Source organism: Coffea arabica, chromosome 9c (genome assembly GCF_036785885.1).
Source record: "Coffea arabica cultivar ET-39 chromosome 9c, Coffea Arabica ET-39 HiFi, whole genome shotgun sequence".
In the NCBI taxonomy this organism is placed as follows: domain Eukaryota; kingdom Viridiplantae; phylum Streptophyta; class Magnoliopsida; order Gentianales; family Rubiaceae; genus Coffea; species Coffea arabica.
In genome coordinates this window covers 1,273,001-1,417,179 of record NC_092326.1, presented here as the reverse complement: position 1 = coordinate 1,417,179, position 144,179 = coordinate 1,273,001, and the positions used below count along the sequence as shown (strand labels likewise).

The 144,179-nt window shown below is 36.6% G+C and overlaps 9 protein-coding genes, 2 long non-coding RNA genes and 1 pseudogene across 14 annotated transcripts; 2 read left to right on the top strand and 10 right to left on the bottom strand.

Moving 5' to 3' along the window:
* Nucleotides 1-271: 271 nt before the first annotated feature.
* On the bottom strand, nucleotides 272-15,370 carry LOC113708727 (protein SRG1-like). The gene is made up of 4 exons (XM_072064850.1): nucleotides 15,097-15,370; nucleotides 14,412-14,659; nucleotides 8,536-8,860; nucleotides 272-545 (listed from the first exon to the last, which is right to left on the bottom strand). The coding sequence occupies exons 1-4, from the start codon at nucleotides 15,352-15,354 to the stop codon at nucleotides 435-437; spliced, it is 942 nt and encodes a 313-aa protein (XP_071920951.1). The 5' UTR covers nucleotides 15,355-15,370; the 3' UTR covers nucleotides 272-434.
* A 23,662-nt stretch (nucleotides 15,371-39,032) lies between these two features.
* On the bottom strand, nucleotides 39,033-46,504 carry LOC140014382 (uncharacterized). The gene is made up of 4 exons (XR_011821158.1): nucleotides 46,142-46,504; nucleotides 41,105-41,167; nucleotides 39,498-40,477; nucleotides 39,033-39,408 (listed from the first exon to the last, which is right to left on the bottom strand). It is a non-coding gene; the product is annotated as an uncharacterized lncRNA (long non-coding RNA).
* Nucleotides 46,505-48,306: 1,802 nt separating this feature from the next.
* Nucleotides 48,307-48,978, bottom strand: LOC140014423 (uncharacterized). The gene has a single exon (XM_072065281.1). It carries the CDS (start codon nucleotides 48,976-48,978, stop codon nucleotides 48,307-48,309), a length of 672 nt encoding a protein of 223 aa, XP_071921382.1.
* Nucleotides 48,979-55,637: 6,659 nt separating this feature from the next.
* Nucleotides 55,638-56,243, bottom strand: LOC140014422 (uncharacterized). The gene has a single exon (XM_072065280.1). It carries the CDS (start codon nucleotides 56,241-56,243, stop codon nucleotides 55,638-55,640), a length of 606 nt encoding a protein of 201 aa, XP_071921381.1.
* Nucleotides 56,244-56,258: 15 nt separating this feature from the next.
* LOC140014421 (uncharacterized) lies at nucleotides 56,259-57,230 on the bottom strand. The gene is made up of 3 exons (XM_072065279.1): nucleotides 56,985-57,230; nucleotides 56,697-56,828; nucleotides 56,259-56,555 (listed from the first exon to the last, which is right to left on the bottom strand). The coding sequence occupies exons 1-3, from the start codon at nucleotides 57,228-57,230 to the stop codon at nucleotides 56,259-56,261; spliced, it is 675 nt and encodes a 224-aa protein (XP_071921380.1).
* Nucleotides 57,231-59,565: 2,335 nt separating this feature from the next.
* Nucleotides 59,566-62,798, bottom strand: LOC140014390 (uncharacterized). Its single transcript, XR_011821162.1, has 2 exons — nucleotides 62,319-62,798; nucleotides 59,566-59,755 (listed from the first exon to the last, which is right to left on the bottom strand). It is a non-coding gene; the product is annotated as an uncharacterized lncRNA (long non-coding RNA).
* A 5,196-nt stretch (nucleotides 62,799-67,994) lies between these two features.
* Nucleotides 67,995-72,108, bottom strand: LOC113708728 (uncharacterized). 4 transcript variants are annotated; one of them, XM_072065141.1, is made up of 2 exons: nucleotides 71,862-72,108; nucleotides 67,995-68,739 (listed from the first exon to the last, which is right to left on the bottom strand). In XM_072065141.1, exon 2 carries the CDS (start codon nucleotides 68,735-68,737, stop codon nucleotides 68,207-68,209), a length of 531 nt encoding a protein of 176 aa, XP_071921242.1. In that variant the 5' UTR covers nucleotides 68,738-68,739; nucleotides 71,862-72,108; the 3' UTR covers nucleotides 67,995-68,206. The 4 variants fall into 4 exon arrangements, 2 of the variants coding, with proteins under 2 accessions (XP_071921242.1, XP_071921243.1); XM_072065142.1 differs by having other exon boundaries at nucleotides 71,866-72,108; XR_011821122.1 differs by lacking the exon at nucleotides 67,995-68,739 and adding an exon at nucleotides 69,101-69,283.
* A 2,298-nt stretch (nucleotides 72,109-74,406) lies between these two features.
* LOC113708459 (oxoglutarate-dependent flavonoid 7-O-demethylase 1-like) lies at nucleotides 74,407-79,869 on the bottom strand (annotated as a pseudogene).
* Nucleotides 79,870-98,947: 19,078 nt separating this feature from the next.
* On the bottom strand, nucleotides 98,948-99,942 carry LOC113708460 (protein SRG1-like). The gene is made up of 3 exons (XM_072065278.1): nucleotides 99,823-99,942; nucleotides 99,073-99,320; nucleotides 98,948-98,981 (listed from the first exon to the last, which is right to left on the bottom strand). Exons 1-3 carry the CDS (start codon nucleotides 99,940-99,942, stop codon nucleotides 98,948-98,950), a joined length of 402 nt encoding a protein of 133 aa, XP_071921379.1.
* Nucleotides 99,943-102,864: 2,922 nt separating this feature from the next.
* On the top strand, nucleotides 102,865-109,030 carry LOC140014420 (uncharacterized). Its single transcript, XM_072065277.1, has 5 exons — nucleotides 102,865-102,901; nucleotides 106,165-106,372; nucleotides 106,454-107,650; nucleotides 107,788-108,184; nucleotides 108,335-109,030. Exons 1-5 carry the CDS (start codon nucleotides 102,865-102,867, stop codon nucleotides 109,028-109,030), a joined length of 2,535 nt encoding a protein of 844 aa, XP_071921378.1.
* Nucleotides 109,031-109,067: 37 nt separating this feature from the next.
* On the top strand, nucleotides 109,068-109,720 carry LOC140014419 (uncharacterized). The gene is made up of 2 exons (XM_072065276.1): nucleotides 109,068-109,532; nucleotides 109,715-109,720. The coding sequence occupies exons 1-2, from the start codon at nucleotides 109,068-109,070 to the stop codon at nucleotides 109,718-109,720; spliced, it is 471 nt and encodes a 156-aa protein (XP_071921377.1).
* Nucleotides 109,721-114,668: 4,948 nt separating this feature from the next.
* LOC113708726 (oxoglutarate-dependent flavonoid 7-O-demethylase 1-like) lies at nucleotides 114,669-120,511 on the bottom strand. Its single transcript, XM_072065017.1, has 4 exons — nucleotides 120,245-120,511; nucleotides 119,473-119,717; nucleotides 116,030-116,354; nucleotides 114,669-115,133 (listed from the first exon to the last, which is right to left on the bottom strand). The coding sequence occupies exons 1-4, from the start codon at nucleotides 120,482-120,484 to the stop codon at nucleotides 114,876-114,878; spliced, it is 1,068 nt and encodes a 355-aa protein (XP_071921118.1). The 5' UTR covers nucleotides 120,485-120,511; the 3' UTR covers nucleotides 114,669-114,875.
* Between the last annotated feature and the right edge of the window lie 23,668 nt (nucleotides 120,512-144,179).

Below are 144,179 nucleotides of genomic sequence, written 5' to 3'. Positions count from 1 at the left end.
TCTCATTTCTCGGGAAAATGACTAAGAGGAAACCAACAAGTATTTTATTGTGTGCAAAGAAATGAAGCCATTGGACTGGAAAATTGAACTAATATGTCTTTGGATAATTAACAGAGGAAAAAAGAAACTAAAAGAGAAAAAACGAATAGGCAAACAAGATCTTGCTTAGAGAGACTCGAACAAATTGATAATTGTTTTTTATCCAACAAAGATCAGATAACCACCAAACAACAATATTTTAAGGAGCATATACATAACCACATCTTTCATTTCAACCTGCAATACAATAGACATTATCTTCGCTTAAATTCGCATCGTATCGATATATGATTTTCCATCTAATTCACGAGAATATAGTCTTTTCAAATAGTCCACCATGAGGACTCTGCTAAACTTTGCTGGATTTTCAGGAGTGATGAGACTTGGTGCTGGACCTAGATCACCATCCAATTTGGGAAAGTAAACGTACCACTTGAAAGTCTTTCCTTTTGTGAGTTTACAATTGCTCGATGCTCCACACTCTTGTAAGCTCCATTGGTTATAATCTGCCAAGTTGACGACACAAAATAATCAAGAATTGCTTTCATACCAAAGCAAAAGGTTTGTAAGTCTAACTATTATTGTAAATAAGCTAGACGGATTACCTGTTGTTCAATAGTTTAGTATCCATACTTCGTATATGACATAATGCACTTGTTTGTACCTTTCAAAAGATTTTCATGCAGGAATATTTTGTTTTGAGGAAAAAGGGATAATTGTAAACTAATTTCCGAATGACAATAGCGAATGGATAGTTACTTATCTGGCTTCAATAGTTTAAGTCACGGGATCGATCCCCTGCAATCACAAGTACTAATTCTACACACAAAGGCTACAATCTTTAGAAACATAACAATTCTTTTGCGTTTGCTACAAGTTGTCCCTTCCCACTTTCATGCCTTATACAAAGCAATAGTATATACCAATCTCTCTCTTTGCGTACTCCATACACATGCGAACATGTGTATGTGCATGTATACGTGCCAGCAGGTATAAAAGGGTAAAAGAGAGAGGCTAGTGTGTTTATATATAAATGTGTGTGTATGTGTGAATGCGCATGCGAGCGAGCATAAAAGGGTAAAATTCAATATTTTGCTCCAAAATCCACACAAGACCAAATAATATATTTTCTCCTCACTAATTCAATTGGATCAATAAGTATAGGATGCCTTCAATTGTTTTTAACGCCATGTAATCCCACAAATAGATGCCATCATGTGGACGTCAACACATGAAAAACTATGTTTTCAGACTTGGACGTCGAACTCAGGGGTCAGCGGTTAATGGATTCAATCGGGGTTGAACCGGATAACGTCATAAATAAAAATTATTTAAAAATTTAAATATTGTATGTAAGTAGTTAAGCGCATGTTAATATTAATAAAGGTATATTCATATATATTTAACAAGAAAATACAAAGAAATTAGAATGATCAAGTAGCAATTTATATTATTTAATGAACATTAACAAGTTTAGAATTAAAATTATGAACTTGATTGAAAAATAGCACCAAACTATAGGACAACAATTATAAAATATGAAACATTTGACGTATATTAATAATTTTAACAACCTAGGGATCAAAACATAATACTGAAAATACTTTGATCTTTTCAAAAAAAACTTTGACACCAACCGGTTCTTCCAGTTTTTCCAGTCAAACTCGGTCAAATCCGATTTTTGACCTGATTTGACCAAATTTCTACCCATCCAATTTTTTAGGATAACTCGGACCAAATACTTGGCCGATTCCTGGTTCGATCAGTTGGATAATTAGCCGGTCCGATCCAAGTTTAAAAACACAGATGAAAAACACACGGAGAGAAAATGCTCTTAGAAGTGATACTTCAAAGGCCTAGCTCATTTGGTCCATGGACTCGATGAGGTTGGACAACTATAGTAGGAATATATCATAATAGGGGTTCGTTGCATTTTGGGCTATATTAAACTAAGATTGGGAACTATTTTCAAAAAAAAAAAAAAAAACTAAGATTGGGAACTGAAATTGTCTTTTCGTATTGCCACATAGATCGGATATTCAAGTTGAATGTCATTACCCTCAACAAAAAAAAAAAAAAAGTTGAATGAATCATTGGATATCATTTCGTGATTTTAATAATGACTTGAGTCCAAAGACATGTAATTTGCTGACTTGGCAAGAGTTTCTTTTTTTATCTCTTCTATTTTTTTTGTTTGCGAATGGAAACCGTCGCCATCACAAATTATTACATAGACCCTGTCACTTAGACAGACCTTAGGCAGCTACCCCTCCCAAGTGCAATGGAGGTGGCTAGATCTGTTAACGGGTCGGGTTCTGACTGAAATTGAAAATTTTGAACCTAACCTGTTTTTATGTAGTAAATTCGGATCCAACTCGTATATCTGACAGATCTTGATCTTAGAGTTTCGGAATCGGGTTTGACGGGTTGTGGGTCCGATCCAGGTCTACTGGGGAAAAAAAAGCCCAAATTTAAACATTTCAAAATTAAATCCAAAACCAATCACAAATCTAATCTCCAAACATAAACAAATCAAATTACAAAACTAAATCACAAGTAACTCAATAGTCAATCCAAAACTAACCATAAATCAATCTACAAAGTCATTACTAAATTGTTAATTTGGTAAAATAATGTATTTAGAAAGATGTATAATTTATAATTATTAATATATTGTTCGAGTCCGGGTCGGAATCATATATTCTGTATCCGACCTATTTTTTGTTAGAGTAAACAGATTCGGGTATCGGAATTATTTCTCAACCCATATTCGGAAAAAATTATCGGGTCCGAGTCGAGTCCGGATCCAAACCCGACACATTGACACCCCTAGAGGTGTCCAACCTAGGCCATGGGCCTTTTCTACCCATTGGCCCCATTTAGATAAGTAGGGAAGACTTTTTTTTTTCTTTTGATAATAGGGCACAAATAAGAAACAAAAGCAATTTTAACACATATAAAAGTATGTGGGAAGAGAATGAGCATTATTATACAAACAAATATTCAATTATTTATTTAACTCAAAACTCAATCATAGCAATATCAAATTGTAACTTTTTGCTTACGAATCTAAACTATGAGACTTTCCCTCAAATTTACTCTCAAAACTCGACTCAATTTTTCAAGTAATAATCTACTACTCTAGTAGTTTTTATGCATTGCTAAACTTCTTAAACAAATACAATTTTAAACCGAAACTTATTTGGAACTGATTGAAATCTCCTAAACTAATATGGGAACTAAACAAACAAGACACCGAAACAAGAAACTAGAATAATTAGAAAACTAAATACTAAGATAGTTTGGTTTAATTTTCTTTATTGCCTTCCTTAAACCAAACTCGTTATTGTGGTCACCTCCAATGTCATTTCGGACTTTAATTTGCATGAAAAACTCAGTTGCAGTAGACACAACATTTAACTCCAACTTATGATTGATTTTTAGTTTCATCTTTACACGTAATAGTGGTCAAAATTTAGACTTTTCGAACAATTTTTTGCCTTCATCACTAATGTCAAAAAAGTTAAACATGCTCATCCAAACTCCATTGATTACTCCATGTCACCAACAAAATTTCCCAACACCAGAAAATCATAGTTGCCACCTCCAATGTTTTTAACATCACCATATTTTTCCTTTAATTTTTTCACACTAACAATTGCATCTTTTGCTTAAAAAAATTCATCAACCACAATGAAATAAAAGATTTCTATCTTATCACAATCTTTAGTTACATTTTCCATATCACCAATGACTTCACTTCCTTTCTCAACCACATGTGCAATTTCTTTTTCGGCCACAAATTTTCATCTTCATGTGTACCCATAATTTCTGCAATTTCTTCTTTCTTTGACTCATCAAAAAAAATTTTCTCCTACCTCATCACAAAATTCTTCTCCACCATGACCATAGAAATTCATCAAAATTTTTCCAAGCCTCCGTTGCTGTATTTGCATCTATAAATTTTTTTGGCTACATGCTATTGGACTGGGGTGTTGAGATAGTGGAATGTCTTGCAATCCAACTATTTATTCTTCTCTAACTCTTTAACTGCTTGATAATTCGTACCTTCTATAGGTTCCGTGAACCCCTTTAGACAAAATCCCAAATTCCAATAGCTTGAAATTTTTTTTCATCATCCAACTCCAAATCTCAAAATCAAACGTGATGAATAACATTGATCCATACTTCAATTTCATGAACAAGCCCTAGAATCAAATTCCAAACCTCTAATACTTTGTAGGAAAATAACCCATAGGATAAATAATCAAAACAAATCACACACTCGAAGAAATAGCATGGCAGCGAAATATTTATAAACAAACAAACGGAATAGGCTCAAGAAAGAAATGAAGGAAACTAATTCCTAAACTAATATGAAAACTAAACAAACAAGACACCAAAATTAGAAGAATTAGGAAACTAAATACTAAGATAGCTTGGTTTAATTTCCTTCAGTTAGTGAAGTTAGTTAGGAAAGGGATTTGGTAGTCATTCCTTTCTTATAGTCAATATTTCCCTCTGCATCTCTTTCTTCTTCTCTCGTTCTGATCATTCCTCATTCTGAACTAATTCTTTCCTTCTCTAGTTAATTTTTCTCTTCGTACTCCAATGTTTGAGTCCCTGATAGTTGTTGGTATGAAGCGGTTGACTCTGGCTGCTTGAATACCCCCTGATCATGGCTGAAACTACTTGTTTTAAGTGTTTGAAGGAGCAGGTCAAGAAACAGAAGCAAGTGAACAAGGCTCTGGCTTCCACACGAAATTTTTAGCAGCAGTTAGACTCCATGAATAATTTCCAGCAACCTTTTAAAGATGAGTGGGAAATGAATGGCAAGAAGATGGAGTCCATGATTCATAATGTGTATCAGAAATTCAGCTCCTCTATGAAGTTGATATCTTGTAAAGACAATCAGAAAGTGATCTGCGAAGAAGAAAATTGCGGGATTCCCACCTCCTAGAAGCAACAGAAGTTGCTGTCCACAAATGAGCCTGGAGCGACTACTAAGGAGAACTGGAATAGGATTCCTTTTCCCAGTTACTCTTAAGGTTGAATTACCTATGTTCTTTGGGGATAATCTCAGGGAATGAGTCAGAAAATGCCATAAATTATTCTTGTTTTGCAAATTTTTTTGATGAAAATAGAATGAATGTGATTGAAATGTATCATGAGGGAATAACGGATAACTATTCCTGGGGGTCAAGATTGAAAAAACCTGGCTAGTGTGTCTTGGAAGGAATTAAAGAACTATCGTGCACACCTTTGTTGACAGAGGAAATTTGAAACATTTCAATAAGTCGCAAGAGAAGTTTGAACAGTTGAAAACTTTGATGCTCCTCAGGAGTAATAAGACTTGGGGCATATTCCACTTTACCCCGTGATTTAGCATTTTTTACATAACCCCCTATAGTTTCAAAAGTTATATATAACTCCCTCATAGTTTGGATTAAAGTATCAAAGTGACAGAGATGATCATTCGGAACGGAGTCACCTAAAATATCAAAAATACTCTTATGTAAAGTTGAAAATTATTTATTAACCAAGGAGATTATGTATATATTTTGAAAATCATAAGGGGGTTATATGGTGAAGTATTAAACTCTAAAGGAGTCAGTGTGTCATGTATTCATAAGGGTAATTTCGACATTTTAGAAGTTTCGTTACGAATGACAATTTCCGTTACTTTGAAACTTTAATTTAGGGGGTTATGTATAGCTTTTGAAATTATAAGGGATTATGTAAAAAATGCTAAACTACATGGGAGTAAAATGGACTTTGCCCTAAGACTTAGTGAACGATATTCTGTCTCCAGTTTCATTAGCGGGCTTAGAGAAGAAATTAGGCACAGTCAAGATGTTCAAACCTGAGATTTTAATAGTAGCATTTGACGTAGCCAGATTAGACTAGGGGGTAGGCAGAATGTGGACTCCAGATTTGAAGAATATAAAATCAAAATTGGCCATGGTATTGGAACTAATATCTATAGGCTCCCTCATTATCGAGTTGAAAAAGTAGCTTCTGCTAATCAGAATGCTAGTCCTAACATCATATAGAAAATTTCACCATCTAATACAGGAGGAATAATAATCTTTGTTTCAAGTGTGCCAACATATTTGGAGCAGGACATCAAAGAAAATGAAGCAGCTGCATCTGATGGTAGAAGACGAAGAGGAGGAAGTTGAGTTTGTAGATGTCCAAGGGAAGCAAGATGAGGTTACTAGTAATATTGGGGTTCTGGTAGACATGTCATTTCATGCTTTGTCTTCTGGGCTCAAAAGAAAGACCATTACTCTACAACAGGTTATGAGAAGTGTAGTAGTGAACGTATTGGTGGACACTGGAAGTTCTGATAGCTTTATCAGTCACAGCTTAGCAAAAGATTCTGATGACTAAGTTACTAAAAATTTGGTACGTAAGCTAATTGTAGTCGGAGAGTAAGTGCATTCCGCATGACAATTTGGGCTTTTATAGGATTGTTGTGGCACATTAGGTAAATGTTGGAAAAAAATGTAAATATTGGAAGTCTAGGGAGAGGACAGATCCAATCAAAACAAAGCTTATTCACCACTTTGTTCCCCGGAGGTTTGGATTTGGAGGTACTCATACTTTACCACCTTAAACCTTAAAAACATGCACCTCACGCCACCAGAAATCTAGTGAATGTTTGAAATCTTACCTTTGTCAATGCTTGAAATCTTAACTTTGTCAAGAAAATTGAGTGTTATGACAATATTGCTCTTTTGTTGATGAAATTATATATAGTTTACTATTAATGCCCTTTTACTGGTGAAGAAAGTGATTTTTTTTATTTAATCTCTATTTATTCTCCTCTAAGTCTAGATGTAATATATATTAGTCCTTATTAAAAATTTAGTTAAGTAATTCATAGTTGACTAATCTGACAAACAAAATATAACAAAAATATTCTTCTAACAATTTACATAAACTAAAGGGATAATTTCAGATACCTCCTGAGGTTTCTGACAGTCTCACTCCCCTCCCCTGTGGTTTAAAAAATACCACTAACCTTCCCTGTCAGAATTTGAGATCTCATTTCTTACATTATCATGGTCAAAGAGACTTAAATACCCTCACAAGTTTGCTAATATTTCATTCAGGATAATCATCATGAATGCTGTTAAGGCACCTTCAGCATTGCAACTCGTTCGTCCGGGATTTCTGCAATTTTCTCCAGTGAGGAGGTAGCTCACAAGAACAACCCTACAGCAGCTGAATTTTAAGACCATTTTTCCTAATTTTCTTTGTCACATTGGCAGAGTTGAGTTTCCTAATCAACTTTCAGATACAAGTCTGCCTAGGATGTTTTGAACAGAATCAAACTCTAATTTCTTTTGTATTGCCAATTCTAAAATTCTTCTCTTAAAGTCCCAAGTTTCTGCACTTATTCCAGCTTTTACCCTGTCAAATTAACCACATCTGCTCGTACCTCCATTTGATTCAGAATCAAATTAAGTTATTTAATATGACTCAGAACACTACCCTTGTAAAGCAATATTTTCAAGTATTTCACTAACAAAATTTCGAATAGTAACAAATTTGTTTTGTGCCAATTCTACCTATTGCAAAAGCTCTAGCATCAATTTTTCTTTTTCTTCCAGTTTCTTGAACCTCTTCTCAACCCACTTTCATCAATTGAGATTAGCTCATTCATGCAAGATAATAAAGGCATTTGTGGTATATAGTTGTTCCTCTCTCCAGCTCCCCATTTTTTTTTATTATTTGTATTTTTGAATTGGATCTACTTTGAGACTGCCTATTTAGTTTTAGGGCAGGTTAGTGGTATTTTTGAAACCACAGGGGAGGGGAGTGAGACTGTCAGAAACCTCAGGGGTGGTATCTGAAATTATCCCTAAACTAAAAGAATAAAATATTACTCTGTTAAGTAGTAACAAGCTTAATATTATAGTATGATTTCAAAATTTTGCCAACTTTATTTATTGTTATTAATATATTATTTTTTATAGTAACAAGCTTTATTTTTTTATTACTAGATTATTTATTATTACTATTAGATTTAAAGTCCAATAAATTGAAAACAATGTATAAGATAAAAGAACATTAATTCAATATGAATTTGAAAAGACTTTAAGGATATTAAATTGAAAAAGCTTTTTTTTGGTTTTATTAATTTGATTTTTTGTATATTAGATACTATAGAGAAGATATAAATTTTTAGCAACAAAATGGCAATAATAATAAATTATTAATCATTTCAGAAATGAATCGGCATTAACATCCTTACACTCACTTTTTTTCTTATGACGTTAATAGTTATATCTTTGACTAGTTTTCAAGAGGCCAAGTACACAATTTTAAGGCTTGTAGCAGTAAAGTCAAAAGTGTGCCTACCCCCAAAGCTTAGCAGAGCAGAGTGTGACTGACCCTTAGAACAAACAACGATGGAGCAAATTGAAAAGCATGTACTTGTTAATGGGGCAATTCATAATAAAGCCTTATATTTATGCGAATCCTTACCTCTAGGATATCACCAACGTTGACTATAAAAGCATTATGAAGTGGAAGAACAGGAACCCAAGCTTCATTTTCCTTGATTTGGAGACCTTGTACATCGTTGATTTGAAGTAAAATGGTGAGGCCAACAGGATCAGAGTGATGGCAGAGGCCTGTGACCAACTCAGGTTGAGGACATGGAGGATAGTAAGTCAGCCTCATGGATTGCAACCCTACTTCAAAAAGCACTTCAATTTCTTCATGTTTCATTCCTAATGCTTTTGCTATTAGGTTGAGAATCTTCAAGGCAAGACTTTTGAGCTCTATAGAGTACTCATGAAGACTTTCCCTATGTAGCAGAACCAAGAACATTTGAAGGAATATAAGGGTAACTACCATAAATATCGGTTTAGTATCATAACAAAAGAAAAGAAAAGTAAATTTTGCGCACAAACTTCATTGTTAGTTTCATGTATTGCAGTGTTATTGGATTGATTAACATACAAATAAGCTACAAGGAGAACTTAGCATACCTAAGTCTACGTATAAATTTAGATGTATATTATAATTGTTAAGAGAATATAAGTATTATTGTAGATAATAAATTAGTAAGGGTATTTTTGTAAATAGTTTGTTAGGGTTGTACTCCTATAAATACTAGTTGGTCACTCATAATATTGTGATTAGATGTTTTCCTTCCAAGATACCTGTTGACATGGTATCAGAGTAAAAGTCCTAGGGTTAGGGTTAAACATCTAGCAAAATCACTGTTCACGCCGCACTGTTCATCGCGGCACTGTACACGCGTACTGTTCACGGCACTGTTCACGTGTACTGTTCACGCAGTTACCGTTCATGCCGTTACTGTTCACGGCTCAAGTTTTGACCCGTTCTTTCGTTTGACGTGCTATTCGCTATGGTTGAAAGGTTTGTTAATACGGTTATCACTGACCAAGTTGAATCAAGTTTTTCAGCACATGGGTCCCAGAAAACTGTTACTATATCTGAAGAAGATTATGTTAAATTCCTACAGTACCAAGCTACAAATCACGCATCTCTTCCCTCTGCTTCTTTAGCACAAAAAGGTAATGACTCATGGATTATTGATTCCGGAGCTACTGATCATATGTCAGGTACCTCTAAAATTTTTTCTAATTTCCAAGAGTCTACTTCCTTTCCTCATGTTACTTTAGCTGATGGATCTACCACTAAAGTTAAAGGCCTAGGCACTGTAGAAATTAATCCATCACTTCCGCTGTCTTCTGTTCTTTACGTACCCAATTTGCCCTTTAATTTAATGTCTGTTAGTAAGCTCACTAAATTTCTACAGTGCACAGTTACTTTTTCTCCTGATTCTGTTGTCATTCAGGATTTGAAGACAAAGAGGACGATTGGTGGAGGGCATGAGCATAATGGTCTTTACTTTCTCAACTTCAATGGTCCGATAGCATGTCCTGCTACTGTTTCTCCTCTTGAAATTCACTGTCATTTAGGTCATCCGTCTTTACAAAATTTGAAAAAGTTGGTTCCTACTTTGAGTCAATTATCTTCGTTAGAATGTGAGTCTTGTCATCTAGGAAAGCATCATCGTGTTTCTTTTGCTCCTAGAGTCAATAAACGGGTTTCTGAACCATTTTTGTTAGTTCATTCTGATGTTTGGGGTCCTAGTCGAGTCACTTCAAAGTTAGGTTTTAAATATTTTGTAGTTTTTGTTGATGATTTTTCCAGAGTTACATGGCTTTATTTAATGAAAGATCGTTCAGAATTATATTCCATTTTTTGTGCATTTGTTACAGAAATAAAGAATCAATTTGGTGTGCCTGTACGTATACTTCGCAGTGATAATGTGAAAGAATATTTTTCCACTCCTTTTAATACCTTTATGACTAAGTCTGGTATTATTCATCAGTCCTCTTGTCCTCACACTCCACAACAGAATGGAGTTGCTGAAAGAAAAATTGGACATTTAATCGAAATTGCTCGAACATTGTTGTTGCACACGAATGTGCCCAAACAATTTTGGAGTGATGCAGTTCTAACTGCATGTTATTTAATTAATCGCATGCCATCTAATATTCTTGGAGGTCAATTACCTCACTCCATTCTTTTTCCTCATGAACCTGTGTTTAAATTGCCTCCTCGTATTTTTGGATGTGTGTGCTTTGTTCATCAGCTTGCTCCCGGGGTGGATAAATTAGATTCTCGTGCTATTAAGTGTATTTTCTTAGGATACGCACGAGCGCAAAAAGGGTATAGATGTTACAGTCCAGTTTTAAATCGATTTTTTACTTGTGCTGATGTTACTTTCTTTGAATCCACTCCATATTTTATCAAACAAAGTATGTCTTGTGAGTTAGACCAGTGTCACTCTTTTTCCTCTCCTGTTTTACCAGTCCCTTCCCCTTTATTACCTGAGTTATCTAGTCCACCAGATTCCATAGCTCGATTATCTCGTCCTCATCTTCAAGTTTACTCTCGTCGTTCCATGGTTGAGAAAGTTCCTGATATGCCACGCACTTCACCAATTAACTCTCACTCTTCAAATCCAGGTATGACGCCCTCCTCTGAGTTAGATCTTCCTATTGCTTTACGCAAAGGTAAGAGACATTGTACTTCCCATCCTATTTCTAATTTTGTTTCTTATTCTCATCTCTCTATGTCATATTCTTCTTTTGTTGCTTCCCTTGATTCTATTTCCATTCCTAAGTCTATTACCTATGCTCTTAATCATCCTGGTTGGAGATTAGCCATGCAAGAAGAGATGTCTGCTTTGGAACAAAATGGTACTTGGAATCTTGTCCCTCGTCCTTCAGGTAAGCCTGTTGTTGGTTGTAAATGGGTGTACACTATAAAAGTGCAGCCTAATGGTTCTATTGATAGATTAAAGGCTCGTCTGGTAGCTAGAGGATTTACTCAGGTGTATGGAGTGGACTACTTAGAAACATTTTCTCCTGTTGCAAAGATTACCTGTGTTCGTCTTCTTATCTCTTTGGCAGCCACTTATAATTGGTCATTGCATCAGTTGGATGTGAAAAATGCATTTCTGCATGGAGATTTGGAAGAAGAGGTATATATGGAACAACCTCCTGGATTTGTTGTTCAGGGGGAGAATCCGCGGTTGGTTTGTCGTTTGAAAAAATCCTTATATGGATTGAAACAGTCTCCGAGAGCTTGGTTTGGCCGGTTTAGTAGTGTTGTCATGGAGTTCGGTCTGACAAGATATGGAGTAGATCATTCAGTATTTTATCGGCATTCTAATGCTGGTAAAATTTTATTAGTTATTTATGTGGATGACATTGTGATTACAGGTGATGATGTTGTGGGGATCCAGAACCTTAAATCCAATCTGCAGGCAAACTTTCAGACAAAGGATTTAGGTCATCTACAGTATTTTCTGGGTATTGAGGTAGCTCGGTCTAAATATGGGATTTATTTATGTCAAAGGAAATATGTACTCGATATGTTGAGTGAAGTTGGGATGTTAGGTTGCCGACCTGTGGATACTCCTATGGATCCCAATGTGAAATTAGCAGGAGATCAAGGTGCATTACTTGATGATCCTAAGCAATATCGAAGACTTGTGGGTAAATTAAATTATCTCACTGTAACGAGACCCGACATTTCGTTTCCAGTGAGTGTTGTGAGTCAATTTCTTGATACCCCTCGTACTAGTCATTGGAATGCTGTTATACGGATTCTCAGGTATCTTAAGAGTGCTCCTGGAAAAGGGTTGCTGTATCAAAATCATGGACACGCTGATATTGAAGGATATAGTGATGCAGATTGGGCTGGTTCTGCCTCAGATCGAAGATCGACTACAGGATATTGTGTGTTCGTTGGTGATAATTTAGTGTCGTGGAAGAGTAAGAAGCAAACAGTTGTATCCAGATCAAGTGCAGAATCTGAATACCGCGCTATGGCTCACACTGTGTGTGAGTTGGTTTGGTTGAAGAGCATGTTACTTGAACTTGGGTTTGAGCATAAACAGCCTATGAATTTAGTGTGTGATAATCAGGCGGCTGTTCATATTGCGTCTAATCCAGTGTTTCATGAAAGGACAAAACATATTGAAGTTGATTGTCATTTCATTCGAGAGAAATTGCTTGACGGGGTCATCAAGACATCTCATGTACCGTCTGTAGATCAATTGGCTGATGTGTTTACCAAGAGCTTAGGGGGCTCTAGGGTGAAATACCTTTGTAACAAGTTGGGTGCTTATGATATATATGCTCCAACTTGAGGGGGAGTGTTAAGAGAATATAAGTATTATTGTAGATAATAAATTAGTAAGGGTATTTTTGTAAATAGTTTGTTAGGGTTGTACTCCTATAAATACTAGTTGGTCACTCATAATATTGTGATTAGATGTTTTCCTTCCAAGATACCTGTTGACAATAATGAACTTAAAATCTTAACTGATTTGTTTTATTTTCAAATTGCACAGTGAATTAAGATATTTCAATAAATTTGAGCTCATTGTAACCATTTTCACAGTGAATTGGTGATTTTTTATTGTTCAACTTCATCTTTTATAATATCAGTAATATTTTGACCTAAAATATCTTAGGCCATCCTCCTTCTCTCTTCCTTCTCTTTGAAAAAAACTTTCTAACTAAAACTCTCCTTCAACTCTTCCGTGAGAGAGAGATCAGATTTTTTTAATCTTTCCCCATGAGAGGGGCTCTCTCTATAGTTTCTTTTCATTTTTGTGAATAAAATATCTCTTAAAATTTTCTAGTAAGAGTTTCTTCTCTCCTTAGGGTTGTCTAGTGAGAGTTTTTTTCTCTCCTAAATTTTTTAGTGGAGTTTTATTCTCTTCTACGGATTCCTAGTGAGAGATTTTTATAATTTTATAATATTTCTTTTATTACATTTGAGTTTTTAGATTTTGATTATCAGATCTACAATTTCTTGGATCTATTTGGTAGATCTCACTATAATATATGGAGTTGAAGCAGTTAATTAGTAGATTTGATGATTACACGCATGTACAAATATCCGTGGAGTTACAATTATTTTTTAAATTTGGAGATTTATAATGTAATTTTTATTGTTCTTCAGATCTGTTATTTGATATTTGTATATGTTTGATAATGTAATTTCTGCCATTAGTGCAAATTTTAATGAAAATATGATGTTTTATAAAAAAAAAAAAATCAATCTTTGATCAAAACACAAACGGAAATTGTTGGCAGGTCATTATTTTTCTCAATCTCACAAAAAGTGAAAAAGAAAGCTTCTTAAGTCTTAGTGGACTTACTAGCATATGGACAATAGGTTAATGTTTTGAATTATTCATATTGTTGTTCTAAATATATTTTTCTCTTTTTATTTGGTTTGGAAGATAGGGGATGGAGGGCGGCAGGGTGGTTAATTTCTCATTGGCATTTCAGCTAATTTTTTTTCCTTGACCCTTCGTCATCATGTATTCAGCCGTTCCTGGATCTTTATATTTCCTAAACATAAATCTGAAATGTTAACTTTAAAAATTATCACATCAACATATTCTTTTATACTATCTTTCTCAGTAGATAATTTTACAGAAAAATCAACTTTACCTACTAAAAAATCTCACCTGTCTGATGCATTAGCATTCAAATTTAGATAGACATGAAAATGTTAAATTAAATGGTATCATTGAATTGCTTCAATCAAAACCATATGGCAAAGTGCATCAGTAGCCATTAAATTTTCATTAAATTTTTTTTCATTCAAGAAAGTTCAGTAACTAGTAGTACAGTTTGCCTAAAATTTTAGCACACTACGTATGTTAGTTTCATGTCATAAACAGTTTTCATCCTAAAACTGCATGGTTAAAGAATTACAAGACTAAAGATATGACACTTGATTTAAATTCCCCGTTTTGTGTGTGTTGTGCATGGTTGGTCAAATATATATACCTTAGAGGAAGAGGCAGCTTGGGGAATAAATGAGGTTTCCTTAAATCTTCTGGTTGAGTGATAATGTATAACATGTCAGCCCAGTCAAGCTTTTGCTCCTCTGATTTGACAAAGGCCTGCCCATATCCTTCTACATCTCCTGGTTCTTGACCATATTTGCTCTTTTCAGCCATCGGCAGATTGAAAAAATCTTGAACTTCTGATTTCAATTTCTCCACCAATGAAGAGCTAACTCCATGATTAATCAGCTACTGACAGTTTTTCTCATAAGTAATAGCGTCTGGATGGAACAGCACATAAGCAAATGTATACTTTCAACTGATTTGCACTCGTAAAATTCAGGTCAAAGATGATTAAGTCATTCAACGGATTCATTTTTCATAGGACTTTGCTTTCATTTGAAGATGGTTTTTTTTTTTCAGAACAAAAAAAAAGTGGGATGGTCTCAAACCTTGAAAAAGGTAACCATAAAGTTTTGGTCAAGTGGCCACCAAAAGGAATTTAAAGTTCCTCTCCGGTGTTGGTTAGAGTTCAAATCTCACATCAAATCGATGGTTCAAACATCGAAACACCAATACTTGGTAATTTATTTTTGTAAAAAGTTGTATAACCAAACTATTTCAAATATACAATAGCTTGTCACACAAATATATGTTTGTCAGACATTCAATCCTTGTATATATACCTGGAAAAAACCCCACTCCTTGCAAGCAGAATGCAGCTTCTGAAGCTCCAAATCACTTACCTCCTCAGCAGAACTAAACAAGTTTTGCATATCCACAACTGGTATTTGGTGGAAAGAACCACCGTTAGAGATGGTTGGATATTGGTCATTGTCGGGCCGTATGTAACAAGTTGGAACAAAAGAGGGATTTTCCTTAGCCAACTCTTGGACAAAAGGAACTTTCAGAGATCCCCCAAGCTTTCTTGTCTTGGGATCCATGATTGTGGTTCTTTTCAACTTCAAAGTTCTAATTCTTGTATCTATCCACTGAATCTCTAGTTCAGAATATATATATTTTTTCGCACCAGATGTTTCATTAATCCAACATTGTTTATATTAGTCAGTCGAAACGCAAGGTGCTAGGTTTGGATAATATAAGAAGTTCTATATGGAACTAGTTCTAGGCTTGACAATGATGTCTCAGCTAAATGCCGTGTTTCAAAGGTAACCCATGGAACCACATAGTACAAATTAAACCTTGTCAAATCTCTTGGTCCTACAAATTACGTTGATTTGGTAGACCCATTGATAATTACCTCCTCCTTGGTCACATTGAAAAAAAAAAAACAAGTTCTATCGCATTGAAATTTTAAAATTGACTTATGATTAAGGGTCTATCAGCTACTGTCTTCGAAAATGGTTCATCACCTGCACTTCATGATATTATCCAAATTTTAGATTATGCTCAAATATTTATTGAAATTATACTAGCCTTGCTACGTAGACGGAAGCATAACAATTACTTTGATTAAAAAAAAAAAACTGTATATATAGTTGACATCTATATATACAGTTGACATCTATATATATACCCACCTCTTAATTCTCATGCCACTGGATGGGCCAATTTAAGGGGAAAGCGAATAAAGAAGTGAATAAAGTTGACATCTATCTGCCGTATGGTTTTAGTCGTTACGGAAAGGAGGTGACCTCTTAATTCTCATGCCATTTCCAGCTTTGAGTGATGAAACCAATGTTTTGAAAACCGGACCAAATCGGCCGGGTTCGACCGGTTGAATCGCGAACCGGCCATGGTACCGGTCCGGTTTTATGCTTTGGTTGACTTTGCCAAAGAACCGGTCAAAACCGTGAAAACCGGTGAACCGTGTTGAATCGGATTGAACCGGTTTTTGAGTTTTCCTTTTTTTTTTTTATTTTTTGCAAAATGCTTCTATAAAGATTCGAACTCAATATCAAGATTCGAACTCAAAACCTTTGCAATAGAAGACCAATGTAGTAACCATTGCACCATCACATTTAATTTGCTTTTTTTGATAATTATTTATATAAAACAATCATCTATATTTTATTTTTCCATTTTTCTTACAAAACCTCATTCTCTCATGACTCTTTCTTTTTAATCTTCAACTCTTTCTTTCTCTCTCATCTTTTCTTTTGTCACTCCATTTTTAATCAAACCTCATTAGTTTTAATTTATTGATATTTTCTTCTATCTTTTAATTTTGTTTTTGCCCATTAAATTGAAAAAAGTTAAAAAAGAATTATTTTTCTTTAACCCAAATTATTTAATGCCACAACCACTCACTTTTATCTCATTTTTTGTTTCTTATCAAGTTTGCATTTCTATTTTCAATTCTCTTAACTTCTTTCGAATTCCAAACTTTCTTTTTTAAATTACAATCTTTAAATCTCAAAGACGGAAATTAAAATTTAAGTTCACAATGTCAAATTCTCATAGATGTGAATTTTGTATAATTTCAAAATATTGTGATATTTTTGGGTTGGATTTAAGATTTTTTTTTTAGATATAATTGAAATTGAGATGAAATTTATTTGTTTTAACTTATAATTTAAAATTTTTATTTTTGAAAATCCAAATTATTCAAAAATAGTGAACTTTTCATCATATAAAGTTTTAAATTAGTCATGTCTTATTTTGTGCATATATATATTTATATAAATTATTTTTAAAAAAATTCATTGAACCGAGGTTGAACCTCGACCATTTCACCTCACCGGTTCAATTGACGGTCCGGGTTTTAAAATATTGGATGAAACCAGGAAGATCAAAATTCTGGGACAAATTGTCGTGTCTCAATCAATGAACTCGAAGATGGGTCATGCAACGGCGTGATTCTTGGTATGTTATTGTCCAATTAGCAAATTTTGAAAACATCATTGATGGTTGAGATGAAAGTCAAGTAACAAGAGGTTTACAACTTTTCGGATTCTTCTATTCACGGAACATAATAAAAGATAGGTGCACTCTTCAATTATTCATGCCACCATATGTTTCATTAATCAACATTATTGTTTATTATTAATCGAATGCAACGTTCTAGCTTTGGATTATAAAAGAAGTTGCATACGGAACTAGATTATAGGCTGACAAACATGTCTTATCTAATTAAAAAGGTGCTATTCCAATTAATTTCATCCATATTTCACCTAAATGCACTATTTTAAGGGTAGCCTATGGAACTGAATTAGGTATGTCAATGGATCAGATTTTATCTAAATCAAATCCAAACCCAGTATATCTGAGTAGGGTTTAGGTTTAATTTATTAAACCCAGACCCTAACCAAATCTAGATCCTGTAAGAGAATCATGAATTTGGGTGGAGTATGGTTTTCTATGATTTAGATCCAAATTCAAATCCAAATTAGACCCTACCAATACCCATGTAATATTCTATGTGTGTGTATGTACAAGTAAATTCGAAAAATAACCTAATATTCTATGTCATTATAATTAATACAAACATTTTCAAGAAAAAGAGAAAAAATGAAAGCAAATAAATAAAAGATTGAATATAGACACGGATGAAACTTTGAAAACAAATAGTTTTAGTTGATAATAATTCTTTCTTTGAGTTCATAATATTGTGTTCAACATCATGAATGTTGATTTTATTATTTGAAAATAAAAATTGGATGATATTTATGTTATTTTTTAACTCTATATATTTTCAAAATATTTGTACTTTGGTTCTTCAATGTATGTTCAAAAAAGTATTCACGAATACCCGTTGAATACCTAAACCTATGAGGGTTCGAGTTTGAGTTTACTTTTTCAGACCCATAAGGGGTTTTTTTTGTTTTTTTTTTTGCAAAAATATTAATTTTTATTCATAATAAACAAACCAAATACAAAGGATCATGAACCACAATTTTCTAAGCATTTGACAAAGTAAGCTCGCGCATGTGTTTCTTCACTCTCCTAATAGCTGGTACTCCCCATTTATCCAGCCAAAGTTGCCCTCTTGCTAACATAGGAAGTGCCTGAAGATTTTCATAGACTCGAAGCGAGTCCTGGTTGTGCGTAACCCCTACATTGGCCGGGGCATCTGCGACTTGGTCACCTCTCGAACACAATGTGAATCTCCAATCTCTCCCGCCACCCTTTGCCAGATCTCCTCAACCTCCAACCGCACATTCCAAGGGCAATGGAACCGGCATCGAAGGAAGCCCACAAGAACCGCTGAATCCAACTAAACCGAGGGGATAGCCAATCCCCTTGCTTCACACAGGCGAAGACCTGCCAACAACGCCAGAACCTCTGCCCGTAGACTCGACTGCTTGCCTAGAAAAGCGGAGAATGCTACCACTAGTTCACTGTTGGAGTTTCTGACCACGCCGCCTCCACCACTCATCCCCGGATTCCCTTTGGAACACCCATCCGTGTTCAGCGTCAATTGTCCAGGTACACTAGGCTTCCATCCCACAATGAAGAAACCATAGCTCGGCGGAGCAGATGTGACAATGGCGTCATACAACTGAGGAAATGATCGCACATCCCTCAGCTGGTGGAACTGATTCTCAAATGATGCCTTTACATCCTTTAAATATCGCCTGGCAAACCTCGCGGCCTTGCACTCGAACTCCCTCAAACACGGCTTTATTTCTCGCCTTTCAAATATGCCAATAGATCCAACTGAGTAATGCATCATACAGAAATCGCCGCTTAGATGATGTTGTTGCAATTTGCCACCAGCCCAGCAAACATGCTCTTAGATTTGGTGGCTGGGGAGCAATACCACAAATGCCATTAAAAAAAACCCCAGACCTCCAACGCCAGACCACCAGAGAAAAAACATGCTCAACAGCCTCCACCGTTGCTGGGTCACAACAACAGCACTTGGATGCCAACTGAAAACCTAAGTTACATAACACCTCGTCCAGGGGCAATCTTCCCCTCACCAAACGCAACATAAAAAATGAGACTTTAACAGGAAGACTTGGGCGCCAAAGATGAGAGAAAACAAAGGACCTCTGCTGAACTTGCCGAACTTCTTGATATGCTGAAGATAGTGTGAACTGCCCAGATGTTGTCGGCATCCAGACCGCCTCTGCCTCTCGTTCCCCACTGGGAACCACCTGCTTAACAATGGAGGAGATGAGTTCTGGGGATAGCACCTGACCTAACCTTGGGGTATCCCACTGTCCTTGCACACAAAAATCCTCAAACGATAAGGTCGACCGTACCGTTGCCTTTAAGTACAGCACCCCATTGCCCAGCCAATTGTCATACCAAAAATCACACGGCCCTTATGGGTATAGGTTTGGGTCTAACTAAATTTAATAAGTTTGAATGTAGTTCAAAGGGATCCAAATCAAACCCTACCTATTAAAATACCTATACTATACAATATAAATTAAATCTTGTCAAATCCCTTGGGCCCACAAATTATGTTGACTTGGTAAACCCCTGTATAATTACTTCCATCGTTTTTATATAAAATATCATAATATCATTAAAATTTGCATTAATGATAGATATTACATCATCAAACATACACAGATATCAAAGAATAGGATAATATGGTGAGATCTATCGAATAAATCGAAAAAATTCCAAATCTGATAATCAGAATCTGAAAAAACTCATCTTGGGCACATGAAGAAAGCAAGTTTTATCGTTCCAAACTTCAAAATTGACTTTTAAGAGTCCATTAGCTATTGTCTTTGAAAATGGTTCATCACCTTCACTTCATGATGTTTATCCAAATTTTAGATTATCCTTAAATTTTTTATTGAAATTTTACTGGCCTTGCTATGTTACCTATGTAGAAGGAAGCATAACAATTACTTTGATCGAAAAATAGTAAATACAAATAACATTTAATTTTATAATAATATTTTGTAGAATTTTTTTGGAGGTAAAAGTTAACATTTACTTCAAACCTTATGTGAGGGAAAACTAAAATTTCTAGATTTTAAAGTGTTGGTGATTAGGAATGACAACGAGATGGATTTGAAATTAGAGAACCCTCTCCCGTCTCCTCTCCTGTGCTTTAAAAACTTCCCCTTACCCTAAGCTATTCCCCCGCCCCACTACCCAACCAGGGTGCCCCAATGGGTGGTTCAAAATAAACTTCTATTTTTCATAATTTTTCATATATAATATCAACAAATAATTGTATAAATCAATCTTTTGAACTTTTAACTAATATTCAACATGAAATTAAGTTTAAAATATGCTTTAATCTTTTAAAAATATTTCTCTGTATTTATTAGCATAACTAAAGTAATATATGCTACTATTATTATCTTATTGCAAACATGCAATACACAAAAAAAGTTTAGTAAACTAAAAATAACAAAATCATCATTTTACCACACAAATCATGATATCATGAGTTTTCAAATTATAATGTATATGTCTGAATGTGTATGTGTGTGTGTCTCTCTCTCTATATATATAGGTGGGGATAGTACCGATACAAATCCCCACCACCTCTACTATATATAATATGTACAGAGATGTTGACAAATATAGTTACGTATTAATTAATTTATTTAATTTATAGGTGGGGATAGTACTGAGACAAATTCCCACAACCCTTACTCCCACTCCGCATTTCTCTCCGCCCCATTTCTATCCCTACGGGGCGGGCATCCTTACCAATCGTGACCCCTCTCCATCTCTTAATTCCCGTGCCATTAGAAGGGCCAATTTAGAATGAAAGTGAAGTTGGCATCTATGCTGCCGTATGGTTAGGTGACCCATAGCATCGAATGGTTTCATTTCTAGCTTTGAATAATGAAACCATGAAGATGAAGTCTCAAGGACGAATTGTCGTGCCTCAGTCAATCACCTCGATGATAGATCACGCAACGGAGTGATACTTGGTATATGATTGTCTAATTAGCAAATCTTTGCAACATCATTAATGATTGAGATATAGTCAAGTAACAAGGTTTAAAACTTTTAGAATTGTTCCATTCAGGACACACGATAAAAGATGAATCTACTTTTCAATTATTTGTACAAGATTTTATAATTCAAAATATAAATAATAATAATTGAAATTTATAACGAGTCCACCCTTTCTATTTTATATGCTTATTCTGTGCTATACTTTTAAGGACATAATAGAAAAACCCAAAATTTGAATTTAATACCATATCAACACATAGTTTTCCTTTTGATTTTTCCATGTTGCCACATAAGATTGATATTTATTTGATAAATGTTAGAGTTAATGAAACTAATTTGACAAACTGTTGATAGAAGTGGACATGGCATTGACTCTGTAATTCTTCTATTGATTAAGGTTTCTTATCCCATGCACTTGGAAGTTGACGTTTTAACTTTTAAGGGGAAAAAAATAAAAGGAATAGTGAGATGTTCGCTTAGAAGTTAGAATTGGGGCCATCAGCCTAACACTTTCGTCTTTTAAAACATTCCCAATCTGTTTCACCTGGCTAAATTTCCACAATGTTGATGGGGTAAGATTCGAAGGAGCGAAGTTATGTCAGTGAATACAATATGAAATAAACGAAAATCAAACTTATGGAATAGCAATATATTCAAAGATTTATAATTGTGCCTAAAATAAGTACTAGAGTGTACGCGATAAAATTTCAAGTCTGCAAAACGACAAGAAAAATACACAACAAATATGTGATATAAATTTAAGAAAATATGTGAGTACAATCTCCAGGGTTTTCTCGAACTTGTGGAGAGTTTCCCTTGATTCTCCTCCTCAAACACCAATCCAAGGGCTTCGCAGCTTGTTCTTGGATCCACCACCGGTTCCTTCAAATCTTGATATGGAAGACTTGAAGGGTTTGGAAGATATTTGAAACTCAAGTCTTGATATATGGGAGACTTGAAGAGTTTGAAGACCCGGACCTCTCGTGGCTTAGAGCTTCAATGTTTGAGCATATGAGATACCTCTGGATTTCTCTGTGTGTCTTTAATTTGGTTGAGAGACCTCTATTTATAGTTGTAGCAAGAGGTAAAGGTTGAGAACCTGTGTACTACTTTACTTGTCTTGCAAGACGTGCAGTCATATTAGGACTATACCAATCAAATATTATCTTTTCATTTTATTTTTTATTAATAAAGAGATAAACAATTCCTCAATTGCCCAAACCCGTGAGGACGCGTGACGTGGCGCCGTTTGACTGGCCAAACTATTACAGTATATAAGAGATATACTTGGATTAAATAACTCTAAATATTATCCCTTTAATAAGAAATAAATATTTAGATATTTATCCAATAGACATATGACATGATATGATTTGGTTGGTGGAGATATCCCTATAATTTGAATTGATCTGGAACACCTCGCCTTGATACATGGCAAAATATAATTGGCCATTTAATAACCAATTTTTCCAAGTGTACATGCCATATGGCAATATCTGATTGGACAAAAATATTTTATAGACCAATGGTAATTTTAGAATTTAATTAAAATTCCATTGTCTACAAATGCCCCCTCGAAACTTGTGCGTGAATGCTGGATATCAGAGCAAATTTTGAACGGACAAGTTTCGACATATTTTTTTGCTTCAATTTGAACACCATTGACATATTAGTTTTCAAGTGAAACCCATAAACGGGCTAAACTTCAAACTTTGCAAACTTCATATCAATTACTTGTATCACATATGGTAGTTACGTGGAATACCACCAAAGCATCCCCTATTGAGCTCAATTTCTGAGACCACTAGCGCTCCCAATTTCCCGAGGCCGGATTACCTCATATTGAGGTCTTATAATAAAGCCCGTGGATGGTTTTAAAGTTTTGCAATTCCGTAGCTTTATTCAAAGTTTTACACTTTGTATATCAATTCGTGAACTTTGCTCATAAGGTGGTCATGTGGGGTCCACCAATTCATGCAACATTTAGTGCTATCAACCCCAAGGTCAAAACATATTATGTTAAAGCTTCAAGTCCACCGCTACGTGCATCATCAGACAAATTTTGGTGACTTCAAATTCCAAGACCGAATGACTTCATATTCATATGTCCAAATTTCCAAGCTTTCCTTTGCTCCTTAGGACGCCAGTGTCATGCTCATGTGATACTTCAAAGTTGAATCCGAGACTTTCTCTAGCTAAACACCATATCATGCCATCGCCTCAAGCTCACGGCCTCAGCTATAGATTTTTTCTTTTCATTCTATTTTACATATGGGAATTCAAACATCATGTGTATAAGAATTCTTTCCTTTGTAAGATTCGGATAACCTCTTAAAGCTAGGAATTGCATCCTTGGTAAATTACTGAATTAAATCCAACAACTCCAATAGAAGTCCCATAGAGATTATACTATCACTTTGTTGAAACATAACTCCACATTGAATTAAAACTCTTTGCCCTTACAAATTCTGCTGTTACCAACGCAATTCCGAAGACCTCTTAGTTCCTTCGATTTCGGTTCCGGATGGCAAACATTATGAGTGCTTTAATAGTCCAAATATGGAAAGTCTCGCAAATCCCGTGAGTTAGATTCCAAGTAGCATATTAATTCAAGTAGCATCTGATATTGATGATGATTAGGAAAGTCCTGCAAATCCCGTAGGTCCCGAGGCTAGATTCCAAATAACATATGAATTCCAAGATGATTAGGAAAGTCTCGCAAGTCCCGTAAGTCGGATTCCAAGTAGCTTTCCTTCTGTTAGTCTACCTTATGCATAAGAATTCTTTCCCTTTGTGAACTCTACCAACTTCGATCTCTGCGAACTTGGGAAATATCTCGATGGTTACTCAATAGATAAGAGATCAACTTTAAAAAGGGAACTACATCTGGACGAACCAATCCCAAGCTTGTTTATTGAATTTCCACAGGAGCAGAGACCCATTCGGATTCAGATTAGAACCTTCTTCAATCTCGATTCTTCTTGAACATGCAGCGCACATCAATTATAAATAACCAGGACTGATGCATTAGTTTACTCACAATCGAAACAAAAGCCAACTCTCTCTTTTTTTCTTCGCGCTGGTACCATCGAGCTGCTGCTACCTATTCTTTGCAAACTACTCCTATCGTGCCATCTTCAACTTGCTACGCTGTCGGACGTAAGCTATTGCAAGATTTAGCCGCTGCCACCACTACAATTTGAAAGCAACTATCCCAAACCATTGTCCACGGGTATTCACACGTTCCTACACTAACGACTCGCGTGTTTATTTTAATTCACTCTGCTACTTTGAGTATGACTAATATTTGAAGTTTGTATGCACTTTGTTGCATCTAGTGTGACTAATACTTCAAATTTGCATGCTGAGCCTGTCGTCTCTTAATGTGATTATTTGATATTTAGGTGCCTCAAGGCTTTTTCCCAGCGCTTAATCATTAAAAGAAACTTTCGGCAACAGACTTTGTGTGCTTGTTTTGACGCGTCCTTGACGTTGTGTGTCTAATCAACGACACTTTTGGCCAACATCACCATGATTAATACTTTTATATTTGCATGCATTATTCACAGCTACTCTTCATCCATGATTGTTCTTCGAATGCTCGTACCTTCGTTAAATTGCCCATTAATAGCCCCTTTTGTCATGTCTGTTTCCGACACCAGTTTTCAACAGCAATTCTCCCAAGGGAAGATTAACCTCGGGGGAACTTTGCCAAGCCACAAGCATCAATCATCATTCATCGGCTGCGCCCCAATAATTTTTTTCTTCTTGCTCTCCAGGTACTTGAGGCTTCACCCTTTTTACTTGCAATATTTAATTACTACAAGAAGCTTGAGAGGCTAAGAGCCCCCACGATTTTACCAAATAATTTCTCAAAATATTATTTGAGAATGAAGCTCGGGTCTCGACTGAAAGACTAAAATTGACCGATTGACGATTGACCCAAAATATTATTTGAGATGCCCTTTAAATATTATTTGAAATCATGTATGCCTTTTAAATGTTACTTGAGAATGAAGGTTGGCTCAAAATATTATCTCTGAGCTACTCCTTATGGTTGAAAATTTAATCTCAATTTTCGTACCATTTTTTTTTATTTTTTGGTTTTTTTTTTTGCTCATCTATTGGGACAATACCAACTATGATATTGAGCAAAGAAAATTTTTTCCCTTCCTTTTGCTAGAACTTCGACCTTAATTTTTTTTTTTGCCCCAATCCATGTCAATATTTCAACTTTACTAACTTGTTCTCTTGTAGATAGCCCACCTCGTGCCCGAAAAGGAGCTTGAAACAATTTCGGAGATTTGAAGAAAGCCACCGATTAGGTAATTTAATTACCAAAATTTTGTAAGAAATTCCCTTCATCGTCTAATAGTTTCTTTTTCAAAATTCCAGCAATCATGCAAATTAAGGACTATGCCGTGCCACTGCCGCATATTTCACTGACGGATGAACGGGGAGGAGCTCAATCAAAGAGCTTGTCACTATATGTTTACAAACCAGCAATCGGCCCGCTCGCTGAATCCTTCATACCCCTCGAAGGATGCTTTCATTTCGAAAATTGGACTAGCAAGTGGACTAAGGAAGTGGTGGCACCGTTGACTTTCTCCACTACGTCGAGGGAAGAGGAGATGGACGTATTAAACTCGTCACTCCACAATGGAGACCCAAAAATAGCCAAATTCACGCTTCCGTTCGTGGGATTCAATATTGACAAAACTACATGGAAGATCCCTTCGTCCTTTTTTTTGTGAGGCGTGCTTCACCTCCCATTATTGGGAGTGGGTCGAGGATATTCTTGGAAGGTATAAAGAGGTACTCACACGCACTGGCATATTTGAAGCTGTCTACGCGTAAGATACTCCTACGACCGCTGTGAAAATATCTTGCGAGCCTTCTTCAAATATTGGTGTCCCTCATCGAACACACTCCATACGCCCGTTGGGGAGTTGTCCATCACACTTTGGGACCTTTATCGACTTGATGGCCTTTCGATTGATGGCTCGTTCTTTGATAAAGTTGTTCTTTCGGCGCAGGAGCTCCTTACTCGTGGCAAAGAAGGGAAGCCATTTCTCCCTGAGAGCTGCAGGCACCTCTTTTCCGCTTACTACCACCTTTGGACGAATGACCAAGGTGTATGGATGAAAGACTGGATCCGTTTCTGGTTCAAAGGAGATGCTAGGTATAGGGCCCCACCGAGCAGAGCGAATAGAAGAAAGACCGCATCTAAACCGAAAATGACTTACAACCCTTCTGGAAGCATAGAGTCTCACGACCTTGCTGATACGAAGAACTTCGACGTCCCTTTCGACACACTAGGTATCCCAGGGTCTTTATGAAAGAAAACCTATATTGCGGCATTCATAGCGTGTTGGATTTGCAAGTTCCTTTTGCCAAGCAAAAAGGTCGATCGTATTCGCCCAAGTGTCTTCAAGATTGCATGCTTAATGGCCACAGGAAAAAGATTTTGCCTTGCAATTTCCATTCTTGCGAACATATATCACGGGTTGAGGGAGATCGTCTACGCCCCTAACCTTGGAGAATGCGGGGTAACTTTTTCAATCCATTACGTCTATGGTTGGATTGGCCAATATTTTGACGTATATCACGAGAATAATCAAGTGAGTGGTCACCATGCGCGCATGACGAGATTTAGCGGTGAGAAAATGACAATATTTTATGGCCGATCAGAAGCTGAGGAAATTTTCAAAGAGATGAATCCTTTGATGCTTCCTAAGTTGTGCTGGACTGAGAACGAAAAAAAGGTGTTGATCGACGATGGATCCTTATCATCAAGACTTACGAGCTACTTCATTAGTCAACACTCTTGCCATTTAACTCTACGTAAGGACAATACTTTCATCATTGAGAAATATAATCCTTGCAGGTTTAGCAGACAATTCGGTTTCTGTCAGGATATTCCCAATAATTTGAAAGATATCACTCATACTTATACTTTGGGTGAGGCTATTCAACTATGGGATTCTTCAGTTTACATCCAGACGCGATCTCGGATGACTATACCCACACACAGGAAGCATCCATTGATAAAAAAAAAAACTATGACGCCTGGTGGTCGACTCGGTCAAATAGTGTCTCTTCAACTTCCTTTAAATTCACAGTTAAGATCCCTCAAACAATCATCGAAGAAGGGGAAGGTTACCTCAGCCAATGAGTCGGTGCATCATGATGGGGCTATAAGGATTGTGACGGGTCTTACCTCATCCACCTTGCAGAAAAACAAAATTATTAGCAGTTCCTCGAAAAACATTGTCACAAAATATAAGTCTTCCAAGGACTCTCGACAAGCTATCAAAGAGGCACAACCAGAGATTCCAGCAAAGAAAACGCCACCCAAAGTTTCAAAATCCGTATCGGCGACTCGCACTGAAGAAGATGTCGAAATTGAAACGGTGGACGATTGTGATTCTATTGAGGCTATAGAAAAGGAAGGGACCCAAGCTCATGGCATCGAATCTACCCAAGGAGGAGCCCATTCGTTGGCGAGCGGTAGTAATAGTCAAGACCGTCACTGGAACCGATCAAAGAAGAGAACATCTTCTGATTTGGAGGAGGTTTCCTTTACACCACCGTCGATTGGAGTGTCGCCACTTAAGGTAATCATCTTTCCATCTTTTTCCCTTTTTGTAATAATTTTTTTTTGTAACTTTTTCCTTTTCAGTCCCCGTTTCTTGAATTCCGTCAAGAAGGTGTTGGTAACAATTCACCACCCGAACTCGAAACTGATGATATAATTTCAAACAACAAAAGTGACGAAATAGCTATCAGTACTTCAAGACAATTTGCCCCCAATGGAGGTACCTCATCCATGCATAAGAAGGAGCTGACTAGTTCACACGAAATTCGAAAAAGACTTAAGTTAGCATTGGTTTCAGAATTTCATGGCCAAAAGTTGATCCAGGCACATCGAAGAAAGTACTTGCAGAGTTTGTGGATGAATTTTCGCGGACAGATTTTTGACATTTCAACTGAGCAGATCTCTTCTTTAAAAGAGTGTGCAGAGGAAATCATCGCGGAAATCACAAGAACGGATCCCACCAATGATCTCCCTTTAAAAGACCACTTGATGGAATTGTTTGCCAAGGCGGAGGCGTATGATGTTCTGACATCTTCATCGTAGGAAAGGATGAGCAAAGAAACACATGCAAAACTCCTTTCCAAAGCGACCGTCCAACTCGAGAGAATTAAGGCAAAGGGAGAAGAACTAACTTGTCATTTGCAAAGTCTTGAAAAAAAGTTGCAATCCATTGAAAACAGGAAGAAGGTTCTGCAATAGGAACTCATCAATTTGGAGAAACAAAGCCTGAAAATCAGCTCAACTATCGATCAAAAACATGAGACTTTCAAAGAGATCCAGGCCGAAATAACCCAAGCGCATGATGAGCTATTTTCCATTAAAAATACTAGCATCTTGACTGATGATGCTGTGAAGGAACTTGAAGACATGAAGTCTGCACTTGAATCACACAAAGTAGCTGTAGTGGAATACAAATTGATATTTAGGCTTTCCACCATGTTCTTCTTTTTCCTGAATTCTTTTATCATTTTTTTCATGTAATGAGTTTTTTTTTTAATAATAAAATGCTTTTCATTTCTTATCTCTTTTTTTTTTTTAGAGAAAAGAACTTATAAATTTAGCATTTTATCTCAAAGAAAAAGAGAAGTTCTTTTTTTCTTTCTTTTTTTTTTTGCAAGGAAAGAAGGTTTGATTTAGGAGGTGTAACTGAACTTAGAAATTACCCTCTAAGCTGCCTACGTATCCCCGGAGGGAATCAAATCACAAGTAGTTCCTACCGTTCACATTTTAACCTCATGCGAGGTAGGAGTATCTATTTGTTTACCACCTTAGACTTGGTGGAGTGTTTCAGTAGTTTAACAACATACTACACTATTGGTGGTTGCCATCCACAGTTTTAGCTCATGCGGGCCAGGAGCATCGCGCGGTTCCGATTATGCATAGTACTTTTTTAGGTACTTGCCATTGATAGGGCCAACCCTTAATCCATCTTCAGCACCCAACTTGTATGAGCCATTTGTATATACTTCTCGAACGACAGATGGACTATCCCACTTAGGAGTAAGCTTTCTTTGTCCGTCATGAGTGAGAATGATTGGTCTCCGAACAGCGAGCACTAACTCTCTAATTTGGAAAGAGCGAGGTCGGACGTGCTTATTGAATGCTTTTGAAAGGCGAGCCTGATAGCACTCAATCCGTTGCTGAGCTTCTAATCTCTTTTGATCAAGTGCTTCTAACTCTTCAAGGCGAAGATGAACATTATCTTCTTCACTGAGTTCTTCTTGAATTGCAATTCTTAGCGAAGGTATGTGACACTCAAGTGGAAGAACAGTTTCAACACCGTAAACAAGCGCGTATGGGGTTGCTTGTGTGCGAGTTCAAAAAGTAGTTCGCTATGCTCAAAGTGCTTCTCCAATTCGAAGATGCCAATCCCTTTTCGATTTATCCACAATTTTCTTCAACAGATTACATAAGGTCTTGTTGAATGCTTCAACGAGTCCATTTGCAGCAGCGTAGTACATGGATGAATTATATTGTTTGAAATGAAACTTTTCGCAAAGGTTGTTCATTGCTACATTGTAAAAAGGTTTACCATTATCGGTGATGATATAACGCGGGACTCCATACCGATAAATGATGTGCAAGCGAATGAAATCTACTACATTCTCCTTTTTGACCTCTCTTAGAGAAACCGCTTCAACCCACTTTGAAAAGTAATCTGTCGCCGCCAAAATGAAAATGTGTCGGCCAGAAGACTTTGGAAGTGGTCCAACTATATCCAAACCCCAAGCATCGAATGGCCAAGAAGCCACAGTTGGGTGCAATGGTTCAGGACGTTGATGGATGAAATTGCCATGGAATTGACATGCTTGACATCTTCTAGCAAAGTCAATGCAATCCTTTATCATTGTTGGCCAGTAATATCCCATTCTTTTAATACCAAAGTGTAATTTCGGGCCAGACTGGTGAGAACCGCATATCCCAGAGTGAGCCTCCTCCATTACTTGCATGGCCTCATCTTCTCCAAGACATCGTAGAAACACCTCATCGAATGATCTTCGGTAAAGCATCCCTTTGTAGTAAATGAAACGTGGCGCTCGACAACGTATATCAACCCTTTTCTTAGGATCTTCTGGTAACTTCCCATGATTAAAGTAATCAGTAATGAGGTAACGCCAATCCTTCTTTTCGATCTCATGGATAAAAATATGATAAGTAATTTCTTCCTCACCATCATCTTCTTCATCAAACACCGAAGGTATGACCCAATTTTGACATATTGAAATTTGATTTCGATGAGAAGGTAAAGTGATCATGGACGCCACCCTTGCCAAAGAGTCAGCTTATTGGTTGAAATTTCTAGGGATATGTTCTATAGTGACACTATCTAAATATCCCATGAGTTGTCTTGCATACTTATAATATGGGATCAATTCAGGTTTCTTGACATCATAAATATCAAGAAGTTGATTTACCACCAATTTTGAATCACCATAGACTCTAAGATGCAACTGCTTCATGTCTACAGCCGTTTCAAGACCGAGAATCAACGCCTGATATTCGGCCACATTGTTTGAACACCGGCGTGTTAAAGTAAAAGAATACGGTAATATATCTGTTTCAGGAGTATAAAAAACAACTCTCGCACCAGCTCCATCACGGTGAGTAGCTCCATCGAAATACATTGACCACGGCGATTCGACTATAAACACTTCTTTATCGGGGAGTTCATCAGTCAACTCCTACTCGGCATATATGGGATGATCGGCTAAAAAATCTGCCAATATTTGTCCTTTGACTACCTTCGCAGGTACATAAATAATTTCAAATTGTTGAAACTGGAGGTACTATCTCGCGAGCCGATCAGACAGTACAGGTTTTGTCATGACATATTTAATGGGATTAGATTTAGATATGAGCAGAATAGTGTGTGCTTGAAAATAATGTTTTAACTTCTGAATGACAAATATAAGTGTCAAACACAATTTCTCGATGGGTGAGTAATTCAACTCATTATGTGTCATCATCCGACTCAAGTAATACAGCGCATTCTCCTTACCTTCATCATTTTCTTGAGCAAGTAAGACTCCCACCGACCGTTCTTGAGCGAAAATATAAAGAATCAATGGTTTTCCTGAGATGGGTGCAGCCAACACTGGAGAATTCATGAGGTACGTTTTGATACTTGTAAAAGTATTTCTACACGATTCATCCCACTCGAAGGGCACCCCTTTCTTCATCAGTCGATGAAGGGTTGGCATCGTCCGGCCAAATTAGAGATAAACCTCCGGATATAAACCAACTTTCCTTGAAAGCTCTTCAATTCATGAATATTTCGCGGTTCAAGCATGTTCACAATGGCATCAATTTTAGATTGATCGACCTCTATTCCCTATTGATAAATGATGAAACCGAAAAACTTGCCAGAAGTGACTCCGAATGCGCACTTCAAAGGATTCATCTTCAGTTGGTATCTTCGAAGGTGTTGAAAAACTCTTCGAAGGTCTCGAATATGATCCTCTCGCTTCTTTGATTTCACCACAAGGTCATCAACGTAGCACTCCACATTTCTATGGAGTATATTATCAAAAATTCTTTGCATTACTCTTTGATATGTCGCTCCAGCGTTCTTCAAGCCAAACGGCATCACTTTATAGCAATAAATTCTCTTGGAGGTGCGGAAGACAGTGAACTCCTCATTCTCGGGCGCCATACATATTTGATTGTAGCCAGACGATCTATCGAGAAAAGATAATGCTTCGTGCCCGGTCGTAACATCTACCGTCAATTCTGTGATGGGGAGTGGAAAATCATCTTTGGGACAAGCCTCATTTAAATCTCGAAAATCAACACAAATTTGGATTTGCCCATTCTTCTTTCTCACAGGGACAATGCTTGAAATCCATGTTGGATATTTCACTTCTCGTATGAACCTAGATTCAATCAGTCTATTTATCTCATTTTCTATCAGAGGAATCAATTCATGCCAAAAAGCGTCTTTGAGTTTGCTTGATAGGTCTTGTCCCTCGCTTGACAGATAAATTATGAACAGCAACTCTAAGATCCAAATCAGGCATTTCTGAGTAATTCCAGGCAAAGACATTTTTGAATTTAAGTAGCAAATCAACATACTCTTTCTCTTCTTCAGGAGTCATACAAGAAGTTATGTAAATTGGGCGAGGGTCGTCACTTGTGCCAAGATTAATTTCATTTAGGGCATCGACTGTATTTTTTACTCACTGCTCAAATTCAGCGGGAGCGTCATCTGCATCTTCTTTTTCTTTTTCAAGATCACTGATCGTAATATGATGACAGGGAGCCGTACTTTCTTGACCCTGTTCTTCAAAAATAGTTTCAATTCTTACATTGAATAAGTCTCCATAGTACATAAAGAAATTGGAGACTCGCTTTCTTGCTCCGTTTTTCTTTATTAGAGTAAGACTTTCTTTCTTGGCAACTTGGTATTGTTGCTTTTTATTGCCTAATCTTTCATAGACGGGCGGTTTTAAATATTTCGGCTGCGGGCCAAGTCTGTCAAATACAGAAGTACGCTTCGACTTATTTTCCAACCTATCGAACACAGATCTCTTTCGGCTTGTGACCTCCATTTCTTCGTTCACGTAGTTACAGCTTGCCCTTTTGATTATTATACGCACTGGAGAAGGTGGTTGATAACTAAGACCCATCGATGAACTTTCAACATTATAGCTTTTTTCTTTCAACATTTTCTGCGTAGGTATTAATCCATGAGTCTTCTAACCAGTCACCTCAGGAGGGAGTTTTCCCAATGCATGCTTCTTATTTAGATTATAACCGACCTTAGCAAGAAGTCTATATGCGTTTGAATCAAAACCTTCTTGAGTCTGATTAGTTGGTAGTGAGTAATGTTTTACTGCCGGTTCTTCTTTGGAACGAACAAATCCTTGCAAGCTCACTTTCTCACCCTTAGCAGACTCTACTTTGGTGAGCAGAACATTTAATGTATCATTTCTGATAAAAAAGGATTGACTTTCTTCTCTCTTTGATCTTGGAATATACCGCAAAATGGGTACCTTGAAATCTTGATTTTCTTCCTTTACTGATTATTTTCTTTTTGCTTCTTTCTGAAGGTAAAATTTGGCATCGGCAAAGTGAGTTTCGGTCTCAGTGAAAGGTTTATCATCGGCAACAATCTTCTTAACTATGCTGTCTCGACAATATTTGAAACATTGATGCAGAGTAGACGGTATAATTTCATTCTCGTGAATCCAGAGTCTTCCCAAGAGCATGTTATAAGAGGTTTTAGTTTCAATGATATGAAATAACGCGCTTGAAGATAACTCGCCAATGAGCAATTTAAACCTTATGAAACCAATTGCTCTTTGCCCCCCTTGGTTAAATTCTTGGATCATGAGGCGGCTCTGGGAGAGTTCATCAATTTAAAAATGAGGCGGCTCTGGGAGAGTTCATCGATTGTGGGTTTTGAACTCAACAGTTAAATCATCATCATAAAAAATGATAGTCGTCGCACAATCCACTGGTGATTTATCATTGATTTTGAGTTTTTTCTCAAATTTCGTGCCAATTTGTGTGACTTGAGAATTTTCAGCTTTGACGACATTACAAGAGGTGGAGTTATCAGCATCGTCACTTAAATACCCCTTGGGCATAAATTCTCTCAGTGTCACGGGCTGTCGAACCTCTTGAAAGAGCTGAAAATCTGAAGGATTTGGCTTTGTGGCCACACCCTTTTGTTTCTTTGTTGCATTTCGTCGTTTTATTGTCACTTCAGGCTTTGTCGAATGAATGCTTTTCGAAAAGATATACTTCTTTATTTTTGGCTTGCAAGTCCTCTTTCGAGTGACTAAAGACCATCCTTTGTTGTCATCTTTAATAACATCTTCAATTGAGGATTTTTCAAACTCCTTGGACGAAACACTATTTGTTGTGGATAAAACTTCTATCGGAGAACACACAGACCCAAACATTATTGTTGTTTGGTTTGCCGATTCTTTATCTTCCTCGAAAAGGATTTTTCCTTGACGGGTCAATTTCATAATTTTGTCTTTAAAGACAAAGCATTTAGTGAGAAGGTGGCCAATCAAGCGATGATAACAACAATAATTTGAATCGTTGACTTGACCAGCTTCCTCTGGGCGCTTCATGTCGGGAAGTTCAAGGAGTTTCTCCTTGAAAAGATCATTAAACATTCCTTGTAAATCGGATTCGAGGAAGGAGTATTTCTTTTCTTGCATTTCTTTTAGAGTAGGTCTTCTTACCGACCCATTTTGAGGGGAGTCTACTTTTTCGGTGACTTTTCGACTCACATTGGTAGCAATTTTCATGGGAGTTGTATTTATTGCCATGGACTCCTTATTACTAAATCTTGAAGGAGGTTTGCCCCATTTTTTATTTTCTTGCCTTTTATTGCTTTGATGAGGTGGCTGCACTCGCGGAGCTTGAATGGGAAACCTATCAGTTGCATTGGCTGTGATGCTTAACTCTATATCATGAGCACGAGTAGCTAATTTTTCAAATGTATTTGGACGTATACCCTGTAGAATGTAGCTCAGGCTCCAATGCATTCTTCAGATGCACATTTCTATGGCAGAGGGTTCAGATAGTCTATCCTTGCAGTTGAGACTCAGACTTCTCCACCTATCAATGTAGTTGACCACAGGTTCATCCTTCCATTGACAAGTGTTAGTCAACTCCAGCATACTAACGGTTCTTCTAGTGCTGTAGAAGCGATTTAAAAACTCTTGTTCCAACTGTTCCCAACTGTCGATGGACCCCGGAGTGAGATCAGTGTACCAATCAAACGCGTTGCCCTTCAATGATCGGACGAACTGTTTGACTAGCAGGTCACCATAGGTTCCACCGTTATTGCAGGTTTCGACAAAATGGGCCACATGTTACTTTGGACTAGCTTTCCCATCGAACTGTTGAAATTTAGACGGTTGATATCCAGCAGGCATTATTAGGTTGTCAATTCTAGCAGTGTAAGGCTTGCAGTAGGTAAAACTTGACTTTGAGCTACCCTCCTTTTTATCTTTGATCACGCGTTCAACAAGTTCCTTCAGTTGTTCCACGGGGATAGTTCCATCGGCGGTCACATATACTTCCTTCACGTTGTTCTTACGTTTAGATGAGGAAATTTCACGCTCTTGGTGCTCCTTAGGATTCGCATGGCTTCCTTCAGGAGCGTGATCTTTCTGGGTGAGCAGTTGAGCAATGAGAGCATCTTGGTCCTTGATGTGTTTCATCATGGTTTCCATCATCTTGGACATGTTCGAAACTTATTTTTCGAGACTCAAAGTATTTGTCATCATGGCAGGCACTGCAACAGAAAAAGCAGCAGAATTTTCAATACAAAATCTTGAATGAAGAGCTTCATGTGAAGAGGCTGATCCAGTGTTTGATGAATCATCGTCATGCTTAGAAAACTTGGATTCGGATCCAAATTCGAGCATGACAAGAGCCTTCTCAATCGAGGCAGGAACGTCTTGGATCCCCATCCTGGAGGAATAGCTCATTAATGATGTCGAACCGAAGACGGGAGTTGGCGCCGATGGAACTTCCATATTACTTTGGATGGAGGCTCTCGTCATACTCCTTGTCACAAGCCCAATAGCGCGGGTATTGGTGGCAACATGTGCAGCTTCCTGAATAGGCTTAGCATCAGTAGTTTTGGAACGTGCAATCATGATTTTGTTGCTCTTTGGTGCCATTGGTGATATATGTAGTTGAATATTCGAGGAGAAGAGATGGAAGGCAGAGATGGTCCTACCGGGTGTGCCAAAAATTTGTACGCGATAAAATTTCAAGTCTGCAAAACGACAAGAAAAGTACACGACAAATATGTGATATATAAATTTAAAAAAATATGTGAGTACAATTTCTAGGGTTTTCTCGAACTTGTGGAGAGTTTCCTTCGATTCTCCTCCTCAAACACCAATCCAAAGGCTTCGCAGCTTGTTCTTGGATCCACCACCGGTTCCTTCAAATCTTGATATGGAAGACTTGAAGGGTTTGGAAGATATTTGAAACTCAAGTCTTGATATATGGAAAACTTGAAGAGTTTGAAGACCCGGACCTCTCGTGGCTTGGAGTTTCAATGTTTGAGCATATGAGATACCTCTAGATTTCTCTGTGTGTCTTTAATTTGGTTGAGAGACCTCTATTTATAGTTGTAATAAGAGGTAGAGGTTGAGAACCTGTGTACTACTTTACTTGTCTTGCAAGACGTGCAGTCATATTAGGACTATGCCAGTCATATTAGAAGAATTTCTTGAACTTCTAGTTCACATTATTTTTATGAGGATCGAGGAAATTTAAATTTTCAGGTGATTTCCTTTCGGTTGACTTTTTCCTCCCCCTAATGTCGGGAATCATAACTCATCAGAATAAATAAATCATTCAATAGATCACCCATCAATGTTTTACAATATTTAATCATAAAAGGTGATTCATACCCAACATAAATTTTAAATTTCTTTTAGAGTCATATATAATATAAAGGGGATATGTATAAATATTTGTGGGCTCTCAAATATTTTCACTTTTGCCAAATCATATATCTATTGGAATCAGTAAACTTCTGATTTACTGCAGGTGATAATTATAAATTAAATGAGAATGAAAACAACTATATCGATAACCATTTCTCTCTCGAATGATTATTATGATATAATTAACCTTTATCTCATTTGATTTCTAAACATGATCTTTATCACTGTTTCATTTAGTGTCTCAATTTGATATCCATTTCGACGGATATTCAAATTCAATAAATTTTTCGAGACATCGTAAAAAGTAGTGATTTATTTATGATAAACTTTTCTCGTACAGGAAAAAATATAGTAGTGGCTCTTCTGGATCTTTCAATCACTTAAACACTACAACTGATTATGTTTGTCTCTTTCATTGAAATATAGTATATATACTAGCACTTATTAATGAGACACATATCATTGTCACTATAATTCTTATGGGACAAACATCATCACCATAATCCTTTGATCCCAAATATTTAATATCAATTTTTTCTTTAGGAAGAAAAGTTAATTAAATCAATTATCATACACCTTCGGGGTGTTTAAAGAAATTGGTCATGTGAAGATGATATTATAATTTTGATTCGTCAAATGTACTTCGGGACATTTATCTTCAGAATTCTTACTTTCTTGTCTTTATCATTATTATCCCACTTTAAGTGGTAACTTTTTCTTTTGTCATGGTAAAATATATATTTACCAAAATCATAGTCATGACAGCAACCATAACTAATAAATTGAAATTTAGTCGCATTTACTTTTGAGAATGGACTAGAACTAGTATGTAATAAGTACAAAATATTTTTCAAATTTTCTCTCAATATTGCTACTACAAGAGCATATTTGAGAAATATGTAGAGAATATTATTTTCAACTAAGAAATAATTCTAAACATAGCAGAATTATGTTCTTGTAGCCATAGGTAAATTTATCATACTAGGCTTTTGAAATAATGACCATCTTCTGGTGGCCAAATCTTTTTGTTAAAGAACGACCATTTTCAGGTGATCGAATCTTTTTCTTTAAATGTTTCAAAGGACAAGTAGATCCTCAAATATAATTGATTTTCTATAATAGCATCTCTAAAATTCATTGCATCAAAATATAAGTATTTATAACAAATAATTCTAAAGATAAATAAATAGAATTAAAAGGAGAAATATTATCTCAAAGATGTCAAATAGTATATATTTGTGTTTAATGATTGCTCAGCAATAGGCACTTGTATTTTTTCGACCATTCAAATGTTAGCCATAAGAAATTGAAATAAATTTATGTGTCAAAAATTTACCTCAATAAGTAGACAGAAGTTGGCGAAAAAATACGGGCAGAATCTCTTGTTTCACTTTTACTCAAGATAAAGGCTCCGTTTTCACCTTTTGCTCAAAAATAGAGACTCGTGCTGATAACGTGTTGTAAAACTAATAAAATGAAATACTATAATAGGAATTGAAAAGTAGAGAAATGGAGAATAATATTCTTATATTTCAACAAATACCAAAGTCCTCCCAAAGGGTGTCAATGTACCTCTATATATAGGTATTACAAGATTAAAGGTACATTAATCTTATTAAACACCCACTACTATAAGAATATGAAAAAACCTATTAAACGGTTTCTTCACTACATGAATAGATTTATGGATTGTAACTTCTATACATAATGTAGCCATAAATCAAGAATTAATCCTCTTGAGAATACAAAGGGACATCCATACTTTTAATTCTTTCAGAACATCTACAAAATTGTTGATAACATGGCGAACGTTCGTACTAAAACTATTTAAACCATCAATTGCAATTGCTCTATCAATAGTAGAGAATCTTCATCCAATTTGAGCAGGGACGGAGCTAGAAATTTATTTTTGGGGGGGTTGAAGTGTATTAAAAAAATTTTTTTTGTGACGAAATAAATATATTTAATAAGTAAAATTTAGAATCAATAATTATAAAAATAATAAAAACATATAATTATACATACCCAAAAATTTGTTATTGATTAACACTTGAAGTATTGGTAGTTGTTGCACTCGAATAACGAAGAGGAGGCAATTGCATTCTGCGAGTTTTCATCCGTTGAAAACGCTGCAATATTTGCTCATTTTCAATTGTTGCAAAAATATCCTTCTCGATGTATACAACCAGACAGTCATTCATCCACTCGTCTCCCATTTTGTTGCGCAAATCAGTCTTGACAATATTCATTGCAGAAAATACTCTTTCAACAGAAGCAGTCGCAACTGGTAGAACTAATGCCAACTGGATCAGACGATAAACCAATGGAAAAACTGTATTTTTACAAGTTTTAACCATTTGTTAAGCAAGACTTCCCAAATCTCCAACTTCTGAAAATTGAGGATCGCGTTGCACATTATAAATATAATTTCGAAGTTGAGACTCAAGATATAAATAATCGTTACTTGAGAAGTTTTCAGGATATAAATCAGCAAGACGGAGTAGTTTCTGCACATTGAATTGAGAGAAAGAACTTTTTGGATCAAGACATGCTATGCAACTAAGCAATTCCGTGCTAACTTCCGAGAAACGATTATTCATCTCTTGTATAATTAAATCAACAACCTGACATCACAACAATAATAAAATTAATAACTAAGAAAATCTGATAACAAGTAACAAATGTAATGAAATAATAATTTCAAAAATAATACCTCACAAAAAATTTCCACGCGATAATGATGAAAATTAGTGATGGTCTGACCTCTGCGACTGCGCCTGGCATTGCCACGGATTGCTATACTGTCTTCCATATCAATCACGGGAATCATATTCAACTCACAAAAATTGTTGACTTCATCTAAAATTATTTGCCATCCCTCTTCCCTAAAGTCTTGCAATTGAGATTTCATAGTATCAATCAAACTCATGGCTTGGACAATATTTTGATCCCTTTGTTGCAAAACAAGTGACAAGTCATTTGTGATTCCCAATAAATACTTCATCAGGTGCAATGCAAAAACAAACTCATAATCATTCATTCTATCAATCAAACCCCTGGCCATACCTCTATTGTCAAAAGTGGTGGCATCATCTTGTATATTTCCCAATATTCCAATCACTGAAGCCCACATAGAGGATAGACGAAGTAATGTTAGATAGTGTGATCCCCAACGAGTATCCCCTGGTCTTGCTAAACTAGTTTCTTGATTTTTGCCTTTTCCACTAATAATATATCCACTGTCTAAAAGTGTAACAATCTTATCATGTTCTATTTGTCTTAATTGATATCTCCTTTTACATGATACTCCAGATAAATTGACAATCATAGAGACATAGACAAAGAATTCACTGACAATGATATTTCCCTTAGCAACAGCAACAATGTGACGACCCCACCTCCCCTAAGGCGTACCAGAGGGTTCGGCGGGCCGCCTGCCCAGCTCTCGCCGGGACTCAGTCGTTCTTTAATCAAATCCAGAACAAATCACACGAATAAATAAGGCAGCAATCCAAACTTAAAGTGGAACTTATATACATCGCTATCTCAAAAGGAAGTTCAACCATCAAATGTACAAAGGTTCTCACTTCACCATACAACTAGCCCGTGCCAAGCACTAGGGCGAGAACCATTACAAAAGAACCAAAAGACCTAGACTAGACTAGTCTATGCTCTCATCCTGCTCGCCGTCCCCTGTTAAGGAAAACAAAACTAAAGGGGTGAGCTAAAAGCTCAGTGAGGTTCCAAACAGATAATCAAACAATCAATTCAATACATTAAATATGGAGTATCAATAATTCAAGAAACATTTACAATGGAAAGCAATAGTAACATTCATTAAAAGGATACGACTCACACGGAGCAATTCGTTCATTCGTTCATTCGTTCTCCTGACATTTTCCCTTATTCCTCCAATCATTCGAAAATGCATTTTTCGTTTATCAATAAACCCTCGTTCGTTCGTTTGTTCGTTCATTCATTCATTCACCCCCGTCCTGGCCGTTGGCCAGTCTCCACCAACCTACAGGGTAATACTCGAGTATACCAAATGTTCACCCAAGTCCCTAATCGCCCGACCGAGTCCGCTTCTGACTCTAGACGACCGGTAACAAGGGGTAATGGCCAGTTCAGCCCAAAAGGCTTACATTCATGCGCAAGTAACATTTCAATCATTAAATCCTTGAAAATTGCACAGTTATTTAGGTCGAGTGCGATAAAGTACACACTCGCCTAGAAAGCTCGTTTTGGAAATCATTAAAAGCAATTAACACATTAGCAAATGATAACAACAAGCCATAAAGTCAAATAAGGAACACTCACCTAGATATGCAAAATAACGTGCAAAATATCCTTCCAGATATTACCCTTAGTCACCAATGAAACCTAAGGTTGAACAAGAGAACATATTACAGTTTATCGAGCAAAACATTTAAGGGAAACAAAGAAACCCGACTAATTAGGAGTAAAACGTATAAAGATGACTTTCAAATAAGAAGAGGGTTGTTTGAACCCCAGGATGAAAAATCATGTTTTAAAATGAAAAACCGGTCATGGTATTGGCCAAACAAAAGTATACAAGTTCAAATAGAAACCTAGCCCTCGAGCGAAAATTTGGGCAGCACGCCCTTTGTGTTTACCAAATTTTTAAGCCATTTTGGCTTCATTATTTTCCCTCAACCACAACCCAACATCACACATAAGCAATTCAAGTCAAGAGCCGTTCCATAGGCTCACAATATCATAAGAATAAGAATTACAACAATCACAAGTGCAGAAATTCAACTTAGCACAAGACAGATTTGACGTACGAATATGGAAATAACATATCCGAAGCTACACTTATCAGATTGAGACGAAACCTATGCCGGTTCGAAGCTAAGACACAGAACTACAACATTCATGAAGGTCACTTAGTCCAGTTCCTAATGTAACTTAGTCAAATTCTCAAATTACTAAACCAGAAACCAATTCGCCGGCTGTTTAAACGCAGAACACTGTAATGGACATATCTCAGAGTACACAAGTCCGAATCAGGTGTTATTAGAGGCATTTGAAAGCTAATTCAGAATAATAAAACTTTCATGTTTTGGAAAAAAGCTAAATCAGAATGGATCCTAGTCGAAAAACGTGATAAACCGGACTTAACTGATCACACGGACTGCTTGGGAAATACTTAAAACAGTAAGGGTATTTTGGACTTTTCACGTCCTACGTTGCTCCGATTGAGCTGAAATTTTGTAGACACCTATAAAATACCATTATATACAACTTTACTTCTTTGACCTAAGGCCAATTCGGCCTCTAACATAGGGAATCAAATTCGGATAGAATGTTGGGAAAAATTTTCCAGATTCTGGAATTTTTTGTAAACAATGGAACTTTCTTTAATTTCTTGGTCTAATCACTACCAAAGCCTCTCTTATAACCTTAATTTCAACATATATACTTCATACAACAAATTGGGCAGAAATTCATCAAGCCCTAGCTCATCATATAAATTGGGAAAAACTTCCAAATTCATCACACCCACTTGCATAATCATGAAATCAAGCCAAAACTTAAGCTAAAACACATCTTAAAGCAAGATTCAAAGCAACAAAGATCATGATCAAATGTTGATACCTCAAAAGCAAGGCTTGGTAGAGTGATCCTTCACCCCCTTTGATATTTCTTGGTTCTTCAAGCTTCCCAACTCACACTTAGTACTTTAATCGGTTTAGAATTGGATTTCTTACTTGGGTTGAAGCAAATCAAGAAGGAAATTTTGTTTATCTTGCTCTCCTTTTCTCTCTCCCTTAGCTCAGCACTTAGCAAGAAAAAATGAGGGAAGATGGAGCTTAGTTATCTTATAGGAAGACAAGAAGATTAGAGCTAATTGTGACCATAATTTTTGACCAACACTTGGCCTAATCTTGACCACAAAATTTTTCTCTTTCTTTCCCTTGCATATGAGCCACAATTTCGGTCAAGCTTGCTGCTAAGAGAGAAGATATTTTGCTCAAGTTCAATAAATTTGTTTGGTGAGAAAAATGGTGGTCAAGTGGTGCGTTCAATCGGTAGTGCGCGGGACCCGCCGGTTCGCGCCGTTTTTCTTAAAAACTCACGTACTAGGGTTTTTACTTCCCATTCACTAACCTTATATCATTGCTACCAATCACATATTATTTATCACTTAAAAGTCACTTTTAATCCTCAAATTTAATCCTTACTCTGTACCGAAAATTCATCCGGCGAAAAATCGCGAAAACCCTAATTTTGCTCCAAACTTGAAACCGAAGCGTAAAACCCTATTTTCTAGGTTTACTTACACTTATTTTGAAATAATTGGGTAGTGGGCTTTGACAAATAATAATTTTCAAATAAAAGGGTATTTTTGAGAAAAATACAGGAAATTTGCGAGTCCTCACATTCTCTCCCCCTTAAAAAAATTTCGTCCTCGAAATTTTACCTTCAGTTGCCTCAGACGAGTCTGGAACTTGTCGGTTGTCTAAAGCATAAACCTTTGCCGGTCCGCTAGTTCGTTTCCCTCCTTCATTCACTTGTGATTTAGCTCCATCCAGTTGCAGAGTATTGCTTTCACGTGACTGTCTCCTCGGACAGTTGCTAACTTGATGATCGCCACTTCCGCAGATTAAACATTTCCGCCCCTTTCTCCAACAATCGATTTATACATGATTTGCCTTTCCACAGTACCCACAGACCACGTGAGAAGCCATCTTTTGGCTTTTTTGAAAACTTTTTCCAAATCTGATTTGGCTTTCTTTTGTAGATCCTTCACCTATCGCCCCTAATGTCCATAGTGGGTGGGACAAAAAGTTCACTTTTTGCACTTTGGAAGGGACTCTCGCTTCACTTAATTCCTCCGCTACACTACTCGATGCACTCCTTTTCTAGGTCTGGGAAGCTTTTATCTGTGCCTTTGCAGTCTCGATTCTTTGAGTTTTATCAAGGGCCTCCGTAAACGTATTCACTTGTTCTGCCGCTAATGCTTCTTGGAGTTCCAAATTTAATCCCTGTATAAACCGTCTTACTCTTCGCCGCTCTGTGGCCACCAATTCAGAAGCAAACTTGGATAGTTTCGTAAATTTTGTTTCATATTCGGCCACACTTAGCGTTCCCTGGCGTAGTCCAATAAACTCTTCCTCTCTCCTCTCTTGAACTAAAGGAGGGAGGTATTTCTCGTTAAATTCCCTTATGAAATTCGTCCATGTCCATACGGTCTGTTCTCTTTCCCATTTTGCTTTAATAACGTTCCACCACGCTCAAGCCGATCCTTCAAATTGGAACACCGCAAAGTTTACTTGTCTTTGCTCGGTGTAGTTCAAGACGGTGAAAATATTAATCATGGCCTCTAACCATTGTTCGGCTATATCCGGATCAGATCCTCCAAGAAATTTCGGAGGAGTAAACTTCTGAAACCTCTCAAGAGCCTTATCTTCTCCGATTTCAGGGTTCCGGGGTTGATTCACGGCCATTTGGCCTTGTTGATCCACTAGTCTTGCCAAGATATCTGTCATTTGTTGCATTACCATTGCCATTGGATCTTCGGCTTCAACCCTCGTTCCTTGCTCTTGTGCAGATGTTGTTTCTCTTTCCTCTCTTGGCTCTTGAGCTCGTTCATTCCCACGGCCACGTCCACGTCCACGGCTACGTCTCCCGTCCATATATATGTTTTCCCTCTCTTTTCTTTTCCCCCAAAAGGTAATTTAGTAAATCAACACGATAAGGTTACTAAAGTAACTATTGAGGGTACCAAATATTCAAATAAACATATACCCACATAACAAGCCATACCAAAATGACGGATAAGCAAATACACAAATACATATCAAGTTGGACAGATAACCATGTACATACAGGTATACTAACGTCATGTAGTAACAATATACAGGTAAATCAAAAGGAAAAGGTGAAGTCGTCCCAGTATCAGCCCGTCCGGTCTCTCACGTCACTTACTATCCCAACTAGATGTCCCTGATCTCTTGTGCTCATTCTAGTCAGACAAAGCCTGTTCATATTCCCAAAATGTAAGTCTCAAGTATTTAGCAGCACCTCAACTATAGAGTACTCAGGCACGAGAATTCGAAATAAGATAATTCACATCTCGAGCTGCAGTCCCAAGAGTAAACTATCTACAATCGAAATTCCTACCTGACATACCTATCTGTGGTCCTCAAATACCATTAGAAAGATTTAAGGCCTATAACATTCGTAATTCATAGCTTCACTTAGTCCCTCATACTTATTCACCACTTAGTCCAGGGTCACTCCACGTAGAAACTACGCGAAACAACTATAAATTTTATCCCTCAATCGCTTAACTTTCAAGTCCAATCAAATCCCACAGTCCGGTATCCTAATCTTTAATCTAGGATACACTACAGAGATTTGAAGCCTAAACTCTGATACCACTTGTGACGACCCCACTTCCCCTAAGGCGTACCAGAGGGTTCGGCGGGCCACCTGCCCAACTCTCGCCGGGACTCAGTCGTTCTTTAATCAAATCCAGAACAAATCACACGAATAAATAGGGCAGCAATCCAAACTTAAAGTGGAACTTATATACATCGCTATCTCAAAAGGAAGTACAACCATCAAATGTACAAAGGTTCTCACTTCACCATACAACTAGCCCGTGCCAAGCACTAGGGCGAGAACCATTACAAAAGAACCAAAAGACCTAGACTAGGCTAGTCTATGCTCTCATCCTGCTCGCCGTCCCCTGTTAACGAAAACAAAACTAAAGGGTTGAGCTAAAAGCTCAGTGAGGTTCCAAACAGATAATCAAATAATCAAACAATCAATTCAATACATTAAACATGGAGTATCAATAATTCAAGAAACATTTACAATGGAAAGCAATAGTAACATTCATTAAAAGGATACGACTCACAAGGAGCAATTCGTTCATTCGTTCATTCGTTCTCCTGACATTTCCCCTTATTCCTCCAATTATTTGAAAATGCATTTTTCGTTTATCAATAAACCCTCGTTCGTTCGTTCGTTCATTCATTCATTCATTCACCCCCGTCCTGGCCGTTGGCCAGTCTCCACCAACCTACAGGGTAATACTCGAGTATACCAAACGTTCACCCAAGTCCCTAATCGCCCGACCGAGTCCGCTTCTGGCTCGAGACGACCGGTAACAAGGGGCAATGGCCAGTTCAGCCCAAAAGGCTTACATTCATGCGCAAGTGACATTTCAATCATTAAATCCTTGAAAATTACACAGTTATTTAGGTCGAGTGCGATAAAATACACACTCGCCTAGAAAGGTCGTTTTGGAAATCATTAAAAGCAATTAACACATTAGCAAATGATAACAATAAGCCATAAAGTCAAATAAGGAACACTCACCTAGATATGCAAAATAATGTGCAAAATATCCTTCCAGATATTACCGTTAGTCACCAATGAAACCTAAGGTTGAACAAGAGAACATATTACAGTTTATCGAGCAAAACATTTAAGGGAAACAAAGAAACCCGACTAATTAGGAGTAAAACGTATAAAGATGACTTTCAAGTAAGAAGAGGGTTGTTTGAACCCCAGGATGAAAAATCATGTTTTAAAATGGAAAACCGGTCATGGTATTGGCCAAACAAAAGTATACAAGTTCAAATAGAAACCTAGCCCTCGAGCGAAAATTTGGGCAGCACGCCCTTTGTGTTTACCTAATTTTCCAGCCATTTTGGCTTCATTATTTTCCCTCAACCACAACCCAACATCACACATAAGCAATTCAAGTCAAGAGCCGTTTCATAGGCTCACAATATCATAAGAATAAGAATTACAACAATCACAAGTGCAGAAATTCAACTTAGCACAAGACAGATTTGACGTACGAATGCGGAAATAACATATCCGAAGCTACGCTTATCCGATTGAGACGAAACCTATGCCGGTTCGAAGCTAAGACACAGAGCTACAACATTGATGAAGGTCACTTAGTCCAGTTCATAATGTAACTTAGTCAAATTCTTAAATTACTAAACCAGAAACCAATTCGCCGGCTGTTTAAATGCAGAACACTGTAATGGACATATCTCAGAGTACACAAGTCCGAATCAGGTGTTCTTAGAGGCATTTGAAAGATAATTCAGAATACTAAATCTTTCATGTTTTGGCAAAAAGCTAAATCAGAATGGATCCTAGTTGAAAAATGTGATAAACTGGACTTAACTGATCACACGGACTGCTTGGGGAATACTTAAAACAGTAAGGGTATTTTGGACTTTTCACGTCCTACGTTGCTCCGATTGAGCTGAAATTTTGTAGGCACCTATAAAATACCATTCTATACAACTTTCCTTCTTTGACCTAAGGCCAATTTGGCCTCTATCATAGGGAATCAAATTCGGACAGAATGTTGGGAAAAATTTTCCAGATTCTGGAATTTTTTGTAAACAATGGAACTTTCTTTAATTTCTTGGTCTAATCACTACCAAAGCCTCTCTTATAACCTTAATTTCAACATATATACTTCATACAACAAATTGGGCAGAAATTCATCAAGCCCTAGCTCATCATATAAATTGGGGAAAACTTCCAAATTCATCACACCCACTTGCATAATCATGAAATCAAGCCAAAACTTAAGCTAAAACAAATCTTAAAGCAAGATTCAAAGCAACAAAGATCATGATCAAATGTTGATACCTCAAAAGCAAGGCTTGGTAGAGTGATCCTTCACCCCCTTTGATATTTCTTGGTTCTTCAAGCTTCCCAACTCACACTTAGTACTTTAATCGGTTTAGAATTGGATTTCTTACTTGGGTTGAAGCAAATCAAGAAGGAAATTTTGTTTATCTTGCTCTCCTTTTCTCTCTCCCTTAGCTCAGCACTTAGCAAGAAAAAATGAGGGAAGATGGAGCTTAGTTATCTTATAGGAAGACAAGAAGATTAGAGCTAATTGTGACCACAATTTTTGACCAACACTTGGCCTAATCTTGACCACAAAATTTTTCTCTTTTTTTCCCTTGCATATGAGCCACAATTTCGGTCAAGCTTGCTGCCAAGAGAGAAGATATTTTGCTCAAGTTCAATAAATTTGTTTGGTGAGAAAAATGGTGGTCAAGTGGTGCGTTCAATCGGTAGTGCGTGGGACCCGCCGGTTCGCGCCGTTTTTCTTAAAAACTCACGTACTAGGGTTTTTACTTCCCATTCACTAACCTTATATCATTGCTACCAATCACATATTATTTCTCACTTAAAAGTCACTTTTAATCCTCAAATTTAATCCTTACTCTGTACCGAAAATTCATCCGGCGAAAAATCGCGAAAACCCTAATTTTGCTCCAAACTTGAAACCGAAGCGTAAAACCCTATTTTCTAGGTTTACTTACACTTATTGTGAAATAATTGGGTAGTGGGCTTTGACAAATAATAATTTTCAAATAAAAGGGTATTTTTGAGAAAAATACAAGAAATTTGTGAGTCCTCACAAACAATAACTAACTGGAGTTGGTGAGCAAAACAGTGAATATACATCGCATAGGGATTTTCTTGTAATATAAGGGCCTTCAAACCATTGAACTCACCTCGCATATTTGAAGCTCCATATATCCTTGACCTCTCAATTTGGATAATGATAATCCGTGTTGCGCGAATAAAGAATCAATTGCATCTTTCAAACAAAGAGATGTGGTGTCAGACACATGTACAATTGCAAGGAAACGTTCAATCACACGCCCTTCTTTGTTCACATATCTCAAAACAACTCCCATTTGCTCTTTCACTGAACTGTCTCGAGACTCATCAACTATTAGGGAAAAATAATTGTCTCCAATATCATTGATTATAACACTTGTGATCTCTAAGGCACAAGCATGTGCCAGATTTTTTTGAATCATTGGAGAAGTTAGTTGATTATTTGCAAGAGCATTTTGATTTACAACCTCAAAAATCTCAGTATTTCGCTGGCTATACCACTCAAACAATTCAAGAAAATTGCCTCTATTTGAAGAACTAGTTGACTCATCATTTCCACGAAAAGCCAATCCTTGCTTCAAAAGAAAGCGGGTCACATCCAGAGCAGTAGTTAAACGGGTGCGATATGCAATATCTATTTCGTGCCCACAAGATCGTAGCACATTTGACACACTATGCCTTTGATCTTGAAAACTTTCAAACTGTATTTTAGCATCATTATGGCAACTATTCACAGCTCCAATATGTTCATTAAATCTTTCCATTGCCTTTTTCCAATTATTGAATCCCGTTTTTGTAAAGGCATCCTCTGCATATCGACCTCCCTTATTTTATGTTTTGAAAAGAAAGCACCAAAAGCAAAACGCCGCATCTTTCGATATGCTATACTCTAACCATACAAACTTTTGATACCAACTATCTTGAAAACTTCTATGTTGTTTACCAAATGATGTTTTTGGATACATATGGCCAATCGGTTGGCAAGGTCCCCTAGTCAAATACTCTCTTCGGACATGGTCTCGAAGAGAAATATCAAATTTCTCAACTGATTTTCGTAATCCCGGATCACTAACAATATCATTTAAATTCAATTCCACACAAGATTGATTTTGAACTGGTTCACTAATATTAGGCTCATTTGAAGATTCACCACTACGGACTCGTTTAGGTTTAAAGAATCTCTCCATTTTCTGTCACAATTAAATAATTGTGGTTAAATTCAATAAAATTATGCAATTCAATAATCAATTAATTTAAAATTCATATAAATAATTCTTTAATTTAATAATAAATTCATATTACTTATATTTCTCAATTTATAAAATTCATTATATAAAATTATCAAAAAGTTAAAATAAGGTACAACTAAATACCCATATAATCTCTAATTCAATCTCATAAAATTTTGAATTTATATTTACATTCAAAATTTCTAATTCACATAATTAATTCTTAAAATTTCAAATATAAAAGTAACAAAATTTTAAAAACTAAATACAACCTAAAATCTATACTATTTCTAAACTAATTTCTAATTTAAATTTAATATCATTAAATTTTTTAATGTAATCTTTCAAATTCTTAAATTACATTAACATAAACTAAATAAAAATTAATCTTAATCAAATTAATATCAAGATACTCAAAATTCAAAAATAATTCAAACATATAATTAACAAAAATATAAAGATGAATATTGTAATTTAAACCAAAAAACTAACCTAAAAGATTTATGTGAATGGAATGGTGGAGAGTTGGAGTCTTGGAACCTTGAATTGAAGGCTTGAAGCAGGATGGTAGAATCTCAACTGAAGCTTCTTGGAGTTCTTGGAGCCTGGCGTCTTCTTCTTGGAGTTGGAGTCTTGTTTGCCCTTTGGCACTGGCGGCGTGCTTTTGCATCAGATGACGCCTTATGGCTTCATCTGATGTATTTTTTTCCCCTCATTATACAAAACGACGTTGTTCCACTAAAAGTGAAACGACGTCGTTTTGTATTTAGAGGGCAAAAAAAAAAATCAAAATGAAATGGGTCATCTTCTTCCTCAGCAGTCAGTACGGCAGCGGCTTTCCAACTCTTCTTCACTTCCTCTGCAGCATTCATGGAGCCATGGAGGATGGTGATCTGGATCACCATGGGGGGGGCTGGGCTGGCCGCCGGAATCCCCTATATATAGGGGGTTTTCTGGCGGCTTGGGGGGGGCTTAAGCCCCCACCAGCCCCCCCTTAAATCCGTGGCTGAATTTGAGACTTTTCCGAAACTACGTATATACAATTAATATGTCGTTTGGAATTTTGCACTTCAACTATAAATAGATTGGTTTTAGGATAGAATTTTAAATTTAACATTATTACCCACAGGTTGGCTTTATTCTGGGAGTTGTTTTTGCATCTTAAATGACTCGTATACATCAGAGGCATGAACAGATAGTACCTTATTGGTTGAGGCCTCGACAATAATTGAAAGTATTTGAACCGCAAGCCAACTATTCTAACCCCTTTGAAATGCTATACATGTAGAAAGATGGAAGTACTGGTAAAATTAGTAATTCCATTACTAGAAGTGGCAAAGAGCAAAAAATTAAGATAACGTTAAGGAAAAAGTGCAAATTACACTAAAAGTTGGGGGCTTTGGTTATTTTACCTTTTGTTTTGTTAGGTGGCTGTATATCATTGAACCTAGGGCTACAAACGAATCAAACCGCTCGCCAGTGGCTCAAGTCAAGCTCGAGTCGAACTCGATCAATATCGAGATCGAGCTGGCTCGAGTTGAAATTGAGCTCAAAATATTAAGCTCGTTAGCTCGCGAGTCGGCTCGCGAGCTCGAGTATATATATAATATTTTTATTTTAAGTATATATATATTTTTAATTTTAAGTATATATATATTTTTTAATTTTCTTATTTTAATAGTAAAATTATATATATATCCTTAATATTTTATTATTTATTAAGAAAAAAAATTATTTTATTTATTTTTTAAAAAATAAAATAATTATTTTTTTTATTTTTGAGCTCAAGCTTGACTCGAATCGATTCGAGTCGAGCTCGAGCTTTAAATTGCCAGCTCATCGAGCTCGAGCTTGATAAAATTTAGTCGAGACTCGGCTCGATTAGCCCAAAACTCGACTCGGCTCGTTTACAGCCCTAATCGAACCTATAGGTGAGGGTACATCCACAATTTTTGATATTTATTTTCATTAATTCCTAGTCATTACTTTAAGTTAATCTTATGCATGTCGATTGAGATAAAATTATGGCTAAGTCTTGTGGTTGATAGCGAAAAAGTTGTTGAAGGTTTTAAATATAAAATCAGTTCATTTATTGTCTTCGAAAAAAATCAAAATACTTCTAGGCACATAATCTTCTCTCGAGGATTAGCAAATACATGTTGACCTAGAAGGTCACCCTAAAATCTTCAAGGATTCAAGTGCTAATTTGTCAACATGAATCAAGATACGCTTCCGCAATTTTTCTGTTAATTTATTTTTTAATAATCGCCATATAGATTTTGGATTTAATAGGTGATAATTTTCACCAAAAGTTAAATATAAACAACTACTCTAACAAGTGATATCAGAGCCCATATGATTGATTATTAGGAAATAATTTGGATTCGATAATTTTTATCTTTAAAAATAATTATGTATGATATTTGTGAAGAATTGGCCAACGAGATATTTGTTAAAACCATAATTGTTGACTTTTTTATTCACAATTTATTGCTTTGTGCTTCGGCTTTCGGGTTTACGGCATCATGATTGTTTGCATATGTTATAATGGATTTTTCTATAATGGAGACAGTACGAATGTCTCCACCAAGAGAAAAGCTAGCCAGATGAAGGATCCATTGGCACCTGTCCAGCCACGGAAATCAAGGCTACATGGAAACGGAAAGGAGAATTGCTGAGCCGGTGTTGTTGCAGGCGGCACATGTTCTAGCTGGACGTCCACGTCAAAGCAGATGGCGAGAAATCTGTGATGTTCCAGTTGGACGTCCACATCATTGCAAACGTGGAAAGATGATTAATTTAAGAACAGAGACCAACGGAACACTAAATTGCAAATGGCTCCTAAAAAAGGCTTGCTAGTAAAAGGGGTAATTTCAGAAACATCCGCCACAATTTTTAACAAGTACACATACCTCTGTTGAGATTTAAAAAAGACAATTGAACTGCTAAATATTGTAATGAAATTCTCTTATTTGGTATACGTATATTTACAATGAGTTTCCAAATTATTTGTTAATTCTTTTTCCTCCTTATTTGTTGTTGTTATTTTTTCGTCAATTAAACTGTAGAATGGTTACTATTGTCTCTAGTTTCTATTGTAATTAAATGTCGAATTAGTAATTTTTGTAAGAGTTAATTTTATATGTAATTCAATGTTTTTATTTATCTTGTTTCCATTTTTTTAATCGACAAAAAATGAAAAAGAAATGGGCCAAAACCACTATTAATTTATGATAATTCCATTACTTGAAAAATTAATAAAGTCTAAATGATTTTTAAACATATTTTTTCTAGTTTATAAATCTAAATCCATAATAAAATATCATGAAAAAGTTTCCAATCATAATAATAAAATTATTATTATAGTTGTTTATAAAATAGTAGATATGGACATAAAAAAATTTGGCACCTATTCCGTATAATTGTACTAAATAATCTTATAATTGTATAGAAAACAATTTAAACTCATTATACAAGGGCATTTATGGGCATTTATTTAAATTTGTCAAAATCAATATTATTTTAATATATTGTTACTAAAACTATTGAATTAATGGAGGTAAGCGTAATTTTTCAAATTTCACGAGAGTTCAATGAAATTGTCAGAAACCTCATGAGAGGTTTCCTATATCATCCCCAAATAAAAAGCATTGTATAGATGCAAGTAATTTGTCGCAGGTTTAGTATGTTCATAAATAACAACTTTTATTTTGCGGGTGCAAAATTTTTTTTTTGCTTAATGATTAATTATGAATTGATCCAAGGTGTAAATAAATCTATAATAATCTTTTGTCAAAGTATTCATAGTTGTATGATGAAATAATTGCATTTGAAGTATTTATGTACCATAGTAGTCTTTAAAAATTTATGTATACAAAAATAGTGTGGTGCAATCATATCTACTAAATACTACAATTCATACAATAGATGAAATGTATTCTTTGGGGTGGTAATTAAATTTATGATGTATGCGATTATATTGACATAGGTAGTCATTTTAAGTAGAAATAAAAGGAAAGATAGCATAATGCATTTGTGCATTACTGGCGTATTACTATGTAACAAATTAATAAGTTAACAAATATAAAAAATGAATTAATAAATATACACGCAAAGTACTCTGTATGATAATGCAAGTGTATTGAAAAAGGATAAATAAAATTAGAAGGCAAGGATAAAACGAATAACTCAAATGCATTAGGTGTGATAGAGGTTATTAGAAGAGACAAATTATAAATGAAATTAGTTGGAAGAGAGTTAGATGAAAAAATAAGTAAAAGTCAAGTAGAACAAATTAGTTGTTATACAATCAAAATAGATAATTATCGAAATTGGTAGAGTATAAATGATCAATTCTTGAAATAATAAATATGGTATATGTGTGTGTATGCGTGCATACATGCGTATATGTGTATGTATTAGTAATCACGATGAAGTCGAACATTCCATCTAGGCGCACTTTTGGCGGATATGAGAAGTGAGATTTATGGTCCATAAGAAGGATGTGATTAAAAGTTATAGGATGGAAGCAAAGAAGAGTTAAGTATTGTTACGTTTTTTTAGGTGTGTAGATTATTGTTCATACCTTCAATATATCCATCTTTTTAAATATAGGATATATATGTCTTGTTTCATTAAAAAAGTAATTATACATTAAATGAATATTATTTAATTTGTAAAAAAAAGAAGCGTAATTAAATTTATTCTAAATCATGAATGATTTTTAAAATGCATAATGAAATAGTTTTCAAACTGAAATTGGAGTTAGAGCTCAAGGTTGAATTCGATTCCAGAATATTTTAACAAATTGACATCGAATTTGAAGTCGAACATATATACAAATTATTGAAGCGAATTCAAGCAACATTTATAGGTCGTTTAATAATCAATCAAGGTCAAATTATGTTCATATAATATGTGAACATATGTTGAACATCATGAAATATAATGGATTTGGCTCGTGGAAAACATATTATACAAGTATAATAAAGGTAAGAAAATCTGTGAACCTAGTAAAATTAAATGGTAGAGAAAGTGAATGGAAAGTAGATGAATGATCGATTGCTAAGTAGAAAAAAGGAAAACATTTGTTTTGGGTAATTTGGCAGAGAGCAAAATGTACAAGATATTAGCAATGCTTTAAAACCTAGTTAAGACTATATGCTCGATGCAGTTACAACGTTGCATAAAAATGAGCTTATCGATTAAAAAAATGGGAAAATTGCCGAGTTGTGTTGTTAACCTCTTAAATGGGAACAATTTTGAGAGAACTTAGTGATGCTATATGTTGCTTTAATGAAGTCCCAAAAAGATTAAAATCGGTCAATGAATGTAACATTAATAACATTTATCATAGGTGTCAATGCATCTCATTTGTGTGTACCTTTTTTGAATGCCTATCGTACAAAATAGTATTCACGTAATTAAGATAATTTAAAATGTGAATGTTAAAAATGAAATAACTAATTGTATGGAAATGTGTAGTAGTTTGTACTTATATAATTTACTTTAGTCTAAAATAGCCAATAGTGAGGACATTAAAATGAGAATTCTTGCCAAAGCAATCCAAGAATTTGTTGGGAATCTTACAAGATTGGTTCATTATTATGTCTCTGATAAATGGTCATAATTTCATCTGGGTTTGAATCGTACTGAGAGGTACAATAATTTAGAGTTAAAAAAATTGTTGAAAAAACAACAAGATATTCCTTTTGTCCTTTCTAGGCAATCGAAAAAATATATTGAAGGTGCTTATGTCTTTACAAAATACCATTTCAATTCATCTTATTTTATTAAATATGGGATGTGATATAATTCTGAAGGATGAATCGAATATATATGTAATATTGTACTTTTAGTTTGCAAAACAGTACGCGGTGCTGATTCATTTGAATTATTTTCATTACCCGCTACCACTTCGACCGCCCACTAAGCATTTACGGGTCCCATGAACAACACCTAACTCACTATCAAACTGGTAAGAAACCGATACTGTTGGGCTGCAACCAAACAGCACGTGCTGGCCCTTCCCATCAATGCTGCTGCGGTGGCTCATTGCACACCACATCCTTCCAAACCGTTGCTTTACTCTTCCTGGAGATATCCGTACTGTCTCCACTATATAACCATCCATGTTTTCTTTTTTATCCAACGGCAACATCATATTAATCATAAAAACAATATAGAGTCAGAAATCAATCGACAATCAAGTTTGCCTGAGCTAACTCTAGCAGCCATGCTGGGAAGTCACATTTCCATTCAGCGGTATCTATCAAATCTGTAGCAACTTTTGCTAACTGGTGACTAACAGAGTTGTTTGACCTTCTAGTGAAGGAGAAACAACATTTGTCAAAATTCGTTCGCAGACTCCAAATATCTGCTAAAATGGTGGCTAATCTGACCTCCTTCTCCTGCGCATTAATCTTGTCTACTACCAATTTACAATCAGATTCAAACTCTACCATCAACCATCCCTCTCTGCTGCCCCGAACCATCGCCTCCCTGATTGCCAGCGCTTCTTCAACTTTCGCCTCAGCATTGCTTGCCGATGGACATGCCCAGGATCTTATCACCATTCCATGACTATCTCTTGCCACGATGCCCCATCCGGCTTTACCATACGTCCCGTTCAAAGCTGCATCCGTATTGACCTTAATCCAGTTACCTTGTGGTTTCTCCCAACTCTTGCTTACCCCCTTCAGTCCTGCGCTGTGACCCTCTTTTACTATCCCTGCTTCCTGAGCCAAGTGGTACTCATTCCATTCCAGCACTGCCTTATCTACTACCACCCTTGGATCCATACAATTATTGTTGAATTACTTGTCATTCCTGGCCTTCCAAATCTGCCACAGAAGGTTCACTGTTAGAGTTATGTGGTCTCTCCCATTTTCCCTACTCGAGGCCCCTCTAAGTTCTTCCCACCAATTCCAAAAGCTCTTATCAAACACCTCCAACCCTTCCCAGCTCAAGGGAGCAACCTTCCAGATTGCTCTAGCACTATTGCACCTAAACAACATGTGCTCCAATGTTTCCACACTCTCTCCACAGCACTTGCACATTGGGTCCCCTTTCACACTTTTCTCCCTAATCACTGCATTAGTTGGTACAATTCCCTGCAAACACTTCCAAACAAAGTGTTTTAGCTTGTTCTTCATGTTTAGTCCTCACAGGAAGTTCCAGTTCTAGGACTTCGTTCTCCTTATGCTAGTTGACTCTTGGAAACCTCTAGCATAGCTGTTTTCCCTTTTCATTACCTTTACTTGATGGTAGCCAGAGTTTACAGTATAGCCACCTGAATTTGACTTTGCCCAATACACCTTATCTGGTTGCTTGCCCAGGCTTAATGGAATCCGTGTGATGCTTGCTCTGTCTGGTTCCTCAAACTCCTGCAAGAGCAGCTCTTTATCCCATTGTCCCTCCTTAATCAGCTCACTAACCCACTGAATTTTACTCTCTGGGTTCCTCTTGGATCTTATCCTCCCCTCCTCAGTATTAGGCAGCCATCAGTCCTCCCAAACATTAATATGTTCACCATCTCCTACCCTTATGCACATCCCCTCCTCCAACATCCCTCTGGCACTCAGAAGACTTCTCCAACACCAAGACTCAGTGCCCTTTTGCCTTGCCTCCCACACAGACTTCCCTGGAAAATACCTAGCCCTCATCATGCTACTCATTAGAAGATCTGGCCTCATCTGGATCCTCCATAGCTGCTTCCCCAACAAAGCCAGATTGAAATCCAGCAAATCCCTGAAGCCAAGTCCCCCCTCTGATTTAGGCTCAGTCATTTTACTCCACCTGATCCAATGAATCTTCCTGTCCTCCTCCCTCTGTCCCCACTAGAACCTGGCCATTTCTGAGCAAATGTGTCTGCATAAATCCTTTGGCAATCTACAGCATGACATCACATAAGTGGGGAGAGCTAGAATAACAGATTTTAACAAAACCTCCTTGCCAGCTTGACTCAGTAACTTTTCCTTCCATCCCTTCAGCCTGTTGACTGTCCTCTGTCTGATAAAGTCAAACACTTGCCTCTTCGATCTCCCCACAACTAATGGCAATCCTAAGTATTTGCTCTGTTGCACATGTTGCATACCTTCTAGTGACTGCAGTACTTCTTCCTTCTGCCTCTCATTTACATTTCTACTAAAAAAGACCAAAGACTTCTCCTTGTTTATGAGCTGTCCTGAAGCTTTCCCATAGACCTCCAGAATTCTCATAGGCTGCCTAGCATCAGCAACCTTGGCTCGACAGAATATAAGTGAATCGTCTGCAAAGAGTAAATGAGACAAACTAGGAGCACCCTTAGCTACTTTCATACCAACTATCGTACCCCTTCTAGTTGCCTTACTAAGCAAAGTCGAAAAACCTTCAGCACAAATTAGAAAAAGATAAGGCGATAAGGGATCTCCCTGCCTTAGCCCCCTGGATGGCTTAATAAACCCCCTCTTTTCCCCATTAATGTTTATAGAATAAGAGACACTAGAGAGACACTCAAGAATCCACTGGATCCATATAGGACAGAAGCCCATTTTTTGCATAACCTTTGCCAAAAAAATCCATTCTACCCTATCGTAAGCCTTAGCCATATCCAACTTAATAGCCATATACCCATTTTTTCCAGTTCTTTTGTTTTTCAGGAAGTGAATGCTTTCATGTGCAATAAGCACGTTATCTAAAATCTGCCTGCCAGGGACGAAAGCGGATTGGGAGGGACTAATACAGCGATCAAGAACAGATTTGAGCCTATTAGACAGCACTTTTGAGATGATCTTATAAAGAACATTACACAAACTAATAGACCTATACTCAGTTATCTTAGTTGGACAGTTCGTTTTAGGAATGAGACTAATCAGAGTTTCATTGGTAGACTTAAGAATATGACTAGAATGGAAATAGCCACGAATTGCACAAATAACATCATCTTTAACCACATGCCAAAATTTCTGAAAAAAGATAGGGGACATACCGTCTGGCCTGGAGACTTGTTAGGATGCATGGATTTGACTGCATGGCAGATTTCCTGTTCTGAGACTTGTCTGGTTAGCATTCTATTCATCTCAACAGTTATAGACAGTGGGATCCCTTCCAAAATTTCCTGAAACTCTATACGATTATCAGAAGTGAATAGCTGCTGAAAATAATCCACCACTTCCTCATGGCAGTAGGCATCCATGTTATAATCCAGTTTTCATGGCAGTAGGCAATTCATGAATTGCACGATTCATTGTTTGGTTAACAATGAATTCAATGGTCCCACTTTGATTTAGTACTAGGTGTGGATAATATAAGAAGTTCTATACGGAACTAGTTCTAGGCTTGACAATGATGGCTCACCTAAAGAGCTGCTATTATAATTAATTTCATCCATATTCCTCCTAAATGCAATGTTTCAAAGGTAACCCATGGAACCATGTAGTACAAATTAAACCTTCTCAAATCTCTTGGGCCTGCAAATTACGTTGATTTGGTACACCCATTGATAATTACCTCCTCCTTGGTCACATTAAAAAAAAAAGTTTTATTGCTTCAAAATTTTAAACTTGACTTATGATTAAGGGTCTATCAGCTATTGTCTTCGAAAATGGTTCATCACCTACACTTAATGATGTTATCCAAATTTTAGATTATCCTTAAATTTTTTATTAAAATTATACTGGCCTTGCTATGTTACCTATGTAGAAGGAAGCATAACAATTACTTTGATCGAAAAACAGTATAAACAAATAACATTTAATTTTATAATAATATTTTATAAAAATTTTTTGGAGGTAGAAGTTAACATTTACTTCAAATCTTATGTGAGGGAAAACTAAAATTTCAAGATTTTAAAGAGTTAGTGACTAGGAATGACAACGAGATGGATTTGGAATTAGAGAACCTTCTCCCGTCTCCCCTCCTGTGCTTTAAAAGCTTCCCCTTGCCCTAAGCTATCCCCCCTGCCCCCACCCCACTACCCAACCAGGGTGCCCCAATGGGTGGTTCAAAATAAACTTCTATTTTTCCTAATTTTTGTAACGCCCCCACTTCTCCCTAAGGCGAACCAAAGGGTATCCGCGGGACGCCTGCGTATCTCTCGCCAGGACTCAAGCAATTCCATTCAACTTATATCCGGACCACACAATACAAATCGATAACTTAGATACAATAATTGCGGAAGTGTTCAAACTTAATAACAGTTATCCATTCTTCAAACCACCCGTCAGCATACATAATACATTTCGTCCAAAGCCAAAGGCATAAACAAAAGTAATAGCAACCCTAAAACAAAAGCACATCAAGAGGGCTGCTCCATTTTACCTCTGAACTCAACCTGTTAAGGAAAACAAATCTACAGGGTGAGCAAAACGCTCGTGAGGCCAAGAACACACATGCAAACACATAGTTCAGATAACAATCCTAAATAACAATTCAGGTATTAGCTTGCAAGTAATTAATAACACCAATAAACGGTAACCAGAAACAATTCAAGGATATAGAAGCTCTCAGGAGCTAAGTTCCACATTTGCCGATACCATTTATATATCTTTCCGTGATGACTCTCCGTCAACCGGATTGATATTTTCATATCCGTAGTTCACCACTTACTTCTCATCCGTCCACCATACACCACTTCGGGCCCGCACGACATTTATAAGGCGATACTTTACGAGTATGCCAAGCGAGATCTCTCAATAGATCAAGCTTATCATTTGAATCTCATGGTTCACTGAGGTTCCCGACCAAGCCCATGCCGGCTCGAGTTCCAAGGTCGGCCTATGAGTTTGGGCGTCCCCCATGTGTCATGTAAATGTCGAGGAGATTCACTCCATCGACGTATGCAATCATAGCATACCATTTCATGTATTCAAGCATTTGATAGGTTTAAGCAGGCATTTCAAGTCATGTAAACCAAGCAAATCATGTTAAGCATGAGTCATTCGTTTCAAATGAGAACGAGTGCGATCAAGTACACACTCGACTCCATTTTGTCAAAATCAGTTAAGCTAAGCATGAAATCAGGTGAATCAAGCATGAATCAAGACTTTAGAGTTCAAGTAGGCATACACTTGACACTCACCAAGTTATGTAAGCTAGTAGGTTGGAGGGAGAGTTCAAACTTCCACAGTAGGGTCCTCTTGGAGGTCCTCGTGCGTGCCTGAACATCGTATATTAGATAATTACTATAGGTCCCCAAGTGGTGAGAAAGATTGAACACGAGTAAGGTTCGAAAATAGTTGAAAACTTCGTTTGACTTGCCTTTGAAGTTGAATTCTCAAAAGGGTGTAAAACTTAAGTACAAAAATTGGATTATTATCCTTAAAATCATTGGTTGGAAACAAGTACGAGCGAAAAGATTGCAAAACGAACGATCGAAATCGAAGGAAGGTTGGCCACGTCACAATCCGGCCGGATTGGAGGCAGTGGCTAACCCCCTTTTTTCAATTTTGGCCACCAATCCGGCCGACAATCCGGCCAGAAACTGGCCGGATTCTGGAAAATTGTTCCTTCGCGGATTTTCTTTGAAATTTCAGAATTTTTGATTTTTGGTCAAATCTTTGAAAAATCATAACTTCTTTTCTACTGATCAAAACTTGATGAATTTGGTACCGTTGTAATCGTCTTTGAAAGTACTAAAAGTTCTTAGAAGACACCGTTCCATGAATCTAAGTGGAAGGCATTCAAAAATGAGGCTAAAGTTGCTGTTCTAGATTGCTAGGATTGAGCCGGGTTGGTTTTTCGCTAACTCTGGAAATTCGGCAAAAATCATTCGTTGGAAACCGGCCCTTGAAACTTATAACTCACTTAGAACTGCAAGTAAAGTTTTGGATGGAACAAGCGGCTCAAGAATCGGAGTTTCGAGTACCAAGATACGGTTGCTCGAAGTTGGGGAAAATTCAAGATTGTTACAAAATTTCCAGATTTGGTTCCAACTTTGGACCTTTAGTTAAGTGCCTAAACGGACTTGGATTGACACCAAATTTTGCAGTATAATACTTCCATATGAAGGTTATCTCTCTATCAAATTTCATGGAAAAATACCCTCGGAAGGGTGGTCATTCAATCAACCAAAATTTGGAAAAATCCTTAAGGCAATCTGTCCAAAGCTAAGGTTTTCAAAAATGAGGCAGTCGCCGTATTTTGATCATAACTCTCTCAATTTAACTCGGAATTGGAAATGGTTGATAGTGTTAGAAAATACATTCACAGGGCTACAACTTTACAGAAGAAATAGTTTCAAGTTTCAGCACGAAACTGGTTCAAAATCAAGCCTCAAGTTGCAGCATCATCAAATCATTTCGGCAGAACGGAGAAACAGGACAGCCGACTTCAGATGAATGGTGTGGCTCACACACATGAAACCAGAATGTGCACTATACACCGTTAGAAACATGGGAACGTCTAGTTTCAAATGCCGCTAACGGCACTTGATTTTGACGTCGGAGTACGGAGTTATGGACGAAACACGAACACTGGTCTGGTTACGACGGCAACCGTTTTCCCAGATTACTAGCTTTGGAAATAAATTCGTTTGACCCATCAAAACTCAATATTTTTCAATGAAATTTTGTACACAACTACTACAACATATATACAACATAATCAAGCCATTAAATCCTCAAATTTCTGCATTTAAGTGACCGAACAGAGCAGTAAAATGGGAACTTTTTGTTTCAAGAGTTCAATAACGTTTCTGGTAATAAAGCACCTTTAATCTACTTCCTTAAGCTCTAATTCAGCAAATAAACCATCATCAAACATCATCACAGCCATCAACCCAAAGTGGGAGTTCATAGAGCCCACATTTCCAACAATACAAGCTATTAAAGTAAAGATTCCAACTCAAATGCGTAAATCAACTTCCATAAGACAAGTTGAAGGTGTTAGATTGCTACCTACTTTGATGGCTGGTTTGGACAGATTTTTCGGTCCTTTGAAGCTTGAAGAAACCGTGAAAGCTCCTCCCTTTTTCAGCCTATGTTGTTGTCCAAGTGAAAAGCTAAATGAATGTGAAGTTTGGTGAGAATCTATGGAAGTTTTGGTAGGAATTTGGTTGAGTTTTGGAAGAGAAGAAATGGTGAAGCTTCGGTTGTTCCTTTGCTGCAGTCTAGCCGTCCATTGCAGCAGAGGAAAGGAAATGAATTGCGGTTCCGAAGCCTTTGCGTATAAGAGACGCTTGACGTCAAATCTTTTAATACGTCAAATCAATTATAACTAGTACCCTACACTCGCATTTTGTGTTCGATTTCTCTTACGTTTGTTGCACTAGTACACTAAACCTCTAGGGCACTTACATTTGTATAAATATTATTCATTCCTAATTGTCTCAAAATAATGGTCCAAAGTCTCCCAATTAAGCGCGCACGTGAAAACACGTATTTCTAATTTAGGCGCAATAAAATTGAAACCTTTGAAAAATTCTTATAACGATTATACCACTAGTTATTACTTGTGTGTTTAAACCTAAAATTGTCTATTTTAGGACCATTGTATATGTCTTAAATTTTTAGCTTATTGCACTCCCAATTGGCTAAAGTTGAAATACGTTTTCACTTTTTCACTAATTAAGTTTTTATGAAAATATTTGTTTATTCATCTATATTTTTATTTTATTTTATTTTTTTTTAAAATGAGACACTTTAGAAATATAACGAACTATAAAATCATGTACTTAGATCTAATAGGCTAGAAAATATTATTCGTGGCAAAAATCCAAATAAATAATTAATTGAGCCAAAATTAGGGATTTTAAAATAATAGAAATTTCGAGTTCTCACATCCTCTCCCCCTTAAGAAATTTCGTCCTCGAAATTTACCTTGATTGACGAACAGGTCTGGATACTTTTCTCGAATTGCTTCTTCGACCTCCCAAGTTGCTTCCTCCAACCCATGGTTCTTCCAGAGGACCTTCACTAATGGTATCTGTTTATTCCTCAATTCCTTTACCTTCCTATCCAGAAGTTTAACCGGTTTCTCCTCATAGGTTAAGGTCTCATCAATCTCAACATTTTCCGGTTGTAAGACGTGAGAAGGGTCCGGATGATACTTCTTAAGCATAGATACATGAAACACATTATGGATTCGAGATAAACTCGGCGGTAATTCCAACTTATAGGCTACACTCCCCACACGTTGGATAATCTTATAAGGCCCTACAAATTTTGGTTGTAACTTCTTTCCTTTCCCAGACTTCAACCTTGCTTTCAGAGGTATAATCTTGAGAAATACCAAATCTCCAACATTAAACTCCAATTCTTTCCTCCGATTATCAGCATAACTCTTTTGGCGGCTCTGAGCAACTTGAATTCTTTGTCGTACCAACTTTACATTTTCATTAGCTTCTTCAATCCAAGATACTATGGTCGGATCTAGAATCTTCCGTTCACCTATTTCTTCCCAACAAATTGGAGACCTACATTTTCGACCATAAAGTGCCTCATACGGGGCCATCTGAATAGAAGAGTGGAAACTATTGTTGTAGGCAAATTCCACTAAAGTTAAAAACTTACTCCAATTTTCTCCAAAGTCCAGAATACATGTCCTTAATATGTCCTCAAGTGTTTGAATTGTCCTTTCCGACTGTCCATCAGTCTGAGGATGATAAGTGGTACTAAAGTTCAACTTAGTCCCCAATACCTCCTGCATCTTTTGCCAAAATTTCGAAACAAATCTCGGATCCCTGTCGGACACAATACTCACAGGTATGCCATGCAATCTAATGATCTCATCCAAATACAATTTGGCCAACTTTTCTAACGGGTACTTCATGCTAATCGGCAGAAAATGGGCCGATTTAGTCAATCTATCCACTATTACCCAAATTGCATCATGGCCTCTCTGCGTTCTGGGTAATCCAGATACAAAATCCATAGTGATATTTTCCCATTTCCACTCAGGTATTTCTAGGGGTTGCAAAAGTCCTGACGGTTTCTGATGTTCGTCTTTAACTTGTTGACAAATTAAACATGTTTGGACAAATTGGGCAATTTCCTTCTTCATGTTCTCCCACCAATACAGACTCTTCAAGTCCTGGTACATTTTATTCCCTCCTGGATGTACCGTAAACTTTGATCGGTGTGCCTCTTCTAAGATTTCCCTTTTAAGCCCTTCATCCTTTGGCACAACTACTCGATTCTGAAACCTCAATATTCCATCTGACCCCAAATTAAAATCTGTATTGTCTTCCATTTTACTCTTTTCCACCCATTTTTGCACTTCCGTGTCCTTTTCTTGAAATTCCTTGATGCGTTCCAATAGAGTGGAGGTTACTATAATATTCCCCAAAATTACCTTCCTTGGTTCCAATCGAGGATTCCAGTAACTCACTTCTTCCAATAATTGAAACTCCTTAATCATCAATCCAGCCATTTGTACTTGACGACTCAAGGCATCGGCCACTACATTAGATTTCCCTGGATGGTACTTGATAGTACAATCATAGTTTTCCAAAAATTCCATCCATCTACGTTGCCTCAAATTCAGCTCCTTTTGAGAAAACAAGTACTTAAGACTTTTGTGGTCTGTAAAAACCTCAGATGTTACCTCATACAAATAATGTCTCCATTTCTTCAAAGCAAAGACCACCACCGCTAACTCCAAATTATGAGTCGGGTAATTCCCTTCATGTGGTTTCAATTTCCTAGAGGCATATGCTATTACTTTGCCATCTTGCATTCAAACACAACCCAGTCCTTCCTTAGAAGCATCTGTGTAAACCACAAAACTATCTTTTCCGTTTGGCAAAGCCAACACAGGTGCCCTTGTTAACCGTCTTTTCAATTCCTGAAAATTTTCCTCACACTTAGGACTCCATATAAACTTCCTATTTTTCTTGGTCAATTCAGTCATGGGTCCAGCAATATTTGAAAAATCCTGAATGAATCTCCGGTAATACCCTGCTAATCCAATGAAACTTCGAATCTCGGTAGGGTTTTCCGGTCGTTTCCATTTTGAAACAGCTTCAACTTTAGCTGGATCCACTTTAATCCCTTCCTTAGAAATTATGTGTCCCAAGAAAGTCATTTCTTTTAACCAAAATTCACACTTGCTAAACTTAGCATACAATTGGTGCTCCCTTAAGGTCTGTAAAACAACCATCAAGTGTTTCTCATGGTCTTACACATTCTTAGAATACACCAATATATCATCAATAAAGACCACCACAAATTGGTCTAGATAAGGTTTAAAGACCCTATGCATTAGATCCATAAAAGCAGCAGGAGCATTCGTTAACCCAAATGGCATCACGGCAAATTCAAAATGCCCATATCTCGAGTTAAAAGCAGTCTTGGGTATATCTTTCTCCAAAATCCTCAACTGATAATAACCCTGCCTCAAGTCCAACTTAGAAAATACTACAGCCCCTTGTAACTGGTCAAACAACTCATCAATGTGGGGCAGTGGGTATTTATTCTTAGTTGTAACATTATTTAAACCTCTATAGTCTATACATAGCCTCAAACTCCCGTCCCTTTTCTTAACAAACAAAACTGGGGCTCCCCACGGAGAATCACTCTCTTTAATAAAACCTCTTTCTAACAAATCTTGCAATTGCAATTTCAACTCCTTCAATTCGGCTGGAGCCATTCGATATGGCGTCCTAGAAATAGGGGTTACTCCCGGAGTTACATCAATCTTAAAGGCTATTTCCCGTTCCGGGGGTAGAGACTCCAATTCTTCAGGAAAAACATCAGGAAAATCTTTCACTACAGGCATGTCCTCCAAATTCATTTTATCACTAGGGGTGTTAATAAGAAAAGCCAAATATCCTTGAGCTCCTTTACTTAACAACTTTCTAGCCCGAATTCCTGAAATAAGTGCAGACGAAGCTAATTTACCCTTTACATCCAGTTTCAGGGTTGCCTCTCCTGGAATACGCAACTCCACAACCTTCGTCCTACAATTTAGCTGAGCATTATAACGGGCTAACCAATCCATTCGTAAAATTACATCGTATCCTTTAATAATCAATCCCATCAAATCAGCCGATAATTTTCGTTCCCCAATCCAGATTTCACAACCTTGATACACCAAATTAGCAATTAGACTTTGATCCCTAATAGGCGTTTTAACCTCTAGATCATATGGTAAATTAATTGGTTTCAAGTCTATCCCATTCATGAAATTAGGGTTTATAAAAGAATGTGTAGCACCTGGATCAATTAAAACCCTAACTAAACGGTGAAAGATCGGAACCGTACCTTCTACCACCTCAATTGCCTCAGGAACTTGTTGATAGTCCAGTGCATAAACCCTAACTGGTACTTTCGGTCGACTCCCTCAGGCACTAGTTTGCTTAGAAGCTGACTTTTCTGGCCTTTGGGTATCACCTCCCGTCTTCATTTTATTTGGACAGTTCGCCAGCTGATGCTCGGTACTACCACAAGCCAGGCACTTCCCAGACTTCCTCCAACAATCACTTTCAGAATGGTTTGGTTTTCCGCAGTAACCACATGAAACTTGAGGGGTCACCGCTGAACCGCTAGAAGGTGCCCTTCTTGCCTGTGTCGGTCCCCTACAACCTCCTCTAGATAAAGCTCCTCTCGAAGGTCCAGCAGTCCTTGGTCCTCCCATTCCTTTTTCCATTTTGGAAGGCTGTACATTTTTACTAACTTGTCCAGAAGCATGGCTAGAAAAGTTTCTCTTTCTGCTATGGAAGTCTCTCACTTGAGACCTTGCACTTTCAACCCTTTGTGCCTTCTCTAAAGCCTCAGTAAATGTAGAGATTTGGGCTGCGGCCAGGCCCTCTTGTATCTCCACATTAAGTCCTTGACCAAACCGTCTAATCCTTTTTCGCTCATTTGTCACCAGTTCGGGAGCATACTTTGAAAGTTTAGTAAATTTTCCTTCATACTCCGCTACACTAAGGGTTCCCTGTTTCAGTTTGATAAATTCATCCTCCCTCTTCTCTTGGATTAAGGGCGGGAGAAACTTTTCATTAAATTCCCTTGTGAAATTACCCCAAGTCCAAGGGGTTTGAGTTCTCTCCCATTTTTCTTTTATCAAATCCCACCAAGCACGGGCTACCCCCTCAAATTGGAAAGCAGCGAAATTCACTCGCCTATCCTCAGTGTAGTCTAAAGCAGCGAATATATTGGTCATCCTTTCCAACCAATTCTCCGCCACCTCAGGATCAGGTTCGCCAAGAAACTTAGGCGGGTTAAATTTCAACAATCTCTCTAAGGCTCTATCCATTCCTCTTTCCTGACCCCCAGGTTGGTTGAACGGTCCAGGGTCCTGTCTATCAGCCAAACGCTCTAGGATATCAGTCATCCTATTAATGGCAGTAGCCACTTGATTACCCTCAATATTTTCCTGACCTTGGATCGGTGCAGTTGCCGATCCCTGGTCACCCCCTTGAGGTTGGGCCTGACTAGTCCCTCGCCCACGACCTCGACCACGGTCTCGACCACGACCTCGATTACGGTCTCGACCACGACCTCGACAACCTCTTAGTCCTTCCATGACCTAGGCGTGCCTAGTGCAAGAAATAAATAAATTATGCGATGCAAAATAGAAAGCAAGAACCAATCAAGAAAACATTGGAATTAACAATAATTTACATTAATTAGCATATCCAGTTCATACAATTAGCAAGTCAGGGGGTAATCACAAAAATATAGCACACAGGTGCCATAAGAGTACTTTTAGTCACAGAAGACTAAAGTAAAGCTAGTGCCTCAGAAGTAGGCCACACAGTCATGTAAAATACAATGGCCTCAGCACTTAGCATCACCCCTGCTAATACTAGTCAAAAAGTCAAAAGAGGTCGATCAATCTAGACCTAATCCGCAGCAGGACTATCAGGAGGAACCTCCTCCTCAGGATCCTCCTCCGGATCCTCCTCAGAATCCTGGGCTACCCCCATAGCTTCATCAACTAGCCTAGTGGCATCAGCTACAATATCGGAAGCCCGACTACGGACCTCCTCTCTCAGCCTAGTAAGCTGAGCCCTAGTGCTCCGGAGCTCCTCGTTAACCACACTAGATGTGGCAACCTCGTCCTCAATTACCTCCTCAAGCTCGGCGACCCTCTTGCCCTGAACGCTCACCATCTGTCGAAGCTCATCGACCTCAGCCTGTAAGTCTAAGTTGCCAGTCACCAACTGACGACGCTCGTCGTCCAAAGCCAGTACAACATGGTTTGGGTAAGCAAAGGTCACCCTACAAGCACATCGGGGATATCGGTCAGATGGGGAGTAGCGTACTCGAGCTTCCCCAACCAAAGCTCGATAAAAGATAGGCCTAGGAGGCGCTATATGACCATTAGCATGGCCATTCCCGTTAGCTGCCGGAACTCCATTTCCGTTGTCCATCCCTGCAACATAATAGCACCTTTTGGGTTAGAAATTTAAATCTCTATTTAGTTCCAATATCCTGCAATGCATGCCTAACCTAATCATTGGTTCATCCCAATTGTCACTTGAGGTAGGACTAACTTAGTTGCTAGCTCGCCTCAAGTATCACTTAGGGTATGACTAAGTCATCCCATATCGAGTCTTAAGGTAGAGTATCTAATATGTTTCCCATATAGATCTCTAACCTAGCGCTCTGATACCAACTGTGACGCCCCCACTTCTCCCTAAGGCGAACCAAAGGGTATCCGCGGGACGCCTGTCTAGCTCTCGCCAGGACTCAAGCAATTCCATTCAACTTATATCCGGACCACACAATATAAATCGATAACTTAGATACAATAATTGCGGAAGTGTTCAAACTTAATAACAGTTATCCATTCTTCAAACCACCCGTCAGCATACATAATACATTTCGTCCAAAGTCAAAGGCATAAACAAAAGTAATAGCAACCCTAAAACAAAAGCACATCAAGAGGGCTGCTCCATTTTACCTCTGAACTCAACCTGTTAAGGAAAACAAATCTACAGGGTGAGCAAAACGCTCGTGAGGTCAAGAACACACATGCAAACACATAGTTCAGATAACAATCCTAAATAACAATTCAAGTATTAGCTTGCAAGTAATTAATAACACTAATAAACTGTAACCAGAAACAATTCAAGGATATAGAACCTCTCAAGAGCAAAGTTGCACATTTGCCGATACCATTTATATATCTTTCCGTGATGACTCTCCGTCAACCGGATTGATATTTTCATATCCGTAGTTCACCACTTACTTCCCATCCGTCCACCATACACCACTTCGGGCCCGCACGACATTTATAAGGCGATACTTTACGAGTATGCCAAGCGAGATCTCTCAATAGATCAAGCTTATCATTTGAATCTCATGGTTCACCGAGGTTCCCGACCAAGCCCATGCCGGCTCGAGTTCCAAGGTCGGCCTATGAGTTTGGGCGTCCCCCATGTGTCATGTAAATGTCGAGGAGATTCACTCCATCGACATATGCAATCATAGCATACCATTTCATGTATTCAAGCATTTGATAGGTTTAAGCAGGCATTTCAAGTCATGTAAACCAAGCAAATCATGTTAAGCATGAGTCATTCGTTTCAAATGAGAACGAGTGCGATCAAGTACACACTCGACTCCATTTTGTCAAAATCAGTTAAGCTAAGCATGAAATCTGGTGAATCAAGCATGAATCAAGACTTTAGAGTTCAAGTAGGTATACACTTGACACTCACCAAGTTATGCAAGCTAGTAGGTTGGAGGGAGAGTTCAAACTTCCACAGTAGGGTCCTCTTGGAGGTCCTCGTGCGTGCCTGAACATCGTATATTAGATAATTACTGTAGGTCCCCAAGTGGTGAGAAAGATTGAACACGAGTAAGGTTCGAAAATAATTGAAAACTTCGTTTGACTTGCCTTTGAAGTTGAATTCTCAAAATGGTGTAAAACTTAAGTACAAAAATTGGATTATTATCCTTAAAATCATTGGTTGGAAACAAGTACGAGCGAAAAGATTGCAAAACGAACGATTGAAATCGAAGGAAGGTTGGCCACGTCACAATCCGGCCGGATTGGAGGCAGTGGCTAACCCCCTTTTTTCAATTTTGGCCACCAATCCGGCCAACAATCCGGCCAGAAACTGGCCGGATTCAAGGCGGGATTCTGGAAAATTGTTCCTTCGCGGATTTTCTTTGAAATTTCAGAATTTTTGATTTTTGGTCAAATCTTTGAAAAATCATAACTTCTTTTCTACTAATCAAAACTTGATGAATTTGGTACCGTTGGAATTGTCTTTGAAATTACTAAAAGTTCTTAGAAGACACCGTTCCATGAATCTAAGTGGAAGGTATTCAAAAATGAGCCTAAAGTTGCTGTTCTAGATTGCTAGGATTGAGCCGGGTTGGTTTTTCGCTAACTTTGGAAATTCGGCAAAAATCACTCGTTGGAAACCGGCCCTTGAAACTTATAACTCACTTAGAACTACAAGTAAAGTTTTGGATGGAACGTGCGGCTCAAGAATCGGAGTTTCGAGTACCAAGATACGGTAGCTCGAAGTTGGGGAAAATTCAAGATTGTTACAAAATTTCCAGATTTGGTTCCAACTTTGGACCTTTAGTTAAGTGCCTAAACGGACTTGGATTGACACCAAATTTTGTAGTATAATACTTCCATATGAAGGTTATCTCTCTATCAAATTTCATAGAAAAATACCCTAGGAAGGGTGGTCATTCAATCAACCAAAGTTTGGAAAAATCCTTAAGGCAATCTGTCCAAAGCTAAGGTTTTCAAAAATGAGGCAGTCGCCGTATTTTGATCATAACTCTCTCAATTTAACTCGGAATTGGAAGTCCTTGATAGTGTTAGAAAATACATTCACAGGGATACAACTTTACAGAAGAAATCGTTCCAAGTTTCAGCACGAAACTAGTTCAAAATCAAGCCTCAAGTTGCAGCATCATCAAATCATTTCGGCAGAACGGAGAAACAGGACAGCCGACTTCAGATGAATGGTGTGTCTCACACACATGAAACCAGAATGTGCACTATACACCGTTGGAAACATGGGAACGTCTAGTTTCAAATGCCACTAACGACACTTGATTTCAATGTCGGAGTACGGAGTTATGGATGAAACACGAACACTGGTCTGGTTACAATGGCAACCGTTTTCCCAGATTACTAGCTTTGGAAATAAATTCGTTTGACCCATCAAAACTCAATATTTTTCAATGAAATTTTGTACACAACTACTACAACATATATACAACATAATCAAGCCATTAAATCCTCAAATTTCTGCATTTAAGTGACCGAACAGAGCAGGGGTAAAATGGAAACTTTTTGTTTCAAGAGTTCAATAACGTTTCTGGTAACAAAGCACCTTTAATCTACTTCCTTAAGCTCTAATTCAGCAAATAAACCATCATCAAACATCATCACAGCCATCAACCCAAAGTGGGAGTTCATAGAGCCCACATTTCCAACAATACAAGCTATTAAAGTAAAGATTCCAACTCAAATGCGTAAATCAACTTCCATAAGACAAGTTGAAGGTGTTAGATTGCTACCTACTTTGATGGCTGGTTTGGACAGATTTTTCGGTCCTTTGAAGCTTGAAGAAACCGTGAAAGCTCCTCCCTTTTTCAGCCTATGTTGTTGTCCAAGTGAAAAGCTAAATGAATGTGAAGTTTGGTGAGAATCTATGGAAGTTTTGGTAGGAATTTGGTTGAGTTTTGGAAGAGAAGAAATGGTGAAGCTTCGGTTGTTCCTTTGCTGCAGTCTAGCCGTCCATTGCAGCAGAGGAAAGGAAATGAATTACGGTTCCGAAGCCTTTGCGTATAAGAGACGCTTGACGTCAAATCTTTTAATACGTCAAATCAATTATAACTAGTACCCTACACTCGCGTTTTGTGTTCGATTTCTCTTACGTTTGTTGCACTAGTACACTAAACCTCTAGGGCACTTACATTTGTATAAATATTATTCATTCCTAGTTGTCTCAAAATAATGGTCCAAAGTCTCCCAATTAAGCGCGCACGTGAAAACACGTATTTCTAATTTAGGCGCAATAAAATTGAAACCTTTGAAAAATTCTTATAACGATTGTACCACTAGTTATTACTTGTGTGTTTAAACCTAAAATTGTCTATTTTAGGACCATTGTATATGTCTTAAATTTTTAGCTTATTGCACTCCCAATTGGCTAAAGTTGAAATACGTTTTCACTTTTTCACTAATTAAGTTTTTATGAAAATATTTGTTTATTCATCTATATTTTTATTTTATTTTATTTTTTTAAAATGAGACACTTTAGAAATATAATGAACTATAAAATCATGTACTTAGATCTAATTGGCTAGAAAATATTATTCGTGGCAAAAATCCAAATAAATAATTAATTGAGCCAAAATTAGGGATTTTAAAATAATAGAAATTTCGAGTCCTCACAATTTTTCATAAATAGTATCAACAAATAACTATATAAATCAATCTTTTGAACTTTTAACTTATATTCAACATGAAATGAAGTTTAAAATATACTTTAGTCTTTTAAAAATATTTTTCCGTATTTATTAGCATAACTAAAGTAATATCTGCTACTATTATTATCTTATTGCAAACATGCACTACACAAAAAAAAATTCATTAAACTAAAAATAACAAAATCATCATTTTACCACACAAATCATGATATCATGAGTTTCAAATTATAATGTATATGTCTGTATGTGTATGTGTATGTGTCTGTGTCTATATATATATATATAGGTGGGAATAGTACCGATACAAATCCCCTCCACCCCTACTATATATAATATGTACATAGATATTGACAAATATAGTTATGTATTAATTAATTTATTTAATTTATAGGTGGGGATAGTACTGAGACAAATTCCTGCAACCCCTAGTCCCACTCCGCATTTCTCTCCGCCACATTTCTATCCCTACGGGGCGGGCATCCTTACCGATCGTGACCCCTCTCCATCTCTTAATTCCCGTGCCATTAGAAGGGCCAATTTAGAATGAAAGTGAATAAAGTTGGCGTCTATGCTGCCCTATGGTTAGGTGACCTATAGCATTGAATGGTTTCATTTCTAGCTTTGAATAATGAAACCATGAAAATGAAGTCTCAAGGACGAATTGTGGTGCCTCAGTCAATCACCTCGATGATAGATCACGCAACGGAGTGATACTTGGTATATGATTGTCTAATTAACAAATCTTTGCAACAACATGGATGATTGAGATATAGTCAAGTAACAAGGTTTAAAACTTTAAGAATTGTTTCATTCAGGACGCACGATAGGAGATGCACCTACTTTCCAATTATTTGTACAAAATTTTATAATTTAAAAAATAAATAATAATAACTGAAATTTATAGCGAGTCCACCCTTTCTATTTTATATGCTTATTCTGTGCTAAACTTATAAGGACATAATAGAAAAACCCAAAATTTGAATTTAATACCATATCAGCACATAGTTTTCCTTTTGATTTTTCTATGTTGCCACGTAAGATTGATATTTATTTGATAAATGTTAGAGTTAATGAAACTAATTTGACAAACTGTTGATAGAAGTGGACATGGCATTGACTCTATAATTCTTCTATTGATTAAGGTTTCTTATCCCATGCACTTGGAAGTTGACGTTTTACCTTTTAAGGGGAAAAAAAGGGAATAGTGAGAGGTCCGCTTAGAATTGGGGCATCAGCCTAACACTTTTGCCTTTTAAAACATTCCCAATCTGTTTCATCTGGCTAAATTTCCACAATGTTGATGGGGTAAGATTCGAAGGAGTGAAGCTATGTCAGTGAATAGAATATGAAATAAACGAAAATCAAACTTATGAAATAGCAATATATTCAAAGATTTATAGTTGTGTAAAATAGCAAAGATTTTTTTTTTTTTGGTTTTTTTTGGTTCCCCTTATCAAGATTTGGCATAAAAAAGACTTCTAATACGTCGTTGATAGCATATACAATTACTCATCATTCTCTTTCATATTTAAAAAATAGATTAATTTTCAATACATTAATAATGTATACAGTATTCGACTTGTATGCATACTATTTGTTTCAAATTTTAAATTTTAAATTTAAATTAATATTAGTTGTCATGCATTCGAATCTAATAGCATATATAGTGTCAGTATATACAGGATTAATTCTTAAACAATTATACAATTTGTGGTGAATGAAAGTTGGGGGAGGCGATGAAGAGGGGACACCATGTCAACAGTGTATATAAGTTTCAAAGAGAAAAATCATAAAGGTACTAAGAGCCTAAAAGTCTTCGATTTGGGTCCTGATTGCGTCAATGAATGATTTCCCATCTAGTTCACGGGAAAAAAAGGCTTTTGAATAGTCAATCATACTAATTCTTTTGAAAATTGCTGGATTTTCAGGGGTGATAAGACTTGGCGTTGGACCCATACCACCATCCAATTTTGGGGCGAGAAACGTCGCAATGGAAAGCCTTTCATTGTGCAAATTCACAGTTGCCCGATGCTCAACACTCTTGTAAATCCCATTTGTCACAATCTGCATCAGTTAAAAAAATCACATTATTCCCAACTGTGTACTGTGTAGCATACATTCTCATAAAAGTTCAATTAGGCTCAATAATAGGATATAGTTGACAGGGCAATCTTGTGAGTCCACCTATAACTACTGTTATGCCCCAAAAACATTGGAGATAGAATTCAGAAGCCATACCCTGATATATCCAGGACATGATTTGTAAGTAACTTGTGTAATTAGCATTGAAATCAAGACAAAAAGTAAATTCCTTTCTGAAAATCATAACAAACTTGTTGGGAAAAAGAGCAAGCACTTTTTTCAAAACGATGAAAGGAAAGTAGTTTGAATTTTATCACTCGTACATCACAGGTAAGCAATAATTTGGAGGGTGGGGTGTAAGGGCATGTACAATACTAATTTTTAAGTTATTACGCCCAAGTTTTACATTCTTGGGAAATATTACTCGAATAATGAAGTAATTAATCAATTAAATTGGTTACTAATATGAATAAAACTGCTTTTTCAATATAAAGACCTTTTCATTCATATATTTTATGTTTTTTTTTTGGGTTAAATACCAAAAATCCCCCTGTGGTTTGCCTAATGTTCACTTTAACTCCCTATGATTTGAAAACCTACAATTTGACTCCCTGTCGTTTCAACTAAAGTGTATTTAATGGAATTTCTGTTAGATTTTCACTTTAGGTGAAAAGATAGGGAGTTAAATTGTATGTTTTCAAACCATAGGGAGGTAAAGTGTACATTTGACAAACCACAGGGTGGTTTTTCGTACTTAACCCAAAACCCTTATAGAGGGGCAATTTTGACATTTTACTTTCAGACGTTAGTTTAGATGTTTTCCGTCAGACTTTTACTTTAGTTGAAACGACGGGGAGTCAAATTGTAGGTTTCCAAACTATAGGGAGGTAAAGTGAACATTAGTCAAACCACAGGGGGGTTTTTGGTATTTAACCCTTTTTTTTTTTACTTTATAAAGATACGTGTTCTATTAAAGTACTCAATATTCTACCAATAAACAACATTCGTTAACTCTGACAAAGCAGCCAAAGTTAGAAGTTCAGGCACAAATTTGTCAAAAGTTAAATTTTGGCATGAAAGCTACACTTTGACCTGGCCTCATTTTCTAGGCGGTGCAAGTTGATAATTAGTCTTACACATCAACCTAGTGTAGGCATACTAATCATAATCGGAAAGATTATCTCTTGAATACTATTGAAATATGGGGAGGACATTCTAATTTCCATATATGTTCATAATTGTAGAAACCAATTTGAAAATATCTCATAAGGGAGGCCAAAAAATAGATAGATGTTGTAATTATATAAACAGAAAAGCAATTTGAAGAGATTGCTCATATTCACATTGTATCTTGGGAGAAAGGATTTTGAGCATGATTACCTCTAAAATGTCTCCAACATTGACTGTGAATGCATTAGGAAGTGGTACAACAGGAACCCAAGCTCCAGCCTTTTTGATTTGGAGGCCTTCCACTTCATTGACTTGCAGTAATATGGTAAGCCCAGTAGCATCAGAGTGGGGGCAAAGGCCGATCACTAGCTCAGGTTGGGGACACGGTGGATAATTGTTCATCCTCATTGATTGCAGCCCTTATTGAAAAAGCATTGTCATATCTTCAAGCTTCATTCCTAATGCTTTTGTCATTTGCTGAAGGACCTTGATGGCAAGGATTTTCAATTCCCTTGAGTACTGGTCTAGAGTTTCTCTACAATGTTAAAAAAAATGTAAATAAAAAGTAAAGAATATCCAACATATAATAACAATGCACAATGCTTTAGATGTTAACTAATTTTTGATGCAAGCAAGGATGGATGTTTTATCATCATCTGGCGGTGACATGGCTTATTAATTTTCCTCATAAAGACAATTAAGAAGGTAAGATTTAAGAAAGGGATAATTTCATAAACCTTCCCTAAGATTTTTAACAATTTTATTGAGCTCCCTTAAGGTTTCAAAAATTACACCTACCTCCCCTAATTTGACATTTTTGGTAACCAAACCTTAGACTTGGTCAAAATTTTTAATGAATATCCTAAAATACCCTCAGCTTATAACATTTGAATTACTTTCCAGAACAATCATAATATATTTAACACAAATATACAAAAAGAGTGTGAAAGTTTTAACACCATATTTATTATTTGATAAGCAAAGATGACAATAGTTCTATCACTATGATAAACAACTTTTAATGGTGATTTACCAGGGTATGTATTTTTTAATTTGAAAAAGAAAATACCATCATAATTCTTTTAGAGTTTGTAGAATTTTGGATCGACAGAACTATCATAGCTTGGTAGCAATTTTGGGTTAAAAAATAAGAAGAAAAGGCCTATCATGTGGAGACTTTAAGACAGATAATGATCAAAATATTCAATCCTTAGGACACTTAGTGGCTGATAAGCTGTCTTTTTTTTTCTTTCTTTGAAGGAGTGGCTGATAAGCTGTCTTACACATGGAATTTTATTGAAGGGGTAACATTCGATGTTTCATGTTGTACGTCGGCCCCTAAGACAGTACGACTTCCAAATAAATGCATCTACATAATAAAAAATATATATATTATGTACACTCAGATATTCTCCGCTACAATTTTTCATATAACAGCATTTGGCTTTATTATTGCCTCCTCGGTTTCAATTATATGTAAAAGCTTTTTTCTGTTAACCAATTATATGTTTAGTTCTGGCGGGCTACCTACCAGCATTATCAAAAAAAATTTTTCTGAATAAAGCATTTTAGTCATCAATGGAATACTTTTTATAAACAAATTGTGACCTAGAATAAAGAATAATTGAGTGGTTATCGTCTTTTTTACCCCTCAACAACTGAATGAGACATATATTATTATTTTTTTCGACAAAACAAAATTCACAAACAGTGATTAAGATGCTGCATAACCATTATCTACATCTTTCTTTATTTACTGTTCTTTAAGATTTAAGACAAAGTACTTAATTAGCTCATCAAGTCCTTTATTACTTTGCTTATTAGAAGGGAATTATATAGTTCAAGTCCTTTATTTCAGTGATGAAGATTTATTGCGTACTTCCGTCTACCAATTAATCCCTGATTTCCATAAAATAAAATCAATGCAGTATTTGTAATCTATCGATTTCCCCTCTCCTAATTTTCCCAAATCTCTAATTACGACCCTTAATTCATAAACTTCCATGCAATGTTGGTATTACAAAGATATCGACATTGCCACTGTAGAAATAAAGGAGTAGAGGAGATAAGGAATAAATTAGCAAGCGGTAGTATATAAAGAACCAAATTAACCACCACTGCTATAATAAAGGACCAAAATGTTCATATTTCCATCAATTAAAATACATGAAAGAATCAAACCGCCACACTTAAATAATGTCTCTTATTGTAAATCCAGTTTATAAATCATAAAAATCATCATTATATCTCTTTACAATTTCGATTCTAGACTTTCAGTTTCTTTATATATATCAAGATGTTGACAATTTATGTAAAAGGAAAAAGAAAGATTACAGGTACGGTGATTTGCAAAGTTACATACTGCTACTAACCACTTATTTTCTTAACCTATTACTAGTCTATGATCATCTTATCCCTAGCTTTTAAGTATTTTCACCCACAAAATTTTAAAATTTTAGACAAGTGTAGAGAATTTTAGACGCTTATGACTTTCAAAAGTTATACCGCGTGTGATGTTACTATAGTCCTGTTTGACAACATTCATCATTTAAACTTAATTTATTTAGATCTTAATATATTCAGATACATTTGATAACCAAAAATTGAATATCTGAATTAATTAAATGTCATTAAATTTTTTAAGCAAAACTTGCTATAAAAAATAAGTGATAAACTTTTCACTTATCACCGAATGTGATATATACTCAAATGTATTTGATTTAATACTTAATAATTCAATAACTTAATGGATTCAGATTTCAGATTTCAGTTTTCAAACTTTAATTTTATCAAATGCATCCTAAATACAATGATATGAATGTGTGTGCAAATTTTCTTGTACCTGAATGGAAGAGGAAGGTTGGGAAGTAAATGAGGTTTTCTCAAGTGAGTTGGCAGAGTGACCATGAAAATCATGTCAGCCCAGTCAAGTTTTTGTTCCTCAGATACAACAAAGACCTGTCCATATCCTTCTACATCGCCCGGTTCCCGGGCAAATCTCTTCTTCTCTTCAATCGTCAAATTGAAAAACTTTTGCATCTCTAGTTTCAGTTTGTCCACTAATGAAGAGCTCACTCCATGATTAATCAGCTGGTGACAAATTGTACAGTCACTAATTATTTGGTGCTGACTATTATAACACTTCTCCATTTTAACAGCAGGCATGTATATCAATTTAAATTAGATGATTGTCCTTGTATAACAATTCAAAGAAGATCCTAGGAAAAGCAGGAAAGAAAAGGAGATCACTCCTATTACATTCTAGTCAAATGAGTTCATATATTAGGGTAGGCATGCTTGCTTTTGACATAAAATTTCTGGATAATTACAAGAAAAGAAACATTTCAATATGAAAAAAAAAACTTGTGGCAAGATATATCATTTACCTACAGTCCTGAAAAGTCATAGTTATTAACATAATAAATATTTCAGAATTATTTTATTCCCTTGAAAGTAAGTTAAAGTTGTGGTAAAAACCAAATTGAAATGACTAGTAGATTTTGAGCAAATACTATTACAATCAGACTCCATTATTAGGTCAACAACAGTACCTAATATATGCATATACAAATACGAAATGACAAACCTGGAAGAAGCCCCATTCTTTGCAGGCAAAATGCAACTTTTCAAGCTCTGGATTCACTGATTCATCAGAAAGCAACCTTTGCATGTCAATTACTGGGATTTCCTCTGTGGAGACCCCATGAAGTTTGGTTGGATCAGGTCGTATGTATCGGGTATCGGGGTGGAACTGATGCAAATTTCTCCTTAGCCAACTCCTGAACATAGGGTACTTTTAGAGAGCTTCCCAAATTTATCATACCAGATTCCATGTTTGTGGTTTGTGTAAATCTCTCTCTCTATATATATATATATACACACGTAGCCCCAAGTTGCAATTGATATCAATTCGTGATCAAGGCACACTTTATATGTGTCATATGTGTAAAAGTTATTTTACTAAAATTTGGTTTTACATTTTGAAATTTTTAGAGATAATGTAAAAGATGACACAAAATTTTAGTACCACAGATTCAAATCACACTTTATATACTTAGATATTCGAAAGATGTTTCCTTAGTGACATGTTATAGTTCTTGGACAAACATACTTACTTTTGTTAAGGTTAATAAAAGACTAAAGGAATTTTGGAAATTTTCCTTAATATTATGTTCATAACGTTTAATTGTTTATTCTAATTTTTGGTAAATTAGCCAACCTCAAACCTGATCATATGCTACTTTGGGAAGATTAATTAAAATATGAAATTTAGATTTCACAATTATTGGCACTCTTTCCTATTTTTGATATGTCACATTTGGAATATTCTACTTTTAGAAACTAAACTTAACTAATAAAACAATATTTTTAGATTTAACCCAAACAAAAAGCATTAATGATATTTTGATCAATGAAATAAATTAAAATATGAGAAAAACAAATGGGGAGCTGAAGGCTCATTGAGAGGTTTAGGTTGAAAAATGTACGTCTCCACATAAATATATATACATATATATATATATATATATATATATATATATATATAAATGTAAATTTTCTGATTTGTTTTATGACAAGGTCAGTATTTTTGTCATGGCTAACTCCTTTCATGAATTATGCAAAACACAATCCACATACATACATGCATACATACATACATATATACCAACATATCCTTATACTATATAAGAATGAGTTTGGGTCAAAGAATGGCTTTGAAATCAACCGTAAGAGTAGGGGCATTTTAGGATTGTAAGGTTGTTTTGAGTGTAGTTATAATGCTGGGCACTACTTAAGATAGCATGTGTATTTTTATATTTACTGAAATGTTCTTGTGATTTGTTCAAAGGTTTGGGTATTTTGGGAATGCGTGATTATGTGGTTATCTTTTCTACAATGGGTATAACCCATGATAGCTTCTTTATTGGTGTAATTACTTAAATATCCTTATAGAGGCATTGATTGGCTTGTATTAATTAAATTATAAATAGTATCAATTATTACCATTGCTTTACTATTATAACTTGAAGACATTCAAATGCCATTTTCATGTCAATTAAAGTGTTTATTAAGGAATTTATAACTAAGCATCAATTTCATCTTCATTTCTTCAAATGTGCTCTCCTTCACATTCTTCCGTTATGTCCCTTTCATCTTCCAGTAAATGCTTATTTGTACTGCCATTGTACTCTAGATTTCAATATGGTTTTATGCTGAAACTATTCTTGGTGGTTTAGCTTGAGGTCAGCTTTTATTATTTTTTTTATGGTATGATTTGCTTGTAAAATCATAGTTTCTATTGTGAGCTAAATGCTTCTATTCTGAAATTAGATACTCTGTTAGCGTAATTTAGTGTTAATATTATTGCTTCCCACAAATTTGGTTGCTGTGTACAATTTAAACGGTGTGATTTTGTTGGAATAGGTTTGGAGCAATTATGAGAAAAAAGTTTTTGCAGGGAGTATTTGGAACAAGGTAATCCAAAAAACTACTGCAATTGATGCATTATGGTGTGGTTTATACTGTAATTGATTTTTCTACTACAATTGAATTTTTTGAATGGTGTCATTTCTTATCTAATTGTTTGCTTTGGTAATAAGGTGATTCTTATGCAATTGATTTTGGTGATAGTTAGATTCCGAGTTATTTTGAATTGGTAGTTAATACTTTGTCCTATTGATTTGAGTTTGTGTCAAAATTTATTCTTTCATGTATTCTTTTGTATATTTGCTTAAGCTATTCATCAAAGTACTTGACTTGAATGTGGATGATTAGAAGGTTGAAACCAATAAAGAATAAATACCAATAAGAATAGAAATCCCAAGTAAATCTACCTCTAATAATCAAAAAAGTAGTTGGCTAAAGTCCTCTCCCTCTTAGTTGCAATTTTCACACTGATGATCAAATTCTGAACGTTGTGATCATGTTGTCCCGTAGACCATTAAGTACATTTGGAATGCTCCTAACTTTTGGGAACTTGGTGGAGCTCCTATTATTTTAGATTGTCTGTTTAGACTGTTAAATCATTGCCATGCACACAATTTTCTCATGATTATTTTCCTGTTCAGTTCTTTTTTTTAGTTTCCTGTTTGGAGATGAAAGTTCCTATAGACATTTAAACAACAATATAATTTATTCTTCTGCCTTTATGACTTCATAAGTGCATTTTTTATGTAACATTTGTCCAGGAAAAGAGTTTCCTGAAGATGATAAAATACGAAGACTCATGCTTTATGTTGGTGCTAAACACGTTTTACATAAGGTTTCAAATTCTAGCTTCTTTAGTGCTGAACAATGAATTCCAAACTTTCTTTGCCGTATTTGATGATTATTTCTTTTTAAAGTGTACTATTATTTGTTTGTTGGTAGTAATAGCTTGCAAACCTTGATTTTCACTGGTATGATTTGATTCTATTCTTAGTATCATTTTTTTGTGTACAAGAATCAGGTAGCACTATCCAATGTCATCTATTGTTAAGCACAAGCACTTCTATGTATTATTTCTTCCTGTTAAAATACATTTTTTTTCCCGTCTGGATAGTCTTATGCTTCTCATTTCTAAGCTGGGGATATTCCTCTTCTGTTTGCTCAGAGTCTGCAGGAAGTTGCAATAGTCAAGTTTCATTGTTCATTGTCTGATTCATAATAGCAAAAGTGAAGGTTTTGCTCTAAGAGAAGGCAAATAATGATTTGGACAAATTAAAACTGAGATTTTAATCTAAAAATATATCTAGCAATTTTGCAGTTCTCAACCTATCTACAAGATAACAAACACAATGCAAGGAAAACTACTACTACTACAACAGACAATTACCATGTTCGATAGAAGTTAAATGCAACAGCCTACTACTTTACTTTCATGTAAATATGAGTACCCGTTAGGGAATGAAATTTATATATTCCGTTTTTACTCAATCTTCCATTCTTACGAAGTTTAATATATAGTTATCCTTAATCTTTTCATGATTATCTTTCTATTATTAAAAATTAGTTTTCCATGCTGTTACATCAAATAAAAAATTAAAAACGATTTTATACCATATGCACCAAACTCCCGCACATCGTGGGCTATCTTCCTCTAGTATATATGTATAGAAAAGATTAATTCATATATAAATACACACAAATTTTCTGATTTGTTTTACGACAAGGCTAGTGATTTTGTTATGGCTAACTCCTTTCATGAATCATGCGCAACACAATCCACCATGGCTGATGATTTGATTTTGTTTATCGAGTTTTCTTTCAACTGAAAAAGAGCTTATCGTTCATTTTCAATGTCAGTGACACTTGAATAATAAGCTTGTTTAGTACAACTAAATGGAATTTCTTTGGTATTGGTCATCTGAAAAAGTAATCTCAGAGTAAGCACCAGCTACGGTTATAAATATTTCTATAAAATTGTTGATAAAATGTCGGCGACTTAAAGTCTTCAAGGAACGTCTCTGGAGTGATGTATTCAAATTGGATTAGTCCATCTCCAAAAATTGATGACTTACAAAATAGGATCCATATACTTTGCTACGCAGATGAGCTTGCGATTGTTAGTTATTAAAGTAGACAACATCAGCCTAAAGAGAGCACATCAGTGCCCAGCCTGTCACAAAATATCAGTGTCAATTGTACTACAAAATGTAACCTTAAAGTCTTCATGGAACGTCTCTGGAGTGATGTATTCCTTTATCAATTTGTATCAAAATTGGATTAGTCCATCTCCAAAAATTGATGACTTACAAAATAGGATCCACATACTTTGCTACGCAGATGAGCTTGCGATTGTTCATTATTAAAGTAGACAACATCAGCCTAAAGAGAGCACATCAGTGCCCAGCCTATCACAAAATATCAGTGTAAATTGTACTACAAAATGTAACTACTAACACAAATATTTAACCATTAAGACATTGAAAATACAAATAATAATAACGTACCTAATAATACAGCAAGTTTTATCACTTATTAAAAATTGTGTCTCAAAATCAATCTCATCTAGCGAACGTTCGTACTAAAACTATTTAAACCATCAATTGCAATTGCTCTATCAATAGTAGAGAATCTTCATCCAATTTGAGACTTTTCCCAAACTACGTATATACAATTAATATGTCGTTTGGAATTTTGCACTTCAACTATAAATGGATTGGTTTTAGGATACAATTTTAAATTTAACATTATTACCCATGGAGTTGTTTTGCTTCTTAAATGACTCGTATACATCAGAGGTGTTAGGTTCATGATTAAAAAGATTACGTCCCACATTTGGTCCGAGAGATGGAGAAAGAGTGGTTAATATGTAAAAAACGACCCAAGACCTAATGGCTTAAGCTTTTGGATCAAAGTTGGGTCCCTAACTTTCATATTGGACCCTTTGGTAGACTCTCTTGATATATTTCCCTCTATCAAGAATTGGTTTCATACCAAAGCAAAAGGTTTGTAAGTCTAACCATTATTGTAAATAAGCTAGACAGATTACCTGTTGTTCAATAGTTAAGTATCCATACTTCGTATAAGACATAATGCACTTGTTTGTAACTTTCAAAAGATTTTCATTTAGGAATTTTTTGTTTTGAGGAAAAGGGGATAATTGTAAACTAATTTCCGAATGACAATAGCGAATGGATAGTTACTTAACTGGCATCAATAGTTTAAGTCACGGGATCGATCCCCTGCAATCACAAGTACAAATTCTACACACAAAGGCTACAATCTTTAGAAACATAACAATTCTTTTGCGTTTGCTAAAAGTTGTCCCTTCCCAATCTCACGCCTCATACAAAGCAATAGTATATACCAATCTCTCTCTTTGCGTACTCAATACTCATGCGAACATGTGTATGTGCATGTGTACGTGCCAGCAGGCATAAAAGGGTAAAAGAGAGAGGCTAGTGTGTTTATAAATAAATGTGTGTGTATGTGTGAATGCGCATGCGAGCAAGCATAAAAGGGTAAAATTCAATATTTTGCTCCAAAGTCCACACAAGACCAAATAATACATTTTCTCCTCACTAATTCTATTGGATCGATAACTATAGGAAACCTTCGATTGTTTTTAACGCCATGTAATCCCATAAATAGATGCCATCATGTGGATGTCAACACATGAAAAACTATGTTTTTAGACCCGGACTGAGTATCAACTCGGTCGAATTCAGGAGTCAGGGGTTAATGGATTCGATCGGGGTTAAATCAGATAACGTCATAAACAAAAATTATTTAAAAATTTAAATATTGTATGTAAAATACTTAAGCACATGTCAATATTAATAAATGTATATTCATAAATATATTTGATGTTTCAAATATATTTAACAAGAAAATACAAAGAAATTAGAATGATCAAGTAGCAATTTATATTATTTAATGAACATTAACAAGTTTAGAATTAAAATTATGGACTTGATTGAAAAATAACACCAAACTTTAGGACAACATTTATAAAGTATGAAATATTTGAGATATATTAATAATTTTTAACAACCTAGGGTCAAAACATAATACTGAAAATGCTTTGACTTTTAAAAAAAAAAAAAAACTTTAACACCAATAGATTCTTCACATTTTTCTAGTCAAACTCAATCAAATCCAGTTTTTTATCTGATTTGACTGAATTTCTATCTATCCAATTTTTTAGGATAATTCAGACTAGGCATTTGGCCGATTTTCAGTTCGATCGATCGAACGAAGAGGTCGGTCCAAGTTTAAAAACATAGATGAAAAAGACACGAAGAGATAATGCTCTTAGAAGTGATACTTCAGAGGTCTAGCTCATTTGGTCCATCGACTGGATGAGGTTGGACAAGTGTATTAGGAATATACCATGAAAGGGCTTCGTTGCATTTTGGGCTATATTAAACTAAGATTGGGAACTGAAATTGTCTTTTCGTATTGCCACATAGATCGGATATTCAAGTTGAATGTCATTACCCTCAAAAAAAAAAGTTGAATAAATCATTGGACATCATTTTCGTGATTTTAATAATGGCTTAAGTCAAAAGACATGTAGTATGCTGACTTGGCAAGAGTTTTTTTTTTTAACCTCTTCTATTTTTTTCGTTTGCGAATGAAAACCCTCGCTATCACAAATTATTACATAAACCGTGCCACTTAGACAGACCTTAGGCAGGTACCCCCCAACTGCAATGAGGTGGCTAGGCTTGTCAACGGGTCGGGGTTTTGATCGAAACTGAAAATTCTGAACCCAACTCGTTTTTATGTAGTAAATCCAGACTCGAACCGTATACCTAACGGGTCTTGATTTTAGAGTTTTGGAATTGGGTTCGACGGGCTATGAGTCGGATCTAGGTCTATTCGGAAAAAAAAAATCCAAATTTAAACATTTTAAAATTAAATCCAAAACCAATTATAAATCCATCTCCAAAATTAAACAAATCAAATTACCAAACTAAATCACAAATAACTCAATAGTCAATACAAAACTAACCACAAATCAATCTACAAAATCATTACTAAATTGTTAATTTGGTAAAAGAATGTATTTAGAAATATTTATATTTTATAATTATTAATATATTGTTTGGATCCGGGTTGGAATCCTATATTCCGTATCCAACCTATTTTTTGTTAAAGTAAACGGATCCGGGTATCGGAATTATTTCTCAACCCATATTCGGAAAAAAATTATCGGGTATGAGCTGAGTTCGGATCCAGACTTGGCCCATTGACTGATTGACACCCCTAGAGGTGGCCAACCTAGGCCATGGGCCTTTTCTATCACCCATTGGCCCCATTTAGATAAGTAGGGAAGACTTTTTTTTTTTTTTTTTTATAATAGGGCACAAATGAGAAACAAAAGCAATTTTAACACATATAAAAGTATTTGGGAAGAGAAGGAGAATAAATATACAAAAAAAACATTTAACTATTTATTAACTCAAAACTCAATCATGGCAATATCAAATTGTAACTTTTTGCTTGCAACAACTTACGAATCTAAACTATGAGACTTTCCCTCAAATTTACTCCCAAAACTCGACTCAATTTTTCAAGTAATAATCTACTACTCTAGTAGTATTTATGCATTGTTAAACTTATTAAACAAATACAGTTATAAACCGAAACTTATTTGGAACTGATTTGAAATCTCCTAAACCAATGTGGGAACTAAACAAACAAGACACCGAAACAAGAAACTAGAAGAATTAGAAAACTAAATACTAAGATAGTTGGGTTTAATTTCCTTTATTGCCTTCCTTAAACCATGCTCATTATTGTGCTCACCTCCAATGTCATTTCGAGCTTGAATCTCTATGAAAAGCTCAGTTGCAGTAGACACAACAGTTGACTCCAACTTATGATTGATTATTAGTTTCATCTTTGCACATAACAGTGGTCGAACTTATACTTTTTGAACAATTTCTTACCTTGATCACTTATGTCAAAAAAGTTAAACATGTTCATCCAAACTCCATTCATTACTCCACATCACCAAGAAAATTTCCCAACACTAGAAAATCATAGTTGCCACCTCCAATGTTTTTAACATTACCATATTTTTCCTTTAATTTTTTCACACTAACAATCACATCAATTTTAACAATCACATCTTTCGCTTCAAAAAATTCATCAACCACAATGAAATCAAAATTTCTCTCTTATCACAATCTTTAGTTACATTTTCCATATCACCAACGACTTCACCTTCTTTCTCAACCACATGTGAAATTTCCTTTTCAGCCACAAATTTTTCATCTTCACGAGTACCCATAATTTCTGCAATTTCTTCTTTCTTTGACTCATCAAAAAAAAAAAAAAAATTTCTCCTACCTCATCACAAAATTCTTCTCCACCATGACCATAGAAATTCATCAAAATTTTCAAACCTCCATTGCTGTATTTACATCTATAAATTTTTTGGCTACATGCAATTGGACTTGGGTGTTGAGATATTGGAATGCCTTACAATCTAACTATTTATTCTTTTCTAACTCTTAAACAGCTTGATAATTCGTACCTTCTATAGGTTTCGTGAACCCCTTTTAGACAAAATCCCAAATTACAATAGCTTGAAATTTTTTTTTTCATCAACCAACTCAAAATCTCAAAATCATTTTTGCCATCAAAAATAAAATCATCACAACATGATGAATAACATTGATCCATGCTTCAATTTCATGAACAAGCCCTAGAATCAAAGTCCAGACCTCTAATACTTTGTAGGAAAATAGCCCATAGGATAAATAATCAAAACAAATCACACACTCGAAGAAATAGCATGGCAGCGAAGTATTTATAAACAAACAAACGGACCGGGCTCAAGAAAGAAATGAAGGAAACTAATTCCTAAACTAATATGAAAACTAAACAAACAAGACACCAAAACAAGAAATTAGAAGAATTAGGAAACTAAATACTAAGATAGCTTGGTTTAATTTCCTTCAGTTAGTGAAACTAGTTAGGAAAGGAGTTTGGTAGTCATTCCTTTCTTATAGTCAATCTTTCCCTCTGCATCTCTTTCTTCTTCTCTCGTTCTGATCATTCCTCATTCTTGAACTAATTCTTTCCTTCACTAGTTCATTTTTCTCCCATATCAATACTTAATTTGGCTCCAATGTTTGAGTCCCTGATAGTCGTTGGTATGAAGCGGTTGACTCTGACTGCTTGAATACCCCCTGATCATGGCTGAAACTACTTGTTTTAAGTCTTTGAAGGAGCAGGTCAAGAAACAGAAGCAAGGTTGAGCAAGGCTTTGGCTTCCATAGGAAATTTTTAGCAGCAATTAGACTCCATGAATAATTTCCAGCAACATTTTAAAGATGAGTGGGAAAGTAATGGCAGGAGGATGGAGTCCATGATTCACAATGTGCATCAGAAATTCAGCTCCTCTACGATGGTGATGTCTCGTAAAGACAATCAGAAAGTGATCTGCGAAGAAGAAAATTTTGGGATTCCCACCTCCTAGAAGCAACAGAAGTTGCTGTCCACCAATGAGCCTGGGGCGACTACTAAGGAGAACTGGAGTAGGATTCCTTTTCCCAGTTACTCTTAAGGTTGAATTACCTATGTTCTTTGGGGATAATCTCAGGGAATGAGTCAGAAAATGCCATAAATTATTCTTGTGTTACGAATTTTTTTAATGAAAATAGAATGAATGTGATTGGAATGTATTATGAGGGAATAACAGATAACTAGTTTCTGGGGGTCAAGATTGAAAAACCTAGCTAGTTTGTCTTGGAAGGAATTAAAGAACTATCGTGCACACATTTTTTGACAGAGGAAATTTGGAAAAATTCAAAAAGTCGCAATAGATTGGAGATTTTGAAGAATAACAAGAGAAGTTTGAACAGTTGAAAACTTTGATGCTCCTCAGGAGTAATAAGACTTAGTGAACGATATTCTGTCTCCAGTTTCATTAGCGGGCTTAGAGAAGAAATTAGGCACAGTCAAGATGTTCAAACCTGAGATTTTAATAGTAGCATTTGACGTAGACAGATTAGACTAGGGGGTAGGCAGAATGTGGACTCCAGATTTGAATTATATAAAATCAAAATTGGCCATGGTATTGGAACTAATAGCTATAGGCTCCCTCATTATCGAGTTGAAAAATGAGCTTCTGCTAATTAGGATTCTAGTCCTAACATCATATAGAAAATTTCACCATCCAATACCAGAGGAATAATAATTTTTGTTTCAAGTGTGCCAACAAATTTGGAGCAGGACATCAAAGCAAAATGAAGCAGCTGCATCAGATGGCAGAAGACGAGGAGGAGGAAATTGAGTTTGCAGATGTCCAAGGGAAGCAAGATGAGGTTACTAGTAATATTGGAGTTGTGGTCGGCATGTCATTTCATACTTTGTCTTCTGGGCTCAAAAGAAAGACCATTACTCTACAACAGGTTATGAGAACTGTAGTAGTGAACGTATTGGTGGACACTGGAAGTTCTGATAGCTTTATCAGTCACAGCTTAGCAAAAGATTCTGATAACTAAGTTACTAAAAATTTGGTACGTAAGCTAATTGTACTCGGAGAGTAAGTGCATTCCACATGACAATTTGGGCTTTTATAGGAGTGTTGTGGCACATTAGGTAAATGTTGGAAACAAAATGTAAATATTGGAAGTCTAGGGAGAGGACAGATTCAATCAAAACAAAGCTTATTCACCATTTTGTTCCCCTGAGCTTTGGATTTGGAGGTACTCATACTTTACCACCTTAAACCTTAAAAATATGCACCTCACACCACCAGAAATCTAGTGAATATTTGAAATCTTACCTTTGTCAATGTTTGAAATCTTAACTTTGTCAAGAAAATTGAGTGTTATGACAATATTGCTCTTTTGTTGATGACACTATATATAGTTTACTATTAATGCCCTTTTACTGGTGGAGAAAGTGATTTTTTTTATTTAATCTCTATTTATTCTCCTCTAAGTCTAGATGTAATATATATTAGTCCTTATTAAAAATTTAGTTAAGTAATTCATAGTTGACTAATCTGACAAACAAAATATAACAAAAATATTCTTCTAACAATTTACATAAACTAAAAGAATAAAATATTACGCTGTTAAGTAGTAACAAGCTTAATATTAAAGCATGATTTCAAAATTTTGCCAACTTTATTTTTTGTTATTACTATATTATTTTTTATTACTACATTATTTATTATTACTATTAGATTTAAAGTCCAATAAATTGAAAACAATGTATAAGATAAAAGAACATTAATTCAACATGAATTTGAAAAGACTTTAAGGATATTAAATTGAAAAAGCTTTTTTTGGTTTTATTAATTTGATTTTTTGTATATTAGATACTATAGAGAAGATATAAAGTTCGGATCCAAACAAAATGGCAATAATGATAAATTATTAATCATTTCAGAAATGAAAGGGCATTAACATTCTTACACTCACTTTTTTCCTTATGACGTTAATATTTATATCTTTGACTAGTTTTCAAGGGGCCAAGCATACAATTTTAAGGCTCGTAATAGTAAAGTCAAAAGTGTGCCTACCCCCAAAGTTTAGTAGAGTAGAGTGTGACTGACATGGAGCAAATTGAAAAGCATGTACTTGTTAATGGGGCAATTCACAATAAAACCTTATATTTATGCGAATACTTACCTCTAGGATATCACCAACGTTGACTATAAAAGCATTAGGAAGTGGAATAACAGGAACCCAAGCTTCATTTTCCTTGATTTGGAGACCTTGTACATCGTTGATTTGAAGTAAAATGGCGGGTTAACAGGATCAGAGTGATGGCATAGGCCTGTGACCAGCTCAAGTTGAGGACATGGAGGATGGTAAGTGAGCCTCATGGATTGTAACTAGGGCTGCAAATGAGCCGAGTCGAGTCGAGTTTTGGGCTAATCGAGCCGAATTTCGACTAAATTTTATCAAGCTCGAACTCGACAAGCCGGCAATTTAAAGCTCAAGTTCGATTCGAATCAATTCGAACCGAGCTCGAGCTCGAAAAAAATAAAAATAATTATTTTATTTTTTAAAAAATAAATAAAATAATATTTTTTCTTAATAATATTATAAAATATTAAGGATATATATGTAATTTTACTATTAAAATAAGAAAATAAAAAAAATTTAAATATACACTTAAAATAAAAGAAATACTTAAAATAAAAAAATAAAAAATATTATATATATACTCGAACTCGCCAGCCGGCTCGTGAGCTAACGAACTTAATATTTCGAACTCGAGTTCCAGCTCGATTTCAACTCGAGCCAGCTCGAGCTGGATATTGATCGAGCTCGACTCGAGCTTGACTCGCGAGCGGCTCGATTCGTTTGCAGCCCTAATTGCAACCCTTCTTCTAAAAGGACTTCAATTTCTTCATGCTTCATTCCTAATGCTTTTGCTATTAGGTTGAGAATCTTCAAGGCAAGACTTTTGAGCTCTATAGAGTACTCTTGAAGACTTTCCCTATGCAGCAAAACCAAGAACATTTGAAGGAATATAAAGGTAACTAGCATAAATATCGGTTTAGTATCATAACAAAAGAAAAGAAAAGAAAATTTTGCGCACAAACTTCAATGTTAGTTTCATGTTTTGTAGTGTTATTGGATTGATTAACATGCAAATAAACTATAAGGAGAACTTAGCATACCTAAGTCTAAGTATAAATTTAGATGTATATTATAATGAACTTAAAATCATAACTAATTTGTTTATTTTCAAATTGCACACTGAATCAAGATATTTCAATAAATTTGAGCTCATTGTAACCATTTGTCACAGTGAATTGGTGATTTTTTATTGTTCAACTTCATCTTTTATAATATCAGTAACATTTTGACCTAAAATATCTTCGGCCATCCTTCTTCTATCTTTCTTTTCTTTAGAAAAAGCTATCTAACTAAAACTCTCATTCAACTCTCTCATGAGAGAGAGATCAGATTTTCTAATCTCTCTTCATGCGAGGAGCTCTCTCTATAGTTTCTTTTCATTTATGTGAATAAAATATTTCTTAAGATTTTCTAATGAGAGTTTCTTCTGAGAGGGCATAATTTGTTATTAATTTTATGGTTAATTTTCCTCTTTGTCCTTGCCAAATATTGTTTTAATTGTTGAAATATACTTATATTTGGTATTTGGACCTAATTACAGGAAGTGGAGCAGAAAAGTACTAAAAAGGGTGACTTTCTTGAGAAAATGCCGTGCACGTGGGAAGCCTTGAGAATCCTTGCAAATCCGGCTCCAAGATGTGCTAAACCAATTCCTTTCCTTTCGTGACTAGTAGTTTACTAGCATTAGGAAACAAGAAAGAAAGAAACTTCAGTAGTTGTTTTATCTCTTTGTTTTCCTTATTCGGTGGAAAAACCAACGAGATGAGGGACTAGTCATTGTTTGGATTAGGGAGATTCTTCTATTATTTGTCTTCGCCCCAAGGCCGCAAGACAGGAGATAATTCCTTCTTCGTGCCTTTACTCTTCTTGCGTGAAACATATTAGATTGTTTTAATAACAAAGTTTGATATTCATGAATTCTACTAATTCGCGTGAAAATTTCTCTATGAGGCGTGGCTAAGTTCGTCATCTAGTTGAAGGTCAGCTTGAAGACTCGATTCCAAACATCTATGAGATCAAATTATTTTACTTATTTCTTTTATTCATTGGTATTTGTACGTTTTCCAGCTTAACTTCTTATGATTGTTTTGTTATTTGAATGTCAAGGGCTCGATATTCAAATTAACCTAATAATCTACTGCCAGATTAATTGATTGGATCCGTAATTGTTCAATTGATTAATACCAGTGGCAACTAGCGTGATTGGTTCCATATTAAGGAAACGTATGATCTAATTTAAACAAACCCTCGTAGCGTGTTTGTTAGTTAGGGTTGGGCTTTTCTAATTCTTAATGCAATCTAGAAATTAAATCCTACGGTCGTACCTAGGGTTATTTTTTGGTTAGAGAAATAGTTAACAGTCGTACCTTAACAATCGAAAAAGTAAGGAAAGGCTGGTTGTTTATCGCTTGTATGACAACTATAACCAATCTATTAATGAGTAATTGAATTATCTTTGGATCGATGATCAGTTGAATGAACCGTATTTGAAAAGTTGCACCTTTAGCTAGAGTCGTATTGGTTATTTATTAATTCTTGTTTATTTCTATTAGTTGTTTCATTAGTTGGTTAATTAGTTATTTTATATTCTCTAAAAAACCCATATTTCGGACTCTGGAAGAAACGAATTATCTCCAGTCCCTGTGGATTCGACCCTACTCACTGCTGTATACAAAATTTGTATTTTTCTTGAGTAGATAATTATTATTGCACAGGCTCGACACCTGTCAATTTTTGGCGCTGTTGCCGGGGACTGGGGCCTGATTAATTTGTTTCTTTTTGAGTTCATCTTATTTTTATTTCTATTTTTTTCTTTTATTTCTTTTTTCTACTATTTTATGGCTGCTGACATTTCATATTTTGGTGATAAACTAGATTTTATTCCTACGAAAGGAAATGAAGCTTGTGTTTTTTCTGATGATCAATATTCAGATTCACTAAGCTTTCTTATAGACAAAATGGCTGCTGCAACTTGTGGGATTTGTTATACCACAGATCATTCAACTAGTATGTGCTCTGAATATCAAGATTACCTGAATGCCTATCTCAATAATTTTGGAGGTTTCTCACCTCAATCTCGAACGTGGCATGACCCTTATTCAAATGGGTATGATCAAAGATGGTGGGACAACTCCAACTTTAATTATGCACCAGACCCAATCGATTTTCAACATCAATATCAACAGCAACAGCCATCATCAATGTCAGAATTGCTCTCATAGACTAATATCAACCTTGAACAAGATGAGAGTGCAATTATCCGGACAAATGACGTGGAACTGCAAGAGTTTCAAGAAAACGGATCTAAAGATGCAGTTGAAAAGGAAGTTGAAGTGCAAGAAACGAAACCCCAATATCAACTCATCCAAGTGAATGAATCCTGTGAACAATCTCCAAATGCGGTGATATTTTCTCCATTTCTTAATCAATATTCTTCTGACTCTTATTCTTCAATTTTTGTTAGTGAGATTGACTTTATTATACCAGAAAATTTTGAATTTCATGATAGGAATAAGTTAAGAGTGGCGATGACAAAATATCTTGGACCAGTAAATGCGCGTGATGGAGGAATGGGTGGAGAATTCTGATTATTGTTGACTTGTTTGGCGCCATCTACTAGTCCATGGAAGACCGTAGCTCGTGTGCTCAAGAATTACTCTATTTACGAGGGTTATCAGGATTACATAGAGAATGAAGCACTAAAACGAGCCACAAGATTTTATCCTCCCTGAACAAACATGACAATGTCTAGCCAAAGACGTTAAAAGAAAGGCGCTTTTTGGGAGGCAACCCAAATACTGGTTTTGTTTATTTTTTTCGTTGTTCATTGCTTTAAATTTGTCATTTCTCACTTGGGTACTAGTTAATCTTGATATTTTCCTCCACTATGACCAGGACAGGTAATCTTGGCATGTCCATGCAAGGAGGGCACGCGTTAATCTTGCAAGCCTCAATCTCATGGTCAGGAGGCTTTTGCAAAACATAGGGTGCCCATGCCATGTTGATAAAACCTCAACTGTTCGCAACACAAGTAGGTTAAGGAATCTTGGCGTGCCCACGCAAGGAGGGCATGCATTAATTTGCAAAAAAGTCACCCCAGGATCAGATTACTTTTCCAAATCTTGGAATGCCCACGCGAGGAGAGCACGCGTTAAATTGCGAAAAGCGATTTCCAAGTTCAGATTACTTTTCCCTATCTTGGCATGCCCACACCTAACACAGTGGTTCTAAAAAAAAAATTCTTTTCTTTTCTTTTCCTTTTCCTTTTCTTTTTCCATTTTCTTTCTCTTTTCTTTTTCTTTCTTCCATCTTTCTTCCATCCTTCTCCATTCGAACTCCACCACTGCCAACCATCAACTTACGTCGAGCTCCACAATCATTTGGCCCTCACCCGTAGCTGTCCACGGCCTCTACAATTATCAGGGAAGTTTCGTTGTCCCTTTTGTTTCGTATTCTATTCTTTATCTCTTACATTGGGATAATGTAAGATTTAGGTGTGGGGGGAGTAGTATATTGATAATATACTGGAAAAGTGCAAGTGTAGGCATTTTTGTTGGAATTTTTTGTTTTGATTTTGTCAAATTTTATCCAATTTTTGCCTATTTTTATGCATACTTGTGAGTGTTTCAGATAAACGATGGTTAGATGTCTCAAATTTTTCTATTGCTAAGATTTTATACGCTAAGGTGTTAAGTATGGCACGATTAAGTTTAAGGGTATCTCTTTGATGAATATTTGAGATTTTGTGACTTTTGCACTTTTTGGTTAATTTCTCTAAGTATTGTAAATATTTGTCTAGCATTTTTATGCAAATTGGTTCAACTATTAATCTTAGTTCTCCATATTTAAGAAATGAAGTGGGCTTGTGTGATCTTTAATTTTATTTTTGATGCATATTTGAATCATGTTTGGCTATACTCCGCTAGTATCGTTACCTAGTAACAGGAGTTCTTCACCATGAATGTCGATTTTCATGTCAAAAAGTGACAATGACTATGCGTATGTGGTTTTTATGCGATGATGACTGAGTAACTGGGCTCCTTCATTTGCCCAATGTCGGAGTCCGCTTCAAAACGCTTAAATGGCTAAAGACTAAGCATTTCCCCTGAAAAAAAAATCAATCAAGTGTGGGAATATTTTAGAAAAAAAATGTGTCAATAGTAAAAAATGTGGAAGTGTTTGAATGGATTGTTAGCCTGCTGATTCATGAATTTTAATGTTGAGATTTTGCTTAATAGTCAAACCATTTGCTTACGAATGTTAGTTGAATATTTTATATTCTTAGATTAGTTAGTCGAAAATTGGAAAGGTCTTTGATTTTGAAAGATAACCGGAGAGATGTTTCTTGAAACTTAATCACTAATACTTGGCATATGTTTTAATTGTATCTTGACAATAGAAGATTTGAGCAATAGCCATTGTTTGAATTTGATTGTTTGATTTGTTGTTCTCATGCTTGAGGACAAGCATGGTTTAGGTGTAGGGAGAATTGAAAGGGTATAATTTGTTATTAATTTTATGGTTAATTTTCCACTTTGTCCTTGCCAAATATTATTTTAATTGATGAAATATACTTATATTTGGTATTTGGACCTAATTACAAGAAGTGGCACAGAAAAATACTAAAAAGTGTGACTTTCTTGAGAAAATGCCGTGCACGTGGGAAGCCTCGAGAATCCTTGCAAATCCGGCTCCAAGATGTGCTAAGCCAATACTTTTCCTTTCGTGACTAGAGTTTACTAGCATTAGGAAACAAGAAAGAAGGAAACTTCAGTAATTGCCTTATCTCTTTGTTTTCCTTATTCGGTGGAAAAACCAACGAGATGAGGGACTAGTCATTGTTTAGATTAGGGAGATTCTTCTATTATTCGTTTTAGTCCCGAGGCCGCAAGACAGGAGATAATTCCTTTTTCGTGCCTTTACTCTTCTTGCGTGAAACATATTAGATTGTTTTAAGAACAAAGTTTGATATTCATGAATTCTACTAATTCGCGTGAAAATTTCTCTATGAGGCGTGGCTAAGTTCGTCATCTAGTTGAAGGTCAACTTGAAGACTCGATTCCAAACATCTGTGAGATCGAATTATTTTATTTATTTCTTTTATTCATTGGTGTTTGTACGTTTTCTAGTTTAACTTCTTATGATTGTCTTGTTATTTGAATGTCAAGGGCCTGATATTCAAATTGACCTAATAATCTACTGCCAGATTAATTGATTGAATCCGTAATTGTTCAATTGATTAATACCAGTGGCGACTAGCGTGATTGGTTCCATGTTAGGAAAACATATGATCTAATTTAAACAAACCCTCGTAGCGTGTTTGTTAGTTAGGGTTGGATTTTTCTAATTCTTAATGCAATCTATAAATTAAATCCTACGGTTATACCTATAGTTATTTTTTGGTTAGAGAAATAGTTAACGGTCGTACCTTAGCTATCAAAAAAGTAAGGAAAGGCTGGTTGTTTATCGCGTGTATGACAACTATAACCAATCTATTAATGAGTAATTGAATTATCTTTGCATCGATGATCAATTGAATGAACCGTTTCTAAAAAATTGCACATTTGGTTAGAGTCGTATTGGTTATTAATTAATTCTTATTTATTTTCTATTAGTCGTTTCATTAGTTAGTTAATTAGATATTTTATATTCTCCAAAAATTCCCCGTACTTCGGACACTGGAAAAAACAAATTATCCCCAATCCCTGTGGATTCGACCCTACTCACCGCTATATACAAAATGTATATTTTTCTTGAGTAGATAATTATTATTGTACAAGCTCGACACCTGTCATCTTCTCTCCTTAAAGTTGTCTAGTGAGAGTTTTCTTCTCTCCTAAATTTTTTAGTGGAGTTTCATTCTCTCCTAAGGATTCCTAGTGAGAGTTTTTGATAATTTTTTCATTTTTCTTTTATTACATTTGAGTTTTTCAGATTTTGATTATTAGATCTGGAATTTCTTAGATATATTCAGTAGATCTCACTATAATATATGGACTTGAAGCCGTTAATCAGCAGATTTGACGATTACAAGCATGCATAGATATCCATATATGGAGCTACAATTATTTTATCTTATTTTTTAAATTTAGAGCTTTATAATGTAATTTTTATTGTTCATCTTATCTGTAGTATCCTTTCTTCAGATCTGTTATTTGATATCTATATATATTTGATGATATAATTTCTACCATTAGTATAAATTTTAATGAAAATATGATATTTTATTTAAAAAAATCATCTTTGATCAAAACACAAACGGAAATTCTTGGCAGGTCATTATTTTTCTCAATCTCACAAAATGTGAAAAAGAGAGCTTCTTAAGCCTTAGTGGACTTACTAGCATATGTACAATAGGTTAATGTTTTGAATTATTCATATTATTGTTCTAAATATATTTTTCTCCTTTTATTTGGTTTGGAAGATAGTGGATGGAGGGCGGCAGGGTAATTAATTTCTCATTGGCATTTCAGCTTATTTTTTTGCTTGACCTTTCGTCATCATGTATTCAGCCATTTCTGGATCTTTATACTTCCCTAAACTTAAATCTGAAATGTTAACTTTAAAAATTATCACATCAACATATTCTTTTATTCTATCTTTCTCAGTAGATAACTTTACAGAAAAATCAACTTTACCTACTAAAAAATCTCACCTATCTGATGCATTAGCGTTCAAATTTAGATAGACGTGAAAACGTCAAATTAAATGGTATCATTGAATTGCTTCAATCAAAACCATCTGGCAAAGTGCATCAGTGGCCATTAAATTTTCGTGAATGTCTCTTTTTGGCCATCCAACATAATTCTTTTTTCATTCAAGAAAGTTCAGTAACTAGTAGTACAGTTTGGCTAAAATTTTAGCATGCTATGTATGTTAGTTCATGTCAAAAATAGTTTTTATCCTAAAACTGCATGGTTTAAGAATTACAAGACTAAAGATAGCACACTTGATTTAAATTCCCCGTTTTGTGTGTGTTGTGCATGGTTGGTCAAATATACCTTTGAGGAAGAGGCAGCTTAGGGAATAAATGAGGTTTTCTTAAATCTTCTGGTTGAGTGATCATGTATAACATGTCAGCCCAGTCAAGCTTTTGCTCCTCTGATTTGACAAAGGCCTGCCCATATCCTTCTACATCTCCTGGTTCTTGACCATATTTGTTCTTTTCAGCCATCGGCAGATTGAAAAAATCTTGAACTTCTGATTTCAATTTCTCCACCAATGAAGAGTTAACTCCATGATTAATCAGCTGTTGACAGTTATTCTCATAAGTAATAGCGTCTGGATGGAACAGCACATAAGCATATGTTTACTTTCAACTGATTTGCACTCGTAAAATTGAGGTAAAAGATGATTAAGTCATCAACGGATTCATTTTTCATAGGACTTTGATTTCATTTGAAGATGGTTTCTTTTTTTTTCGATACAAAAAAAAAAAAGTGGGATGGTCTCAAACCTTGAAAAAGGTAACCATAGAGCCTTGGTCAAGTGGCCACCAAGGGGAATTTAAAGTTCCTTTCTAGAATGTTGGTTAGGGTTCAAACTTTACACAAAATCGACGGTTCAAACATTGAAATAGCAACACTTGATAATTTAGTTTTGTAAAAAAGTTGTATAATCAAACTATTTCAAACATACAATAGCTTGTCACACAAATATATGTTTGACATACATTCAATCCTTGTATATATACCTGGAAAACCCCCCTCCTTGCAAGCAGAATGCAGCTTCTAAAGCTCCAAATCACTTACCTCCATAGCAAAACTAAACAGGCATTGCATATCCACAACTGGTATTTGGTGGAAAGAACCACCGTTAGAGATGGTTGGACATTGGTCTTTGTCGGGGCGCATGTAACGAGTTGGAACCATGTTCAAAGTCGCGGTCGCGGTCCGGAACGTTTTATATCGGTCTCGACATATCGGTTCGCGGTCTCGGTGAGACACAAATTTTAAAGCATTTAATATTCTTAAAATTGTTAATAATATAAAAAAAAGTATGCTAAACAAAAATAATAAAAAATAGCAAAAAAAAACGGCCGAGTCAATCCGTCGCGGTGATGTCTCGGCCAATTTCTCCGCTAGTCAAGTAACTCGATATCGTTTCATCACGGTATCGTATCGGTAGGGGCCGAAAAGTTGACGACTCGGCCGAGACTTCGAACCATTGTTGGAACAGAAGAGGGATTTTCCTTAGCCAACTCTTGGACAAAAGGAACTTTCTGAGATCCCCCAAGCTTTCTTGTCTTGGGATCCATGATTGTGGTTATTTTCAACTTCAAAGTTCTAATTCTTGTATCTATCCACTGAATCCCTAGTTCAGAATATATTGTTTTTTTTCGCACCAGATGTTTCATTAATCCAACATTGTTTATTATTAGTCGAAATGCAAGGTGCTAGGTTTGGATAATATAAGAATTTCTATACAGAACTAGTTGTAGGCTTGACAATGATGTCTCACCTAAAGAGCTGCTATTATAATTAATTTCATCCATATTCGACCTAAATGCAGTGTTTCAAAGGTAACCCATGGAACCATATAGTACAAATTAAACCTTGTCATATCTCTTAGGCCTACAAATTACGTTGATTTGGTAGACCCATTGATAATTACCTCCTCCTTGGTCACATTAAAAAAAAAGCAAGTTTTATTGCTTCGAAATTTTAAAATTGACTTATGATTAAGGGTCTATCAGCTACTGTCTTCAAAAATGGTTCATCACCTGCACTTCATGATGGTATCCAAATTTTAGATTATCCTCAAATATTTATTGAAATTATACTAGGCTGTGACAGAGCATATCATCAACTTTCGGATCTCCCTACTCAAGCCCAAGGGGCATTTAAACTAGACAAATGTGGTCTCCCTTCCCTTAGAAAATGCTAGGGTATGCATTGTACTCCTAGGAGGTAAGGTCGATGTCCCCCTCCGTCTTTGTCTCTCTTCTTCAAGGAATAATATAAAACCTTCTTGATTAAAAAAAAATATTGAAATTATACTGGCCTAGCTACGTAGACGGAAGCATAACAATTACTTTGATTAAAAAAAACTGTATATATATATATATAACTTTTTATCATTAAATTTTATAAATTTTTTTGGAGGCAAAAGTTAACATTTATGCTTTCAAACCTTTAATGAGGGAAAACTAAAATTTCTAGGCTTTAGAGAGTGGGTGACTAAAGGAATGGCAATGACGTGGATATGAGGCTAGGAAACCCTCACCCGTCTCCCTCCTTGTGCTTTAAAAACTTCTCCTGGCTTTAGTGCTATCCCCCCACTACTCTTACCCCCACCCCCATCCGTCTACCCAACTAGGGTGCCCTGATGGGTGGTTCAAAATAAAATTTTATTTTTTATTTTGATCTTATGTTTTCATATATAATATTAACAAATAACTTTATAAATCAATCTTTTGGACTTTTAACTAATATTCAACATTACATTATGTTTAAAATCTACTTTAATCTTTTAAAAGCATTTCTCCGTATCTGTTAGCAAATCTAAACTAACAGTTGTTACTATTATTGTTACAAAATTATAAATAATATAATATGTACATAGATATTGGCAAATATAGCTGCATATTAATTAATTTGTTTAATTTATAGGCAAGGATGGCGTGGGGATAGGTAGTGTAGTTTATCCATCTTGTGTTTGTAGCTAGATTTGGATGAAGATTGAGGAGCAAAGATGGAGAGGTTGACCTCATGTGACAAGGGTGATATCTCTTCTACTACTTTCTCTCTTGTATTAGATTTCATGTTTAGCTATAATACAAGTTTGGATTTGTGTTTTTAACATGTTTAGTTAAAGTTTATGCCTAGAGTTATGGTTGAACTTGCTATATCTTGTTTTTTATGTTTACTTGGTTATTTGATGGTATTATTTTGAGCAAGTTATTTATCACTTTTGCTTTTCTAATCATGATTAACCGGCCATTAATTGTGATTATCTAAAGGTGTTAAGATTACAATGAGAATTGGAATTTAACACTAGTTCAAGGAAGTGATAAACCTAGGGTGTACACTCACGAGAGTAGAGGTGCACCTATGTGGCTTTAGTGACTTGTTCATGTAATTTCATAGAAGAAATGAACTTGTAGTTAATTTCATAACGACAAGAGTAAGTATGATTTAGCTACAAGTATAGTTGATTCACTACGAGAGTAGGTTTCACATATATTAGGAAATTACGCCATAACTAGCCAAGATAATAGCATTCACTTAACCAGTAATCTCATTTGCAAGAGTAGTAAGGAATTCCATATCTCTAGGAGCTTTCTAGTGCTAATTTTGATTTCTTTTATGTTTATGGTAGTCTAGATAATAAAGGAGTTCGAAAAACACCAGTAATTGCAATCTTCTCTGTGGGATCGACCCTTAATACCCTATACTCGCTCACAATTCGTATACTTGCGATAAATCGCGTGTGGGGTATTTAGGAATTATAAATGTAAAACTTGATTGTGGATGATCTAATTGATATATGTATACCCCGCGCACGTCAAGTTTTTGGCGCCGCTGCCGGGGAAGATTTGTCAATATCGGTGCTAAGAATAACTTTATTAATTTAGACATTTTTACTTATTTTTCTTGTGTTTGTAGTGTCTAGTGTCTTAATTTTTATTTTTTTTAGTGTCTTTGTTGAGTCTTTGTATATGTTTTTATGTGTTTAGAGTCATCTATTCTTCTTGACTAAATTTGTTTTTAAGTTATTTTGAAAACATGTTTAGGGGTACAAGGAGAGTAGAAAATATGAGGAATCAATGCATGAGAGAAGGAAGATCGACAATGGATGGTTACTATATGCAAAGCTCCTTGAATCGAGGTAACCAAGAAATTATCGAAAGTATATTGTTTGAAGATGGTTTAAGGAGTTTAAAGGTTAAACTTGATGTTATAATGTTACAAGTTCAAATGGATACCATGATGTATAAAATTGAGCAAAGGAGGAATGTTAATGCTTTTAATTATTATCATGTGATTTGTGACTTGTGTGGAGGTTATCATGCTACTAGTACATGCATGCAAGCACAAAATGTGGATTATTATGATGAATTAGAGCATTGCAATCCTTGTTTTAATCAATACAGTGCTAATTGGAGCAATTCTCATGTGTATGGTTGGGATAATCAATGTGCATATAGTGATTCTCCAAATTTTTATGATTACCAACCTCAAAGTGTCTAATATGAATCAAAACCATCTTGGGAGTTGGCAATAGAGAAGTTAGCTAATGCACCTCTACCTTGGGAATTAGAAAGTGAACCATTAGCTAATTGTTCTTATGCCTCTTGGGAGCTAGCTGTAGAAAATTCTTATAATCAATTTGATTTAGCCATAGAAAAGCTAGCAAATGCAACCTCTGACCGTTTTGATAGGATTGATGAAAGGTTAGATGAATTAGCTTCTCACTTTGGTAGAATATAAGACCAAGTGCATGAGTTGTGTGAAGTTATTTCTTCTAATGATGTGCAAGTTGACCCTAGCATGAATGGTGAGCATGTTGCAAGTGAAAATGGATTGCATTTTGATGAAAATGATGAATCTTAATTGTGTTTTAATGAGAAAATATCCATTTCACATAATAGTACCTTTGGAGCTAACATTGAACCTCAAGAGGTGAGCCTTAGCGACTCATTTTTCACCCCTCTTAAGGAATGTGTTGAGAGTATAGGTTTTAAAGGTATTATTCCCCAAGAAAGCCACTCGGACATTCCTTTGGTGAGTACTCAAGTGATGCGCATTCAAGGTAATATCTACGACTCACTTGAGGTTGGTAAGCCACTTCCATCTCTCTTATCATTAGAACATGTGGCTTTCGCTATAAAGCCACCTTATAATGATCCACCCCAACCTCTAATGGTGGATTATTCATTAACTAAACCTCCTTGAGAAATGAGGTGATATAGTCAAGCTAATGACTATAAAGAAGCGCTTGTTGGGAGGCAACCTAACAATTTCTAGTTTTTTAGTAAGTTTTAGTAATTTGATTAGTATTTTTGTGTGTTTTATAGGTAGCAATGACAAGAAATCATGCGAAATCATTTCAAGTGCAAAGGAGTTTATAAGGAGTGGAGACCGATGTGAAAAAGGGAAGCTTAACCTTCATTTTTGAGTTTACAATGCTTAATTTCATGTTATGTGGTTAAATTAGTCATTTGCATGAAGTTGAAGTGAATTCAAGTGTTTAAATGTGTTCATGACCTATTTGCACTCTTTTGACCATTTGAGCATTACCATGTGCATTGGAAGTGTCAAGGAGAACTATTTGATCCAAGAACCTCAACCCTCAATTTGCATTCTACATGTTTTTTATTTGTTTTGAGATGTTGAGATTCATGTTTAAGTCACTTTTCATGTGTGTGAAGTGTTAAATTGTTAAAAATTTCATTGTAGAACACGAATTGGAGAGTGTGTTTCAAATTGGGACCAAACTGAAAATTGCAGAAACTTCTGCAATAAGTGCAGATTCAATGGATCCGAGGCCTCGGATCCACTTCTGCAATCAGAAAAAATTCGAGCTTCTTGATCCGAGCTCACTTATCATGATCCGACCTCGGATCCTTTCCAAAACGAAGCCTCAGACCACTTTTCCTCATTCTTCCCTCTTTTTCCTCCTTCAACTCCACTTTTCTTCTTGTTGGTTGCAAGCTTTTATTCTTAAGAAGTTTTATTTTTGTCTTTTTCAAGGTGCATTAATTGAACTCTCCATTCTTTCAAGTAAAGTTGGAAATTCATCACATTGCCATGGATTCGAATCGCGCAAGTTCATTAGGGGAGTATTACTTTCTCTTACTTTCGCTATTTTTCCTTTCTTACATTGAGGACAATGTGAAGTTTAAGTGTGGGGGAGGAAAATATTTGAACTTGCACTTTAATGGTATGTGATGATATATGGTGACTTTAAATGATTAGAAATGTTGGAATTGTGCATAGAAATCTTGCCATATGGATAATTTGCTTGAAATTGGGTATATTGTCAAAATTTTTCTAAAATCTTTTCCAACATTTCACTATGGCTCAAAAAAAAATTTTTTTTTTTCAAATTTTTGCAAGTTTATTTAAAAATGGCCAATTTGTTCCAACTTTAAGTGCCTAATTCTTTCACTTGTTGAAACTTTATATGTATATTGGAAGATTTAGTTCTCATTTGACTTGGAAATGGTTATTATGCAATTAGAATTTTTGCATTTTAGAAAGTATATCCGATAAAGTGAGGAAAATTATACCTATAATTTTACATGTTTAATGTGATTTCTTCTCTTTACTTAATTTTCCAAGTAAGTGATTGATATAGTCAATAATTAAAGGTTATACTCCTCCTTTGATTATTCTTATATATTTTCTATGATGGAAAATTTATTTATTGTGTTAAAAAAAAGAAAAAAAAGAGAGAAAAAAAGAGAGAAAAGAAAAAAAAAAGAATAAGAGTTTTTTTTCTACTCCAATGATTCTTGTACCAAGTAACCGGGAGTTGGCATCTACAAATGTCGACTTTCGCGTAAAAAAGTACTTGAATTACGAGTATGCATAAATAAGTGAAATGTTGAGTAACCGGAGATCTTCACCTAAAAGTGTCGATTTTCGCGTAAAAAGACTTTCTCACTATTTAAGTAAAATTAGTGCAAATAAATCCCTCTTAGTTGTAAAATTTTGAGAAAAAAGATGATTATAGGAGGAGGAAGGCTATAAATTGACTATGTGACTTGCTTATTTGTAAAATTAGGTTGGGGTAAGAGATTAAGTTTAACTTGTTGAATTTATGGCATAATTCTCTTCCCTTTATTTGATATTATGAGTATTTAGTGTAAATTGAACAAGTGCATAATGATTGTTTACCAAGTTATGAGGAATTTAATTCGAAAAAATGCATACAGGGTTTCACCTCTTGAATCATTGTTATTGGAGATATGTTGATTGCTTGAGGACAAGCAATGGTTTAAGTGTGGGGTAGTTTGATAAGTGCATAGTTTACGTGCTTTTATTGTGTTTTATTAGTTTGTTTTGGTGTGTTTTAATTAGTTTTATAGCTAATAAACTAAGATTCGAGGGCATTCCGGTTTTTAAATGTTTGGACGTCGCATCCAGGACTGTTGGATGTTATTCGCCAGGCTTGGCAAGCAGAGACCTCGGGCTCTCCGTTAAAGATATTATGCTCCAAGCTCCTGCGGACCAGGCGTGCCATCCAGGGCTGGAACAAGGGAGTTTTTGGGAATGTGTTCGAGGTTGTTAAGCAGGCGGAAGCAACTGTGCTAGCAGCAGAAGCCCGCACGGAGCAGGATGACTCGATGGAGGCGTAGGTAGATCTGAGTAAAGCTCAGGCTGAGCTACGCCACGCGTTGTTAAATGAAGAAAAGTTTTGGAGTCAGAAGGCTAGGGTAAAGTGGCTTCGTTACGGCGATCGCAACTCAAGATATTTCCATGCCACGGTTCAGCAGCGGAGGGTGCAGGGTGTGATTCATAGAGTGAAGGATGCGAACGGCGAATGGGTTGAAGATGACGAGGGGATTGCCAATGAGGCTGTGCGTTTCTTCTCGGATTTGTTTTCGGCCACCGGCGGGCCAGCTGGTACTTGGGAGCATTTAATCCCTCACTTGGTGTCGCAAGCAGACAGGGCGGCTCTTGATGCAGATCCAACTATGGAGGAGGTGAAACGGGTGGTATTTCAGATGGATGGGGATAGTGCTGCAGGCCCTGATGGTTTGACAGGTCAGTTCTTTACTTTCGCTTGGGATGTTATTGCGCAGGATGTTTATAATGCTGTATTGAGCTTCTTTTGTGGGGCGGAGCTGCCCCGTTTCGTAACTTCTACATCCATTGTTTTAATTCCCAAGGTGACAAACCCTCAGGACTTTTCTAAGTATAGGCCGATTAGTTTGTGCAATTTTTCCAACAAGGTCCTCTCTCGAATTTTGGCGGATAGGTTAGCAAGTATTTTGCCCAAGATTGTGTCGCCGCAACAGACGGGGTTTGTCAAAGGCAGGAACATAACAGAGAATTATCTTCTGGCTCAGGAGCTTATGTCAGGGATTCGGAAAAAGGCTAGGGGGGGAAATGTAGCGCTAAAACTTGACATGGCGAAGGCGTATGATCGTGTATCGTGGATATTCATTGTCAGGGTTTTGCGCAAATTCGGATTTGGTGAGAGGTTTGTTGACATGGTTTGGAGGTTAGTGTCGAATGTTTGGTTCTCCGTCATTATTAATGGGGCATCTCATGGTTTTTTCAAATCGAGTCGTGGAATTCGTCAGGGAGATCCGCTGTCCCCATCCTTATTTGTCATTGGCGCGGAGGTGTTATCCCGAGGGCTCAATAGTCTTGCTGCACAGTCAGGTTTCTTAGGTTTCACGGTACCCAGGGGATGTCCGTCGGTCACCCACTTGGCTTTTGCGGATGATGTGCTTATTTTTGCTAATGGCTCTTCTACCTCTCTGAAGGAGATTATGCGGGTATTGGACATGTATCAACTGGCCTCGGGGCAGTTGGTGAGTGCTCAGAAGAGTGGATACTTAGTGCACCCGTCGGTGTTGCCTGCACGGCGGAGGGTAGTTGAGCGGATTACTGGCTTTTCTCGGTAGCAGTTCCCGGTCCGGTACCTGGGTTTCCCGTTATACATTGGCAGGTGTAAATCCTTGTATTTTGGGGAGGTGTGTCATGCTATCTCGGCAAGGATTCTTTCTTGGCGGTCTAAACTTTTTCGCCTGGAGGCAGGTTAGTGTTAATCAAGCATGTTCTTGCGTCGCTTCCAACTCATCTTTTGTCTGCTGCAGTCATTCCAATGGCGACATTCAAGAGTATTGAGCGTCTTTGTGCAAATTTCTTGTGGGGGTCCTCGACCGAGCAGACTAGGCATCATTGGATTCGGTGGCCTCATCTGTGTTATCCGGTGATGGAAGGTGGCGCGGGTTTCCGGCGGGTTCACGATGTATATAATGCCTTTTCGTGTAAGCTATGGTGGGCTGTCCGCACTGGGTCATCTCTATGGGCAACCTTCATGCGGGCGAAGTATTGTAATGGGATTCATCCTTGTCAGGTGGTTAGTTCTCGGGCTGCCTCACCAACTTGGAGGCGTATGATCAATGTGAGCCGCCAGGCGGAATTATGCATGGTCTGGTTGCTCAATGATGGGTCTTGTGATTTTTGGTATGATAATTGATTGGGGAGTGGGCCTCTTTTTCTTCGAGCCGTGGTGGTTCCAGGTGTTTCGTTCTCTCATGTTTTGGTCAATGGCACCTGGGATAATTATCGGTTGTCACAGATTCTGCCGCCATCCATTGTGGATGAGGTGATGCAGACACCGGCACTGAATGGAAGGGGGACAGATCAAGTGATCTGGAGGACGACGCAGTCAGGGCTCTTCACTCTGGCGGCGGCCTTTCAGGAGGTCTGCCAAGGTCGAAATAGGTCACTTGTCTTCTCTCGCATATGGTATCCTCGGATACCTTTGAGAGTGTCCTTGTTCATGCTGCGCTTGCTCATGAGGCGGCTGCCTTTGGATGACGTCTGGAGGGAGATGGGTTTCCAGTTGGCATCCAAGTGCTGGTGTTGTGCGCTTGCTACTGGAGAGACACTGGTGCATGTGTTTTCTGCGGGGCAGTTTGCAATGGAGGTTTGGGAGTATTTTCAGAACATATGTGGAGTGGGGAGGTCGTACGACAGTCTCCGAGCACATTTATTTGAGTGGTGGATGTTTCCTACTCCAAGGGCCAAGCAGAGATTCGTATTTGATATTGATCCAGTTTTTATCTGCTGGAACATTTGGAAGGCAAGGTGCAGAGCGGTTTTTGAGGGGGCTAGAGTACGTGTAAATGAGGTGTGTGAGGCGGTATTCCAGGATGTCCAATCGGCAGTTGAGGGTCAGTTCAGTTTGGCCATCCATGTGAGTGATTTCTCGCTGTTTTACGAAAGGGTAGTTCAATCGACTGCGCGGTATGAGTTTACAGTTGTTCGGTGAAGGGCAGGGGACCAAGCAGATATGGTGCTCAATACGGATGGGTGTTCTAAGGGAAACCCGGGTGAGTGGTGGAGGTGGCTTACTTAGAGACTCCGCTGGGCAGGTATTGGTGGCTTTCTCGGCGTACCTGGGGGAGGCTACTAGTCTTCATGCTGAAGTGTTGGCCATGGTTAAGGGTGTTCAAGTGTGTTTAGGTAAGGGGTTTCTTCCCAGGGTAGTGCAATCGGATTCGAAATTGTTAATTGACATACTCCAGCGACGATGCCTTTGTCCTTGGTCTGTTAGGAGAGAGGTGGTGCAAATCTGGCACCTGGTGGAGGGGGTTCAGTTTGAGCATTGTTACAGAGAGGCGAATAAGGTTGCTGATATATTATCCAATGTAGGGGTCTCTCATCCTCAAGACCAGCTTCGAGTTTACTCTGCTGAGCAGGCTCTTCCCTTAGTGGCCCAGGGCGAATGTCGTTTAAATAGACTGGGCGTGCCTTCGGTTAGGCGTGTCAGGGTAGGACGCGCGTAGGATGGGTGCCCGAGTGTCCATGTAATCGTCTTTTATGTTTGAATAATATAGAGCATTATTAAAAAAAAAAAAAACTAAGATTCTAGTGAAAATATGCATTTTATGATTTAAAGTGTTAAAATTGTATTTCTATGAACTTTTACGGCAAAAACTTCATGTTTTTGTAGGTTTAAGAATTCAATCATCAAAGGGAGTAAATTGAGAAGAGAATTGGAGGATTGATGATGTTTTGAAGTGATAAAAAGAGAATATGAAGTGCAAGAAATGAAATGCAATCAAGTTCTAAAGAAAAGGAGTTTCACAGCTTTGACACCTTGTGGTATTTTGGGAATATCTTGAGCGACAATGATCGGATTGAGGTAATTCTTATACCATTTTGAGGCCAAGAGATAGATCTACATTTGGTATGAAGACATTGAAGTCCAGTTCGGTGGTTTTCATAGTCAAAAGGTCGAAATACTGAAGTACATTTTCTATGGTCGAAGCTGAAACAAGTTTTTGACCAGTCAAGGGTAATTTGGTCATTTCTCAGTCCACGGAGCTCTAAATTAGGTGATTCTTGATGCATTGGAAAGCTAACTCAAATAGCTACAATTTTCATGTTTTACACAAGAGCTAGTTCAGCTTCTAACATCGAGAAAATATCAGTTGAAATGGATCAAAAACAGAGCAAAAGATCCGAACCCGGATCCAATATGATCCGAGCCCTCGTCTGATCTTCTGGACTAGTGGATCCGAGACCAGAGGATCCGAACTTGGATCCACTGTTGTAGGCCTCAGATCCCAATGAACAGTGAAGGAAAAAAATGAAGAAAAATGCGATCCGAGGGGTATTTTGATCGATCCGAGCTCGGATCCCCAATTTCGGCTCTGCAACTTGCTCTGCAACTTGTGCTCTATTCACACAAGCTTTTTGACCAATGTATCTGCAAGAAATCCGGCTGGAACTGAGCAAGCAAGTATAGAGAATTCAAAAAGCATCTTTTGATGAGTCCAAGAAGCAATTATATCAACTTTAACAACTCACCATGAGCTTGAATTCCTCTATAAATAGCAGCCTTGGAGGAACATTTTCACAACTTTGGAAGGCTAGAGAAACTCACCAAAAATGTAGTCTTCACTAGTTTTTCTTAGTTCATTAGTATAATATAGGTAGTGTAGTTTATCCATCTTGTGTTTGTAGCTAGATTTGAATGAAGATTGAGGAGCAAAGATGGAGAGGTTGATCTCATGTGACAAGGGTGATATCTCTTCTACTACTTTCTCTCTTGTATTAGATTTCATGTTTAGCTATAATAAAGGTTTGGATTTGTGTTTTTAACATGTTTAGTTAAAGTTTATGCCTAGAGTTATGGTTGAACTTGCTATATCTTGTTTTTGATGTTTACTTGGTTATTTGATGGTATTATTTTGAGCAAGTTATTTATCCCTTTTGCTTTTCTAATCATGATTAACCGGCCATTAATTGTGATTATCTAAAGGTGTTAAGATTGCAATGAGAATTGGAATTTAACACTAGTTCAAGGAAGTGATAAACCTAGGGAGTACACTCACGAGAGTAGAGGTGCACCTATGTGGCTTTAGTGACTTGTTCATGTAATTTCATAGAAGAAATGAACTTGTAGTTAATTTCATAACCACGAAAGTAGGTATGATTTAGCTACAAGTATAGTTGATTCACTACGAGAGTAGGTTTCACATATATTAGGAAATTACGCCATAACTAGCCAAGATAATAGCATTCACTTAACCAGTAATCTCATTTGCAAGAGTAGTAAGGAATTCCATATCTCTAGGAGCTTTCTAGTGCTAATTTTGATTTCTTTTATGTTTATGGTAGTCTAGATAATAAAGGAGTTCGAAAAATACCGGTAATTGCAATCTTCTCTGTGGGATCGACCCTTAATACCCTATACTCGCTCACGATTCGTATACTTGCGATAAATCGCTTGTGGGGTATTTAGGAATTATAAATGTAAAACTTGATTGTGGATGAGCTAATTGATATATGTATGCCCCGCGCACGTCAGAAAACATCATTGATGGTTGAGATGAAAGTCAAGTAACAAGAGGTTTAAAACTTTTCGGATTCTTCTATTCACGGAACATAATAAAAGATAGGCGCACTCTTCAATTATTCATGCCACCGTATGTTATATTAATCAACATTATTGTTTATTATTAATCGAAAGCAACGTTCTAGATTTGGATTATAAAAGAAGTTGTTTACGGAACTAGATTATAGGCTGACAATGATGTCTTATCTAATTAAAAAGGTGCTACTCCAATTAATTTCATCCATATTTCACCTAAACGCACTGTTTTAAGGGTAGCCTATGGTACCGAACTAGGTATGTCAGTGGGTCGGATTTTATCGAAATCAAATCCAAACCCAGTATATTTGAGTAGGGTTTAGGTTTAATTTATTAACCCAGACCCTAACCAAATCTAGATCCCGTAAGAGAATCATGAATTTGGGTGGAGTATGGTTTTCTATGATTTAGATCCAAATTCAAATCCAGATTAGACCCTACCAATGCCCATGCAATATTCTATGTGTGTGTGTATCAGTAAATTCAGAAAATAACCTAATATTCTATGTCCTTATAATTAGTACAAACATTTTCAAGAAAAAAAGAAAAAATGAAAGCAAAAAAATAAAAGATTGAATATAGACACAGATGAAACTTTGAAAACAAATAGTTTTAGTTGATAATAATTCTTTCTTTGAATTCATAATATTGTGTTCAACATCATGAATGTTGATTTTATTATTTGAAAATAAAAATTGGATGATATTTATGTTATTTTTTAACTCTATATATTTTCAAAATATTTTTACTTTGGTTCTTCATTGTATGTTCAAAAAAGTATTCACGAATACCCGTTGAATACCTAAATCTATGAGGGTTCGAGTTTGAGTTTACTTTTTCAAACCCATAAGGGGTTGGATATAGGTTTGGATCTAACTAAATTTAATAAGTATGAATGTAGATCAAAGAGATCTAAATCAAACCCTATCCATTAAAATACCTATACTATACAATATAAATTAAACCTTGTCAAATCCCTTGGGCCCACAAATTATGTTGACTTGGTAAACCCCTGGATAATTACCTCCATTTTTTTTATATAAAATATCATAGTTTTATTAAAATTTGCATTAATGATAGAAATTACATCATTAAACATACACAGATTTCAAAAAATAGGATAATATGGTGAGCTCTATCAAATAGATCCAAAAAATTCCAAATCTGATAATTAAAATCTAAAAAACTCATCTTGGGCACATGAAGAAAGCAAGTTTTGCCGTTCCAAAGTTCAAAATTGACTTTAAGAGTCTATTAGCTATTGTCCTTGAAAATGGTTCATCACCTTCACTTCATGATGTTTATCCAAATTTTAGATTATGCTTAAATTTTTTATTAAAATTATACTGGCCTTGCTATGTTATCTATGTAGAAGGAAGCATAACGATTACTTTGATCGAAAAACAGTTTATACAAATAATATTTAATTTTGTAATAATATTTTATAGAATTTTTTTTGGAGGTAGAAGTTAACATTTACTTCAAACCTTATGTGAGGGAAAACTAAAATTTCTAGGTTTTAAAGAGTTGGTGACTAGGAATGACAACGAGATGGATTTGGAATTAGAGAACCCTCTCCTGTCTCCCCTCCTATGCTTTAAAACTTCCTCTTGCCCTAAGCTATCCCCCCTGCCCCCACCCCACTACCCAATATGGGTGCCCCAATGGGTGGTTCAAAATAAACTTCTATTTTTCATAATTTTTCATATATAATATCAACAAATAACTGTATAAATCAATCTTTTGAACTTTTAACTAAAATTCAACATGAAATTAAGTTTAAAATATACTTTAATCTTTTAAAAGTATTTCTCCGTATTTATTAGCATAACTAAAGTAATATCTGCTACTATTATTATCTTATTGCAAACATGCAATACACAAAAAAAATTCCGTAAACTAAAAATAACAAAATCATCATTTTACCACACAAATCATGATATTATGAGTTTTCAAATTATAATGTATATGTCTGTATGTGTATGTGTGTGTGTCAATATATATATATATATATATACAAAGGTGGGGATAGTACCGATACAAATCCCTACCACCCGTACTATATATAATATGTTCATAGATATTGACAAATATAGTTACCTTTTAATTAATTTATTTAATTTATAGGTGGGGATAGTATTGAGACAAATTCCCGTAACCCCTACTCCCACTCCGCATTTCTCTCCGCCCCATTTCTGTACCTACGGGGTGGGCAAACTTACCGATCGTGACCCCTCTCCATCTCTTAATTCCCGTGCCATTAGAAGGGCCAATTTAGAATGAAAGTGAATGAAGTTGGCATCCATGCTGCCCCATGGTTAGGGTGACCTATAGCATTGAATGGTTTCATTTCTAGCTTTGAATAATGAAACCATGAAGATGAAGTCTGAAGGACGAATTGTTGTGCCTCAGTCAATCACCTCGATGATGGATCACGCAACAGAGTGTGATTAGGGGCAAGAGCGGTCATCAGACCGATTGCTCCTGAACGGTCTCCTCACAATACTTGGTATATAATTGTCTAATCAGCAAATCTTTGCAAATCATTGATGGTTGAGATGTAATCAAGTAACAAGGTTTAAAATTTTAAGAATTGTTCTATTCAAGACACACGATAGAAAATGATCTATTTTCCACTTATTTGAACAAGATTTTAAAATTCAAAAAATAAATAATAATAATTGAAATTTATAGCGAGTCCATCCTTTCTATTTTATATGCTTATTCTGTGCTATACTTTTAAGGACATAATAGAAAAACCTAAAATTTGAATTTAATACAGAGAGTACTTATGGAATAGCAATATATTCAAAGATTTATAATTGTGCCTAAAATAAGTACAAGAGGAAAAGGTAAAATAGCAAAGGGTTTTTTTTTGGTTCCCCTTATCAAGATCTGGCATAAAGAGTGACTTCTAATACGTCGTTGATAACACATACAATCACTCATCATTCTCTTTCATATTTAAAAATAGATTAATTTTCTATACATTAATAATGTATACAGTATTAAATCTGAATGCATACTATTTGTTTCAAATTTTGAATTTTAAATTTAAATTAATATTAGTTGTCATGCATTCGAATCTAATAGCATATACAGTGTATACAGGATTAATTCTTAAACAATTATACATATTGTGGTGAATGAAAGTTGGGGGAGGCGATGAAGAGGGGACACCATATCAACAGTGTACATAAGTTTCAAAGAGAAAAATCGTAGAGGGACTAAGAGCTTAAAAGTCTTCGATTTGGGTCCTCATTGCGTCAATGAATGATTTCCCATCTAGTTCACGGGAAAAAAATGCTTTTAAATAGTCAATCATACTAATTCTTCTGAAAATTGCCGGATTTTCAGGGGTGATAAGACTTGGTGCTGGACCCATGTCACCATCCAGTTTTGGGGAAAAGAGCGTTGCAATGGAAAGCCTTTCGCTGTGCAAATTCACAGTTGCCCGATGCTCAACACTCTTGTAAATCCCATTTGTCACAATCTGCATCTCAGTTAAAAACGTCACATTATTCCCAACTGTGTACTATGTAGCATACATTCTCATAAAAGTTCAATTAGGCTCAATAATAGGATATGGTTAACAAGGTAATCTTGTGAGTTCACCTATAACTACTGTTATGCCCCAAAAACATTGGAGATAGAATTCAGAAGCAATACCCTGATAGATCCAGGACATGATTTGTAAGTAACTCGTGTAATTAGCATTGAAATCAAGACAAAAAGTAAATTCCTTTCTGAAAATGAAAACAAATTTGTTGGGGAAAAGAGCAAGTATTTTTTTCAAAACAATGAAAGGAAAGTAGTTTGAATTTTACCACTCGTACATCACAAGTAAGCAATAATTTGGAGGGTGGGGTGTAAGGACATGTACAATACTAATTTTGAAGTTATTATGCCCGAGTTTTTTCAATATAAGACCTTTTCATCCATATATTTTATGCTTTTTTTGACTTTATAAAGATACATGTTCTATTAAAATAGTCAATATTATACCAATAAACAACATTCGTTTAACTCTGACAAAGTAGCCAAAGTTAGAAGTTTAGGCACAAATTTGTCAAAAGTTAAATTTTGGGATGAAAGCTACACTTTGACCTTGCCTCATTTTCTGGGCGGTGCAAGTTGATAATTAGTCTTACACATCAACCTAGAGTAGGCATCATAATCGGAAAGATTATCTCTTGAATCCTATTAAAATATGGGAAGGACATTCTAATTTCCATATATGTTCATAATTGTAGAAACCAATTTGAAAATATCTCATAAGGGAGGCCAAAAACTAGATAGATGTTGTAATTATATAAACAGAAAAGCAATTTGAAGAGATTGTTCATATTCACATTGCATCTTGGGAGAAAGGATTTTGAGCATGATTACCTCTAAAATGTCTCCAACATTGACTATGAATGCATTAGGAAGTGGTACAACAGGAACCCAAGCTCCAGCCTTTTTGATTTGGAGGCCTTCCACTTCATTGACTTGAAGCACTATGGTAAGCCCAGCAGCATCAGAGTGGGGGCAAAGGCCCATCACTAGCTCAGGTTGGGGACACGGTGGATAATTGTTCATCCTCATTGATTGCAGCCCTTCTTGAAAAAGCATTGTCATATCTTCAAGCTTCATTCCTAATGCTTTTGTCATTTGCTCAAGGACCTTGATGGCAAGGATTTTCAATTTCCTTGAGTACTGGTCTAGAGTTTCTCTACAATGTTTAAAAAGTTGTAAATAAAAAGTAAAGAATATCCAATATATAATAACAATGCACAATGCTTTAGATTTTAACTAATTTTTAATGCATGCAAGGATGGATGTTTTATTATCATCTCACGGTGACATGGCCTATTAATTTTCCTCATAAAGGCAATTAAGAAGGTAAGATTTAAGAAAGGGATAATTTCATAAACCTTCCCTAAGATTTTTAACAATTTCATTGAGCTCCCTTAAGGTTTCAAAAATTACACCTGCCTCCCCTAATTTGACACTTTTGGTAACCAAACCTTAGACTTGGTCAAAATTTTTAATGAATATCCTAAAATACCCTCAACTTATAACGTTTGAATTACTTTCCAGAACAATCATAAGATATTTAACACAAATATACAAAAAGAGTGTGAAGTTTTTAACACCATATTTATTATTTGATAAGCAAAGATGACAATAGTTCTATCACTATGATAAACTACTTTTAATGGTGATTTACCAGGGTATGTATTTTTTAATTTGAGAAAGAAAATACAGTCATAATTCTTTTAGAGTTTGTAGAATTTTGGATCGGTGGAACTATCATAGCTTGGTAGCAATTTTGGCCTTTTTTTTTTAGTTAATGTTGCTTTTGGTACCAAAAACAATCAGCAAATAAAAATTAGATCACATTCAAAGTCATAAAAAATGTCACTAGTAAAGCATTTATGCCGTCAATGTTTATATTTTATGGTTTTATTGGCAAAAATATAAAAAGGGGGAATAAGAATAGAAAAAGAAAAGAAAAATAATTATTAATACCATTCTTTGTAAAAGTATATCTAACAAGAGAGTTTTATTAAAATGTTAAAACTAATATTATCATTTTATGTGGGCAAAGGAGGTAAATGTTATTTTTATAACCTCGAAGGAGCTCAATGAAATTATCAGAAACCTGAGGAGAGGTTTCTGAAATTGTCCCTTTAAGAAAAGCAAGAGAGAGAGAGAGAGAGAGAGAGAGAGAGAGAGATGATATAATTTATTTTTTGTCAATCGTCATGATCTACTCTATTCATACTCTAACCTATTCTACGGGGAGACCCAACTGAATCTATTGGGGAATCGACGGGGATTGAATCACCATCGAATCAAACTATTTCTACTCTAATCTATTTTAGGGGAAGGCTCAACTGAATCCATTGAAAAACTGACGGTAATTGAATCACCATTGAATCAAATGTACGCACTCATATGGATTTGAGAAAACCACATATAGTAGCAAAGTGATGGGGGTAAGATTTGAACCTTTAACCTCCCACTCCACCAATACTTTAAGTCATTGGGTGGCCAATAGCCATATGATTAAAAGAAGAGAAATGTTGGAAAACCATTAAGAATGCCTCCAAGGTAAAAAAATAAGAAGAAAAGGCCTATCATGTGGAGACTTTAAGAGAGATAATGATCAAAATTTTCAATCTTTAGGACACTTTGTGGCTGATAAGCTGTCTTTTTTTTTTCTTTCTTTGAAGGGGTGGCTGATAAGTTGTCTTGATCATTACACATGGAATTTTATTGAAGGGATAACATTCGATGTTTCATGTCGTACGTCGGCCCCTAAGATAGTACGACTTCCAAATAAATGCATCTAATAATAAAAAATATATATATATATATATTACGTACACTTGGATATTCTCTGCTACAATTTTTCATGTAACAGCATTTGGCTTGATTATTGCCTCCTCGGTTTCAATTATATGTAAAAGCTTTTTTCTGTTAACCAATTATATGTTTAGTTCTGGCGGGCTACCTACCAGCATCATCAAATTTTTTTTTCTGAATAAAGCATTTTAGTCGTCAATGGAAATTATGGAATACTTGTTATAAACAAATTGTGACCTAGAATAAAAGAATAATTGAGTGGTTATCGTCTTTTTTACCCCTCAACAACTGAATGAGACATATATTATTATTTTTTTAGACAAAACAAAATTCACAAACAGTGATTAAGATGCTGCATAACCATTATCTACATCTTTCTTTATTTACTGTTCTTTAAGATTTAAGATAAAGTACTTAATTACCTCATCAAGTCCTTTATTACTTTGCTTATTAGAAGGGAATTATATAGTTCAAGTCCTATATTTCAGTGATGAAGATTTATTGCGTACTTCCGTCTACCAATTAATCCCTGATTTCCATAAAATAAAATCAATGCAGTATTTGTAATCTATCGATTTCCCCTCTCCTAATTTTCCCAAATCTCTAATTACGACCCTTAATTCATGAACTTCCATGCAATGTTGGTATTACAAAGATAATCGACATTGCCACTGTAGAAATAAAGGAGCAGAGGAGATAAGGAATAAATTAGCAAGCGATAGTATATAAAGAACCAAATTAACCACCACTGCTATAATAAAGGACCAAAATGTTCATATTTCCATCAATTAAAATACATGAAAGCATCAAACCGCCACACTTAAATAATGTCTCTTATTGTAAATCCAGTTTATAAATCATAAAAATCATCATTACATCTCTTTACAATTTCGATTCTAGACTTTCAGTTTCTTTATATATATCAAGATGTTGACAATTTATGTAAAAGAAAATAGAAAGATTACAGGTACGGTGATTTGCAAAGTTACAGACTGCTACTAACCACTTATTTTCTTAACCTATTACTAGTCTATGATCATCTTATCCCTAGCTTTTAAATATTTTCACCCACAAAATTTTAAAATTTTAGACAAGTGTAGAGAATTTTAGATGCTTATGACTTTGAAAAGTTATACTGTGTGTGATGTTACTATAGTCCTCATGTGTTTGACAACATTCATCATTTAAACTTAATGTATTTAGATCTTAATATATTCATATACATTTGATAACCAAAAATTGAATATCTGAATTAATTAAATGTCATTAAATTTTTTAGGCAAAACTTGGTATAAAAAATAAGTGATAAACTTTTCACTTATCACCGAATGTGATATACACTCAAATGTATTTGATTTAATACTTAATAATTCAATAACTTAATAGATTCAGATTTTAAATTTCTGTTTTCACACTTCAATTTTGTCAAATGCATTCTAAATACAATGATATGAATGTGTGTGCAAATTTTCTTGTACCTGAATGGAAGAGGAAGGTTGGGAAGTAAATGAGGTTTTCTCAAGTGAGTTGGTAGAGTGACCATGTAAAACATGTCAGCCCAGTCAAGTTTTTGTTCCTCATATACAACAAAGGCCTGTCCATATCCTTCTACATTGCCCGGTTCTTGGGCAAATCTCTTCTCTTCAATCATCAAATTGAAAAACTTTTGCATCTCTAGTTTCAGTTTGTCCACTAATGAAGAGCTCACTCCATGATTAATCAGCTGGTGACAAATTGTACAGTCACTAATTATTTGGTGCTGACTATTATAACACTTCTCCATTTTAACAGCAGGCATGTATATCCATTTAAATTAGGTGATTGTCCTTGTATAACAATTCAAAGAAGATCCTAGGAAAAGCAGGAAAGAAAAGGAGATCACTCCTATTACATTCTAGTCATGCATTATGTACTACTACTAGAGAAAACCAAATGAGTTCATATATTAGGGTAGGCATGCTTGCTTTTGACATAAAATTTCTGGATAATTACAAGAAAAGAAACATTCCAATATGAAAAAAAAAAACTTGTGGCAAGATATATCATTTACCTACAGTCCTGAAAAGTCATAGTTATTAACATAATAAATATTTCAGAATTATTTTATGCCCTTGAAAGTAAGTTAAAGTTGTGGTAAAAACCAAATTGAAATGACTAGTAGATTTTGAGCAAATACTATTACAATCAGACTCCATTATTAGGTCAACAACAGTACGTAATATATGCATATACAAATACGAAATGACAAACCTGGAAGAAGCCCCATTCTTTGCAGGCAAAATGCAACTTTTCAAGCTCTGGATTCACTGATTCATCAGAAAGCAACCTTTGCATGTCAATTACTGGGATTTCCTCTGTGGAGGCCCCATGAAGTTTGGTTGGATCAGGTCGTATGTATCGGGGTGGAACTGATGCAAATTTCTCCTTAGCCAACTCCTGAACATAGGGTACTTTTAGAGAGCTTCCCAAATTTATCACACCAGATTCCATGTTTGTGGTTTGTGTAAATCTCTACGTGTATATATATATATATATATATATATATATATATATATATATATATATATATATATATATATATATATATATATATATACACGTAGCTCCAAGTTGCAATTGATATCAATTCATGGAACGTCATGGAGTGATGTATTCCGTTATCAATTTGTATCAGTGTCAATTGTACTACAAAATGTAACCTTAAAGTCTTCATGGAACGTCTCTGGAGTGATGTATTCCTTTATCAATTTGTATCAAAATTGGATTAGTCCATCTCCAAAAATCGATGACTTACAAAATAGGATCCACATACTTTGCTACGCAGATGAGCTTGCGATTGTTCATTATTAAAGTAGACAACATCAGCCTAAAGAGAGCACATCAGTTCCCAACCTATCACAAAATATCAGTGTCAATTGTACTACAAAATGTAACCTTAAAGTCTTCATGGAACGTCTCTGGAGTGATGTATTCCTTTATCAATTTGTATCAAAATTGGATTAGTCCATCTCCAAAAATTGATGACTTACAAAATAGGATCCACATACTTTGCTACGCAGATGAGCTTGCGATTGTTCATTATTAAAGTAGACAACATCAGCCTAAAGAAAGCATATCAGTGCCTAGCCTGTCACAAAATATCAGTGTCAATTGTACTACAAAATGTAACTACTAACACAAATATTTAACCATTAAGACATTGAAAATACAAATAATAATAACGTACCTAATAATACAGCAAGTTTTATCACTTATTAAAAATTGTGTCTCAAAATCAATCTCATCTTCGTATTAAAACTATTTAAACCATCAATTGCAATTGCTCTATCAATAGTAGAGAATCTTCATCCAATTTGAGACTTTTCCCAAACTACGTATATACAATTAATATGTCATTTGGAATTTTGCACTTCAACTATAAATGGATTGGTTTTACGATAGAATTTTAAATTTAACATTATTACCCGTGGAGTTGTTTTGCTTCTTAAATGATCGTATACATCAAAGGTGTTAGGTTTATGAGTAAAAAAATTACGTCCCACATTAGTGCGAGAGATGGAGAAAGAGTGGTTAATATATATGTATGGATTCAAAACCTAATGGCTTAAGTTTTTGGGTCAAAGTTGGGTTTCTAACTTCCATATTGGACTCTTTGGTAAACTCTCTCGAGATGTTTCCCTCTATCAAGAATTGGTTTCATACCAGAGCAAAAGGTTTGTAAGTCTAACTATTATTGAAAATAAGACAGACAGATTACCTGTTGTTCAATAGTTTAGTATCCATACTTCGTATAAGACATAATGCACTTGTTTGTAACTTTCAAAAGATTTTCATGTAGGAATTTTTTGTTTTGAGGAAAAAGGGATAATTGTAAACTAATTTCCAAATGAAAATAGCGAAAGGATAGTTACTTAACTGGCATCAATAGTTTAAGTCACGGGATCGATCCCCTGCAATCACAAGTACTAATTCTACACACAAAGGCTACAATCTTTAGAAACATAACAATTCTTTTGCGTTTGCTAAAAGCTGTCCCTTCCCACTCTCATGCCTTATACAAAGCAATAGTATATACCAATCTCTCTCTTTGCGTACTCAATACTCATGCGAACATGTGTATGTGCATGTGTACGTGCCAGCAGGCATAAAAGGGTAAAAGAGAGAGGCTAGCGTGTTTATAAATAAATGTGTGTGTATGTGCGAATGCGCCTGCGAGCAAGCATAAAAGGGTAAAATTCAATATTTTGCTCCAAAGTCCACACAAGACCAAATAATACATTTTCTCCTCACTAATTCAATTGGATCAATAACTATAGGAAACCTTCGATTGTTTTTAACGCCATGTAATCCCACAAATAGATGCCATCATGTGGATGTCAACACATGAAAAACTATATTTTTAGACTCGGACTGAGTATCAACTTGGTTGAATTCAGGTGTCAGGGGTTAATGGGTTCGATCGGGTTTAAATCAGATAGCGTCACAAATAAAAATTATTTAAAAATTTAAATATTGTATGTAAAATACTTAAGCACATGTTAATATTAATAAATGTATATTTATATATATTTGATGTTTCAAATATATTTAATAAGAAAATACAAAGAAATTAGAATGATCAAGTAGCAATTTATATTATTTAATGAACATTAACAAGTCTAGAATTAAAATTATGGACTTGATTGAAAAATAACACCAAACTTTAGGACAATATTTATAAAGTATGAAATATTTGAGATATATTAATAATTTTTAACAACCTAGTGGTCAAAACATAATACTGAAAATGCTTTGACTTTTTCAAAAAAAAAAAAAAACTTTGACACCAATAGATTCTTCCAGTTTTTCTGGTCAAACTCAATCAAATTCGATTTTTTACCTGATTTGTCCGAATTTCTATGCCACACGATTAGCCTCTCGGAAACAATGAGAAACCCGCGTCACGTCTCCCACCATTTGCTAGATCTACTCTATTTCTCGACAAATCTGCCATGGGCATCGAAAGCGACGTTGTACAATTCCCACCAATACCTAAGAATCCGATTGGATGTCAACACTGCTGAAATCCTTCTCTACACGTAGCTGCAGCCCCGTTAGCATTATTAGAGCTTCCGCATGTAAACTGGATCTTCTCCCAAAGAATGCCGAGTAAGCGAATACCGGGCTGCCCAAAGAATCCCGCAATATCCCTCCCCTACCACTCCAACTTGGGTTGCCTTTGGAACACCCGTCCGTATTCAGCGTTAAACCTCCCTATTTCTTTGCCTGCAACCGTACAATTTGATAGCTGACGCCGCGGCTTGTTGACCCGGCCAGTCATACAGCTAGGGAAACGTGACTCTTCCCAGCCTATGATTAAAATGAATTTCCAGTTCTGCCGCAACGTCTGACATAATAGCTTGTCGGATAGTGACCGCCCACATCCGAGTCCCCTCAAATACTGCTTGGTTCCTTGCCTTTCATATGTGCCAACAAATATAACAAGGCAAAATCCTGAAGAGTATGCGCCTTTTCTCAGCTCTTGGACCTACATCCACCAAACCACTACTTGAGCCCGCAAAGTTGACACGACAGTCTGGAGCCCACTTAAGCCAGTAAAATAGGTCCATACCTCCTTCGCGATCTATCCCTCCGAGAAGAGATGCTCCAATGTCTCATTTGCTCCATTATAACAGCAAAAACATTTGGAAGGCATATGAAATCCCATCTTACCGAAGACGTCTGGGGTTGGCAGTCGTCTGAGCAACAAGCGCAACATGAAGAAGGACACCTTTGTCAGAATGCGACAATGCCAAATGTGAGAGAGAACAAATGAGGAGCTTCGGCCTTGCCGTATCTGGCCGAAGCTCCTTGAACGCCGATGATAGAGAGAATTTGCCAGATGAAAACAAGCTCTAAACGACCTCATCTGCCCGCCCATGCTGGGGAACCGGATGATGTAAAATCGAAGGGAAAAGGTCAAGAGTAATGACCCGGGAGAGCAAACTTGCATCCCACTTTCCATTTGTAATGAAATCTTTGAAAGAGAGGGTTGGATGCACTGTGGTTTTAAGAAACAATGCGCCAGTTATCAACCAAAAATGACAAGTTCCCTCTTGGATCAGCCAGACCATAGACAACTCCACTTGTCGACTAACACTGAACATCCTCCACCATGTCCCCGAGGCCTGTCGATTCAGCTCAACCTGATATGGGTGAAGATCTCTGCAGTATTTAGCCCGTAGAAAACTTGCCCAAAGTGATGAGCCTGTCCTAAACTGCCACTACAGTTGCAAGAGAATGCCACATACACATCACTTAAACGTCTAATCCCCACTCCTCTCTCCCCATGCGGGTAATACAACTGAGACCATCCAATCCAATGGTATTTCAACCCTGCCTTCGATTCACCCCAGAGAAAACTTGCACATATCTTTTCCACCATTTTGAACACCGAGGTTGGTATCACAGTTGCTACTAGCAAATGTACTGGAATGGACATCAAAACATGCCTGACCAGCATAGATTTCCAGGAGATGATTTGACGCAGCATAGCCTGACCAACCTCCTCAAGGTATGACGGTTTACTCCTGCCGATGTATAGAGGGAAACCAAGATATCGAAATGAAAAAACCTGCCTTGAAAATCGTGTAACTTGCTCAATCACCCTTCTGCGAGCCGAGGATATGGACGGGTGCACTAGATACCCACTTTTTTGGACATTCACCAATTGGCCCGATGACTGCTGATACTCCCCCAAAACTTGCATAACGTTTTGTAATGCAGCGGTAGACCCATTCGAAAAAATTAGCACGCCGTCTGTGAAAGCGAGGTGCGTAACAGTAGGACAACCCCTTGGGACCCTAAATCCCAAAAAACCCACTTGTTGAGTTAAATTATTTAAACCACGTGACAACACCTCCGCCCCAATAATAAAAAGCACGGGGGATAGGGGATCCCCTTGCCGTACACCACTGCTAGATCTAAAAAATCCATGAGACACCCCGTTAATTAGAATCGAGAACCAGACATTCGAAACTAGGCGCCATACCATGTCTATAAATCTTTCCCCAAAGCCAAATCTCCGCAGAACAGCAATAATATGCATCCAAAACATGCGATCATATGCCTTCGTCATGTCCAGCTTTAAAGCCACATTACCCCCCCTCGACTTCTTACCAATGTCCATCACCAGCTCCTGGGCTAACAAATAATTTTCCGTGGTGGCTCGCCCTTTGAAAAACCCCGTCTGTTGAGGGGAGATGAGTTTTGGTAAAATCGGAGCTACACGGTCCACCAATATCCTGGAAATCAGTTTATTAAAGAAATTACAAAGGCTGATCTGCGAGGACCTCAAAAATTTCATTATCTTCTGGAAAATTAAATCAAAATATTATTGAAAATATTAAAATTATCCAATAATATGTATTTATATTTAAATAATATTGTTTTCAATCATTCAAATGTTACATTTCAATTTATTTGAATTTTTAAAATTTAATTGACGGTTCGCGTTCGGCAAAGCCCTAAGTTGAATTTTCGCGCACCGACGCGCGAATTAGTCCTAAGTTGAAATGTAGTATATGTAGAGGCTATAAAAAGGTATAATTAAGTTGGAGAAATGTTAGATGAGGAATGTGAGGACTCGCAATTTATTTCTTTTAAATTCCTATTCTGAGGTTATTTAATTAGTTAATTGTTCAATTATTTCGAATATTATTTTCTAGCCCTATTGGACCCAATTCTATAGCATTATAGCTCATGAGTAATTTTAAGGCAATTAGTTCGCAATTCAAGTCTTGAAAGTTGTTAAGTGTGAATAGTGCCCGTAGGCTCAAGAATAGTAACTGACTTGAGAGTTCATGAGCCCGAATAATGGGAGATTTATACCCTAGTCTTAAAATAGGTATTTTTATGCCTAAATATCCATGTATTAGTTAGAAATGCCATCGTTATAAGAATTTCTCAAAAAAATTTCACCTTATCGCGCATGAGTGGGAAATACGCGTTTTACGCACGCGATTTATTTGAAGGACTTTAGAACCTTATTTTGAGGTCATTAAGAGTGAATGATAATTACATGAATATATGTGCATTAGAGGTTTAGTGCACAGTTAAAACAAACCTCAGAGGAAACGGGCGCAAAACGCGCGCGCGATACACTGTTCACGGTTGACTTGGGAGCACAAAAGTTGTACCACACTCAAGCTTCTCAAGGAAGCTTTCCATTTCAGATTTTTCCCTCCCTTTCCCCTCACCATAACCGCCGGTCTCTACTCTCTCTCACACTCCAAATTTCACAATTTTTCCTCCGCCATTTTCTTGCTCCAATTCACACCAAATTCACCACACAAGCTCAAGACAACTTGGACAATCACTTGGACAAAGAAGGAGCTGCACATCCACAGATTTTCTTGGGGCTTTTCGGACACCAAAATCTGACCTTTTAGCACACAAGTAAGGTAACCATGATCCACTCTTCAATTCTTGTTCAATGAAGGCCAACTCACACTTAAGAGCTTGATTATGCTTATGGGTAGTTTATTATTGTTGGAAATTGTTAAATGTGGGCTCTATGAACTCCCACTTTGAGTTGATGGCTGTGATGATGTTTGATGATGGTTTTATTGTTGAATTAGTGCTTAAGGAAGTAGATTAAAGGTGCATTATTGCTAGAAACTTCATTGAGCTCTTGAAGCAAAAAAGTTCCGATTCTGCCCCTGCCATGACCGACCTTTTTCATGCGAAATTCTGAGGTTTTAATGGCTTGCATTTGATGTTTATGTGTTGTTGGAGTTGTGTGTAAAGTTTCATTGAAAGATATTGAGGTTTGGTTGACCAAAGGTGATGAATTCCAAAAACCAGCAAAATCTGGAAATTTTTCCCGTATGGCTCAGGCAGCCATTTTGTTTCGATCATAACTCTGCCCTCCGACATCGAAATTGAGTGCCGTTAGTGCCATTAGAAACTAGACTCTTCCAGCTTTCCAACGGTGTAAAAGTCATGTCCTGGTTCCACCTGAGTGAACCGAGGCAGTCTTTTAAAGTCACCTGTCCTGCTCCACTGGTTCACTGGAAGCCAGGATATGAGCTGCGTTTTGTTGCCAGATTTCGAGCTAGTTATGAGTAGAATTTTAAAATGATTTCTTCTGAAAAATTGTATCCCTATGAGTGTAGTTTCCAACGCTACCAACGATGCTCAAATCTAAGTTGAATTGAATGAGATGTGACCAAAATACGAAAACTGCTCTGCTGTTGAACCAAACTGTCCAAATTTTCCCAGTTTGTGTTCGAGTTTTTGATCTGATTCTTGACAAGAAATTGAGCTTCATGGATTGTGTAAATGTTAAGCTGAATGTCTATGGTCATTTGAGGGAAAATGCACCACTTTCGTAGTTGAAATGATGTTGAGGAATTGAAGGAAAAGGAAGGTATATGCTGTCCAAAAAATTCTGGAAATTTTCCAGATTTTAGTCGAATTTTGGGGTCAATTTTGACAAATTTTTGAACTACTTGGGCTGTATACATGTTAACCTATATGGGTAGTATTGTTTGGGTGAAAATGTAGCTTTTGGGTAGTTGAAAAATTATGGATAAATTGAAGGGGAAATGGACTACTTGCTACCGAATGCACCTGAAATTTTTCCAGCTTTGAATGATAATTGTGAACTGTTTTCACGATAACTTGAGCTCAAATGATTTGTGTATTAATTAAGGGGTTTGTATAGCTCAATTTGGGACAAAAATCTAGTAGAGGTTACGTCCAAAAAGTGGACCAAAATCTTATTCTCCAAGAAGATACCAAAACAGAATTTTTGTTTGAAATTAGAAATGGTTTGATGTTTGGATTTCATTGTGGGTAAATGTGGACCAAAGTTGTCCCGAAAATGTTTTCTAGCATTAACCGTTGTTACTAGGTCCACTTTGAGTTGATAACCTTGAATTTTATTAGACCAAATGCCCTATTTTGAGGAATTTGTCAAATCTGGAAATTTTCCTAAAAAACTCAAGTTTTTGCCTTCATGAAAATCATTGGACTAAGTTGGTCGTGGAATTTGGCAAACTTAAGGAGTTTCTATTTTATAGAAATTCTAACGACTAGTTTTACTTGGTTTATATGATTGCCTCTTAAAGGAATTTCCCAAGATATGTTTGGGAAAAATTTGAGGGGAAAATTCCTCTAAATGGTTTAAATGTGATTTTTCTCAACTTGTGACACCAAATTGGTGTTAAATGGCTTATATGATTCTAGAACTTGGATGTTGGAATATTTGACGAATTTAGCAAGTTTTTGGGTTTTAAAGAAACCTCAAATTTTAATTTCACTCGATTTGTGGATTTCACTTTAAATCCTTTGAGAAAACGATTAATACTAGTTTGGGATTTTTGAGTGAAATTAAATGCTAGTTGACTCGAGTTAAATTCGCCAGCTCAAAAGTGGAAATTTATGTGAATTATTTGTATGATTTTAGGAGTTGGTGAAGAGTACAATCTCGATCAAAGTTTGGAATTCTAGACACTTCACTTGAGGTGAGTGTCTCTTGCATGAATCGTGTTTTACTGCTAGTTGAACTACTTGTTAAAAGTACTTGCTAGAGATATCATGAAATGTTATATGCTATGTGATTGCGTGAAATGCCACAAGTACAAGTGTTGCAATGTCGATTGGAGCGTGGTCTCGTCGACTAAATAAACCAAACGGATGCACGTACCACGCTCTATTCGAGTGGGAGGTACCTCTCTGCCGTCTTGGTAAAAGTGCTTCCAATATTCGTGTTGGAGTCGGGCCCGAAAATAAGGGGGAAGACGTTGCTAGGAGATGTGTAGATTAGGGAAAATGTCTACATGGAGTTTAGGTAGTGAAAATTGACGGAGTGTCAACTACTATAAATTTTCTGATCAAGTGCGTGGACTTTGGCTCCTGAGAGCCCCGTATCCTTTTCTTGTCATGTTATTTTGCTTTCTTAAATTGTTAAGTGCTTACTTGTCTATTTGTACTTGTTAAATTGCCTTATGTGAATTGCATGTTTCGAGGCACCACTGAGCTATTGGCTCATCTGTGAGAACCCGTAAAAAAAAAAAAAAAAAACCCTAATATTTTCTTAGGGTTTATTTTCCCTTAATTGCATGTTTTCTGCATTTTCTGGCTTAGAAATATTTTCTTAGTGGATTTTATGAGCAATTATAGTTTTTAGATGATTTTTCTAGCATTGGAGGAATTTTAGAAAATTAAGAGTAAATAGTGGACGTGGGACCCACTAGTGCGAAAAGTTCGGAAAAATTCGTCCAATAAGGTTAAGTTTCGGATACTGTGTAAAATTTATCGGGTGTTAAGGGATAAGTAGAGTGTGTGAAGTGATTGATGTGAGAGAGAAAAGAAGGATAGGAATGCATTTAATAAGGTGCCACGTGTCATTATCTTATTAGTTGAACTTTTAAGAATTACTATTCATTGTCTTGACTTATTTGACCAAGGGATTAAATATCCAAAATTCACCAAAAAAATCACCATTTTTCTCTCTTGTTTGGCCGGCTCTCTCTCTCACTCTTGCAAGAAGGAAAACTTCTCCAATCTTCAAGTTTCTACTAGCAAATCATCTCAATCAAGGCCATAAACAAGATTTCACTCCATAAAAACTTTCCTTCTAGTGCTAGCAAGTTGTTTGGTGAACTTTGTTTGAAGGACTAAGGTGCTCCACATCTTCCTCTCTCTTGTTTCTTGGTAAGTGAAGCTTGAAATACCCTACTACCTTTAATGATGGTTATATGATGCTTAGAAGTGGCATGAGTGTGTGAAAATGTGATTTATTTCTTGATTTGAAGAGTTTTGGTGAAGTTTTTATTTTATTGGGATTTTTTTCTGGTTTAATATGATCTTGATGTTGGGGGCTTGTATGATGATTTGCAATGGACTAAAATGGCTCTAGTGGATGTGAAATGTGGTTAAATACAATCAATTTTGGATTTGGTGTGAAATTTGAAAAGTTAGGGTTCTTGAATCCCAATTCTGTCCGGTTTTGGATCATAGGGTTAGAAGCCGAATTTGACTTTACTCAAAACATGAAAGTTGTAGGTATTAATGTGTTTAAGGTGCCTGTAAAATTTCAGGTCATTTGGATGAGTGTGGAGTGAGTTATGCCGTTTCTACTGTAGCTGTTCTGCATTGAGCAGAATGTGAAAACTGCGATAGTAATTGGCCTTTTTGACTGGAATTGGTTTGGATTTTGAAGTTGGTGTCTTCTGATGAAATGTAGTTGAATGTCTTAGCTAACATATGCCTTTGGAATTTTGGCATTTGGACTTGTATGGACTGAGATATACCGATTACAGTTTTCTGCGTTTTGCAAACCTGTTTTGGGAATTCTGGTATAGTATTTCGTATATTCGACCTAGTTAAGCTAGGAACTGGATTGAGTGACCTTCTACATTGTTGTAGCCCTGTTCCATAGTTTCGAAACGGTGGGTCTTACACCCCTAACCGATATTCGTAGTGAGAGTTGTGCCATTACCGCATAATAAGTGTAAAACAGTTTTTCCTAATCGGGGCCAAGACTATTGCTAATTTTAATTTCTGGTTTGCTATCATGTTCATTTATGCATATGAAACCCTATTGGGGTTGTGTTTAGCATTGTTTGGTGACTCGTTCTCGAGTCTCATTGTATGTGTTACATGTTTTAGGGCGTGACGGTAGCTCACGACGTCTTGGTGACCACGGTGTATGAAACACCACTTTCTCACTTGGTGAGTATACCACTCACTAAATTGTTACTATGTGGCTTTGTTAAATGTTATGTGATGCCTTGATGGCTTACTTGCATATTGGAATTGATTAAGGTGAGGGTGTACTTGACCGCCCTCACCTCTTTTGATATTGTCATTGATTGGCTACCGTTTTATTGCATTACTGAACTTGATATATTGGTTGGTGAATTCCATTTCATGGAAACTGAATTGATGTCGTTTGGACGATGTCCAACGGCCTTACTGCATTACTGAGCTCAACCCCGTTTGGTAGTCAATTGGATCGAGCCGGCGAGGGCTTGGTCGTGAACATTGAATTGCCACGGGGACTGTACTGGGGAACCTTGTGGTAATGAGACCCTTGGTTCCGGTAAACTCGAGTATTACCAAAAACTACTGAAATGAAGTGCGGGCCCGGTTGGGGTATGTTAGGTGGAAGGATTGGAAGTAAAGGGTGGTCTACGGTTTGGTACTTTTAACATTGACGGAGAGTCAATGAGGTTGGATCAAGATTGCAAGCGTGGAAATGGGCTCTTGAGAGCCGACCGTATCCTTTTACTGTTTTGCTTCATTGCTTAATTGTGCACTTTAAATGAAAGTTCATTCTTATATGACTTTGATTGCTTATTGGGTGGTATACCACTGGGCTTTAGCTCATTCCGTGTTATTTGTTTTCCTTATAGGGTGATAATTACTTTTGAGAATGGATTGGATAGTCAATTGCCGAATTGAGCATGTAAATGTCTTTTGTATTGCTCTTGAAGTGAAACCCTAATGTATAACGGGTTCATTTCCTTTTGATAGGCAAATCGAATGTGTACTTCCTTAGTGAATGGTTTTGGCTTGCCGTTGTGGCTTGTAAATGGCTAATGTTATGTTGTATATGTATTTCGATGCTTGGTTGGGTTTCGGACGGGTCGGTTACTATTCATGGCCGACTCTGGAGTTCGTTTCTTTTATTTTGGGATATTTTGCCCTTTTGCCTTGTTGCGCGCGTTATAAGTTTCAAACGTGATAGATCGCTTTATACTGCACCGTTAGTCCTGGCGAGAGCTGGGCAGGCAGTCCGCTAACCTCTTTGGTTCGCCTTAGGGGAAGGTGGGGCTGTCACAGGTGGTATCAGAGCCTAGGTTTGAATTAGCCTGGGTGTTATAGGAATGCTTGATCTGAGGGTTTATTGTTTATGGTCTTTAAGCTTATTGATTCTTGTTTATTTACACTTTTGGTGTAGGATGGACAGTTCCAGTGGACCTAGTGATGGCCCTGCGGCCAAGCGACCTCGTGTAGCGCTCCCGATGATTAAGTACCAGATCCGGCCAAAGGGGGCCGTTATTCGTTGGAGCCCGTCTAACCGTCTTCGGCGGTGCGCGTGTAAAGAGAAGTATGCTTACCCGAATGCCCTCGTTTTGGCAGTTGTGAAGGAAAGAAAGGAGCTGGCAAAAGCTAATGCCAAGCTTGAGGTTGAGGTGAATCAGTTAAAGGCGGCCAACGAGGGGCAAGCCAAAAGGATAGAGGATCTGAAGTATGATGTACTTGAGGCGGAGGATAGAGTCGATGACCTCTGTGCCCAGCTGAGGGAGGCGCGTGAGCGCGAGTCTAAGAGGGCTCGGAAGGTGAGGACTCGAGCCGCTGCAATCCTAAACCTCTGTGCCGAGGTGGTGGAAGGAGTGAGCGATAAGGACTCCTGTGCGGGGTCTGAGGCTAGGGTTGGATCCACTCCGTCGAGTGGGTCTCATAGCTCATCTTCGGGCTAGATTATGACTCCTAGAGTTGTTATAGATAGTTTTGGTCTTGTGTATAGGGTGGATAGGGATAGAGCTTTAGCTAACCGTTTTGGATATAGGGTTAGCTACGTGTAAATCTCTTTTGATAGGCCTATCCTCAGGTGGATCTTTTGTGTACGTACGTGCTTTGGCCGTACTTGACTGACTGCTTGTATATATATGTTTGGCTTGTATCTATGTGTGCTTGTGGCCCTGTGTGAAATGTATGAATATGTGTTATGTGAAAGTTTATGTGTTACTTACCTGCTTTATTACTGCTTTGGTTTAGTACTCTTGCCTAGACAAAGTATACCCTATGGAAGGAACACGAAGTGGTCGGGAACGCGGGCGCGGAACTAGACAAACCGCACCGGTTAGGGAAACGGGGGAACCCTCTACTGGACCTAACCCTGGACCGCAATTAGACCCCAATATGCAAATCGCTGCTGCTATGCAGCAAATGACCAACCTACTTGCACAAGTAGTGCAACAACAAGGCCAAAACCCAAACCCTAACCCTGGAAACCCTGGTAACCACGTTGAGAGCGAGGATAGAGCTCTCGAACGTTTCCAAAAGTTTTTCCCGCCAAAGTTTATTGGGGGACTCGACCCTGACGTCGCCGAGAAGTGACTTGAGAAAATGGTTGATATATTCGCGGCCCTACACTACCCGGACGAACGGCAGGTCACTTTTGCCGTGTTTCAACTTGAAGGGGCTGCCCGTTCCTGGTGGAACGTAATTAGACAGAAATGGGAGCGAGAGCAGACACCGAGGACGTGGGTGAACTTCATCCGGGAATTTAATGCCAAGTTTTTCCCTCATCTAGTCCAGGAGAGGAAGGAGGACGAGTTTATCCGGCTCCGGCAAGGGGCTCAGACGGTGGCGGAGTACGAGAGCCAGTTTACCCGCCTGTCCAAATTCGCGCCTGAACTGATCATGACTGAGCAACGACGGGTGAGGCGCTTCATTCAGGGTTTGAATGTGGAGATCCAGAAAGACCTCGCGGCGGCTCAAATCACTACATTTAGCGAGGCAATGGAGAAGGCCCAACGGGTTGAGAGTGCACGGCTTCAGGTCCGAAACTTCCAGGCTAAAAAGCGTGGTTTTCCTGGGAGTACATCTGGACAGGGTGAGAAGAGCACTCCCTCTAAGTTTGGACGAGGCATGGGAGGTGGTCGACAATCTGGATCAGGCAGAGGGACTCCGTTCAGGGGCGGCCAAGTTGGGCGAGGACAAAGGGGAAACACCCAGAGTGGCTCGGCTTCGGCACCTCGTGGTCCCTGTGGGCACTGTGGAAAGACAAACCACACCGAGGACAATTGCTGGAGGAAACTGGGGAAATGTCTGCGGTGTGGAAGTGCGGACCATCAGCTGGCTACATGTCCGGTCCTGAAACAAGACGGAAAGGGGAGCCAACTACCGTCGATGACCAATACTGGACCAGCCAAGGGAGACGGATCCAAGCCTAAAGTTCCAGCTAGGGTATATTCCTTAGAGCCTCACCAGATCCCAGAGTCTTCCGAGGTGGTGGAAGGTACGATCCCTATTTTCCACCGCTTTGCCAAAGTTTTAATTGATCCTGGTGCCACTCATTCGTTTGTTAACCCTGATTTCATGTGTGGCATCGATATAAAACCTGCTAGTTTGCCATATGATTTAGAGGTTAGTACACCTACGGGGAATCAACGTTTGGTGACTAGTATGGTCTATAGGGATTGTGACGTATGGGTAGGTGAAAGGAGGTTTTTAGGGGACTTGATTAGCTTATCCATTAAGGGGTACGATGTGATTTTGGGTATGGACTGGTTAGCCAAATATAACGCCCAACTGGACTGTAAAACGAAAATAGTAGAATATCGCATTCCTGGCGAGGCAACCTTAAGGTTGGATATAAGGGGTAGGTTAGTCTCATCTGCTCTCATTTCGGGCATTCGAGCTAGGAAACTGATAAGTAGAGGGGCGCAAGGGTTTTTGGCCTTTTTAATTAATACCCCTACGGATAAGTTAAAGGTGGAAGACGTGACCGTAGTAAGGGAGTTTTCGGATGTTTTTCCTGATGAGTTAGTGGCCTTACCTCCGGAAAGGGAGATAGAATTCCGAATAGATCTTTTACCTGGAACTGCACCTATCTCGAAAACCCCTTACCGAATGGCGCCTGCGGAACTTAAGAAGCTTAAGTTGCAGTTACAAGATCTTTTGGAGCGGGGTTTCATTCACGAGAGTGAGTCTCCTTGAGGAGCTCCGGTCCTATTTGTGAAGAAAAAGGACGGAACGTTGAGGATGTGTATTGATTATAGGGGGTTGAACAACGTGACCATCAAGAATAAGTATCCACTGCCTCACATAGACAAGTTGTTTGACCAGCTGCAAGGAGCAGTGGTCTTCTCGAAGTTGGACCTCCGACAGGGATACTATCAGTTGTTGATAAGGAAGGAGGACATTCCGAAAACTGCTTTCAACTCGAGATACGGGCATTACGAGTTCGCCGTTATGCCCTTTGGACTGACTAATGCTCCCGCCGCCTTCATGGACTTAATGCATAGGGTTTTTAAACCCTACCTGGACCGATTTGTCGTGGTGTTCATTGACGACATTTTGGTCTACTCTAAGACACGTGAGGAGCATGAGGAACATTTGAGGGTGGTGTTGCAGACCCTGAGGGAACATCAGCTGTATGCCAAGTTTAGCAAATGCGAGTTCTGGTTGGAGAAAGTGGCATTTCTCGGGCACGTGATCTCTCATGAATGTATTTCAGTGGACCCGGCGAAGGTTGAGGCCGTGACAAATTGGAAGAGGCCAGAAACCCCCACGGAAATTCGTAGCTTTCTAGGGCTAGCTGGGTACTACCGAAGGTTCATTAGGGACTTTTCCAAACTGGCAGGACCTTTAACTGACCTAACGAAGAAGCATGACCAGTTTATCTGGAACGGCCGATGCGAAACGAGTTTTCAGGAATTAAAGAAAAGATTGACCATGGCTCCGGTACTGGTCTTGCCAAATGGAGTGGACGGGTTTGCAGTATATGCAGACGCGTCGCGAGAAGGATTGGGATGCGTTTTGATGCAGAACCGGAATGTGATTGCTTTTGCCTCTAGGAAATTGAAGCTTCACGAGCAGAACTACCCGACTCACGATCTAGAATTAGCTGCAGTTGTGTTTGCACTGAAAAAGTGGAGGCATTACCTATATGGGGTGACCTTCGAAGTGTTTTCGGATCACAAGAGTCTTAAGTACCTCTTCTCCCAGAAGGAACTGAACATGAGGCAACGAAAGTGGATGGAATTCCTGGAAGATTACGACTGTACGATCAATTACCATCCGGGAAAGGCAAATGTGGTAGCAGATGCCTTGAGTCGTAAGGTGCAAGTAGCAGGACTAATGATCAAGGAATGGGATTTGCTAGAATTCGTGTGCGAGTGGAAACCCTGTCTTGGGAGTCATAAGGTGATATTTAGCAATGTAAAGGTGACATCCACTGTACTGGAACGTATAAAAGAGGCGCAAGGCGAGGATTTGATGGTACGGAAGTGGAGAGAGAAAGTGGAAAAGGGAGAAACAACGGACTTCAATTTGAGTCCATCGAAATCGAATGGTGGTACCAAAGGACGATTCGTTGAAAACAGAAATTTTGGAGGAAGCTCATAGGTCCAAGTATACAATCCATCCGGGTAGCAGCAAGATGTATCAAGACCTGAAAGGAACCTATTGGTGGGACAATATGAAGAGGGAAATCGCGCAGTACGTGCAGAAATGTCTCATTTGCCAGCAAGTGAAGGCGGAGCATCAATAGCCATCAGGTTTGTTACAACCCTTGGAGATACCCGAGTGGAAGTGGGAAAACATCACCATGGACTTTGTTTCAGGTTTACCGAGGACACAAAGAGGACACGATGCCGTTTGGGTGATCGTTGATCGATTAACCAAGTCGGCCCATTTCTTGCCGGTGAACATGAAGTACTCAATGGACAAATTGGCTCGACTGTACATGGATGAGGTTGTAAGACTACACGGTGTTCCTGTAAGCATCGTTTCTGATCGGGATCCACGGTTCGTATCTCGGTTTTGGCAGAAATTCCAAGAAACCTTGGGGACTAAACTCAATTTGAGCACTACCTATCATCCTCAGACGGATGGCCAGTCAGAACGGACAATTCAAACTCTCGAGGACATGCTACGAACGTGCATTCTGGACTTTGGAGGCAACTGGGGTCAGCACATGACTTTAGTAGAGTTTGCGTACAATAATAGCTTCCATTCGTCGATCCAAATGGCTCCGTACGAGGCTCTTTACGGACGCAAGTGCCGCTCACCGATTTACTGGGATGAAGTTGGTGAAAAGAAAGCGCTAGACCCGGCAACCATTCCATGGATGGAAGAGGCTCAGGAAAAGGTCAAGTTGATTCGGCAACGACTTCAAACAACTCAGAGTCGACAAAAGAGCTACGCGGATAATCGAAGGAAAGATTTGGAATTTGAAGTTGGAGACCATGTATTTCTCAAAATCACACCCTTATGAAGTCTTACAGCGGGGAAAGGAAAGAAGCTTCAACCGCGGTACGTCGGACCCTACAAAATCCTTCAGAGGGTTGGAGCGGTCGCGTATCGATTGGAACTGCCATCCAGTCTATCTCGAATCCATGATGTATTTCACGTGTCAATGCTAAAGAAGTACCATCCTGACCCATCCCATGTATTGCAACCGGAGGATATCGAAGTGGATGAATCACTGGCCTACGAAGAGAAACCGGTTCAAGTACTCGATCGAAAAGTCAAAGAGCTCCGAAACAAGAAGATTCCGCTAGTGAAAGTGCTATGGAGAAACCACGGAGTGGAGGAAGCTACCTGGGAAATGGAAGAGGAAATGTGAAAGAAATACCCAAACCTTTTCGGGAATTAAGGTGAGAAATTTCGAGGACGAAATTCTTTTAAGGGGGGGAGAGTGTGAGAACCCGTAAAAAAAAAAAAAAAAAAACCCTAATATTTTCTTAGGGTTTATTTTCCCTTAATTGCATGTTTTCTGCATTTTCTGGTTTAGAAATATTTTCTTAGTGGATTTTATGAGCAATTATAGTTTTTAGATGATTTTTCTAGCATTGGAGGAATTTTAGAAAATTAAGAGTAAATAGTGGACGTGGGACCCACTAGTGCGAAAAGTTCGGAAAAATTCGGCCAATAAGGTTAAGTTTCGGATACTGTGTAAAATTTATCGGGTGTTAAGGGATAAGTAGAGTGTGTGAAGTGATTGATGTGAGAGAGAAAAGAAGGATAGGAATGCATTTAATAAGGTGCCACGTGTCATTATCTTATTGGTTGAACTTTTAAGAATTACTATTCATTGTCTTGACTTATTTGACCAAGGGATTAAATATCCAAAATTCACCAAAAAAATCACCATTTTTCTCTCTTGTTTGGCCGGCTCTCTCTCTCACTCTTGCAAGAAGGAAAACTTCTCCAATCTTCAAGTTTCTACTAGCAAATCATCTCAATCAAGGCCATAAACAAGATTTCACTCCATAAAAACTTTCCTTCTAGTGCTAGCAAGTTGTTTGGTGAACTTTGTTTGAAGGACTAAGGTGCTCCACATCTTCCTCTCTCTTGTTTCTTGGTAAGTGAAGCTTGAAACACCCTACTACCTTTAATGATGGTTATATGATGCTTAGAAGTGGCATGAGTGTGTGAAAATGTGATTTATTTCTTGATTTGAAGAGTTTTGGTGAAGTTTTTATTTTATTGGGATTTTTTTCTGGTTTAATATGATCTTGATGTTGGGGGCTTGTATGATGATTTGCAATGGACTAAAATGGCTCTAGTGGATGTGAAATGTGGTTAAATACAATCAATTTTGGATTTGGTGTGAAATTTGAAAAGTTAGGGTTCTTGAATCCCAATTCTGTCCGATTTTGGATCATAGGGTTAGAGGCCGAATTTGACTTTACTCAAAACATGAAAGTTGTAGGTATTAATGTGTTTAAGGTGCCTGTAAAATTTCAGGTCATTTGGATGAGTGTGGAGTGAGTTATGCCGTTTCTACTGTAGCTGTTCTGCATTGAGCAGAATGTGAAAACTGCGATAGTAATTGGCCTTTTTGACTGGAATTGGTTTGGATTTTGAAGTTGGTGTCTTCTGATGAAATGTAGTTGAATGTCTTAACTAACATATGCCTTTGGAATTTCGGCATTTGGACTTGTATGGACTGAGATATACCGATTACAGTTTTCTACGTTTTGCAAACCTGTTTTGGGAATTCTGGTATAGTATTTCGTATATTCGACCTAGTTAAGCTAGGAACTGGATTGAGTGACCTTCTACATTGTTGTAGCCCTGTTCCATAGTTTCGAAACGGTGGGTCTTACACCCCCAACCGATATTCGTAGTGAGAGTTGTGCCATTACCGCATAATAAGTGTAAAACAGTTTTTCCTAATCGGGGCCAAGACTATTGCTAATTTTAATTTCTGGTTTGCTATCGTGTTCATTTGTGCATATGAAACCCTATTGGGGTTGTGTTTAGCATTGTTTGGTGACTCGTTCTCGAGTCTCATTGTATGTGTTACATGTTTTAGGGCGTGACGGTAGCTCACGACGTCTTGGTGACCACGGTGTATGAAACACCACTTTCTCACTTGGTGAGTATACCACTCACTAAATTGTTACTATGTGGCTTTGTTAAATGTTATGTGATGCCTTGATGGCTTACTTGCATATTGGAATTGATTAAGGTGAGGGTGTACTTGACCGCCCTCACCTCTTTTGATATTGTCATTGATTGGCTACCGTTTTATTGCATTACTGAACTTGATATATTGGTTGGTGAATTCCATTTCATGGAAACTGAATTGATGTCGTTTGGACGATGTCCAACGGCCTTACTGCATTACTGAGCTCAACCCCGTTTGGTAGTCAATTGGATCGAGCCGGCGAGGGCTTGGTCGTGAACATTGAATTGCCACGGGGACTGTACTGGGGAACCTTGTGGTAATGAGACCCTTGGTTCCGGTAAACTCGAGTATTACCAAAAACTACTGAAATGAAGTGCGGGCCCGATTGGGGTATGTTAGGTGGAAGGATTGGAAGTAAAGGGTGGTCTACGGTTTGGTACTTTTAACATTGACGGAGAGTCAATGAGGTTGGATCAAGATTGCAAGCGTGGAAATGGGCTCTTGAGAGCCGACCGTATCCTTTTATCGTTTTGCTTCATTGCTTAATTGTGCACTTTAAATGAAAGTTCATTCTTATATGACTTTGATTGCTTATTGGGTGGTATACCACTGGGCTTTAGCTCATTCCGTGTTATTTGTTTTCCTTACAGGGTGATAATTACTTTTGAGAATGGATTGGATAGTCAATTGCCGAATTGAGCATGTAAATGTCTTTTGTATTGCTCTTGAAGTGAAACCCTAATGTATAACGGGTTCATTTCCTTTTGATAGGCAAATTGAATGTGTACTTCCTTAGTGAATGGTTTTGGCTTGCCGTTGTGGCTTGTAAATGGCTAATGTTATGTTGTATATGTATTTCGATGCTTGGTTGGGTTTCGGACGGGTCGGTTACTATTCATGGCCGACTCTGGAGTTCGTTTCTTTTATTTTGGGATATTTTGCCCTTTTGCCTTGTTGCGCGCGTTATAAGTTTCAAACGTGATAGATCGCTTTATACTGCACCGTTAGTCCTGGCGAGAGCTGGGCAGGTAGTCCGCTAACCTCTTTGGTTCGCCTTAGGGGAAGGTGGGGCTGTCACATCATCCCTTCCAAATTGTTTTCCTTGACAGGTTCTGAAATGCATGAAGTCTTGGAGAACTAAAACAGAAATGTTATATTTTGAATGCCCACTTTTGTAATTGTATTTTTTGAAACGTTAGTATCTTTTGGATGATTTTTGTGTTTTTGGGAAAATATGAATCCTGTGGTGCTTCTGTGCCCTGGATTGGGAACTTTAAATTGTAAATTAAGTTGAATTTAAGTATACTAAGCTCGACGTTTTCGTTGGTACTTGGAATTGTGTTTTGAGCTGTATAAGTTGAATTGTATGAATTATTTAAGTACGTGACTTGCTCGAGAAGTAAGGTTTATTTTCGATTTATATTTGATGAAATTAGTTACTAGAGTGCGTGAGTCCTAGCGAGAGTTAGGCAGGCGACCCGCCAACCCTTTGGTTCGCCTTAGGGAGAAGTGGGGCCGCCACATGATCTGTCGAAACTTGGAGAATTCTTGGGAATTCGGAACTTTTCGAAGAAGCACTATAGAGGTAGACATTACAAACCGAGGTTGCTCTGCTCCACAAAAGAAACTCACCACTGCCCTATATACATCACTAGCAATGATGTCCCACGCAAATGTTAAGAACCTGCCCGTATACCCATCCAGGCCTGCAGCACTATCCCCATCCATTGCAAATACAACTCATTTGACTTCCTTCAGTGTCGGCACCTCCTTTAACAGCGAATTGTCTTCCCCCGTGATCAAGGATGGAATTGAATGTAGTAGTCCACCCGAGGCATATGTCGTGTCTCCAAAAAAAAGATCCGAAAAGTGAGCGATCGCCTCATATGCTATTGCATCGTCATCCTCCATCCATTGCCCATCTACCATCCTAATTCTGTGTATCATTTCATGCACTCTCCTCTTCTTAACCACCGCAGGAAAGCATTTGGTGTTCTGGTCCCCATTATGAAGCCATTTCACTCTTGCCTTCTGCCTCCAAAATTGCTCTTCGATTGATAGTGACCTCGTAAGTTCAGCTTGAGCTTTTTGTAGCTCAATCTGCGCCTCCTCCGATGCTTCATTCTCCACAGCCGCCTCTGCTCTCAATACTCCCGCCTCTGCCTCCCGGACCGCATCAAATACATTCCCAAATGACTGCTTATTCCAATCCTGAATGTCTCGCCGTGTCACCAGCAATTTAGAACACAAGATCCGCAAGGGGGAACCCTGCTTGAATCATTGGACATCATTTTCGTGATTTTAATAATGGCTTAAGTCAAAAGACATGTAGTATGCTGACTTGGCAAGAGTTTATTTTAACCTCTTCTATTTTTTTTGTTTGCGAATGAAAACCCTCACTATCACAAATTATTACATAGACCCTGCCACTTAGATAGACCTTAGGCAGGAACCCCTCCCAAGTACAATGGAGGTGGCTAGGCTTGTCAACGGGTCAGGGTTCTGATCGAAACTGAAAATTCTGAACCCAACCCATTTTTATGTAGTAAATCCAGACCCGACCCGTATACCCAACGGGTCTTGATCTTAGAGTTTTGGAATTGGGTTCGACGGGCCGTGGGTTGGATCTAGGTCTATTCAGAAAAAAATCCAAATTTAAACATTTTAAAATTAAATCCAAAACCAATCATAAATCCATCTCCAAAATTAAATAAATCAAATTACAAAACTAAATCACAAATAACTCAATAGTCAATACAAAACTAACCACAAATCAATCTACAAAATCATTACTAAATTGTTAATTTGGTAAAAGAATGTATTTAGAAATATTTATATTTTATAATTATTAATATATTGTTTGGATCCGGGTTGAAATCCTGTATTCCGTATCCAACCTATTTTTGGTTAGAGTAAACGGATCCGAATATCGGAATTATTTCTCAACCTATATTCGGAAAAAATTATCGGGCCTGAGTCGAGTTCAGATCCAAACCTGACCCATTGACACCCCTAGAGGTGGCCAACCTAGGCCATGGGCCTTTTCAATCACCCATGGGCCCCATTTAGATAAGTAGGGAAGACTTTTTTTTTTTTTTTGATAATAGGGCACGAATAAGAAACAAAAGCAATTTTAACACATATAAAAGTATTTGGGAAGAGAAGGAGAATAAATATACAAAACAAACATTTAACTATTTATTAACTCAAAACTCAATCATAGCAATATCAAATTGTAACTTTTCGCTTACGACAACTTATGAATCTAAACTATGAGACTTTCCCTCAAAAATTTACTCTCAAAACTCGACTCAATTTTTCAAGTAATAATCTACTACTCTAGTAGTATTTATGCATTGTTAAACTTATTAAACAAATACAATTATAAACTGAAACTTATTTGGAACTGATTTGAAATCTCCTAAACCAATATGGGAACTAAACAAACAAAACACCGAAACAAGAAACTAGAAGAATTAGAAAACTAAATACTAAGATAGTTGGGTTTAATTTCCTTTATTTCCTTCCTTAAACCATGCTCGTTATTGTACTCACCTCCAATGTCATTTCGAACTTGAATCTCTATGAAAAACTCAGTTGCAGTAGACACAACATTTAACTCCAACTTGTGATTGATTTTCAGTTTCATCTTTACACGTAATAGTGGTCGAAACTTATACTTTTTGAACAATTTCTTACCTTGATCACTTATGTCAAAAAAATTAAACATGTTCATCCAAACTCCATTCATTACTCCACGTCACCAAGAAAATTTCCCAACACTAGAAAATCATAGTTGCCACCTCCAATTTTTTTAACATCACCATATTTTTCCTTTAGTTTTTTCACACTAACAATTGCATCAATTTTAACAATTGCATCTTTCACTTCAACAAATTCATCAACCACAATGAAATAAAAAATTTCTCTGTTATCACAATCTTTAGTTACATTTTCCATATCACAACAACTTCACCTTCTTTCTCAACCACATGTGAAATTTCTTTTTTGGCCACAAATTTTTCATCTTCATGTGTACCCATAATTTTTGCAATTTCTTCTTTCTTTGACTCATAAAACAAAAAAAAAATTCTCCTACCTCATCACAAAATTCTTCTCCACCATGACCATAGAAATTCATCAAAATTTTCCAAACATCCGTTGCTGTATTTACATCTATAATTTTTTTGGCTACATGCAATTGGACTTGAGTGTTGAGATATTGGAATGCCTTGCAATCTAACTACTTATTCTTCTCTAACTCTTAAACTGCTTGATAATTCGTACCTTCTATAGGTTTCGTGAACCCCTTTTATATAAAATCCCAAATTCCAATAGCTTGAATTTTTTTTTCATCATCCAACTCCAAATCTCAAAATCATTTTTACCATAAAAAATGAAAACATCACAATGTGATGAATAACATTGATCCATTCTTCAATTTCACGAACAAGCCCTAGAATCAAAGTCCAGACCTCTAATACATTGTAGGAAAATAGCCCATAGGATAAGTAATCAAAACAAATCACACACTCGAGGAAATAGCATGGCAGCGAAATATTTATAAACAAACAAACGGAACGGGCTCAAGAAAGAAATGAAGGAAACTAATTCCTAAACTAATATGAAAACTAAACAAACAAGACACCAAAACAAGAAATTAGAAGAATTAGGAAACTAAATACTAAGATAGCTTGGTTTAATTTCCTTCAGTTAGTGAAACTAGTTAGGAAAGGAGTTTGGTAGTCATTCCTTTCTTGTAGTCAATCTTTCCCTCTGCATTTCTTTCTTCTTCTCGTTCTGATCATTCCTCATTCTTGAACTAATTCTTTCCCTCTCTAGTTCATTTTTCTCCCAAATCAATACTTAATTTGGACTCCAATGTATGAGTCCTGATAGTTGTTGCTATGAAGCGGTTGACTCTGGCTGGTTGAATACCCCCTGATCATGGCTGAAACTACTTCTCGTTAGTCTTTGAAGGAGCAGGTCAAGAAACAGAAGCAAGGTTGAGCAAGGCTCTGGCTTCCATAGGAAATTTTTAGC

Excerpts from the sequence above, each read along its gene's own strand:
- LOC113708727 (XM_072064850.1), bottom strand. The coding sequence starts at position 15,354 with ATGGATCCCAAGACAAGAAAGCTTGGGGGATCTCTGAAAGTTCCTTTT. Across the intron at positions 8,861-14,411 it reads AAGCTGCCTCTTCCTCTAAG|GGAAAGTCTTCATGAGTACT; the intron begins GTATATATATTT and ends TCTGCTACATAG. Across the intron at positions 546-8,535 it reads ACGTTGGTGATATCCTAGAG|ATTATAACCAATGGAGCTTA; the intron begins GTAAGGATTCGC and ends TCAACTTGGCAG.
- LOC140014423 (XM_072065281.1), bottom strand. The coding sequence starts at position 48,978 with ATGGAAAGATTTAATGAACATATTGGAGCTGTGAATAGTTGCCATAAT.
- LOC140014422 (XM_072065280.1), bottom strand. The coding sequence starts at position 56,243 with ATGGATCCAAGGGTGGTAGTAGATAAGGCAGTGCTGGAATGGAATGAG.
- LOC140014421 (XM_072065279.1), bottom strand. The coding sequence starts at position 57,230 with ATGACTGAGCCTAAATCAGAGGGGGGACTTGGCTTCAGGGATTTGCTG. Across the intron at positions 56,829-56,984 it reads AGGAGGGGATGTGCATAAGG|GAGTTTGAGGAACCAGACAG; the intron begins GTAGGAGATGGT and ends CTGCTCTTGCAG. Across the intron at positions 56,556-56,696 it reads CTGGCTACCATCAAGTAAAG|GGAATTGTACCAACTAATGC; the intron begins GTAATGAAAAGG and ends AAGTGTTTGCAG.
- LOC113708728 (XM_072065141.1), bottom strand. The coding sequence starts at position 68,737 with ATGGACAACGGAAATGGAGTTCCGGCAGCTAACGGGAATGGCCATGCT.
- LOC113708460 (XM_072065278.1), bottom strand. The coding sequence starts at position 99,942 with ATGGTTCCAACTCGTTACATGCGCCCCGACAAAGACCAATGTCCAACC. Across the intron at positions 99,321-99,822 it reads TGTTTAGTTTTGCTATGGAG|CTGATTAATCATGGAGTTAA; the intron begins GTAAGTGATTTG and ends AACTGTCAACAG. Across the intron at positions 98,982-99,072 it reads AAGCTGCCTCTTCCTCAAAG|TTTTAGGATAAAAACTATTT; the intron begins GTATATTTGACC and ends TAAACCATGCAG.
- LOC140014420 (XM_072065277.1), top strand. The coding sequence starts at position 102,865 with ATGGATGGTTACTATATGCAAAGCTCCTTGAATCGAG. Across the intron at positions 106,373-106,453 it reads CAGGATGACTCGATGGAGGC|GGTAAAGTGGCTTCGTTACG; the intron begins GTAGGTAGATCT and ends TCAGAAGGCTAG. Across the intron at positions 107,651-107,787 it reads CGGATTACTGGCTTTTCTCG|GTTAGTGTTAATCAAGCATG; the intron begins GTAGCAGTTCCC and ends GCCTGGAGGCAG.
- LOC140014419 (XM_072065276.1), top strand. The coding sequence starts at position 109,068 with ATGGGTGTTCTAAGGGAAACCCGGGTGAGTGGTGGAGGTGGCTTACTT.
- LOC113708726 (XM_072065017.1), bottom strand. The coding sequence starts at position 120,484 with ATGGAATCTGGTGTGATAAATTTGGGAAGCTCTCTAAAAGTACCCTAT. Across the intron at positions 119,718-120,244 it reads AAGAATGGGGCTTCTTCCAG|CTGATTAATCATGGAGTGAG; the intron begins GTTTGTCATTTC and ends ATTTGTCACCAG. Across the intron at positions 116,355-119,472 it reads AACCTTCCTCTTCCATTCAG|AGAAACTCTAGACCAGTACT; the intron begins GTACAAGAAAAT and ends TAAACATTGTAG.